The sequence below is a fragment of the Magnolia sinica genome, chromosome 1, assembly GCF_029962835.1.
Source record: "Magnolia sinica isolate HGM2019 chromosome 1, MsV1, whole genome shotgun sequence".
Taxonomy (NCBI): Eukaryota; Viridiplantae; Streptophyta; class Magnoliopsida; order Magnoliales; family Magnoliaceae; genus Magnolia; species Magnolia sinica.
The window spans coordinates 75,814,047-75,958,225 of NC_080573.1; the positions used below are offsets into that span (position 1 = coordinate 75,814,047).

Here is a 144,179-nt window from a genome sequence, read left to right on the forward strand (position 1 = left end):
TTGCCCCGCTGAAATTCAAGTTTGCCTCGCTCAATTTCTAATTTATCCCGCTGAATTTCTAGTTTGCCCTGTTGAATATCCAGTTTGCTACGCTCAATTTTCAGTTTGCCCCGCTCAATTTCCAGTTTCCCCCGCTGAATTTCTAGTTTGCCCCTCTCAATTTCCACTTTGCCCCATTGAATTTCATGTTTGCACCGCTCAATTTTCACTTTGCCCCGCTGAATTTCATGTTTGCACTGCTGAATTTCATGTTTACCTCGCTGAATTTCTAGTTTGCCTCGCTCAATTCATGTTTGTCTTGCTGAATTTCATGTTTGCCCCGCTGAAATTCTAGTTTGCCCCGCTGAATTTTCAGTTTGCACCGCTCAATTTCATGTTTGCCCATTGAATTTCATGTTTGCCCTACTCAATTTCATGTTTACTCCGCTGAATTTCATGTTTGCCCCACTCTCTTTAACGGATAACCCACGCACGCATATTCAAAACACATGCCATTCTCACTCCATTTCAACGAAAAACACTCGTAAGCACGTTTTTCTTCCCATTTTCCTTACTAAAATCTCTGTTTATCATCTACATATTATCATTCTACATTTGCCATTTTCCATCTTGGTTAGGGTAACGTGAAATCCTCCAAACTGGTTGCAGCTGCAATCTTTGAAAATGTTCAAAATATTCCCTCACCCCAAAGCACCCTTCCTCAACTTGCATTTGACCGGTACTATGGTTGTTGAAGGTACAAATCTTGAAAAAAAAGACTAGTGGGGTTTATAATTACTTCCCTTTGTAGTATTGAACGACAGTGCAGTGACAATTCACTGACTACCTGTGGAAATTCATGTTTGCCTCGTTGAATTTCTAGTTTGCCCCGCTCAATTTCACGTTTGCCTCACTAAATTTCATGTTTGCCCCACTCAAATTCCAGTTTGTCTCGCTCAATATCCAAATGTGGTCCGCTCAATTAGCAGTTTGCCCTGCTCAAATTCTAGTTTGCCTTGCTTATATTGATAGTTTGTCTCGCACAATTTTCGGTATTTCCTCGCTCAATTTTTATCTCTATTTCATATGAAGCTTGTTCAAATTCATGAAATGCTACATTACTTTCAATTATGTCCGATTATGTACACTATGTTTATCTTGTGAATTTTATGTTTGATATGTTTTTCAATTAATCTTTACAGGTGACGAATATTCTGCTGTAATCTCCAACCTAACCTCTAAGTGTACACTGAAATGGTGGTTTGACAAGGTGAAGGGTGGAGTAGAGAAGCATGATAGTTGGCTAAAATTGTTTAGCCAATCCCCATTTTCATTTTTATTGCATGTTACATCTTTTAGATTTATAGGGGCTCTATTTCACATTCTTTTTCTAAGATATATAGGTGATCTAGTATTTGAGATTAGGGGGACACGATTTCAGTTTACCGAGATGGACTTCGCCCTCATTACGGGCCTTAAAACTGGAGATCTTACAATACCGAAAAATCGTTGCACTACGAGTACATTAAGAGACAAATACTTCAAAGAATATCCAATATTAAAGAAGCACCTAATGGATGTGTTTGATAGATTAGTTGACACTAATAAGTATGAGGATGTCATGAAGGTTGTCCTACTTCTGGTTGTTGAGTGCTTTCTTAGGGGAACCAAACCGAAAACCATGTGCAATATGAATTATATTCACCTGGTGGACTTGCTAGATGATTTGTATAGCTATCCTTGGGGTAGTTTGGGATACTATACAATGTCGTAAGGAATCGAAGCTAGCGTTGCCGCATCAAATGCCTCTCAGTACACTGTATGTGGTTGCGTCCTTGCTCTACAAGTAAAAATACCTTTTATTTTCTATATGTTTAGTATCTATAATCAATTGTAGATTTTTAACCTGGTGCAATTTTATTCTAACAGGTATGGACAATAGAGATATTACAGGCCATACAAGAGTGTGTTGTTTTGTATGTTCCTCAACAAATTCCACGCTTCATTCAATATCGAGGCTGGAAGGGTTGGAGGTACAACAAAATACATGATATTTTTGAGAGTAAAGCTGTAAGTTTTTATATTTCTCCGGCATTTACTTTGCTTAATTTAACGTATACGCTTTTTTATTTAACATTACTCTTTGTTTTTTTGCAGACATCAGTAGTAATGAAATTAGAACCGACCCTACGAGAATGGAAAATGGATGCCGTTCGCTCGGTCCGTGACAGTTTCCAAGTGAGATGTTATGAAAAATGAACTATATTTTTTTTGCCATTATAAAAGCATCCTTCCTCTTACATATCCATCGATACATTTTGTAACTCATTGAGACTCAGGAAGATGATGAGGATAATGAGAATGATTACGAGGAGGATGACGAAGCAAATGAAAATGATGAGAAAGGCATGGCGGGAGAGGGACCGAGGGGGGGTATTATGAAGAATATTCTTTTTATGGAGGAATTCCGGGTTGAGGGGGAAGAGTTGAAGAAGGAGATAGAGGAATTGAAGAAGGAGAGGGACGAATTGAGAAAAGAGAAGGAAGAGTTGAGATGGAAAGAAGCGAGGTTTGATGAGAGGGAGGCGTTACTGAAAGAGAAAGAAGCATTGAAGGAGAGAGAGGATTTGAATGAGAGAGCACAATTGAAGAGGGAGAAGGATTTGTTTTTTGAGGAGAAGGAAAAATTAGTGAAGGAGAGAGAGGAGAGGAGTTTAATAAGGAGAAGGAAGATTGTTGAACACAGAGGGGACATTTTATGATGGAGGAAGAGAGTGAGGAGTTGAAGAAGAGGGGAAGTAAATGATATTGAAGAGAAAGAACCTGGACATGAGGAGTTGGATGTGCAATCGTATAGTATTACCGAAGGTAATGTATTGGATGCATCCACTTCTCATCCCGTCTATCAAAGGAGAGCTAAAAGGGTACTGAAGCCCTCATTTATAAGGTTTCTCTGTACTTGTCCCTGTCTGCATTTGATACAACCCCTGGGGAGGTTCCTGAACCCGAGCAAGCAACAACTTTTGATACTTCTCCGATACCATTTCCTCTACAGATGGATCCATTCGGGATACTATCTGCACAGGAATTGAAAGAGGCAGAGGACTAGTATGAAGCGAATAAGGACATGGCAGCGGGGAAATGGTTCAGTACAATATGGATGAAGGATGCGTGGGTTGATAGCGAGGTAAGCATTACTAATTTATTCTCTATATGCATTGATTGACATATAATTAATTGTTATATTAATCTATGGCTAAATCGTACTATCCTATTGATTAGGCTATCGACAAATACATCGATTTTCTTGAAAAAAGATAGTCTGACCTGTCAATAGCATATTCTCAGGATTGTACGTTCTGTCCCACGTATTTTATGGTAATTGTTTAATTCAGAAGTTCCTTAATTTGTTTTCCATTTTTTTTCTTACATGTATTGATCTTTAATCATGTTTGTAACAACAAAGCTTGGAGGGGTGTTTGCCGGTTTTGATCATATACCGAGCCTCAAAATCAGTGTCAAAACGTGCCTGGCTAATAGGCGAGTTGATCACAACCTACATAATTGCCAAGCAATGAGATAAACCATACGCTAAAGCGATTTGGTGTTATGAATGAGTAATGCACTCGTCACAGAACATCATCTCTGACTGCGATGTGTTCTATCATGTTTTGACTAATATATTATTTTTTGAATCATGGACAGGTGTATGCGCCCATAAACCATGAAAATTCGCATTGGTTTTTGCTAGTCATTTATCCTAGAGAAAGAGAAATCGTTTTTGTGGATAGCTTAAGCACAAATCCATTACTAAAGTACAAGCAGAAGATGAAGAAGATGACTGATGTACTCCCCATTCTCTTCCATGCCACTAGAGACAGCACTGCGCTTGAAGGGAAGAAGTGGACTGTCTGAGTCGATGAATCGACGTCGAAGCAAGACAATGGTTATGACTGTGGCATATTCGTAATGAAATTCATCGACATTTTGTGTAGCAGTCTCACCTTGGCGGGAACAGACATGCAAAAATTAACCGCCGATTGGAGGAAGTCAATAACATATGATTGCTTGTCTTTAGTCTGTAAATGATATTCGTCAAGGGCATGGGAGAAATTTTTATGAGATGTTGTATTCTATACATTGTTGAATATACATTATACATTGTTGTCCCACTCATGTACCATTTCATGTTGTATACATTGTATTATATACATTGAACATTTGTCATTTTCCATCTTGGCAAGGGTTACGTGAAATCCCATAAACTAGTTGCATCTGTAATCCCTGAAAAAGGTTCAAAATATTCCCCCGCTCAATTTCATATTTGCCCCCTAAATTTCATGTTTGCCCCGCTCAATTTCATGTTTGCCCCGCTCAATTTCATGCTTGACCCGCTTAAATTTCAGTTTGCCCCGCTTAATTCATGTTTGTCCCGCTCAAATATCAGTTTGCCCCGCTCAAGTTCATGTTTGCCCCGCTCAATTTCATGCTTGCCCTGCTCAAATTTCAGTTTGCCCCGCTAAATTTCATGTTTGCTCGTTGAATTTCATGCTTGCCCCACTCAATTTCATGTTTGCCCTGCTCAATTTCATGCTTGCCCCGCTCAAATTTCAGTTTGCCCCGCTCAATTTCATGTTTGCCCTGCTGAATTTCATGCTTGCCCCGCTTAAATTTTGGTTTGCCCCGCTAAATTTCATGTTTGCCCCGTTGAATTTCATGCTTGCCCCGCTCAAATATCAGTTTGCCCCGCTCAATTTTCAGTTTGCCCTGCTGAATTTCATGCTTGTCCTACTTAACTTTCAGTTTGCTCCGCTCAATTTCATGTTTGCCCCACTGAATTTCATGTTCGCCCTGCTCAAGTTTCAATTTGCCCCGCTGAATTTCATGTTTCCCCCGTGGAAGAGATTCTCAAAGAGAAAATAACTAAGCTTCCCTCCTAGACTGCCTCTGGCAATGGAATTTGGTTAGTATAGAAGGATAAGCTCTTTATAACAGATGACCTACAACTGAAGAAAATTGTACGAGGTTTACAGTTATCTTGGGTGCAGAAAATTTCCAAGTTTTGGTGGCTTTTCAGTTCGAGTTCTTTCTCTAATCAGGATAGCCTTAGGAGGGTTGATCCGAGGAATGGGTTGATTGCAAAAGGGCTGATTAAAACTATATTGGTTTATCTTGCTGGTCCTCAAATCATTATGTCAGTAAAAGAGAGGCACATGGCTACATTCCTTTGGCCTTTGGTTTTAAAGCTTGATGTTCAACCGCGCAATTTCCAATTTGCCCCACTGAATTTCATATACGCTTCGCTCAATTTCATGCTCGCTCAATTTTCAGTTTTCCTTGCTCCCTCTCATGCTAGGCTCGCTCAATTTTCATTTTCCCTCGCTTAATTTTAGGCCACTTAGATAATATTGATAGTATCTGATCCTCTCTGACGCAATAGATCCTTGTTGCATCATAAAAGCATAAATGCTCATTAAGGTACCCATGAAACAATCTCTATGTACTATAAATTCTTTTCATTTAGCTTGACGTATCCCTTCTTTCACTTCTAATGAAATTGTTGTCTTTCATTAGATATTGGAGATTGAATTGACAAACACAATAACCATTGTTTAAAACACATCAACCAAAGAGAACTGTTCTCAAAGGCTAGCTTGAAATGATGTTTACTTGTCACTAACTTGTGCTGGTGTAAGGTATTTGGCTTTTAGGGCCTATTTGGATACCCCAAAATAAGTTACTTTGTATACCTACAGCAGTAGACAAGTAGCTTATTCGAGATAAGTAAGCTCGGTTTAAGATAAATTATAAGTAACTTTTTTTACTTAAAGTTACTTAATCACTTCAGCTTAAGAAGTAGAAACTAAGATAAGCTACTTAACGCATAGGTAGCTTATATCAAGTTACTTACAATCCAAACTCTCCTGTATAGACACTATTATCCCAAATTTTATTTCATATAATTAAGAAGTTGGTAACATTCAAACATGAAATTGAGGAAACCCGCTTGTCTTAAGGTTTGACTGTGAAACAAGCTACAATGTTCATCTGCCATGGCTCAAGTATGCTGCAGCAACTAGCCACTCATGTGCATAAGCATGGTATGCATTCATGCCAATCAGCTCACTTAAATTAGGGCCCCTATTATGGATGGAGGACCGGCCTAAAAATAGCCTAAATTTTTTTAAAAATTAAAAAAAACTAAAAATACCCTAAATTTGAAAAAAGTGCTCCTCGATATTATCTAGGACTCTTCGATATTACTGACATGTAAACCTTGATATATCGACTCATTGTCGACAATATCGAGCTAATACAATCCATCATACGAAACATTTTGCCGTTGATATTATCGATATATGGTCGATTATATCGATGGTAAGTCATCGATAATATTGAGACTGGATCGATAGTATCGATAACTAATGATTTATGTCCATTGAGGTAGATGGAAAAACTCGTATCGACATATATCAACGACCCTTCGATAATATCGAATATAATATATCTCGATATATCAAGTAATGATCGATAATGTCGACTCTGCCTGTAAACTCTCTAGTAAGCAACACTGAAAATTGCATAATTTTTCAATATATCGAGAGTGTCTCGATAATATCGAGATTCAATTTTCGATATATTGAGCGTTGCTTGATAATATCGACTTTGCCTTTGAAATGTCCAACAACCAACAATGAAAATTGCATAATTTCTCGATATATCGACTCATTGTCAATAATATCGAGCCATATAGGAAAATTTTTTGCCATCGATATTATTGATACAGGGTCAATTATATCGATGGTAAGTCATCGATAATATCGAGACTGGATCGATAGTATCGATAACTAATGATTTATGTCCATTGAGGTAGATGGAAAAACTCGTATCGACATATATCGACGACCCTTCGATAATATCGAACTCAATAGATCTCGATATATCAAGAAATGATTGATAATATTGACTTTGCCTGTAAACTGTCCAGCAAGCAACACTGAAAATTGCATAATTTATTGATATATTGAGATGTCTCGATAATTGTTGGGGCACAAAAATACATGGGTCGACAGGAGTTTGGTTTGTTGTGCATCAAGGATCCGCAACCCTACCCATTATGCGGCTCTCTATCATCCCTCTTTGGAAAACCTTCCGCGATGAATAGTGCTGATGAATAGTAACGTCGATGAATAGTGCCAATGAATAGTGCTGATGAATAACGCGGATGAATAGTAGTGTGGATGAATAGCACGGATGGATAGTAGCACGGATGAATAGTTACACGGATGAATAGTTACGCGGGTGAATAGTATGCAAGTGAATAGTTATGCGGATGAATAGTTGCACGGGTAAATAGTGTTGCGCGGAATGGGGCCCACGGCACGTAAATTGATGTTTCACACGTGCGGAAGTCTATAAATACCCCCTCCCCTCCTCATTTGAGGATCAAAAGTTTCAGAGGGGTGCTAGGAGTAGAGAGAGAGAGAAAGAGAGAGAGAAGGGAAGATGAGTTGTGCAGACCTGCACAACTCGATATAAGTACTCAAAATGAGTTTTGCGGACCCGCGCAATTCAAGATAAGTTGTGCAGACCCGCACAACTTGATATAAGTACTAAAGATAAGTTGTGCGTACCCGCGCAACTCGAGTGAGCTGTGCGTCCCTATGCAACATGAGCTTTGTTGTGCGATGCAGTTTTGTGGGCTTTCTCCACACTTCATTTTCTGAAGAATACACTTCTTGTATGATTGTTTGAAGCAAGGATTTTGGATCCGCACAACTCGTCTCCCCTAGAGATATGATCAATATGCGTTAAAATGCTACCGAAATTTCCATTAGACTGCCTTCTCTTTCATTTGTTATACAGATTCTTTGTACTTTATTTTCAGAATCAAGGGAAATATGAGGATGTAAAAGAACTCAGACTGAATAAAATACTCTGTAATATCTGTTTTCTCATGTTTTCTTTGCTATCGTTGAATAAATTCCCCCAAATCAAATGCTTTTCATTTCTGGTCGAAACAAAATGGTGACTTTGCTGGGGACTCTTTTCAATGATAACTTAGAAAATATTCAGAGACCATTTATCACTTTTTGGGGTTATATAAACACCAAAATGGCGACTCTCGACGGCAACATCCTCCCCTTCATCTCTGAAACAAAGTACAATTTTTATTTAAGCAAAATAACTAACACTCAGTTTTGAATAACAGGTACACTGCAATGGCTTTTCTCCTGACCAACGTGCTTGTCTACTTCGCATCTAATGGATTACCAGTGGATTATATTGACAATACGAGATCGCTACTACAAGAAGTAACAGAAAAGATTGAATCAGTTGTGATCAAGGACAGACGATGTCAGGGTTCAATTTTCTTTTACAAAGGGTACTATCCTTCCAAGCATGGTTAACAGTTCTATCATGTACATTACCGTGAAGCGTAGTAGTATTGAAGATCATCATTGATCATGAGACTTCATTTAAGAATAGAGGAATGAAGAAATTAGGCCAAAATTTCAAGTATACAGTATTCATTCTTGACACATTATTATCCGCCGGCTAATGGGTTGGTTGGAGCATTCAATAAGACGATTATAAAGATATTGAAGAAAATCTTTGCAGGAAATAAGCGCAACTGGGATGAGAAGTTGTAAGAAGCTCTATGGACTTATCGGATTATTCATTGTACTGCTACGAAAGCAATGCTATATGCTTTGGTTTATGGAGTCGAAGTTGTTATCTCTATTGAAACGCAAGTTGCGTCGCCCAGAATAGTAGTACATCAATTGATTATTGATCATGAAAACGCCAAACTCAGAAAGATCAAGCATTGCTCCTTTAAAAAAAGTTATATAGTATTGATGCTGAAAATACCGATAGTAGTCATTCGTAAGACGGGGGGGCAAGATCGATCTTAAAAAAGATGTCCCATACATAATATCAGAAGAATAATATCGGAAGAATAATATCGAAGGAATAATATCAGAAGTATAATTTCAGAAGTATACATAGCATCGGGTGATAGATCAAGATGGGCAAAGCATAAGTATATCGGTCAATGCCCATTTCATAAAATATATTATCCTCAACTATACGCGAAGTTTTGATTCAAAAGATTTATAGCATAATTCTTCTCAATCAAAAGGGAGTAGACATAAGCATACAAAGGTAAGAACTCTGTATTTCTTTTTAATATTATATTTATCTTTGAATATTAATGAAATGCAGGCCTCCAAAGCATATCAAATCCAAGCAAGTCAATATAAAACGCCAATGATTATTTCTATATTGCCAAATGCGAATCGTAAAGCTCGCCAATGCGGCAATGACTATTGTCAAATCGCCAGATCTGTTATTACTATCATCATCTTGTTAGAACAAGGCTATTTAAGCTTATCAAAATCAATAACACTGCCAGGTTGATATAATATCTTAATTATGGCAGAAGAATCCCGACAATAATGACGATCTATTATGTATAATAGCGAGAAAGACGCCGTTATGAAGCCGAACACACATAAGGCTTATCATTATGAGCGATGGCGATATGACATAACTATACGGACATGTCAAGATCAAGCATTGATGATTGCTGCTAAGCATTGATGATTGTTGTAAAGCGTCGATGATATCGTCAAAATTGCTAAGCGTTGATGATTATCGCCAAAATTAGCAACTATCGCTGTCGTCATCAATTGCTCGTACAAGCTTATCTTATCGAAATTGCTATCATCACCAAGCTGATATACTATCTTAAATATAACATGAATATTGACAGAACATTATCAGCAATGGCGAAATATCAATTATTGATTCACTATTTTTTGTAGTGGAAGAAAACTATATGGCTAATCACATACAAAGTTGACGACACCGGTGACAACTTATCATTTAAGGCAGCCTAGCCAAGCCCTATACGGCCAACTACGCATAAGACCTACCATCATCGACAACATATATATTATTCGGGCAACAGTGAAATCTGTGGCCCTAACAAGCCCGTAAAGAGCTTCATGTGCACCCATGCGGGCAACTGACGAAGTAGTCACGTAAGACCCATGCCGTCTGTACAACTTCAGGTAGCGTCACGAAGACGGCTAGAGAGCGCCCCTCGTGAATGGATCTGACCTTGCAGGCGAAAGAAAAGTGAGTTTCCAAAGCAGGATAACTCCCTAGATCCTTGGTTTGATTTCAGTAATAACTTATGGGGGCAGGTCTCTGAAGAAGGAGACCCCTCATTGATGGACTGGCGACCTTGGATTTGGTACCCCGACGGTAGCCTTGTACGCCCCACGTGTCACGCCCCTGACTCGGTAACCGGACTCACAAGGAACTCGATAGCCGATTCTGGCTACAACAGCCTTCGTAGTACCCTATTCTCGGCTCCTGGGGCAGGTTCCGATACTAGGATCCTACAAGGAGGATTTCCATAATAGTATAATCCTTTCCAATACAAGCATGCCAAAGATCACAATAAGTATATCTGAGAATAACAAAGGCACACATCACAAAATTCACTATGAATTTGAACTTTTACAAGTTTTCATAAAGTCCAAAAGGACATACATAAGATAATAGAAGAAGGAAAGAAAAGTCTGTAACACCGGGGTCCTCAAGCTCAGCTCTAATCCAAGCTCTACCGCTATGATGCCTACCTAGGGTCTCCTGCATGCATCAATCATGCATAAGCTTATAGAAGCTTAGAGGGTGGTGAAAGTGTGTGACAATGTACGCATGAGAATAATAAGAGGTATAGGAAGGGAAATATGCTCATTGACAATATCACCAGCCTTACCAAGGCTTATTACGAAAACGATGCAATGAGTACTAGGTGCCTTACTAAGGTGATGCATAAAGGGGCTTCTATAGCCGATGCGAATGCGATGCAAAGTGATGTCAGTGCTCATATCCAATCCACATATCAAATACATTTCCAATCGTAAGGAAATCACCAGGGTCCATTACATTGTTAGATGACTACCGCTCTACAGACCCCGCATAGTCAAACAAGTGTAAGAGACCTCACTACCCGCCTGTGGACAGCCAATCACTAGTAAGGCCTGACGGTAGTGGACCCATTTACGAGCTAGTCAGACTTATCCTAGTAATGCCTCCTTACATCAGGCGAGTAAGGCCACACCCCTACCCAACCGACTACACAATAGTGGGAGTCGCGGCCTAATAATATAAGGCCCTCATACGCTCATAGTTTTCACTCAGTCATGGCGTTGGGGCAGATCCTTGGTACTATGGAAGTTTTGAAAATTTCATTGATGGGCATCCTATACACCTGGTATGCTGAAGTAATATTTTCGGTGTCCACACATACGACCATCCATGAACGTCCCTGTGGAGGCACGACCCTGGTGAAGCAAGGGCGGTATCATCATGAAATGTGATGCCAATGCATGAGTCACACATACAAATCATGCACAAGCTTTAAGCACTCAATGTGCATAAGGGGAGAAACTCCATCCCTCTGTGACCACCACATAATGCAATCAATTCACATAGATGATGCATATGGGTCACAATGATGTAAGTGTGCTACCTGTAGAATGTATTCCTCCTTCCCAGGGAGGGACAAGGTTTAGATACATAGATAGGTACTCTAAGGAGAAGTGAAGTCCTCTGGCGGGGGCCCAATACTTTGGAGTAGTCCACAAGCTTAGAGGGTTATAAACCTAAGGAAGAAGCGGTCCTAATCAAGGGCCCAAGGTGGGGCCTTCAACCACCTATAGGAACCCTATGGGCCTACCTTAGGGCCACCAAGGAGGACATCCAACCTCAATTGGGTCCCATAAGGTAGCCCACCACCTACACGTACATAAGGCAAAGCCCAAGGCCTAAACAATCCATGGTCTGGTGGGCCATACACTAAACCCAATACTTAGGCAACATGGTAGGCCCTTAAACAAGGTTTAGGCCCAACCATAAAGATCATGAGTCTACTCATTGTGGTGGGCCTAACGGGCAACCCATTATTCCAACATATGGGTGATTCTTATATTTAAAGCAAGCAAGTTGGGCCTCACATCTCGACCCAAGTATGGGTTTATTTTAATGGGAAAGCAAGGGCCCAACTACTTGAATATTTTAGCCCATAAAACCCATCACAATGGCAAGATAAATATAGGCCCCAAGGGTCCAATGGGCCTAGCAAAAATTTCAAGACAATGGGCCTAGGAAAACCCAACAAATAACTAAGAAGACTAGTCAAATAAAAACCCAATTGGAATGGGCCTTAAGTATGCACTAATTATGTCACGCCCCGAACTCGGAAACCGGACTTACAAAATTTTCGATCGTTGAATCCGGTGCTGATAGCCTCCATAGTACCCCATTCTCGGGTCCTAGCATTCATACGCCAGATTCCGATCCTGGGGATCCTACAAGGAGGATTTTTATTTTTTTTATTTTTTTATTTGTACATTTAACTCATAATAAGCATAACCACAAGATTATCCAATTCACAAGGGCAACATCATCATCACATATCCACTAATATAATCATTTGAGTACAATGCTGAAAGGAAAATACATCAATCGAAAATTAAGCACCAGAAGACCGCTGCACGCTCCAAGCTTAACGCTGCTGTAACCTAACATCACCTGCACGCATCTATCGTGCATAAGCTTATAGAAAGCTTAGAGGGTGGTGTAAGTGTGTGCACAAGGTAAGTGCCAAGTATTCAATATAATGCCATAGTCATACAATACCGAAAATATTGAAAATCTATAAATCGTACAATGTCGGAATAAGCAGAAATACTGACAAGATCATGAATTATCAGAGTAAACAGAAATACTGACAAGATCACAAATCATAGGATAACAGGGTAAGCAAAAATATTGACAAGTCCATAAGTCATACAATATTAAAATACGCAATACGAGTCAACTATGCAAATGAGGAGTCATAGAGCGCCAAATATCAGATGCGGAGGATATAATGCAATAAACATTCCCGATGAGTAACACAAATAGCGTCAGCCGTACGTAGACCATATAAATGCAAAAACATAGTAACCCGATTGCAATATGCCACAGATATAATGCAATATGCGGTGCGAATGGAGTGACCATGCTAGAGTGTGAAGTCGGGATGATAGTACGTAGTATTGCAAGCTATGGGGTCCATCACAAGGGACTTCTATCCAAACTAGTCCCATACCTAAATTTGGATAGTTAGTCTCAATGTGGTAAACTCCTGATCTGAGGTTAGTCGCGCGCCCCAACCGAAATCCTGGCCATTGCGAAGGCACACATAATAAATAGTTACGCACCACCAACCCGAGTGGATAGTGAATGAATGAATGCATGAATGAGTATGCAACTCCTACTCACTAAATCCACATATCAGTACAGTTCATCTCTAGGATCATCACCGGAGTTTAGTACAATCCAAATGGCACTGTCTCTCTCCCAGCAGCACAGTCCAAGTGAGCGTAAGAAACCTCACTATCCGCCTAGCCAATAGTCTACCAATACCTATCTGGCACATCGATAGCGAACCCATTCACGAGCTGGTCAAACTCAGCCTAGTAATGCTCCCTACCCTCGGGCAGGTAAGGCCACACCCCCTCCCAACCGACCACGACACAGTGGGAGACGCGACCTCCTGGTATTCGGCACTCGGGCGCTCATGTATCCACTCGGTCATGACATTAGGGCGTCTCCTGGCCTCGGAGGTTTAGGGATTTTCACCCAGGGACATCTATGGCGCCCGTATACTAGAACTAAATATTTTCGGTGTCCCATCTGGCCATCCACGATATGTATGTAAAGGTTACGGCCCTGATGTCGCTAGGGCACACAATGCAAGATGCATGAGTCATACAATACAGTCATGCATCAATCCTGCTCATACTATGCACTCATGTGAGATGACCTCCGCCTATCAGGGAGTCTCATAACAATCTGCCCAACGACATATGCAATGGTCAACCACATCTCATAACAAACATATAGATGATGCGTATGGGCATGTATAATGATGCTATGCTGTCACATACTCATAATCAGTATCAATAACCGGCATCAACAATCGGCCTCAACAATGTGGACATTTAACCAACATCGCCCCCAAGGAATGGCTCACATAGAGCCTACCTAACATATAGTGGACCCATGGCCTCACACAAGGGTCAAATATATATACAATTCCATGGGCTTCACTCAAGAGCTTAACACATCACGATGAGCCTTTCACATGGGCCTAACATACATCACAATGGCTACACGCGTCGCCCGCAAATACATCACAATGGGCTTCAACTATGGGTCGCATATACATCATATAGGTCTCGACAATCGGCCTCGACAATCGAAATCGACACTCGAAATCTGCCTTGATACTCGGCCTCAACAATCGGGATCGATCGATAATCATAATCGACAAATCGGTCATGACAATCGGAATCGACAATCGGCTATGATAATCAAAATTGATCAATAATCAGAATCGGCAAATCGGTCACGACAATCGGATCGATCGATAATCAAATCGGCAAATCGGTCACGACAATCGGGATTGATCAATAATCAAAGTCGGCAAATCGGTCACGACAATCGGATCGATCGATAATAAGAATCGACAAATTGGTCATGACAATCGGATCGATCGATAATCAAGATCGGCAAATTGGCCATGACAATCGGGATCAATCAATAATCAGAGTCGACAAATCGGTCACGACAATCGGATCAATCGATAATCAAATCGGCAAATCGGTCACGATAATCGAGATCGATCGATAATCAGAGTCGGCAAATCGGTCACGACAATCGGATAAATCGATAATCAAGTCGGCAAATCGGTCACGACAATCGGGATCGATTGATAATCAGAGTCGGCAAATCGGTCACGACAATCAGATCGATCGATAATCAAATGGCATATCGGTCACGATAATCGGGATCGATCGATAATCAGAGTCGGCAAATCGGTCACGACAATCGGATCGATCGATAATCAAATCGGCAAATCGGTAAGAATGGGCATAACAAGGTCTAATGGAAGGTCACAATGTGGACATTCAACTATCATTGCCCATCAATTTGGACATTTAACCAACATCGCCCCCAAGGAATGGCTCACATAGAGCCAAACATATAATGGGCCGCAACTCGTGGGCCTCAAATACAATAAGTGGGCCGCATCAATGGGCATATATACACTGTGGGTGGACCCTGCTCATGGGCCTCAAATACATAACATGTGGGCCCTACACACGGGTCTCATATGCATCAAATGGGCCCAATACATATCACAATGGGCCTTTCACCAATGGGCCACACTAATGGGCCTCATACATATCAAGTGGGCTTTAAATACATAATAGGTGGACCCCGCATATGAGCCTCAAGTACAAAACAGGTGAGCCCCATCATATGGGCCTCATACGACAGGTAGGCCTCATATATATTAAGTGAGCCAAATGAGGCAACTCGTGGTTTAGCAAAACAGATGGAAAGTGTGGTTGAAACATATTCATCATGGTGCACCCCACATGCCAATGGGTGGCGTGGTGAATACATACATCACGGCGGGTTCCCACACCACCCTGGACAGATGGACAGCTGGAGAACCATATACATTCAAGTGGGGTCCACATCCTCAAGTGGACGGAAAATTGGATATAACAATACATTATAGTGGCCTCATGCCATTCATTCAGATGGACGGAAGGATATAGAGCATATACATCGAGGTGGGTCCCATCCCACACGTGCAGCACGTGTGGGGTGGGCCCCATGTCAGCTAAAATGGATAGACAGTGTGCATAAGCACGTACATTACCGTGGAATCCATTCCACCATCCAAGTCACATGGACGTAATGGATATACAATACATTCACCAAGGTGGGTCCCACCCCCACACGTGCCACACATGTGGGGTGGGCCCACACCTCCAAATGGAAGGACGATTTGTATATAAAACATATACATCACGTTGGTGCCACAACGGCTGCCAACGGATGGATGGTTAAGTACGTCTCAGTGGCCCCCTCTTTGCACGGTCCAGAAATGGACGGTGTGGATAAATGATACATACATCAAGGTGGCCCACACAGCACGCCTCATGACTAGACGGTGGAGGAAGGTGGGTCCCACATGCACGTGGCCCACCACTTATATATAATAATATTATTTATTTATTATTATTATTATATACGCAGAAAGGTGGGTGGACGGTGTGGTAATACACACATATTGTATGGGTCCCACCGTCTTATTCATCTGGATGGTGTGGACCCCACACACATCACATGCAGGACATGGATGGTGGGTGTAGTACATACATAAAAAGGGAACCCACATGCTGACGTCTCCAGCAGCTACATAGCTGGTGTTGAAATACACCAGCCAATCTCCTATCATCAGGTGGGTACCACGTGGGTGGGCCACCATCATATATCACATATAAAAAAAATATATATTATTATATTTGTATAAATATATCAATATTTTCTTTCAAGGAAATAAGGTCCAGCAACCACCGTCCAGTGGATTGGACGGTGTGGACAGTACATCACAGTGCAACCCACCTGGACGGTTGGTTGGATAAATCACATACACGTGTGGGTCCCACGTTGTAGGTGGGTTCACACGTGTAGGACCCACCAGCAAAATGGATGAACGGCCGTGGATAAAACATGTCCATCAAGGTGGTTTTCCACCAAAGATTTGAATCTGCTCGTTGGATGGATGGTGTGTATACACACGTCCATCAAGTGGGCCACGTCCAGCATTGTCTGAAAATGGTGGATGGTCAGGATTTCAGGCATATATAGCATGATGGGGCCCACAACATTTGCTGACGTCAATTACAGTCAGCTACATGCTGCTGGGACCACAAATGGACGGTGTTGATAAAACACCATGCCCATAGTGTAGTCCACCGTCCAGAAATCTGGACGGTGGTGATAAATAAATAAATCATGGTGGGCCCACGTCAGTGTGGCTTGCCAGTCCACTCGTTTTGAATCAAGATAATATTTGTGCTTTCCCTTCACCAAGATCTGTCCCAAAACAGTCCAGGCAGCAATGCTGCTAGACATCAACAAGATGGGTCCCATAATGGGACAGCATGGATACAACGCATTCATCAAAGTGGGGTCCGCATAGGTGGCCCACCCAGCTTAGAATCAAGTTGCTATTTATGGCTTCCCTTTAACCAGGGCTTGCCCAAAAAGGGGCAACAATGGTGCTGTTGTACGGTCAGCAGGGTGAGCCCCGTTTAATGAACGGCAAAGTTGTCCCACTTCCGGGCAGCATGGATAAACTCGCACATCAGGTGGGCCATAAACATGGGAGAGAGAGAGAGAGAGAGAGAGAGAGAGAGAGAGAGAGAGAGAGAGAGAGAGAAGCACTCACAATGATCTTCTCCTTCTTCTTCTTCCCATGGATTCATAAGCCTTCTAGGACCCCTTCCAATGGTGGAGATGGGCTTCTAAGGGTTAGATTAGGAGGGATCTAAAGGTAAGAGGGCTGGAAATGGAGCTTGCTTGGGACGTCCATGGCTAGCAATGGAAGTGAAGAAGAAGAGAGAGAAAGTGAGATGATAGAGAGAGTGAAAGGATATGGGTTGTAAGAGCTTGTAATAATGAGTGTTGAAAAAAAAACGAGTATTTATGGGGTAGGCTAGATAGGGGGTAGGTTAGGTTGTAGAATAGGGTGATGTCATAATTAAGCCCAAAATTTAATTAAAAATAGGGAAAGATATGTGTAACAATATTCCCAAATTTGGTGGACCACGTTGCCCCAAAATATCCATTTATGGGCAGCAACCATGGGCATATTACTGAAATTTCAGCCCTCTCATAATTTGGCATTGCTGGAAATTCAAAAATTAATTAAATTATATGTTTATTTTAGTTCCTGGTGACCCATACATGTCACAGGGGGTTCCACCAGATGAAGGGAGTGGATTTAACACATAAATCAGATGGGCCATGCTACTGGACTGGACGTCCAGCAGCAGCCCAATGGGTTGGACATCCCATGTGTAGGCAGCTCTATGGGCCTGGGTATTTGGCCCTAAAAACTCATCCAATGGGCCCCAATTGAATGCTACTAAAGGGGAGGATGATAAAGTCCCCTATGGACCCCACATGGATGAATGATGGGATATAAAATACATTAAGGTGGGCCCATAAAGTGGCTTGGACGGCTAGCTAAGGCTGGACACCCCAGCCTGGGGGGGCCACTCCAGGCTGCACCACGGTCGGTACAGGGGCCCGTTGGCCCTAAAAAATTCATAGGGTGGTACTTTCATAGGTGGGCCACACCTTCACTTTCATAGGTGGGCCACACCTTCACAAAATTTTAAGATTTTTGGATAACTAGAAGTATTTTAATTAATTTAAAGAAAACAGTCTGTCCAGAAAATCTATCTGACCTGGACGTCCCAACATGGTGGGCCGGTCCAGCCCTTGTCACGGTGTGCATAGAGGTCTGTTGGCTCCAAAAATTGGTAGATGGGTCTTACCATAGGTGGGTCACGCCTCTGTAAATTGTCATAATTTTTGTATATTCAAAAGTATTTTAATTAAATTCAGAATTACAATCTATCCGGGGTAAAATGTTGCTGGAATTATAATTGTCCCTATGTTTGGGACCACATAGAGTGGGCCTGGACCCATCCAAACCCTTGGAAAATTAGGAAAAAAGGTGGCCCTACATCTGAAAAACAAGTGGGGTCTACTGGGGTGGCCTACTTCTTCCAGAAAGTCAGGTGGATATAGTGTTTTCTGCCATACTGTATTGTTGAACTGTCTAGAAATTTCTGGACAATTAGCCATCTTTGGCCCAACCCATGGGCCTCAAACATGGGAGGTAGGGTGTGGGCCTCCTACCACATCAAAGTGGGGTCCATACACTACAAAATCCCTAAATAAATTTGAGATAAAAAAAAGTCCTGCAAATAGGTCTACATAGTAGCTCAAACACATGCTCCAACTGGGCGTGAAATCTGGATAGCAACATAGGCAGTCCATATTCCAGCCCATGCAAATAATTCAAAGGGGTCCATAGCCTTGATTCCTTATGTGGGGTCCACCCTGATAGGTTCACAAAATTTCAGACCCATTAGAGCTCTCAAGCCTCCATGAAAATCCATTTTAGAGGCCATCCAAACCATGCATGCATGATTGGGCCTGGACGTCCAATTAAGGTGGGCTTGGACGTCCCATCTTACTAGGGGCTTGGGATGTTGCTGACCTACTTTGGTGGGCCACACATCATCAGAAAATGTATAGAAGAAGATAAGGGAAAGGAGGGAGAGAAGGAGCAAGATCAGCCATAGGTTGGAGATCCCGCCACTAATGGACCACCCACACACAAATCCACACCATCACTATATCATACACTTATATGCAAGCCAAGATACATCAAAATAAGTTGCTGGATGGTAGGGATCCCTTCTCTACATGCATGCAAAGGCCTAGGTGGCCCATGAGATGCAAGAAATAAGAGGTGATCATCATGGTGGGTCCATAGAAAATGGCCCTCCATGGAATGGATTGTGAAGGATCTAGACCCTTGGCCTTCATCCTAGGAAATATATAGGCCCTCCACCATGGATTGGTAGGCCCTACATGCTTCCATGCATGTAGCAAAAGAGAAAGGAAGAAAGGGAAAAAGAAGGAGGAGAGATGAAGCCAAGTAGAGCACCCACCTCAAAGATCTCCACAAAAACTCCAATTATAGGCTTCTAAGGCTCCAAGCAAGCAAGATTAAAGGGGTGAGATGTGATTTTGATGGATGGATTGAGGGGAAATGGAGGAGAAGGGGGTTGGAGTGTTGGAAGCTTGTAAGAGGGAGAGGAGAGGGAGAGATAGAGAGAATGCGAAGAAAGAGAGAGGGAGAGAGAGTTGTAGGAGAGTAATCATTGCTCTCTCCACCTAGGTTAGAGAAAACCATCATACCCTATGGTGATACAAACAATGTTGCTAGGGTAGGGTAGGTTTGGGTGGTGTAAGAGATGTAAGTTTAGGTGGTATTGGTTGGAAAATGTGTAGATGGAGTGGGCCACCTTGGGAAACGTGTACACCACTCTAGGTGGGCCACATAATCATGATCAAAGGGCTAAAATGATGAAATACCTATAACTTTGATCTACACATCAGATGGACGCACGGGACGCGGCATCGAAACCACGACGACGATGCAAACAAGATGGCATAGGTCTCGGGTCGATCCGAGTAGGGTCAATGTGACCGGACTCAAGGATGACTGCAAACACAATTCAAGGGTTGCAGGTCGTCGAAATTCGACCGGTAAGACTGTGAGACCACAAGAAATGAAATACATACCTACACACACATGCACACACAAGAAATCTCAGGTCGGGTCTTACACCGCGGACTTTAGAGAGTTACTGTGGCCAACCCTATGTGTAGATCCTATCAAGTTCACTGCCCCGGTAACTTCACTAGGGCTCTCTGATGGATCGAGGTTTGTGAACTCCTCAGCCGTGATAAGCCCAGTGAACTCTAGAGAGTTATAGCGGTCATTCGTGTAAGCCTCAGCTCCAACTACTTATGAGCTTAAACTGTGATTGCTCCAACTACTTACGAGCTTAAACTGTGATTTCTCCAACTACTTACGAGCTTAAACTGTGTGAGAGAGTCCAATCTAGTCTAATTAAGTTCAGTCCAGTCTAGTCAAGTTTAGTCTAGTTAAGTTTTGTCATGTCCAGTCATGTCCAGTCAAATGTGTGTAGGCAGCAATATATTTATCCCACCGACAAGAGCTGTGGGATCTTTTTATCTCTTATCTTCTTGATGATGAAGAAATATTATCTTGCAAAATCCTCAAAGGCGATAGAGAGTAAATAACAACGAATTATCATTTTCTTCCGGGTGGCTTGATAATTCAGATACACACACACACACACACTTTAAATTCCTCAAAGGAATGCTGAGTGCTATCCATTTTTCAAGAGCGGCAGCATGCTTTACTTTGCAAGTATTATCTTCCAAAGAAATATTTATGGAAAGATGAATTGGACAGGGGGCATGATCTGGTTCTTCGAAGTAATCTATGCCTTGGTCTTTCTGATAATTCCTTATACATGGTGAAAAAATTCATATGGTATAATCCACTGAGCAATAATCGCGCGCTAAGTAATATTGAGAATCTCATCAACTCATTCAACTATAAGAAGCATGAGCTGGATAATTACAGCCGGAAAGTATGAAACGAGATTCAGTATTGATATTTAAAAGTTACCTCTATATCAAAGCCTAGTTATATGATCAGTTGGGATAATATGGTTCTTGTTAGAACTTGTTACCTTCTTTCAATGGAAGAGTAATGGACTTGATGGAGACAAGGAATGAATATTCATCGAAAGAGATGGAATCATTGTCGATAACTTCTTCTATATCCTCTAGAAAGCTAGTAAACAAAAAGGAGCGTTCTTTATTTTTCTGAATCAGTAAAGGTCCAAAGGAAATACACTCCTAACCAGTTTATGAAGAAATGCTAGGGAGTACAAACTAGAAAAGACTTAGCGTTTGAACTTTTAGAGCCTGAAATGACATCTCTGAAAACACGATAGAATGCGACAAATGTAATGCAAAGCACACTAACAAGCACAAAGAAGGGATAATCAAATCATTGTCATATTGCAAATATTACAATTATTCTAAAGGCTTTCAATTTATTTCACAATTATCAATACTTCATGAATCCAAATTGGAAAATTATGATATCTTGAGATACTAATTCCGATTAACTTGGCAGGAAAGATCACCATTCAAAATATTGGACTATGCAGACTATGAATAAAGGAGACAATCGAAGAGATCAACACAGTAGGAGCGGTATTAAAGAACAATGGACACGGAGTTCAAAGAAAGATTCACCAGAGTTGATTAAAGAGACCGTTGCAATAGCAACAATATTGAAGATAGTTTTCTGGTCAAGATACTTGAAGATGAAGTCGCCATAATCGCCACAGTGGCAAGTTTCGATGAAAAGAGGATTATGTGAATAAGGGAGTTAAAGCTGTTAAAAGGCGTTCTACCTGATTGACTACTAAGAAAACAGAGTTTTTGTTGTCTCATTGTATTCCCTACTGAATCATTCGCTCGATGCTTTTGACTGGGGGCATTTAGTCTTTTGTTCGAGCGCGATCATTCAGTCTTCCGTTTGAGAACGATCATCCAGTCATCCTTCAGCTGCAATTCATTCGAGCTCTATTCCTTCAACCATGATTCGTTTGACAACAATCCATTCAAACATGATTCTTCCGAGCTTGATTCTTTTGGGCTTGACTTTTCAATACTTCGTTCAGGCAATCCTTCTCCGACGTAAATGGATTTTTGTGTAGAAGGAAGATCAATCCTGTATTTGATTTCATAAATCAATCAAAGAAGGATCGATGGGGCATCTATTGGGGCACAAAAATACATGGGTCGATAGGAGTTTGTTTGTTGTGCATAAGGATCCACATCCCTGCCCATTATGCGGCTCTCTCTATCATCCCTCTTTGGAAAAGCTATCGAGATGAATAGTAGCACGGATGAATAGTGCCAATGAATAGTGCAGATGAATAGTAGTGTGGATGAATAGTTACACGGGTGAATAGTAGCATGGATGAATAGTTACATGGGTGAATAGTACGCGGGTGAACAGTTACGCAAATGAATAGTTGCGCGGGTAAATAGTGTTGCGCAGAATGGGGCCCACAACATGTAAATCGATGTTTCACACATACAGAAGTCTATAAATACCCCCCTCCCCTCCTCATTTGAGGATCAAAAGTTTTAGAGAGGTATTAGGAGTAGAGACGGATAGAGAGAGAGAAGGGAAGATGAGTTGTGCGGAACCGCGCAACTCAAGACGAGTTGTGCGGACTCGTAGAACTCGATATAAGTACTCAAAATGAGTTGTGCGCACCCGCGCAACTTGAGTGAGCTGTGCGTCCCTATGCAACATGAGCTTTGTTGTGCGATGCAATTTTGTGGGCTTTCTCCACACTTCATTTTCTGAAGAATACACTTCTTGTATGATTGTTTGAAGCAAGGATTTTGGATCCATACAACTCGTCTCCTCTGGAGATATGATTAATATGCATCGAAATGCTGCCGAAATTTCCATTAGACTGCCTTCTCCTTCATTCATTATACAGATTCTTTGTACTTTGTTTTCATAATCAAGGGAAATATGAGGATGTAAAAGAACTCTGACTGAATAAAATACTTTGTGATATCTGTTCTGGCATGCTTTCTTTGTTATCGTTGAATAAATTTCCCCAAATCAAATGCTTTTCATTTCTGGTCGAAACAATAATATCAAGATTCAATCTTCGATATATCGATAATATCGACTTTGCCTATAAACTGTCCAGCAGTCAACATTGAAATTTCCATAATTTCTCAATATTATCAAGACATATATCGAGCATGTCTCGATAATATCGACGTTCAAATCTCGATATATCGAGCATTGCTTGATAATATCGAATGATCTCTCGATATGAGAAAAACCCTTTGTATTCTGCATTTAATGTTTTCACCAAACACTTCATTAGTTCAAGCGTTTCCCTTTTCATCTCCACTTTACATTGCTTCTCCTCTCAAGCCTTCTTCGAAGCTGTTTGGAGTATCGGAGGCGATCTTCCAAACCGTTTGGGTAAGTTTCTCACTCTAAATCCATGATTCTTGATGAGCATCAATAGTGGTTGTGAATTTGGATATCATGGGTTTGTGCTACGAATAGTTTTGAGCAGATGGACAAAGATTTTACCATTCTCTTTTCTTTACTTTATATTAGATGGTGGGGAGGGGATTTTTCAATGTGAATGTATGGTGTTTATGAAGAGGGTATCAAATACAGTGTGTGTATAGGCTTCTATAGTTCTCCTGGCTGATTTTGATTGTATTGCTATGGAAAATGGGGATTTGTCTTTGTTGGGGCTCAAAAAATATTCCATTACATTAGTCAAAGAATTCCATGGTGTGGATCTTTCCCAAGGTCACTCACTCCATATTTTGGTAAAAATCAGTATTTGAGGGTATTTTGGTAAAAATCAGTATCCGGGGATATTTTGGGTATTTTGGTAAAAATCAGTATCTGGGGTTATTTTGGTAAAAATCGGTATCTGGGGGTATTTTGTTAAAAATCAGTATCCGAGGGTATTTTGGTAAAAAAGAGTGGATGGGTATTGCCTTGTATGGAGGAAGAAAATACCCCTCCCCATGCCTCATATGGGTGGTTGATGGTTGGAAGACAGGGTCGGAAGACAAGAAGGAAGGAGGGTGAGATAGAAAGAAAGGAGAGAGTGTTTGTGCGAGTGCGCGTAACAGAAGGAGGAGAAAGAACGTCTGCGCGGGTGCGCGCAATAGAAAGAAAGGAGGGAGATGTTTGCGCGGTTCCACGTAATCCCCTTGAAGGAAGGCCTTTTGCGCCACTACAAAAGGGACTTTATCCTAATGGAAGACTTTTTGCGCCACTTCTAAAGGGGGTGTGCCACTTTGTGTGGCCCCTTGTCTTAAGAAGAGACCTTGTTGCGCCACTTATTGTGGAATTCATGTCCTAAGGATAGGCTTTGCGTGTCTCGCGCAATTGAATGGGAGAAAGAGGTGTTGCGCGGGTGCGCGCAACTGAAGTGAAGGATGTCTTAAGACCAGCCCATGAGCCACTTATTGTGGAAAATATGTGTCTAGAAGGTTGGCTTCCAACGCCACTTTGCATGGAAACATTGTCCTAAGGCCTTCCTCTTACGCCACTTCAAGAGGAGCATTGTCCTGATGCTTGGCTTTTGCGCCACTTCTGATGGAATATTGTCCTGATACTTGGCTTCCAACACCACTTCCCATGGAGGGTTGTCCTGAGACAAGGCTTATGTTGTCTTAACAGATAGCCCATGTGCCACTTCTCTCTCCTTTTGTCTTAAGGAAAGGCTTATGTTGTCTTAACAGATAGCCTATGTGCCACCTAATGAGGAAACTTGTCTTAATGCATAGCTTTTGTCCTAAAGTAAGCTCCATGCACTCCATATTCCTCGAAGTAAGATCCATGCACTCTACATTCCCTGCCTAGGCCTGTGTACTTCTACCCTCAGAGAGATGATCTCCACATTTCAAGGCATGATCATCGCTCCACATTTCAAGGGATGATTGCTCCACATTTTAAGGGATGATCACTGCTCCACATTTCAAGGGATCGCTACTCCACATTTAAGGGATGATCGCCGCTCCACATTTGAAGGGATCATCGCTCCACATTTTAAGGGTTTCACAGGAAGAATGAACGGAAGGATGATCAGGACTGATCTCAACGGTCAGATCAAAGAAGAATAAACGGAAGGATGATCAGAACTGATCTCAACGGTCAGATCAAGGAAGAATGAATGGAAGGATGATCAGAACTGATCTCAACGGTCAGATCAAGGGTTTTAAGCCCGCACAACCCATCTCCCCTGGAGATGTGATTAAAAAGCGTCGAAATGCTGCTGAAATTACCATCGAACTGTTTTACCTTTCATTCATTGCTTTAATTGATTGTACTCTGTTTTCATAATCAAGGGAATCCGAGGACGTAAATAAACTCAAAATAAATGTGATCATTGTTCTCTCATCGAATTCTTTGTTATCATTAAATAATTTCTCCGAATCGAATACATTTGTTTCTTGTTGAAACAGTCTTGTGTTTGTAGATGATGGAAATGAATTGCTTTACAATGAATAAGAAACTGGAGTTTCTGGTCATACTTTTCCAATGAACCCACCATACTTTTGGGCAAGGGCATCTGCAGAGCGGGACCCATCTGATGGACAACTCTGATATAGCAACCATGTGCCATGTTAATGTGTGTAGTGTCCACACTCTGAATTTTGGGGAGGAGGAACTGGAATATATGAATGAGCAATCTTATGTCTGAGTGTAAGGAGACATAATGAAGTGTTATTATTGCAAAAAGAATTGTTTGAGATGATAGAGAGCTGATCACCTTCAAAAGTTTGTTTCTACTTTTTCCATTGAAAAGGTAGGGCGGATGGTCTCTATAGCTTGCATAAACATATAAGATGTAGGGAGGAAAATGGATATCTCAAATGTGGTTATGTTTTATAGTTCATCATACAGTTTATTTCTTTATATAGATATATCAGTTCTTTGTTCAATGATAAATCATGAATTGGTCAGTTTATGAATTTTTTGAATTTATTCTAAGACCCGTGTCTTAGTCCGTACTGTTCCGTCAACTCCCGCGACCTTCCCAATGAATTTCGGCAACCTGCGACCTATAATTAACGTTTGCACACGACCCTAAGTCGTATCTCATAGATCTGAGTTAGCTTAATCCAAGACTTGTACCATTGCGACCGCACCGTCGCCGCGGTTCCAACGCCACGTCTTGCATACCGGTCCGATACCTAGGTCCGAAGATGTGGGCCAATGTCTATTTCGAAGAAAACACCGCGCCTTTGCAATCCCAAGAGAATCTCTACAACATGTCTCATCAATCAATCAATCAATCAATCACCTCATGTCAAGTACACCCACCCATGCTTTCTTTCTCCCCAAGTCAAGCAACCAACAAGTCAACTCTCAAGTCAAGTACACCATCACCTCACATCCATCACTCACCTCACATCCATCACCCATCTCTTTCTCTCCTTACAACCCTCTCTCCCTCTCTCATTTCACAAACACAATTCCAAGCAATAAAAAAATATACACGTCCAAGCATTCCATGTGAGAAAGTGACTTTGTGTGGCCCACCTTTCCTATCCCAAAAACCTTCATCCTAGCCATTCAACTCTCATCAACCTCCATCAAAGTGAAGCGCAAGGAGACCGGAGTTCCAACGGACTGAGAAGATTAAATGGTGGGTGCTCTATTAGGCCTAGATTTCCTTTTTTTTTAATGAAGGGCCAAGTAAGGCCTACCGATTGATGGTATGGATCTCAAGTTGGACCCTAGGTGTGGCCGATGGCCCACCTTGATCCACATGATCATTCCATGATGGGGCCATTCTCCATAGACCCCATCATGATGTCTATTTTCTTTGCATGGCTAGAGGTCATCTAGACCTTCCATTTTGGTGGAGAAGGAATCTCCACCGTTGATCTTTGATTTGATCGGCCCACGTGTTATGGGACCCACTTGATGTATGATTGATTGCAAAGGAGGGCCCATAGTGTTGGGGTCCCTCCATCACACGCGTCTCTCTCTCTCTCTCTCCCTCTCCCTCTCTCTTTCATTTTTTTTCTTGTTGTATGTGATGATGTGGCCATGTGGCCCACCCGGATGGACCCCACCATAAGGCATGTATTTTATCCAAGTCATCTATAGATGGGTCCCACTTTAGGAGTGTTGTATCCACACCACCCATCATTTGGTGGCCCACATGGGCAGCCCACTTGAAATGCACAACCGTCCAGCGTCCCTGGACAATGGACGTTGAATGGAAAACACAAATATTAGCTTGGTGTAAAGCATTTGGGGTGGGCCACTTATGTAGGCCCCACCTTGATGCATGAATGTAATCCATGCCGTTCATCCTATTCTTCAGATTATTTGAGGCGTTGAGCCGAAAAATGAAGCTAATATGATTTTCTGGTGGGCCATAGCATAGCAAACAGCGCTTTTACCGTTGAAATACCCCCCTGTCATTTCTATACCCCAAAATATATCGAATATTGGGCTTGTTTAGCTTATCCTAAGCTATAGGAGCCATTGGCTGGGTCGAATCCACCTGATGCGGGCCCCACCTGGGAAAAACCTTAGGAAAACCCATTTCAAAAAAAATATATATATATATATAGGCAGCAGCTGCCACTGACATCCTCTGGACGTGCAGCAGGCACTGTTGTGTGTTGTGCGCTGGGAGGCAAGGACCCACCATGGTGTATCTGTTTTGTCCACACCGTCCACGGTATTGGACGGTGGGACCCACCGTGATGTACGTGTTCTATCCATGTCATCCAGCCGTCAATCGGGTGGGCCACACAGCAGGAAATAGTGAGGATTTAATGTCTACCATTGGAACCCTTTTGGGTTGACAGAAGCTTTGGATCATATGAAATTTGTTTTTCCTTTCATCCAGGTATGCGTGGCCTTATCAACAGATTGGATGTCAGATGAACACTATGGTGGGCGCCACATGGGACCCACGATGATGTATGTGTTTTATTCACACCGTCCACGGTATTAGACGGTGGAACCCACCATGATTTATGTGTTTTATCCACACTGTCCACACTTGGACGGTGGGACCCACCATGATGCATGTGTTGCATCCAAACCATCCAACCAATCTGAAAGCTCATTTTGTGGCATGAGCTAAAGAATGAGTTATATCTAAAGTTCAAGTGGACCCCACTATTTAAAATAGTGGATGTGACCTCCACCATTCAAACTTCTTAAGAGCCATAGCAGTTTCCACTTGTCTTTGGGTATGGCCCATTTGATGTACATATGGGGCCCATTGGTGTGGCCCATTTGATGTACATATGGGGCCCATTGGTGTGGCCCATTTAATGTACATATGGGGCTCATTAGTGTGGCCCATTTGATGTACATATGCCCGGGTGAGGTGACCCATTTGCTATATGAGGGCCCATTATGATGTATTCAAAGGCCCATGGGATATGGTCCATTGTGATGTATTCAAAGGCCCATGGGATATGGCCCATTATAATGTACATAAGGCCCATTGATGCGGCCCATTTGATATAGCTAAGGACCATGGGTCGAGGCCCAACGGGATGTCCTTAGGGTCCATTGCAATGTGTGATTCCCATGGTTTGTGTAATAATGTTTTATGGCTAGCCATGCCTTGGGAGCAATGTTGGTTTGACGTCCACGTTGTAAGAATAATGTTGATTAAATGTCTGCATTATAACTCTCCCTAGGGCCCATTGATAGGCCCGTACTTGTTGTGTGTAGGTCATCTAGGCCCATCTTCATTGTAAGGACAGTTCATCACTTTATAACATGCTTAGTATAGCTCCATGATTCATGCCCATATGCATCATATGTATGCTTGATATGAGGAATGTTTGATCATAGCATAAGTCATTGGACTGAGACATTTACAGGACTCCTTATGAGACAGAGTGCCCCACATGAGCGCGCGGTACGCACTGGATTGCTGCATGATTTGACGGTGTGACTCGTGCATCTCGCATATGTGTGACTTGATCATTGCACGCCCTAGCGACATCAGGGTCATGGCTCCACAGGTACATCGTAGATGGCCATATCGGATACCGAAAATACTTAGTTGTAACACTGTGGGCACTTAGGATGTCCTTGGGACCAGGAGCTGCTCCAACGTCTAAACCGAGTGGATACACGAGCGCCCGAGTACCGAATACCAATAGGCCGCGTCTCCCACTGTGTCATGGTCGGTTGGAAGGGGGTGTGTCCTTATTCGCCTGAGTGAGGGGGCTATAAGTTAGGCTGAGTTTGACCAGCTCGCAAATGAGTCCGCTATCGACGAGCTAGGTGGGTATTAGCAGACTACTGGTCAGGCAGATAATGTGGTCTCTTCCACTTGCTTGGCTGTGCAGCTAGGGAGGAGGCAGTCAGTGTGAAGTGTATTAGACCCCGGTGATATTCAGAGAGGAACTGTACTGATATGTGTACTTGATGAGGACTGGCATGCTTGCTTTGCATCTCGCGCATGACATTGGCTACATAGGCCTCGCATCGCATGGCCGATAACATTCATGCCTTGCATCATATGGCTTTGGTATAGCTGATAGCATTCATAGACTTACTGCATATTTTTACATTAATCTAATATTGTACAATTGGCGCTTGCCTTGCGCACACACTTATACCACCCTCTAAGCTTTTGTAAGCTTATGCACGACCGTTGCGTGCAAGTGTCGTTGGATCGCAGCAGCGCTGAGGCAGGAGCGCGTGTCGGATTATTTTAGAGTTTTTGATCACCTTGTATTTCCCTTTCCACATTGTACTTAAAGTTTTTGATATAGTGGATATGTGGTGATGTTGTTTTGTGACTTGGTTATGCTCCATTACAAAAAAATAAATTCATACTGAAAATCTTCCTTGTAAGATCCTAGGATCGGAATCTGGCATGTGAGTGTCGGGATCCGAGAATAGGGCACTACGGAGGCTGTCGGTGCCGGATTCGGCGATCAGAAATTTTGTAAGCCCGTTTTTCGAGTTTGGGGCATGACATTTATGTTCTCATTTCCTTTGTCTGAAACAGGCCCTAACATCTCAACAGTCATAATGTCGAAGGATAAAGGGAAAAGGGCTACGGTTGGAGAGTCCTCGAGGGGAGATCATACTAAACTCTGATCAACACCTAGATTGGTACGGGCAGAGGAACCAACTTCCCCGACTGAATTGCCGGCTAGACGAGCTCGTACTTAACAGAGTGCTCCCATTCAAGCTCCTCCTCCACCTATCCAACCAGAATAGTTGATCCCACAGGTTCCTCCTCCTCCTGAGAACCTGTATGACAAATTTCGTGTCTGAAAAATAGTGTACGAGAAAAAGTTCGATCGAGAGTGCTTCTGGCCATTTGGGATACTTCAAATTTTAGAGAAAGTTGGGTGGAGTAACATCCTAGATTTTGGAGGGACAGTTAGAAATGAACAAGTGATCAGATTTCTATCCTACTGTTACACGCCAATGTTGCATCCTGCTTCTTTTGTGGTCACCATTGGAGAGACCTCCACTAACATTGATCCTGGGGTAGTTGCATCGCATATAGGGATTCTAGCCTCAAATCGATGGTTAATTAATCATGACATTGATTCCGTGGATGTACAGATACAAATCACCAAGTATTTCTGTAAAGGACAGAATGTGTCGTGGTATCAGGGTAATGCACTAAGAGCATCAAACATGGAAGACAAGTACAAGGTGCTCCAAAATATCTTCTGCCTGAATTTTTATCCGACAGACTCAAATAAGTCTGACATTACTCGTTAGATATTCTATACAACATCTGTCAGGGTATTCCTTTGTGTCTTCCTAGCATCATTGTTCACATCATTGCTAACTGCATAGCGAGCACGAGAAGCATGACTATTCTATTCCCATACCTATTATGTTTACTCTCCTGCCATGTTGGCTTGATGCCCACCACTGACCGACCCAGACCCGTTCTCATGTTTACATAAAACAATATTAAGCGCATGAAACTGGGGACAAAAGGGACATCAACATCAATAGCGCTCAGCGAAGATTTTGAGGAGAGATAGAAGTAGAGGCAGTGGAGACATAAGCTGCAGAGACAGATGCAGCTGAGACAGAGGCAGTCAATACCGACTAACCTACAGAGAGAGAGATCAACGTGAGGTGCCACGATCCTCATATAGTCGTACCAGTCGGAGGATGCCATACCGTTACCGCAGGGAATCCATTCTTAAGTGCATAGATGAGCAAGACAGATGACTTACACGACTGGAACGACTTTTTGAAGCTATCCAGAAGGGTTTGGAGCGGGTCGAGCGGAAGATTGACACCTTTATCGCCACAATCACCTACCGGCATAATGATGTCGCTCCACCGGATGGGGGTCCGTCCAGCTAGCCTGTGCTTAGTCATGACTGTTCGCTTATGCATCAAATATCTTTTTGGGATGCCAAGCCTATCGGATCTTATTTTCGAACTGTTTCCTTAGATAGTGGCATGAATATTATTTTGACTGATGCAGTAGACTGATGATTTTACTACCCAAACTTGGGGTAGTTATTTTGATTACAGTATGTGGTTTTATGATGAAATTTATTTATGCACTTCATGTTATGTTGCATGTTCTCATTTATCCCAATTCAACTTGTGCTTGATAGTATCTTGATGTTATCAGTATCGTAATAGGCACGATATTCAGACCACAATCTTTCATTTTCCTTCCAATTGTTGATGGATTTCTTGCTGAATATTCACTGAAAGTTCCAATGCTATGTGCAGTAGCGTGCATATTATGGTTGACTGATATATTCATACTTACAAGTTTATCTTTTTGTAAATATAGTTTACCAGGGTGTATAAGAAAAGTTTGTGAGATTATGAGTCTTTAATAGCTACTACCTTTTGTCATGGTGTCCATGTGTCAGTTTTCTATTGGTTTGAGCTATAAAAAACTAGTCTATAGAAGTCCTTTAGAAACATGCATATCTACTAGTTGATGAATTTGATCAATAGTTTAGGTTTTCCACCTTTTGAATCCTGTGTGGGGAGATCTCCTTTTGGAAGGAGTGTGAGATGGCATGTTTGGAAGGAGTGAGGCAAACTAGGATTTCAGTAAGGCAAACTATAAATTGAGCGGGGGAAACTAGAAATTGAGTGGAGGAAACTAGAAATTCAGCGGGGGCAACATGAAATTCAGCGGAGCAAACTGAAATTAGAGCGGGGGAAATTAGAAATTAAGCAGGGAAAACATGAAATTCAATAGGGCAAACATGAAATTCAGCGAGGAAAACATGAAATTTAGTGGGGCAAAACATGAAAATGAGCGCGACAAACTGAAATTTGAGAGGGGGAAACTAGAAATTTAGCAGGGGAAGCATGAAATTCAGCAGGGCAAAGTAGAAAATCAGCGGGGCAAACTGAAAGAACGCTATGTATCCTGTAATTCAGAAAGATCATTTCATCATCCACCAAAATTAATTACAAACCATGTATCATACAAAACACAAAATAAATTACAAAGTATGCTATACATCAGGTATAGGAAACTTACACTTCCGGCGATTATGCCTTGTTTGTTTGCATCGCCCACACTTTACTGTTTTTGTTTCCTCTCCACGCGAGAGAATTCTAAGCTTTTTGAGTCTTTCAGATGACCTCCTCTATCTTGGGGGTTTAATTTGTGCACAATACTCCTTGAAGCCCATTGAAATTTTCCACTCGCTCTTGTCACATACTGGGTACACCGATTCGCTATATGTAGCCAGGTAATTATGTGCCGTATAGAATGAGGAGTAGTATAAGTAATGAGGAAGATTGTAGTTTATGCATGCTAACAGGACATGCATACGAGGGTAACCCTTCACGCCAAACTCGTGACATGTACACGAAAACTCACTTAGCTTGACTGTATCATTATAATCTCCCACAACATAGTACTCATCTCGAGAAATTGCATGATAGCGAACATCTCATGCCTTCTACACAAGATCCTTTAACTGTTGCTCTGTCCATGGTGTTAACAGACTTACAAATGATGCTGTAGATTTTCTTCTCTTGTAAAATAATTCTTGTATCTTAAATCTTACCGCCTCTATCGATTTAGTAATGGGGTATTCGCGTGCTTCTTTGAAGAGGGCATTAATATACTCGGATATGTTTGTAATGACCAAGTTGAATTTTTTCTCCTGAAAAGTGCGAAGATGCCCATCTCTTGTACCCGATTTCTGTCAGCCATGCATGTACTGGGGGGTTGGCCATTTCAATATCATGCATTAATTTTTTGAATTTAGCCCTCCTGCATGTCTTCACAGCCCGCCAGTAGTACATCTCCAACAACTTATCTTTAAAAGTGTCCACCAAGTTTCTATAGATATGGTACTCGCAGTAGCCATGGATCGCATGTGGGTAGACTTGGGGAACCACTTTCAGTAGACCTTTTATGTCGGTTGGATATAATCACAAGATCCTCCAGAGACCCTAACACATCGTTAAGGTAGGTAAGGAACCAATTCCAACTGCTGTTATTCTCTGATTCCCCGATGCTAAACACAACTGCAAATATATGATTCTCCCCATTTAAGGCCGTGACGATGAATAGAACACCCTTGTATTTACCCTTTAAGTGTGTCCCGTCAATGGCCAATACCCTTCGCATAGAATTTTGAAAACTTCGAATGCATTGTCCGAATGCTACAAAACACCTCTCGAACCTAAAAGTCTCTTGGTTAATAGCCATGGTAGTCACCGTCCTCGGGTTGACCATCCTCAACTCATGCAAATACAAGGGGAGTTGAATGTAAGAGTCTTTGTAAGACCCCATCACGTGATTAATTGCAAGCTCCTTAGCTTTCCATGCCTTCCTATAACTGATAACAATATTATATTTCTCTTGCATAGCAAAGATAATATTGCGTGGCCTCAAACCCAGGCGTGCTCAATGCGGCTAACAACCAAATCACATGCTAACTTACTGCTTGCTTGCCGGTGATCGCTCTTCATCCATGACATGTTACACGTGTGTTTTGATGTGTAAGTCCGTATCTTGAATATCCCCTCATCATTCACCCGAGATGCATGAACCCTCCATTCGCATGTATCTTTGAAGCAAACCACGGTAAATCTTCTAGAATTTGAGTATAGTACCTTATACTGGAATTTATTGCGAATTGCAAATTGGCTCAAAACATACTTACACCGACTCTTGTCCTTAAACATTTGCCCAACGGCTATATCGATCGGTTCACACAACGAATCTGTATATTCTAGCATTTATGCATTAGTGAATGCAGCATCATTAAATAGTGCGGGAAGTTGACGAGTGATGAATTTTGATGTTTCGGGAAGGTTTGGAAGCGGAATGTCGCTTATACGCACAGATGGAATGGTGGATGATGATGGAAGATCTGTTATTGTTGCTAAAGGCGGTGTCATGTATTCATAAATGATGTTAAGGTCACGTGCACGACTGACTTGGCAAGTCACAAAGTTTGATGTTTGAGGTAGGTCGGGCAGTTAATAGTTGCATACTACCACTTGTAATGGAGAAGGATTGTATTTAAATTCCACGCCATGCTCCTCAACCACACTGTCCACATGTGTTGTCCTATTAATGTGTTGCATTGTCTCGATGACTAACAGGATGAATTTATCCGAATGCCTGAACTGGTAACCTAGGAACTCTCTGACGTCATCGTCATCTTCGATTTCGGTTGGAGGCATTGATTCGTTAGTGCAAGGATTCAATACTTTCATCCTAATATCACAATCTACTGGTCTGCTCTTAATAATCCTATAAATTCTAGATCGAAGCTCTTCGTACGTAGTCTTGACACGTAGCATAATTTGTTTTGAAGTTCCACCCGTGTACGAGTATCGCTTATTTTCAAATTCTAACTCTCCGCCAAAAGAGCACATGATATATATATATATATATATATATATATATATATATATATATATATATATATATATATATATATTGGGGTTAGCTTGTTAGTACACACCCATGTCAGTACACACACTTCATGTTAGCCACCCCCGCTAGGGATCGTTACTAAGACCTGAAGTGTTGAAACAAGGTATCTCCACTCAGTTTGCCAGTTGAGCTATAGATCTGGGCCATAAGACAAAACTCGATTAAATAATGAAGGACCGACAACTCACTTTCTATTATAGATGAGGATGATAAAAAGCTTAAGGAAATAAAGAGTAAGCTACGCGTTTAAATTTCAAATAAACAACCAGAGCTTATACAGATTAGGCCTTCAATGATACGAATGATTTCATGTGGTGCAAGTTTAATTTTGTAACACTATCTATCATGATATTGAGTAAGGCAAGCATGGAACTTAATCGACACAAACTAGAAATTGATCGAGGGAAGTATGAAATTTTAGCGGGGCAAACTAGAAACTGAGCGAGGGAAGCAATAAAATTGTCTAGGCAAACTAGAAAATTAAGCGAGGCAAATTGAAAATTTAGCGGGGCAAACTAGAAATTGAGCAGGGCAAATTGAAAATTGAGTGGGACAAACTAAAAATTCAACGGGGGAAACATGAAATTCAGCGGGGCAAACTAAAAATTCAGCGAGGCAAACATGAAATTGAGTGGGGAACATGAAATTGAGCGGGGTAAACATGAAATTGAGTAGGGCAAACATGAAATTGAGTGGGGCAAACAAAAAATTGAGCAGGGCAAACTGAAAATTGAGCAGGGCAAACATGAATTGAGTGGGGCAAATCAAGAAATTCAACAGGGGAAACATAAAATTCAGCGGGGCAAAGTAGAAATTGAGCGAGGTAAACCGAATAATCAGCGGGGCAAACTAGAAATTGAACAAGGCAAATTAAAAAATGAGCGGGGAAAACTATAAATTTAGCTATGCAAGCAAATATTAAATCGATCAAGCATAGCATGATATTGAGCTGTGCGAACTGAAAATTGAGCGAGCATAACATGATATTGAGTTGGGTAAACATTAAATCGAGCGAGCATAACATGATATGCTGTGCAAACTAGAAATTGAGCGATCATAGCATGATATTGAGCTGGGCAAACATTAAATCGAGCGAGTATAGCATGATGTTGAGCTGGGCGAACTGAAAATTGAGCGAGCATAGCATGATATGAGCTAGACAAACATTAAATCGAGTGAGCATTACATGATATTGAGATGGGCAAACATTAAATCGAGCGAGCATAGCATGATATGCTGTGCAAATTGGAAATTGAGCGATCATGACATGATATTAAGCTAGGCAAACATTAAATCGAGCGAGTATAGCATGATGTTGAGCTGGGCGAACTGAAAATTGAGCAAGCATAGCATGATATGAGCTGGACAAACATTAAATCGAGCGAGTATAGCATGATGTTGGGTTGGGCAAACATTAAATTGAGTGATCCTTGCATGATATTGAGCTGCGTGCCCATATGTGCAAGTCAAATTAACCTTTCTACCATGAAATTAAGCTGGGCAAAAATTAAATTGAGCGATCCTAGCATGAAATTGAGCAGGGTAAACATGAAACTGCGCGAGCCTAACATGAAATTGAGTGAGCCCTAACATGGAATTGAGTGAGCTTCAAATGGAATTGAGCGAGTTTCACATGAATTTGACCGATCAAGGCATAAAATTAACTAAGCCTAATGCATGAAATTGACTAAGCCTAACACATGCGCATCAACTTGCATTAAATTGACCTTAGCTAGCATCAAATAACTCTCTCATGAAATTCACCGATCCTACATGGAATTGACCGAATTTCGCATGCAATGCAATTGTACGACCCTAGCATTTTTTTAAAGATCTGTACCTCCGACTACCTTAGTACCGGTCAAATGCAGGTTGAAGAGAGGTGCTTTGGAGTGATGGAATATTTAGAACCTTTTCAAGGATTGCAGATGCAACCAGTTTGTGGGATTTCACATAACTCTAGCCAAGATGGAAAATGACAAATGTAGAATGATGATATGTAGATGGTTCACGGAGATTCCAGTAAGGAAAATGAGAAGAAAAACCTCGGTGTGTGGGTTTTTCATGGCAAGGGAGTGAAAGGCAGTTATTTCGAAAATGAAGCGCGTGCTTTTTTCGTCAATGGCAGTGGAAGCAACGCAATGAAAAGGAGGGGTATTTTCATCCTCAATTTGGGTGTCCATATGTGCAAGTCAAAGTTGATAAGTTAAGTTCCGTTTGCTTCATAAGAACCACTGGATAAAAGGTGGGGTCCACAGTGGTAAATTTCTCTTTAATCCCTCTCTCCGTTATAAATGCTCTCTTCCTGTATTATTGGAAACGGAAGCCCAGTGCATTTGGCTACAACCGGAAGCTAGGTGGGGCCCATCCCGATGTTTTTGTAAATCTATCCCGCACTCATCGATTTTTCTACGTCATGTTAAGACATGGACCCAACAATAATATAGATCCAAAACTCGAGTGGGCCACACGACAAGAAAATGTGAGGATTGAATTTCCACCGTTGAAACATTCACGCGGCCACAAAAGTTTTGGCGCATGCTAATTTTTATTATTATATAATTTCAGTCCATCCTGGTAGGGATGACATCATGAATGATATGGATGGCAATTATGTGGACTCATTTAGGTTTCAACAGTAGGAATTCCCTACCCACCTTTTCTTTTGTTTTTTTTTTTTTCAGTCGTTCAGGCCATATGAGTTTTGCATGTGTCTCATTTTTAAGCCCATATTCTAAGATGATCTCGTGCAGCTCACATGAGTTTTGTATCTATCTCATTTTTGGGCCCATATTGTAAGATGATCTCGTGCAGCTCACATGAGTTTTGTATCTATCTCATTTTTGGGCCCATATTGTAAGATGATCTGAAAAAATGGATGGAGAAGATAAAGTTATCACAAACATATGTGCCCCACCTATCTTCCCATCGAAGGAAGTTCCTCGGGACGGCTTTGGCCGTGTACATTGGAAACGGACACCTCAATCGCTGCCCAGGAACGCCGATTAGGTACTAATCCCGCCAAGCAAGGGCTTTAAGTGGGCATTGTGATCTATGAGTTTCATTCACACTGTCCATCTGTTTTTCTTATATTATTTTAGTATAAATTTCTAAAAACCAAGCAAATCTAAGGCTCACGTCGATCACACCAGTGGAAGCAGCGGTGATAATGACACCTGCCGTTCAAAACCTTGTAAGGCACACACTCTTATCATTTTTATCTTCTTGATTTTGGGTTCATGGCCTAAAGTACCTGGGAAAATGGATGGACGGCGTGGATATACAATATATGCATCAAGGTCGGCTCCTCGGTCAGGGCGCATCATATTGGGTGAGGCCGGCCGCACCTAATGCACTCCCGAAGCATTGTAAAGCGTCACTGATGCTCTGGACTCCAGTTGCACGGCGGAATAAATTAGGTTGACGTGGTAAAATTTATACGTCCCAATGATGTGTGTTATATTCACACCGTTCATCCATTTTTCCAGATAATTTTATAGTATAATCCCAAAAATAAGGCACACTTAAAGCTCAAGTGGGCCACACCATAAAAATTAGTGTGGATTGAGAGCTTACAATTGAAAACCTCTTAGGGGCATAGAAATTTTGAATTAAGCTTATATTTTTGTTTTCCCTTTCATCCAAGTCTATGTGACCTTATGAACAGGTTGGATTGAAAATAAACATCATTGTGGGCCGTAGGAATGTTTCAATGATTGACTTTCAATGTCCATTATTTCCTGTGGTGTGGTCCACTTGAGATTTGAATCTTTCTCATTTTTGAGAATTTGCACTAAAATGACATGTAAAAACTGACTGACGGCCTAGATATATAGAACATATATCATGGTGGGCCAAATCGCTAGAGAAACACTCACCGCCTTGTTGCTTGCCTAACACCTAATCCACTTATTACTGTTCTCGAGAGAAATTAACAATTTTATGGAAACCAACAATGGTTTGATGGACGTTCACCTTTCATTTTTTGAAAAGGCCCACCATGATACGTTCAAGAGATCCACTGGGATCATTAGATGTATAATGTCATGTTGGGCTCGGAGCAAAAAAACCAAAATCAAGCTATCAATGATTTAAGCGGGGCATACCAATTGAAACCGTCAGGAGAGACGTCCAATCTTGATTTATACAAAGCCCACCGTGATGAGAACGTAAAATCTACTCCAACCATTTGCTGCCCCACTAAATGTTAGGCCTTGTACCCAAAAATCAGGCTGATAAGTAATTCAAGTGGGTCACACCAAGAGAAAAAGTTTAGAGGGTAAGCTTCCTATCTACACCTTTTTCAATTGTGAGGTTCCCGTGAACCAAGGATGGGGACAGTCGTTTTTGCATGGGGTCTAACATGCAGTGACTCACCTATGATTGGGTGGATTTCACATTAATGCTACAATGGGGCCCACCCAAACAAACAACTTTTCATGGATCATATGAAAAGATTTATTAACATTAACTGCTTATTAAAAGACAGCTAGTTGGACCAATTTTAATTGTCCAACTAGTTGTGTGTGAGCATTTCTCATATATATAAAATCATATGCCATATACTTACTAGCAAAAACCCGAAGTCCTCTCTCACAGGTGGTCAAGATGCGGACGGTAGGATACAATTGAGTAACATCTCCAGGTCATCATATTCCTCTAATTTTTAATTTTTATTTTCTACAAATGACTTAAAAATTTTATTAAATAAAAAATAGTAAAAGAAATTGACATACAATCCATTCATTGATACAATGAATAAGATCCCCCTCTATACAAAGGACTTCTCTATGGACTCTTTCATTATTAAGTGAGTCTGTGTATGGAGTGACAGTGCCCTTTCTCATATCATTTACCACAAAACCAAACCATATATTCCTGTGTGACTTGTGGGTTATATTACTAACCACAGTAAGGCCCATCAGATGAAGGGAATGATTCCACCAATGGTATGTATCATCTTCCTTTGTGATAAAGAAGACAGGAAGCAAAGCGGCAAGCACCACTCATTTCTCAACACAACTACACTGCTATCGACAAAATATTGTATAAACCAGGTTCTTCCAATTTTACAATGCTGCTTTGCCAATTACTACCATTTTCAATGCTTCACTAACGCCGCAATGTCCATCCCCGGTCAGCAAGCGCTTCACGTACACGAGCAGCTCCTTCAGCTGCATCGTTGAGTGGGGGATAACTCCAGCTCTCCAACATCTGCAAATCAGATGAAAAATGGAAATGCAACATTATGCAAATTTGTGTTCTTTCTGTTTATTTGTTTTGTTGAACATGTCAGATGAGCGTTCACATGTGAAGATGCCACTGATCAGGTTTCTGATTTATGATGCCAGAATTGAAGTTTGAGATTTTTGATGGTGAGAAGATTTGTCATTGAATATCAAGTTTTAGATTAACATTTGCACGTCTAATTCGTTAGTGCCCATATATTCTCTAGGTGCTCGAGGAGGTTTGGTCTATCACCCATTTTGCACCAAGCGCTCTGATCACCTTGCAATCAGATCATTCCTTTTCTTTATACGCCATTTTGGATCCCGGCATCACCAATCATGATTCACCACTCAACATATTGGCTTCAGATCTAATGTTAGGGACCCCTAGGGATTGGCTAATCTCAGGATTGAAATCACCAAAAGTGCATTTGATAGCTCCCAGCAGCTTTAAGTAAGAGTCGAACATACAAGCAGGAAGACCAATTGAGGGGATATGATTAGATTATGAGATATCAAGCAGATTCAACTTAAGCTGGGTTGAATTGCATCGTCCAGTCTGGCTTTCAAACCTTTGATCCAAAGCAGGTACGCTATTTTTCCAAGGCATTCTGGTTATTCTTGAAAAGCCAGGAACCAAACATAGCTGAATTGTTTTGTTAAGCATGAAAATCTGTATTGTTTTGAAGACACTCATTGGTTATTTGGTGACTGTTTGAAGTATGAACAGCATTTCTTCTTAAGTACAATAGTTGTGTTTGGGTACTCACATCTTCTTTGCCCGTGAGTGGCCGAACAACACCTCGCTCCCGTAGAGCCTTGTGGAATGCTGAGAATTTCCATGTACACCGTTCAGCTCCAATTACATAGACAGGCTTCCTGCAAGATCATAATATATTATACATGGGACACGTTAACAAAATAAACTTGAGAGAAGATGGGTGTTTCCTCGTGAATCACAAAGGCCCCTTCAAACATACCCAGTGCTGCAAGCCTCACTCAACATGCTAACTGAATCTGCAGTGATGACAAAAGCATCTGCCCATGCTAGATGCCCCATGTGTGGATTTGGATCTGAATTGATCACGTGAAATGCCTGTTAGCCCAATTTCCATATTGCAGTAGTAATGTTCCTTCATTCCCTTACAAAGCAGAGCAACTGAAATTACCTTCACCGTTCCAAATATAAAACTTTGGATGGTTGCCAAATTCTTTCAGTATTATATTGGATACCTGTTGATTACAGAAACCAAAAACAATTTCCCATTGGGCATGTTGCAAGAGATAGAATCAGGCTTACAGATGGGAAGTTGATATGAAACAATGCTCAGTACAGAAGTACCTTCTGAGGAGTCCTCCTAGAGAAAGATATCCTTATGCTTCCGCAGCTAGCTAGAACACTATGTAGAGAACCTGCTAACTGTTTGGCTAGGTCTACTCCATAACGACAGTGGCCTATCATAACAATTTTGAAAGAGTCTTAGATAACCACAAATATGCAAAGCCTAGTGCCACTGTTTCCTAGCATGCGTGCAAGTGGATGGACTACAGAGAGGTGAAAGTAAAATCACCTCTCTTCAGCAAATAATTTCAAACATTTGTACGCTATCATACTCAGAAGTCAGAATCAACAAACAGATTGAAAATGGGATAGATTGATGAACATAGACGTGATAAATAATAGATGGATTGTGGTTATGCATGACTAGGAAAAGCGATGTGCTGCATGTAGTTTTTATAGTGTGTGCTCCACACCATTTTCACTCTTACACATGACACATGACAACATGGCACTAGAACAGGACATCTTCCTGATTAAGGTGAATCTCAAGTGTGGATGATCTGGTGCAAAAATCAGGCTGTTCCACTCATCAGGCAGCTCACCCATATATGAAAACAATGGACAGTTTGAAAAACTTGACAGCCCTCTACATTCAATTAAACATTTGTGATGCCTGATGATTGGACTTGCCTGATTCTTTACCAGATAATATTCATGGTCTGGCTCATATTATTCACATATTAAATGTCCCTCAAACATTCCATGTTTGCATGCGCACCACCACATGTAAAGGGGCATGTTGTCCCACATACATTTCATCTTGGCACATGCACCACATGTAAGGGGCATGTGTAGAGTGGCATCTGTAAGGTTAGGAAACCTCTGCAAAAGGATTGCTTTTTCATCGAGTCGCTGCATTAGCATCATACGGAATGCACAAAAATTGACATAAATACCCTTCTAAATATGCAACTGCCTCTTAAAATCCTCATGTCAGTGGTCCAAAGAGTTTATGATTAATTGTGGGGGAACTTTTCTTGCCCTCGCCACTGTCAATATTATTACATTAGATAATGGATTTTATATATTATAATAATATAGATATATTTGGAATCATATTCACAGCAATGAGAATATGTTTAAATCCATTTTGATCTGTATTTTCCCAAACGATGCCTTCATTACCTGCATAACTGAATGCAAGGTGTGAACTGCATCTCTGATTGATGGCCTGTTAGTCATAAGCGGTGCCCCACATATTAGGACAAAAAAATGACCAGAAGGGTGGGTGGGCGCCTTGTCTCATGTGAGAGAAAATTTCTAAGTTTCTCCACACATCTACTTCAGTTCTGGCATTACACTCAATACACATCGTTTATTTCTAGAAATAGATCACTTCATTCTAGTGTTTAGAGAACTTTCAGCAGTTCCATGTGATGCAGGACAAGGTATCTGCACTGTGAGGGTTCAAACAGATACTAGGGGAAAAAAATTGTTCCATAAACAGAAGTTGCAATTGGTTACTCCATCACACCCTCAATACGAAAAAGACCTTCAACTCCTAATAAACTAGGACTCTGAAGTAAACAAATTCTAAATAGAAAACAGACTGATTGAAAAGGTCCTCTTTTTCTCAAGACAACCTTGTCCCATAGCTTCTATCTTATTCTGTTTTCATTCTCCACCATCTGAACAATTACATGGTATTGGAGCGCTAACAGATGGCACGTTGGAAGCATGGACATGAAAATCGGTTTTGTATCGGCCAATACACCCGTATCATATCGGTATTAGCTCGATATGATACGTGGTATGGGTTTGTATTGGTCCGATACAAAAAATCAACAGTGTATTGGGGCATATTGGCCGATACGCCTTGTATCGGTACCGATATTTGGTACCCATATCAGTCAAACCGATACGGGAATATGTACACCTTTGCGTATGTATTAGAGGAGGAGGCAGGCCGCACTGATTTCTTTGTAGCTAGGCGAGTACTCATGATCAGGTTGAAGACCCTATGTGTATGAGCGAGCATCGGGAAGACCCCACGCTGGGAAGATGTTAAGAAAGATGGTATGTGGCGCATGTGTGTGAAGCTTTCATGGCTTAACAACTTTCTATAAGTAGTTCATCAAAGGATTTAGTTCCATCATGACTCCCATCACTGATTGCATCAAGAAAGGAGAGTTTGTATGGACTAAAATTGCCTCTAAAGCATTTTAGGAGATTGAGGGCAAGATGAGCGAAGCCCCCTCCGTGCGCCTTCCAGACTTTTCTAAAGTCTTTGAGGTTACATGTGATGCACTGGGGTAGGTATAGGTGGAGTGCTCAGTCAAGAAGGGCATCTCGTTGCTTAATTTAGTGAGAAGTTAAATGAGGCAAAGCATCGGTATTCCACCTATGACAAAGAGTTCTATGTGGTTGTCCAATCCTTGCGCCATTAGCAGCATTATCTATTACCACAAGAATTTGTCTTAGTCTCTAACCATGAGGCCTTACGTTACCTCAGTTCCCAGAAGAAACTAAACCCTAAGCATGCTAAATGGGTCCAATTTTTTTAGGAATATTCTTTCATTCTTAAACATAAGGTTGGGGTCGAGAACAAACCTGTTGATGCCCTTAGTCATCATGTGGCGTTACTCCAAAGTATGAGAGTAGAAGTGACTGGGTTTGATCGGCTGTGAGAAGAGTATCCTACATGCCTAGACTTTGGTGATTTGTATGTGTCACTACGAGATGGTCAGTCGACTAACAGTCGTGGGTTTGTCATCATGATGAGTTCCTATTTAAAGGTGACAGACTCTGCATTCCCCGTACCTCCTTCCGTGATTTCCTAGTTTGGGAGGGGTAGCCAGTCATTTGGGGAGGGATAAGACCATTGCCCTTGTGGAGGATAAATTTTATTGGCCAAGTCTCAAGCGAGATGTAGCCAAGATAGTTGGGCAATGCAGGACTTGTCAACTGGCTAAGTAGAGAAAGCAAAATACATGATTGTATATGCTTTTGCTAGTACCTCATGCTTCGTGGCAAGACATTAGTATGAATTTCATGTTGGGCTTACTGAAAACTATCAAGAAATACAATTCCGTATTTGTGGTTGTGGACTGTTTTTCCAAAATGGCCCATTTCATTCCGTGCTCGAAAATGTTAGATGCCTCCAATGTGGCTAAGTTTTTCTTTGGGGAGGTAGTGTGTTTATGATGGTCTACCTAAGACCATAGTGTCTAATCATGATGTACGCTTTATGAGCTAGTTTTGGAAGACATTGTAGCACATGATGGGGACAGGGCTTCAATTTTCATATGCCTAACACCCTTAAACAGACAGTCAGACTAAGGTTGTCAATAGGAGTCTTGGAAACTTGCTTAGATGCCTTGTGGGTGATCACGTCTGAACTTGGGATATTGTTTTGCCTATAGTTGAGTTAATATATAATAGTTCCATTAATAGATCCATAAGTATGAGTCCATTTGAGGTTGTGCATGGCTACAAACCTAGGAAACCTGTATATCTCAGACCTATGTCTGTGTCCCATAGGCCATCCGAGTCAGCACATGAGTTTGCATGTCATATACATGAGTTGCATAGTGAGATCAGGAAGCAAATTAACGTAAGTAACGAAAAATACAAAGCATTTGATGATTCTCATTGCAGGTTTCATGAATTCCAAGTAGGAGATTATGTCATGGTTCCCACATGGGGTCGTTAAAAAGTTGCAAGCACATAATGCAAGACCATACAAAATATTGCAGAAACAGGGTCCTAATGCATAGACCATGACCCAGTCCCAAACCCGTGACCCCTACCTGACCAATCATCCCAACCTTTGCCACCCTTACCCTCCATGCCTACTCGAAGTGAACAAGTTGAAGACGTACTTGATGCACAAGCGGTTTCCTCTCGCCATGGGCCATTTTAGAAATTCCAAGTCAAGTGGAAGCGCAGGTCGATTTCAGATAGTACTTGGATTACAGAGGACGAGCTACAACATTTGGATTTAGACATCTTGGAGAGCTACAGGAGTTTAGTTCGCCAGAGGCGAACTCTTCTCAACCGAGGAGAGTTGATGAGGGCATCACTTCATGCACACTTTTGCGTACATATCAGAGGAGGGGTTGCACCGATTTCTCTATGGCTAGGTGAGTACCCATGATCAGGTCGAAGACCCCATGTGCATGTGCGAGCATCGAGAAAACCGCACATTGGGAAGATGCACATGGGCTGCTTTAGGGAGTGGGTTGGACTGTCAAATTTGAGGGACGTGATGATCGGATCGTTGGATCACATGGATCCCATGATCGGGCCATTGATTGTGGATCGTCTTCGTCCATTTTTAGATTTTATCATCTTTTAGGATTTAGTTTATGATTACTTTATGTTTGGACACATTATGAGTAATGTAGTTGATTTTTCTTTAGACGGGTCATTTTCATCAAATTTCATAAGACGATTGAATTTTTGAAATTTATTGAAGCTATAAAAGATGGGCGGGCATGTGACCTCTCTTCATTGGTTTTTTTTTTTTTTTTTTTTAAAGAAGAAGAAGAAGAAGAAGAGAAGCTCATTTGCTTCTTCTTCCATCTTTATTGAATTTGAAGGTGTCTTCCATGTGAATTGGAAGGGAGATTGGTGTGAAGCTAATCTTCATCAATTGAGGTGCAAGGTCTCCATCTATCCTCGCATTCTCATCCCTTCATCAACCATCAAGGTATTCTTCAACGTTCTCCGGTTTTCGTTCTCCTTCATCTCAAGCCATCAACATTCTCCCGATCTTCATCCCTTATACATCCAAACCCCAACCCTAAACCTAGAAATCCCAAATCTTCATATTTCCCCAAAATACCAAACCCTAATTTTACACATCCTTCAATTACGCCTAAATCCTTGCAATCCTTCCATCAAAAACCCTAATTCCCTCATCCTAGTACCTAAATCCTTTAACATTTGTACCCAATTTACCCCATTAACCCTAATTCCAAGTTTTCCCCAATTTTCCCTAAACCCTAATTTCACCCTAGATAGTATTAGGCCATTTCCTTTGAAATAGGCTTTACCCTATGCTATTTTGATGTCCCTACATCCATTAGATTATAGTTTCCTTATTTAATGGCCTTGTAGGATGATGCTTGTTAACCTAGGCTAGAATCATGTATGATCCCTTGGGATTGTGATATTTGTGATGATGATCGCAAGTTTTGAATTTTTTTTAATTAATTAAGTTAATTTTGTTGATTGTTCTCACACAATATTTGAGTTCATGCATCGGTCCTACATCAGTGACCCTTTTTTCGATCTCTCTCCTTCCACTCTTCATTTTTTGCTTGAAATAATTGCAACAGATGATCTAAGTGATTTTTGGCAATATTTCAATCAAAATGGAGGATTAAAACAACTTAATTCAAGTGGATTTGAAAAACTGAAGGTTTTGGGGCTGATTAGAGGTGTACACGAGTCGAACCCAGTCGAGCTTGGCACAGCTTGACTCGACTCGACCACTAATTGACCCCAGCTCGAACTCGGCTTGGCCCTTGAGCTTGACTGGCCAGGTTGGCTTGGTTCGGTCAGCAGCTCGGACCAGTTCGAGCCAAGATCGAGCCTCCGCAGCATTTTCTCAAACACATGTAGTGCACCTTCAATTTCTCACTGAATGTAGTGCAAAAACCCTCAGGCTCGAGTACGATAAAAGACCCTTTAAGAGAAGAAACATTGTCTAGTTTCGAATTTTGCACACACACACACACACACACACACAGAGGGAGAGAGAGAGAGAGAGAGGATGGTGTTTAGAAGGGCGTTGGGGTGGTCAGATGGGGAGCTAATGAGATCAAACTCAAAACCATGCTCGAGGCTGATGAGACACACTGCTGGGATTTTCCCTATTGGAGGTGGTCACGCCTTCTGGGTCCTCTGCAGATTGCATTACGGTCCAAGAATAACAATACCGATGAGTCTTAGATGGGCTGCTTGTGGGATGGTATCTATCAGCTCGAGATAAAAATCAAGATGTATTTGTTTCATATCCATAAAATCAAGATGGTACACACACACACACACACACACACACACACACACACAGAGAGGATGGTGTTGAGAAGGGCGTTGGGGTGGTCAGATGGGGAGCTAATGAGATCAGACTCGAAACCATGCTCGAGGCTGATGAGACACACTGCTGGGATTTTCCCTATTGGAGGTGGTCACGCCTTCTGGGTCCTCTGCAGATTGCATTACGGTCCAAGAATAACAATACCGATGAGTCTTAGATGGGCTGCTTGTGGGATGGTATCTATCAGCTCGAGATAAAAATCAAGATGTATTTGTTTCATATCCATACCTTCCTCGCCACCAACCGACACTTCGTTGAGTCATTTCATCAAACACTTGCTGAGCAACATCAATATCAAAAGAACTGAGTCACCGAACTGGTTTGATCCTAGTTTGATTCGAGCTGGGGTTCAAGCTGAGTCGAGTCGAGCTCGGGCAAGCTCGAACTCGGCTCGATATTTTTCCGACCTAAAAAAATCAGCTCGATTTGTCTTGAACTCAGTTTCAAACTGAGTTGAATCGAGCTTTTTCAAGTCGAGTCGAGCGAGCTAACCGAGCCAACTCGGTTCGTGTACAGCTCTAGGGCTGATTTTGAAATTTATTTTAAAAGGGTTACAAAAATCTTTCATTTTTATTATTATTCTAGTTCAAATCCTTTTAGATCATCATTTTTTGCCTAGATCCACCAAGCAATACTTGATTTGCATAACGATTTCATGTATTTTGGGTATTTACACTTGATATTCTGTATTTTTCCGAAATTCCTTTAAAATAAAATAAAATAAAAAAATTTGATCATAGACCTTGTATGGGGGTCATTTCCAATCAGATCTACACCAGATGTGATTGGAACTTTTTAGTCTTTTTTTTTTTCTTCAGAAATTCCTTCTTTGTGTGTTGGAATTTCCATAAATGTTTTTTTTCCCTTCTTCTTAATATCCTGAAATTTAAAGCCCCTATGTGTATTTCCAATCAGCTCTATGCCAAATGTGATCGGATTCTAGTGTATGACCAGCAAGTAGGTATCGCAAAGAGCACTCATAATATGATCAGAGTGCGAAACATCATATGAAATCTACTAATCTCAACTTCAGCACTATTAGCCAGTCACCTCGGCTTTAATCGAAGATGAGGATGAAGGTCATCGCAATAATCACACACATTTCTATGTCAACCACAATATGTGCAAACAAGTTTGTATGTCTCTATCACTATTCCACTTGAAAGACGGAGACTATCCTTTTTCAGAAGGTCCACCATGTGAAGTATTGGACCCTGCTGCAAATGTAGATCTCTCGAGAGACAACTGTGTAGCATACCCAAAGAGGCCCTACAATGAGCCTCCCCACTAACATGATTGTGGATGGCCTCCAAAGAAGGAAGAAGATTCTCTGCCCAAGACCAAATTGCGTGGAGGCTCGGATCTCTCTAGACAACTGTGTTGCATACCCAAAGAGGCCCTACAATGAGCCTCCCCACTAACATGATTGCGGATGGCCTCCAAAGAAGGAAGAAGATTCTCTGCCCAAGACCAAATTGCATGGAGGCTCAAAATTGTGGTGTTCCCCACCTAGAAGCTCAAAAACTTTTATGTTGTTCCATTTGCTTCTTAAGCTCTTCAAGAGTAAAAGCAGTTGATTGACATTGATCAAGCTCTTCCTACATAGCAAAACAAATTTACCAATATCTGTTTATAATGTGAAAGCTGGAAAATATTCCTCCACTAAAGACTCCCCTTGCTACATCCTCGTGATCTCTCGATGCAACCAGTAGACATAGGCAAGAATTCATCCTGCTGAGTGTATGTCTTGGCAACTTTATCACACACATCCATGGACGTTTCTAGAAGCATTAAACCACGACTGATATTGTGATGTAGGGCGTGACACATGGAGATTCCTAGCACGGTTGGACCAAAGAAGGTGAACAGTAAATTGGCCGTAACTATTAATCCGGGTATTGTGTTACTTGGCGCACAACCTATCAATATTTACTGTAACGGGCCATCCAAGGTGAACCGACCCACAAAGTGGGTTGAGTTTGTCGATTTCGTCAGAAAACATGCTCTTTCAGCTCAAAAACAAAATTTTAAGAAAAAAATTACTATTTTTAGTAATTCTGATTTTTTAATATTTTCTTATTTTTAGAGTTTTAGATTTTCTTCTTTTTTTAAAAATACCCTGTAATCATGCTAAGGCCGTGTTTGTTAACGTTGAATTTTTGCACTTAACGCGGAATGGGGAAAATTTTTCGTATTTAGTGGTGTTTGTTAATGCGTTGTTAACGCGGAAGACGGAGAGCGGTAAGTTGTTTTTCACTGAATTTTTTCCGTGATAGGAGTCTGGCTTAATGGAGAACGCAGAATGCGCTCCGTGATTTTTCATTAAACAAATTTTTTTTCTTCCAAAAGTACCCCTTTTTAAGTTACTACGGAAATTTTATGCGCAATATAAAATGAACCTTTAACCTGTAAACCTTCTTTATGCCCCCACCATGATTTATGTGTTTGATCCACACCGTCCATCAACTTTTTCAGGTAATTTAAGGTGTGATCCAATAAAAGAAGCAGGTCCAATGATTAATTGGACCATAAGGTGGGGATTGAACGTCCATCGTTAAAAACTTATTGAGAGCTGGAGAAGTTTCAGATCAAGCTGATATTTGTGTTTTCACTTCATCCACGTCTACATGACCTAATGAATAGGTTGGATGGTAAAAAAAACATCACATTGGCCCATGTAACTTTGATCTCTTTGAACCGTTGGTACAACGGACGCGTACTGCTCCAAACGGGCAGTTCTATGGGCGGCCCACCTTGATGTATTTGTACATCCAAACTCTCTATCCCTTTTCTCATATTATTTTAAGGCATGTAAACAAAAATGAGGCAGATCCAACGATCAAATGGACTACATCTTGCACTTAATGCAACTGGTGCATTTTAATGCAACCAATATTATTATTTGGTGTGGTCCACTTGAACGTTGGATATGCCTCATTTTTGTGTTCATGCCTTAAAATAATTTGAGAAAAGGGATTGACGGTTTGGATGTACAAAAATATCACGGTGGGCCCGCCTACAGAACTGCTCGTTTGGAGCCAGGTACAGGCGGGGGTAGTAGGCAATCCGCATCCTCGTTAAACACGCCGCCCAGGCGCCATGACGGATGCGGATTCCTGCAAAAGCCTTTCGCAGGAAGTTCCTGCGCTGGAAACCTAGGTGGGGCCCACTGTGATGTTCATGAGAAATCCATCCCGTCCATACATTTTTTGAGATCATTTTAGTAATTGGGGCCAAAAATAAGCCGGATCCAATACTCAAGTGAGCTTCGTTAAAGGAAAAGGTGGGTAGGGAAATTCCTACCGTTGAAAACTTTCTAAGGTTGACAGATGTGTTTACATGCCATCCATACCGTTCTTAACATAATTCCTACTGAGATGAACTGAAAACATAAATATTAGAACGATTCAAAACTTCTTTGGCCCCATGAATATTTCAACAGTGGACGTTCAATGCTCACGTTTTCGGCCCACTTTAGTATTGGATCCGTCTCATTTTACCCCAAGCCTTAAAATGATCTCAAAAACGTATGGACGGTATGGATTTCTCAAAAAAAAAATCACGGTGGGCCCACTTGGGTTTCCAGTGCAGGAGCTTCCTGCGGAAGGCTTTAGCAAGAAATCCCCGTCCCGCCAAGATGGGAACGGATTGGCTACTCCCACTGCCACCGGCCAGTGGCTGATCGTCGGTGCTTTGTGGGCCCCACCATGATGTATGTGTTTCATCCATGCCATCCATCTATTTTTTCAAATCATTTCATGGTATGGGACAAAAACATTAGGTATATCAAAATCTCAATTGGGCCACATTACAGGAAACAGTGTTGAATGAGCGTCGACCATTAAAAACCTTTTGGGGGCCATAAAAGTTTTGGATCAAGCTTATCTTTGTTTTTTCCCTTCATCTGGACCTGTATGACCTAATAAAAAGATTGGATGTCCGATTGTAAATGATCATATCAACAGGTTGGATGGAAAATAATTGACAAAGTGGACCCTAAGAAGGTTTCAACGGTGGGCGTCCTTAGTACCACTGTTTCTTGTGGTGTGGTCCACTTGAGCTTTAGATCTGCCTTATTTTTGGTTTAGCCATCTAAAATGATATGAAATATGGATGGACGGTGTGGATAAAACTCATAAATCACAGTGACCCCTCAGTGGCCATCGGAGCCTCTACCTATCCCGAGCTCGAAGGGTAGTACCTAATCCACCTTTCAAAACTTCTCAGGGGCACAGAAGTTTCCGATCAAGTTTATATTTTGTTTTCACTTCATCGATCTCTATGTTAACTTATGAATAGGTTGGATCTAAAAAATACATCATGGTGGCCCTTATAAATGTTTCAACGATGGGTCTGCTCTCATAGTTTTCTATGGTGGATCCACTTGAACTTTAGATCTTTAGGTCTATCTAATTCTTTTTCTCATGCCATAAAACCATCTCTACAAATGGTTGGACGGTATGGATACAACACACACACATCATGGTGGGGTCCATAGAGCTTGGTGACGTCACTTTAGTAGCGATTTGGCTACTCACCTTATCAGAATTGCCCGTCTACACCAACCCATATATGCGTGGGAAAGCCTTTCGCAGGAAGTTCCTGCGTTGGAAACCTATATAGGGCCCACCCTGACTTTTGTGAGAAATCTACCCCGTCCATCCGTTTTGTGAACTCGTTTTAGAACAATAGGCCAGAAAATGAAGAAATTGTCGCCACACTTATACGTGTAGATCATTAATTTTTTATCTTTTTTTTTTTTATGAATAATGATATTTAAATTTTCTATTAAGTACTTTATAGTTTATTCAAATTAAATAGAATAATTTTATTTTCATTTAATAAAAAATAGTTTCTTTATAATGTAAAACATTTCCAAACAGAAGATAGGGGCAAATGTGTGAAATTAACATTTTTCAGACATTACAAATGTTTGTTAACAAACATATTGTTTCACATCCAGTACTTAATTTTCGGACTTCAGCCATAATTACCAAACAAGTTTTTTGACTTCAGATTTCATATTCAAGCTTCAGATTTCAGATTCAGCTTCAGCTTTCAGATTCAGGCTTTAGACTTCAGATTTAACAAACGGGGCCTAAGACTCTTCTAGCAAAAGTTTATTTGGAATTTTTATTTTTAGTAGAAATTAGGATTTAGAAGAGTTTTACTAGAATTAGGATTTTTTATTAGAGTTAGAATTTTACTATTTTTGGTAATTACGAATTTTAGGGAGTTTGATTTTGAAACTTCTTCCTAGGTTTGGTATCACTATTTAAAGGATTGTAAATTCATTTTTATTATCTATCAATCAATCAATTTTCGAATTTCTTAGAATTTATTTCTATTTTCTTATTTTCCTTATGGATTTGAGAAATCTCTATGAGGAGTCCAAAGAAGCTTCTTCGTGGATTCGGAGTATTTATTCCCTTGAGGAAGACGGTGATCGACCTCATCACGTCCATCCCTACGTCATACTGGGGTCCAAGGAATGAAGAAGCCATGGCATAACCATCAGATTGTCACTTTCCCAATCATCATGGAATGGGTCATCTATGTCTAGCTCCTAGTTACCTGTGATGTATCCCATCTACCTCTTGCTACCAATGAACATCTTGATTTGTATGTAAATCCAGTATGAGCATCAAATGTGTCACCCCAAGTTAGGTCCACAACCAAAAAAATCAGACACCATGATTTAGGTGGACCACACACTAGTGGAAAAGGTTGGGAGGGGGACACCCACTCATGATTTTGTACAAGGCCCACCATACCGTGTGTGTAAAATCCAATCTATCCAGTAGGTGTGTCATCTAATCTTACGCTCAAGGCCCAAAAAATAAAGCCATATTATAATTCAGGTAGGCCTTGGTGAAATCAATGTTCGAAATATCGGTATTGTGTTACGTATTGCACCCTTGGGATACGGATACATATCAGTTATCACATGGGATATTTCGGTTGTATCGTGTAATGTATAGGTGTTTTGGAAACATTGAGAAATTGGTCGAATTTTTCAATGAAAGTTTAGTGATTGTTAAAAAAGACATCAATACACACTTATAAATCAAAACATTACAAAAAACCAAGTGCACATAATAGGTTTTCTTTGCATGGGGTCCTAATCCATGCACTGTCTAACTGAATTGACGCAAGTATATTCATATAATTTATAAATGCAAGAAGACGTGTGGAAACACATGCAAAACATTCAAAAGCAAAAGAAGAATCACTAGATCAAGTTACATGTATATTTAATTTTATGATTGGACAGAAAGATTGCTACCGATTTGCGAGAAATTGGAAATTTTTTATTTTTTCCAATTTTCTGCAACTCGGCCCATCTCCAAATCTTGAAATTGAAGCTCCTAATCCATAATTTTTCGTGCAAAACATGAAAAATCATGGATTTGTAACAATTTGACATTGATTTAACATGATTTACAGAAAAAAAATGATCGAAAATCAAAAATGCTCATCGGATCGAACATATGGGATATATTCCACTACTTGTGTGCTTCGTATCGCACATGTGGGATACAAGATATATCATGAGATATATCGGCTGATATCATCGATACTTAAAACACTAGGTGAAATCAATAGTAGGTGTTCACTACCAATTGTTTCCCTTAGTGTGGCCCCACCTGAATCACAGATTTGCGTGATTTTTTTGCCCTGCCACCAGTGTTTTAAATATCGACGATATCGGCCGATATATCCCACGATATTTCTTGTATCCCACATGTGCGATACGAAACGCACAAGTAGTGGGATATATCCCACATGTTCGATCTGGTGAGCATTTTTTATTTTCGATCCTTTTTTCTGTAAATCATGTTAAGTGTCAAATTGTTACAAATCCATGTTTTTTCATGTTTTGTAAGAAAAATCATGGATTGGGAGCTTCGATTTCGAGATTTTGAGGAGAAGGACCGAGTTGTGGAAAATTGAAAAAAAAAAAAAGTTAAAATTTTCTCAATTTCTTGCAAATCAGTTGCAATCTTTCTGTCCAAACATAAAATCAAACATGTAACTTGATTTAGTGATTCTTCTCTTGCTTTTGAATACATTGCTTGTGTTTCCACACGTCTTCTTACATTTATAAATTATATGAATAAACTTTGAATATACTCGCATCAATTTAGTTAAACAACGCATAGATTACGACCCCATACAAAGAAAACCTATTATGTACACTTGTTTTTTGTAATGTTTTGATTTGTAAGTGTGTATTGATGTCTTTTTTAACAATCACTGAAATTTCATTGAAAAATTCGACCAATTTCCAATGTTTCGCCATGTTTCCAACAACAATGATACATTACGCGATACAACCGATATATCCCATGCGATAACCGATATGTATCCGTATCCTAAGGGTGTGATATGTAACGTGATACCGATATTTCGAACATTGGCTGCCACTAATGTGATGTGACTCATCTAATGGTCAGAATAGATTCCATATACACATCAGGGTGAGGCCCACCCGATTTGCTCACATGGATGGTTTTCTACAGCACAGCTCACAAGAGACCATCTCTCTCTATTCAAGCTTCACTTGGCTTTCATTTTTATGTTTTTAAATTGGCAGGGGCATTAAGAATCGTTTAGAAAAGGTAAATTATTTTATTTGTTCTTTATAAGATATCAAATGATATACTCTTCAACATTAAATCATGTAGCTTTTTGTGGGATTTCCTAATCATACATCTATTTGGTGTTTCAACCAAATAGATGTTTACCTGTAATATTTTTATGGATAGTTGCAATCATTCTGACTTATATGTATTATGGAATGAGGTTTAGAAATCAAAATATCTTTTTTAGTCGGTCTACAGTATCAAAGACCACATTACCACCGTGATTAACAAGAACATAAATTATTAAAGGACCATTGTATTTTTTAAGGGAAATTTCTTGGAAGACAAAAAATAAAGGATTAAGAATCCTTTAACACTATCATGATATGGTATTACTTGGCACACATTGATGGCAAAAGGAAGATAGATGTGTTTCTAAAAAATTTCTGATTTATTTATGTTTTTAATCTTTTTTTTAAAGAAAATTGTATAAAAATATTATGATTTACGATACGATTTTCGATTCGATACAATGTAACCCCCACTACGATTTGCGATACAATAATGATTTTGACAACATTGGTCTGCGTGCATGTGTATATGGGAAACGAGCCAATGAAAATGATTTCGTGTAATTACAGTGAAAACATTGCATGGGGCCCATCATGGTGTTGGTAACATTCAATCCATCTATCAGATGCGACTTGGCTCATTTAGCTAGGGGCCTAAAAATTAGTCACATTGAAAACTGAGGTGGGCTATGCGGTAGGAAACAATTCAATGGGTGATACCCATCACTGATCTCCGATGAGACCCACCCGAGTGTCAAAACTAGCGGTTCAACTTAGGCAGGTTGGGTTGAGTTAAGGGCCAATCCGTGCCCAATCCCAACTCAAGAGAACCCAACATGCAACCCGACCTGATCTGAATGCCTATCCGAGGTGCCCAACTCAAAACCAACCGTAAGTCATACATTTTCAACCCAACCCGACCTAACCCAAACCCAACCCGAAGGATTGGCGTTTTCCAACCCTAACCCTAACTTGAGGAACTTGACAACATGATCCAACCCGACTCGGACTCCGATTAGGTCAATTAAGTTGCAGCACTAGTCAAAATGGCCTGTTGGACACGGGATCCCTTCATCTAGGGTAGATGCTTCAGGTTAAAGGGTTGGATGGCATATACACAGCATGGTGCGCCCTCCATGAAATCAAGGGTTAGCGTCCTTCGTCACCTGTTTCCATTTCGGGTGACCCGCCTAAGTCACAAATCAACATAATTGTTAGGCCATGCCTGAATAAAGGGCGATGCATCTGATGGTCATAGTGGATGTCGTCAAAATACCACAATGGGGTCCACAAATGATTCAATGAAAACATTGCCTAATCATTTTCATATGTATGTATGTGTCCCTATTCTATGAACAATAGATGCTTAATGATACCATTCACATCTATGGCCCAGTACAAAATGAGTACCTCTTCTTTTTGGGATACAATACTGTAATATGATTAAGTAGTCAACTTCGTATCCAAGTATCCACCATCAAGAAGGCAGAATGTAAAAACCAATGATAAAACCTCTCAAGAGTGTCAAAGGTACACAAAAACTCATCAAACCCCAACTAAGATTAGTTCCAAGTTATAAAAATACAAATAACCATGGACTAACATATTGGTACCTCCTATACACAAATGAGACAATTAACCCAAACTCGATGTCGAAGTGGACGAATCATATTGGAGAGAGAGAGAGAGAGAGAGAGAGAGAGAGAGAGAGAGAGAGAGAGAGAGATTCTGATTTTTCTTTTATTTTTTTATTTTTTTTTGGGGGGGATATCTCTAAGTATGACTTCTTCTTTTTATTTATTGAAACATCACAAATTCATGATATAGACCACAATTTGGATGGTCCGGATTGATCTAAGTGCTCTATCTACGATATGGACCACAATTTGGATGGTCTGGATTAGTTTAATGTAGTGCCATGTGTCATAGGTATAAGTCATCACCATTTTAAAATAGGTGTTTAACTAACATAGAAAAAACACTTGAAAAAATGAGATTTCAGGTAGCTTATTGTATCCACGTTACACACTACGCTACATGTACCGTACGCTACATGCATTGTAGCTTACGCTCTCCCAGGGAATTATGCTACTTGCATACGCTACCTAGTGTTTTCACTACGCTACACTACAACCCTACTGAAAACACTGGTTCTAACTACAAGTGAGACAACAGAAGTATTAGAAACATCTAAATGTAAATGGTAACTAACTTGTAGGCCCCCCTATGTTGACAACAAGTAAGGGCTTAGGAAGAGGAGCCAACTCATCATGCCAGGCAGTTGCAGCAATCCGAAGTGCAGCAGAGTCAGCCTGATGTAATGCTCCCACAGTGAGGACCTAAGATTCCAAATTTTCAGAACTGTGAGCAAGCAAGATCATCAAAGATTGGTGATAGGATATGGCTGTGAAAGGATTTACATGAAGAAACATACCACATGCCTATCAGGTGGTTCCCGCGGAGTTATCCACTGCTGCATAAACTGGGGGATCTGTTGCTGTCCACTGGGAGTCAAAAGGTAATAATCATGACGTGGAGTAACCACCAAGTCGAACCTGTTCAGATGTGTCCTTGGATGTTGTATCTGAAAGCAACACATCAAAGATGGTGTGAAGCAGACTTCTCAATCAGACATCACATGCCTAAAGAAGTATAAATGGTTAATAACAGCATCACCACATAAAATGAATAGAAATAGTGACACACAAACATAAAATTCGGAAAGTAAACGTTAACAGTGCTGGCAATTTAACAAGTGAACAAACAATAAGATTGAATGCTTTGCCAAACTAGATTTTAAATTACCTCCCACAATGAAATCATTGACTTTCGTGGTTATTGAGAAGAAAGGCATACTTCCCAAAACGAACAGTCTGTCAGACAAAATGGAGGTTAATGTGCATCAGAGAGGATATCAGGGGGTGATGGCTGCCTAAGCATGATCTTAATCATGTAGCCTCCAGTCAGATGAAGATATATCATTGACGCTTAAGGGAAATGGATGTTTGTGATGCAGCGAGATAGGAATAAACCAGTTGATGAGGCCATCATGTATAGGCTTGGATGAGGTGGAGATGTCAAAAGGGTAGGCAATGAGAGTGGAACGGGACATCTACGGATAGACGAAGATGTTTCTCGGGAGAAATAATTTTGTATAAAAGAATCACATCTCATCAAAACATGTTGAGAAGACAACAACTTACCGAAGGCCAAGCCAAGTTAAGGCATTGATAACCTTTGTGAGCAGATCATATCCCATGCACACACATCTACATGTTGGGAGAAAACTCGTGATTTGCAATGGTATTCTTGTTTGGGTAGCATGCACAATAATAATAATAAATGACATAAAAGAATGATCCCGTTTTGTCCTAGAGAATAGCTCATAGGCCAGTCAATTGATGGGATAGGAGTAAGCAAATAATTATCATACAAACAATCATAGAGTGAGCTTCAACCCATATAGTGATCAGGATCTTACAATAACCTAGTCTCTGTTACATGTGTTTTCCCTCAACAATCCCATTTTGCTAAGGCATGTTGGGGCACGAGAACGGTTGAGTGCAAACACTCCATTTTGGATTGACCTCAAGTCGGAAATACAAACTTAAATTAATGAAATTCCAAATGAATTTCGATGACCCATGAAAATATGTGGCCACAAATTCATTGGATGGCCATATTGATTTTCAAATGAACATGTATTGTGGGTGAGTAAAATTTTCTCACCATTACACTGTGCGGCACAAGCAACAAACTTCAGGATGTGATCTCCCTTGTTTTAAATTGGATTTTGATGACCTTAAGGTTGATTGCATAGTACTTGCAAAGATCCACCCAATGGTGGTGATATTTTCCATATCAAATGTGTATAATTTGAGTCCCATGCATGTGGATGGCATCCTATATTACCCAAACTATGCTGAACTGAGTATTCAGGCCCCAATTTCAGTAAGGATCGGATAATGATTGGTCAGATCTTTGGTACTATTGTGTAGGGCATCAAAAGAGCTTTTCAATTATATCAAGATCTCATGATTTTGATTTCTGAGCACGGAGATCCTTGGTCCACTTTGATGAAGTGTCCTGCTTGAATTTATTTATTTTGGGAGAGAGGAAACAACAATTTATTAGAAAGCCCTCAAATTGGGAAATGAATACAAAGCTAAGAACAAGAAAGATTAAGATTAAGAGCAGCACGAGCTGCATCTGCATCTGCATGGGGGACCCAAATCAACAAAAAATTGAATGATCTTCCAAATCAAATCATTGGTCGAGGAGCATCTATTTCGAAAGCATTAGTTATTCCGTTCCTTCCAAATTTACCAAAAAATAGCCATGATGAGCAAACGCCAAGCTGCTTTCCCCAATTTTGGAACTCCACCCACGTGCTAGGCCCAAAGGAGAGCATCTACCGACTTCAGCATTACCCAAGAAATACGCATAGTGGAGAAGAAATTACAAGCTGTCTAAGCGAAGGGGAAATGAATAAACAAGTGATTGATAGACTCCGCATCCTTCCAACACATCAGACAATTATTGGGAAGAATAAGGGATCTCTACTGCAAGTTAGCAATTGTCAAAATTCTTTTTATCCCTAGTAACCAAACAAAAATCACCACTCTCGGCGAAGTCCCATAAAACCAATGGTGGAATGGATGAGCTAGGTCCGCAGTAGAATTTGTGGTAGATAAAGCCTAAAACAACGAACGGACAGAGAATCTCCCAAAGGGTGAGATTTCCAAATCAACTGGTTGATCTTTGAAGATGGGACCGCAAAACTTTAGATGCTCCAACAAAGCAGTGAAGTCAAACACCTCATCGTTGGTAATATTCCTATGGTAGTGGGTACTCCACACAATCGCGTTTCAAACAACAGAGAAGCATCTGGCCACTGAAATCTGACGACTCGAGGCGAGAAGAGCTAACCTAGGAAACACCTCTTGTAGAGCCAGATCGCCACATCAAATGTCCACCCAGAAACGGATGCGGGAACCGTTCCCAAGAACAAACGCCACTCTACTATGGACCAAATGTTCCATTGATGCAATCCCTTTCCAAATACTTGACACACAATACAATGACGACCTCTTAATATTCCGTCCACCTTTAGCCTCTCCATATTTGTTGGCAATGACTTCCCTCCATAACTTTCCTGATTCGACATTGAATCTCCAATGCCATTTCCCAATAATGGCGAGATTCATGATGCCTAAACTCTTGATCCTCGCAACTTGCTCTGGTAATGGTTTGCAGACCTCTCTCCATTTGAGGAGATGAAACTTCTTCCCCACATTGGCCTCTTTCCAAAAGAAATCCCGTCTCAGCTTTTCAAGTCTATCGATCACCTTAGTCGGACATCTAAAGAGCGACATGAAGTAAAGCGGCATGTTTGAGAAAGCCGCTTTAAAAAGAGTAAGTCTCCTCCCATAGGACATATACCTACTCTAACATGTCAAAAGCTTCTTCTCTATCCTTTTAATAACCTTGTCCCACTTTCCAATACTTAAAGGCAAACCTAAATAGGTGGAAGGAAATGATCCCACCTTGCATCCGAACATTGAAGTAAACAAGGCAAGCTCCTCCCGCAAAACGTGAATTCCTGACATCTCGCTTTTCTCAACGTTAACCTTCAAGCCTGAGACTACTTCGCAATAAATGATGATCTTCCGCAAGTTATCTATCAAGGACACATCTGCATCACAAAATAAGGTGTAATCGGCATACCACAAGTGACTAATGGTAGCTCCTTCTGCTACAACACTAAAACCCTTCACTAGACCATGCACCTCCGCCCTACACAACATTTTACTGAATGCCGCCCCGATAACCACAAAGATAAGGGGAAAGGGGATCCTCTTTCCTAAGACCCCTCTAGGCCTTAAAGAAACCATGGGGAGAACTATTGACTATTGCAAAGAAGGAGGCAATCTGGATAGAAGACTGTATCCAGCTCCTCCATCTATCTCCAAACCCCAAACGCTGCAGCATGTAACCCAAAAAATCCCAATCAACGTGATCATAAGCCTTTTCCAAGTCAAGCTTACACACCAAACCTGACTTCCATTGTCTATATAGAATCAATGTAATCATGAGCGACTAGGGCATTATCAAAAATCTGCGTGCCCAACACGAACACCGCTTGGTTCTCAGCAATGACCTTGGTGAAGACTCCCTGAAGGCGCATCGCAAGAATTTTAGCGAGGATCTTAAAGGGCCCCCTTATGAGACTGATCGGCCGAAAATCATTAAGCTGCTCCGCACGGTCGGATTTATGGATAAGAACAATAAAGGAAGCCCCCATCTTCACAGACAACTGGCTACGTCCATGGAATTCCATGACAAAGTCCATAATATTGAATACGAGAATGTGCCAAAAACACCGAAAGAAGGCTGAGAACGGGACTTCGAGAGATGCAGCTTCCCCTTTTGAGAGCCTATTGAAAACCAAGTTATCAAGGCAGGATCTATTCCAGTTATCAGCAGAGAGCGGTCTCTTGTAGAAGGAAACAATTGAATCACAAATTTTCTCCTTCTTTGTATTCTAACTCCATCGACCTCCAAGCTAGAAATACAATTATATCTCACCTGGGCACTACTGATGATGTGAATGTAACGAGTATTTTTGTCCCCCTCCTTGAGCCACACCTGTCTAGATCTTTGACTCCACTTAATTTTGTCTTCCTTCGCTTTAGAAGCATAGGACTGAGATAGAGCTACCCTTTTGATCCTTACCCCCTCCAGATTACCCGATTCTTATAAAAGATCTAAGTCACGAATCTCTTTAGTCATTCCCTCAAATTCGGCCTTGCGGGCACCTAGCACATCCTTTTTCCAATCTCTGATCTTTTCTTTCAACAACTTGAACTTTTTAAATAGCTGGAAGCCCGCGTATCCATCCACCTCAAAGGACTACCACCACCCAGCTACCAGCTCCTTAAATCTTTCTATCTTAAACCACACCAACTCAAACTTGAAAGGCTTTGGACCCCAATTTTCCTGTGCCACCTCCAAAACAATAGGGCGGTGGTCCGAAACGGAGCAAGGCAGCCCACACTGAGAAACAAGTGGAAATTTGTCAATCCATTCTAGAGAAACTAAAAACCTGTCCAGACGAGATAAGATAGCACTTTGCTAACCATTTGACCACGTAAATCTGGCCCCTTGAAATGGCAAATCAGCGAGATCATGTTTGGACACCCAATCTGCAAACTTCCTCATGCTACAAGTAACGTGCCCCCCATTAGATTTCTCCTAAAGGAAGCGGACGACATTGAAGTCCCTCCAATGCACCATGGCTCAGCCCATCTGAGTCTAACCGAGTCCAGCTCTGCCCAAAAAAGATCTCTGGCAGAAGGAATACATGGCCCATTGCAATTCCTGTTTTTACAGTTATGCCATTTTAAGAAAATTCTCGTCTTAAACAGATTTCCCTCTGAATTTTCAGAGAATACATTATCTAAACATGATTTAGGCCCTCTTAAAAACAAGTTTTAAAACAAAACATTTTTAAATATTGCAAGAATGCCATGCATGAAGGGGAGAATCTTAAAACTACCACCAATTTGGCAATTTCCAAGAAGCGTCCAAAGATTCCTCCCCAACAAACCTTATCCTCAATCCTAAGCAATTATCCTCTTCGCCTTGCATGCTAGGATAAAGATTATGCCAGAAAATTTTGAATTTACTCTTGCTAGTGCCCTGTACATTCTCCAGTTTTGCAGGTTTGCCACTCAAGAACTCTATAAATAAAGGAGCATTTCTCAAGCAAATGGCCTATGGATCTTATGTGCTGAGACTACCAAAATTTAGAGAAAAGTAGCTAAAAAGAAGCAGAGAAGATGAGAGAAGAGGAGAAGATGGTGTTTTGAGGGTGAGGAGTAAAGCTTAGTCAGAATATTCTGATTTGGGATTCTACTTCGATAAGCCAAACACCATGAATCAAAGACAAGTTGCTGACAAAAACATGGAGATCGAGGCTCATGAAATATTCTGCCATGGTTAGGGCAGTCGAATCAACTCTCATACGAGCTCCCGGCAGTTCATTCATGTGACCATAGACTAGAGCTACTTTTGATTTTGCAATATTTTGTTCATGACTTGAAAGCTAATTTTTAAGCCTAGCTTTTCAGAGCTGCTCCCAGCTCACACTGTGGAGGAGAAGTCCTGAAAATCTAGGAGTGTGAGCAGTACGAGCTGAAAGGCTCCCATACAATTTGAGAAGACTTAGGAGATTGCTTTGCTTATTTTATTGTCATCTTGTATCATTTGCTGTAATTTGTGTTCTCTTGTGAATGCAATGGAAATGCTCTGAATCCTCTCTTGTTCTTCTATTTGGTGTTGGAGATTGAGCAATCAGGTGAGAGAAGGTACCTATCCCCTTCTTCCCTCATCATTGGATCCCTTATACTAGAATTTTCTGGTAGATCAATGGATATGAGTCATTCTTCAATGCAGGTTGTGTAGTACTTGCTCAACAAAGGTGACTCCCAGTTTTTTGTCAATTTGAGCCAATCCACCATCGCGGCATCAAGCACAATTAATGCGGGGGCATTTTCACACCGGGCTCGAGTGGGGTGGCCTGTGAGATGTAGGGGCACACTCGGGGTGAGTGGCCTGTGTGAGGCAAGTGGCTCGTGAGATGCGGGCCCCACCCATGTGACTTGGGTGGCTCGTGTGAGGTGGTACCCATGTGATTTGGGGCCTACGAGGGGGGTTCGACAGAGGGCCTAACCCATGAGACGTGAGGCCTGGGTAATGAGATAAAAGGATTAATTCGCCATACTCTAATAGTTCGAGCTTTTAGAGCAAGTGGTTAATTGTCCCACATCAAATTGGCATTAGAGCGGGAGGTCTCGTGTTCGAGACTCCTCACCCCGGTGATTAATGCGGGGGCATTTTCACACCGGGCTCGAGTGGGGTGGCCTTTGAGATGCAGGGGCACACTCGGGGTGGGTGGCCTGTGTGAGGCAGGTGGCTTGTGAGATGCGGGCCCCACCTGTGTGACTCGGGTGGCTCGTGTGAGGCGGTACCCATGTGATTTGGGGCCCACGAGGGGGGTTCGACAGAGAGCCTAACCCATGAGACGTGAGGCCTGGGCAATGAGATAAAGGGATTAATTCGCGATACTCTAACAGTTCGAGTTTTTAGAGCAAGTGGTTAATTGTCCTACATCAACAATACACAGTTTAGAAGCAAACTCTTCTCCTCCAGCACTAATAAAACATTTAGATTTTTGTATCAAACAAGTTCACAACAAATTTCCTCAATCTAAAAAAATGCAGATAGATATCTTATTTTTGATGGGAAGGATATATTCGGGAGTCACAACTATGATATCAAGAAAAAGAGCATTGAAGCCAAAAGCTGAGTTGAGGGAATAGGTTAACTTGTATACAGAAACTCATAAATAATGGTAATATAAAGTGTTCAAGGTTCAGAATGTTGATGTTGATGCCATATCATCTGGTCGAAAAATTGAAATCATCAGTGGATGGGCCCGTGCCGATGCCCATATCAGCTAGATCGATGTGAATTATTTTTAAACTAAAAGAATATGGCAAAATAATGGCAAATAAAAATAGAAAAGACCATTTTTGTATGTATTTCATATTTCTTGGATATTATGCATGTATCAGTCCACTTTGAGGGATCATTGGTTGTTTCCTCGCTATGATAATGGGTGGTCCAAGTTGATTATGCTAGAAAAGCTACAGTCATGAACTGGACCATTCATCATGCAGCATGGTCCACATTCCCAAGAATTTTTCTTGTAGTATGATAATCATAACCATTCAATTCATGGATAGAAAAATGCGTAGACCATATTTATTATACTAAAAAATGTTTGATCACTGATCTAGACCGTCCACTTGTGGGGCCCACTGTTGAATGTCAACCACTCTTAAAACCAGTTGAGTGCATATTTGTTTTCCTAGAAAAGGTCCACTCGGTGATCTGGGAAATCCATCATGTGGGGCTGACCTATGATTGCATGCCCATCCCAAATAGTAACTTTGGTCAGATGATCTTCTTGACTAGAATAAAGGTCCAGTCAATGATCTCTACCATCCATCATGTGCAGCAACCTTTGATTGTCCATACTTCTCAAATGTTGCTTTGATTGGATGATCCTAGATCAATGGCCAAAAAAATAGATTGATCACATTACCTATAATAGAGAAGGTCTAACCATTGATATGGAACGTCAATCATGTGGGACCCACCTTTCACTATGTATCCTCTCACAAGATTACTTTGATCGGAACATTCTAACTTACTAATCAATGGATACAAAAGTAGATGGTCCAGACATTGATCTGGACCGTCCATCATGTGGGCCCACCTTTAATTTCCCGTCCCTCTTAAATTTCGCTTTGATTGGATGATCCTAGCCATCTAATCAATGGCAAGAATATTGGATGATCCTAGCTATCCGATCAATGGCAAGAAAATGGATTGGATGATCCTAGCTATCCAATCAATGCAAAAAAATGGATGGTTTGTATAGTTTACATGTGGGGCGTTTGGTTGCATGTCCATCCCAAAACACTTTGATAAAATATGAGCCTAGGGACCACCTTTTTTTTAAAAGGTAACAAAACCAGGTATTGAACGTACACACACAACACTGTCTCTACCAGCTCATCTAAGATTCCCAAAAATTGGTGATTCCAACTTTTCTCCAATAAAATAGGCTAAGAATGTTTCTTTTGTATTCTCAAATTAAGTAGGGAATGGTTAAAAACCCCGAATTTCCTTCCTCCTGGAAGATAATAAAAATGAAAACAGTGAAAAAATGAAAAAAAAAAAAAAAGCTCCGAAAGTCGGTGCATGTCGGAATGTATTTATCATATAAGCTAATATTTTTACAGCATTTGCCCATTTGACAGCAAGAACAAAGAAATTACCATCCCTCTTTCCACCAGTAGAAACCAAATCGGCTCGGCACAGGAAGCAACGTCCTTTCGGTAGGATGTTCCACATGCCAAGTTGAAGCAAAACCAGGAAGATGAGAGAAATAGCAGATTGTGTCATAGTAAAAAGCACATATTTCCTTGTCTCATGCATAGAGATCCCATTCCTTCTTGCCACATACCAAAAGTCACCTGTCTAAAGATCAGTCACAAACAAGTGCCATAATGTGAACCGTAATTGCATGATCCTTCTAAGAAGGTGCTGATCCTTCTTCAAATCACACTTCCAACTCTCACTCCCACTTTCTAGATATGTATACCTGGTAACATCTTTAAATGGATGCTTCACATCTCCCAAACCCAAATCGGTTGCCAATTCACTTCCTGCTTCAAGCAACTATAGCATGAACCTAAAGTAGCAACTGTAACAACCCTGAATTTTGGTACACTCTAAAATCATAATTAATGGTTATAAATTAAATTTTTTGAATGAGAACAAAACAAGTCACTTGGTTGGTAGAAACACGCTTAGTTGAGAGAGAAAACGAGGGATCGACTCATGCCACCGCGACTCTCGATTGTGGGTGAGGTCAGAGGATCGATTCCTGTGACAGTAATAATAACTTTTTGCCAAATTCCAAAAAGATTTTAATTTCTAGATAAGGAAGGATGTGCTCATCCTATCTTATCTAGAAAGAGCTCTCTTTAAGAGGATTCGGGAGAGAGTTCTCCCTTCGTCTCTCGCAAAAAACCAAAAAGAGAGAACCTTACACACACACACACACACACACACACAGAGTTCTAGGAGTTTAGACCTGCTAAGTCCCTGATCCCTTTTCTTTATTTATTTTTTTATGCTACTAGTTTATCTTTGTCCGATCTATGTGATGGATAGTGTGGATCGACCACATGGTCGTTACATTGGTCCGTAGAGAAATCTCATGAAGAGATGATTTGGAATCCAGATCTAGGTTACAGTCCTTTCTTGTAGAAATCAGTGTGATCTTACCTAAGGGCCTTATATCTGATCTGTATGGATCATTTGATCCTAAGGGCCAAACGATACTGAGACCCTAATTTCCAAATCAATCCGACCTGAGGATGGATTCTATCAATCAAATCTAATAACAGATACCATTTTACACCTTAGATTCTAAGATGGTGATAAGACAGATCGGATCTAATCCCCACCATGCATGCATAATCTAGGATACATTTAACTTAATATCCAGAAAGTGTGGGTGGATCTGACCATATGATAGGCCATCGTACATAACATGCTTAGATCTAAAAGTTGAGATCATGGATGGTCTGGATCTAAACGATCTATTGACACATCCCTACTGTGAGATTTTAGGAGTCAATGGATGATTCAGATTTATCCCCTATGATCGATGGATAATTTTAAACAAGAAAATTGAGAAAAATAAATAAATAAATAAATAAGAGGAAATCAAAAAATAAAAATAAAAATTGTAAGATTCAAATCGTTTGAACTATGTCTAGCGGCATTGGATCGATTGATTGGTTCGATCAATCGAAGGCACCCAAAAGTGTCCAGCAACCAAAGTCCGAAATTCGAATCAAGATCTACCGATCGAGGGAAGTTCGATCGATCAAAGGTATAGTCTGATCGATAAAAGGTACAATTCGATCGATTAAACAAACGGTTTTGATCGATCGAAAGGGACACAGAGAGTTGTGTTGGAAATTCGAATTAATCTAGATCGATCGAAGTGGATTTCGATCAAAGCTCGATCGATTGAACACAGCGCCGATCAACCTCGATTGATCGACGGTTCGCTAGAATTTTCTATTTAAATTGGAAATATGATATTTCAATTACACCATGTGAAGTAATTATAGTCCTTGATCATCTTGAGACATTAGAATGATCAGAGTACTTTGATTAATAAAGTGGAACCCATATCGAAAGATAACTATCTACATATGTTGTGGGTGAGATTTAAGAGGATTCAAATCTAACAATTGGATTCTCCTTGTGGGCGGCCCTGAGCTAGGATTTGATCAACCAAAGGTGAACTGATCATATAGGTCTAGATAAATGTAAACAATGAGTTAATTGAGCTATGTAATTAGGTAATTGTTAATTGATTGAAAGTGGGGAGACATCTCAAATTTCACATCACCAAAATAGAGGTGAGTAAACCCCACATGTTTCCTCCCCGTTGTGATTAAAGTAATCATTTGATTGCTATATCCATTGTATTTGCTCGTATGATTGTTTTGTTGAATCTGTCAATGTTAAAATGCTACTATTGGAACATTATGCCATATGTAACAAATTATTAATATGATGTATCAATCACTTCCATTCATCCATGCCATGCATAGCGTTCATGCATTGTTTCCCTGGGGGCTCTCCCTAGAAGACCTGTAGGTACTTACGGTATGGGATGACCCAAGGGACTATCCATGGTTACCTACTATATGTGAAGTCCTACCAAGATGGTGGAAGCCTACCCTAGAAGGGGAGATGCGGGTCGATGGAATCCAACTCAAGCAAGTGGACTGATCAACCCACTAGATGCATTCACGCATCCATGCATCTCATAACATTCATGCATTTCCTACTTCATTTATGACGTGCATAAACCATGATGGCTTCACTCACTGGGCCTATCTAGTTGACGTCATATTGATGGAAAAACCATACGGATTTTGTGAATGATAAGACGGTTGCTCAATTTCCAGGACAAGAGGTTAAACTAGTGGATGATCCACAAGGGCAGTGGTTGTATCTTGAAGAAGATGAGTTGAACATGTTGAATCATTAATATGTTTAGATGGAATTCATGCTACTTTCTTTGTTGTGTTTAGGAGTTGCTCTCGTGAGATTTCAAACAAATGGACTTAGTGGAATAATTAGTATTCTTTATAATTATTAGAGATTTATGAAGACGAATGTTAGTGAATGTGGGTGTTGAATGATGACTGTTATGCATGGATGGTGGTTGTGGATGCGAACTTAGAAGACATTTAATTTTGTGCCTTTGGGAAACAAATAGGGAAACAAATAGGAATACATGGTTTTAGTACACTTGGTGTACGAGTCATAGTCCGTAACTCGGATTTGAGGGTGCACACTCTGTATCCGAATTGCGGGGTATGACAACAATTGTTATCACGTGTAAATTTTCCAAAGGATAAGTTCTTCAGAGTAGAAGGAACATGCAGTATGTCTTCAATGTAAAGAACCGGATAAGTTAGGTGGAGTTGTGTCACCAACATAGTTCATTGACAATCAAGTACCATCATCAACCATGGAAGCAATGAGACAAATAACTGCATCAAAGGTTATATGACGCATAGCTCCAATACCAAGGTACCAATTTAGGTTTGTTGAAAATCCACTACTTGCGGATGAATCTCAAAATGGTAACTCTATGGGATAGATGACCATAGCAAGTAAGAGAAATGTGTCCTTGTCCATATATCTGCCAGATAACTTGGCACAACCATCAAATTAAGTAGGTAAAAGGTATGTCAAGGAGGATGCATAGTTGTTGATATAGGGCCTAATAAATTGATGACCATAACAATCTTCAGCTTTGGTAGAATTCATCCGACTTGTTGGTAGATAAATTTTCACTTAAAACTCAGATGACAAATATGGCACTGCAAAAGAATCATAAAAGAAAGAAAAGGAGGTAGAGGAATAGAGCTATCAACATTACACTTGAATAGAATCATCAACATAAACCATTGGATCATTACTTCTTAGGACAAGGACAAGCAAGCTCCTCCAAAGGAGAAATTGGAGTCACCTAACCACATCGAGAAATTGGAGCAGATTGTCACAAACTTTCTTCCTTAGCTCCCTCACCTGTGAAGCACTTAAGAAACATCCCCATGCAACTGAAGCCAGCATAACTCCTACTTGATCAACTAAGTAACACACTCCAAGGACTCCGTGAGAATGTAAAAGTACTTACAATGAAAGAAGCCATCCAAGGCTAAAGCTCCCAATGCATATAAGTGGGTGCATGCAATAATAGACAACCGTTGGGAAAGGACACTTTCTCGCCCACAACATCAGGCCGGTAAGTACTTATATGAATTTTTTTCTATAGGCAATAATAAACGACGGTTGTACTGATGTGTAGATGTTGGTTTTCAACGTATTTCCTGAATCTCATATACCACTACAGTCGGAATCTCTACGAAGACAATTCATTAAAGAGGGTTGTACATGAGATGTACAATCACTTATTCCCCGACTATACGGGGAAAGGCACCTTCAGTAGTGAGGTAAATATATTCCGCATATACATTATCTTTAACTTCATCTCAACCATTTCATACTTACCCTTGTTGCTATACGCCATCAATAGATTGTTAGATTCCGCGACGCAGTTGGAATGTTTGAGTGCTCCATGCGGTGAAGTCAAGGACACTGTGATAGCATATGAGTTACGGCAGTAAACTTAAATTTCATATTATTTTAGAAAATTTTAAACTAATGAAAGAATTTTATGCTACGTAGGCGAATGGTGGTCCATGTACGCAGACAGTGTCCTCGTCACCCTATGAAAGGAATTGGAGTACATTCTCCCTCATCTACACAAATAAGTGCAATAGACTAAGGTATGAGATGCTTCAGAAGCTAGTGTATTGTCACTACAATATGAAGTTACGAGAGAGGCTGCTCCATGCCGAAGGAATAAGAAAAGAGCAAGAAGACCTATTGAACCTAATGACAGTCAAACAGCATGCATATGTTAAGGATGAGGAGATAGTGACATAAGGGATTGTTGTTGAAGGGAATGTGGAGTGGCAGAGGTCTCCTGATGAGGCATTCAACCCCATTGACGAGGAGTCCAAAGGGTAGCCTACGACAGTCACTATCACATGGGACACATGGCAGGGAGACATTGTCTGACACCGAGGCCAAGTCAGGGAGTGATGTGGGGGATGGGTCTGATGATGGTGATGACAAAGATAAGGGTGATGATGACTTTGATGACAGTAACGATGATGGTGATGATGGCGATGGGGATGGTGGCGATGAGGGTTGGAGTCAGGATCAAAGGCATCTTAGCCCTTTCACTAGGGAGGAGGATTTCGATCATACCACGCAAGACCCTGACCATGGTTCTTATCCAGGAGAACCACGACCTCGTCTTATCTACAATAAGACGGACGAGTATCAAAGGCTACTGAAGAAAAAGCTAACTCATAAGCTTTCAGATTTTGAGGAGTTGCTGGCAAAATGCATGAGGGACACAGGCGTTTGTGACAAGCGAGGTGGCTCTAGATTTGGATCACGAACGAGGGAGGGAAGCTTGAGTTACAGGCCACAACATGGATATAGATTATAAACACCTAAGAGTAGCTCGAGTTCTGTGCCACAGTATGAGTATGGATATGGAACTTGTGGATATGCGGCGAGTGACTCCAGCAGTTACGGCACATTGTTTTTCAACTATGGTCAAGAGTTCACTTTTGCATATGGGCAGGGATATGAGCAGCAATATGGATATGGCCAACAATATGGATACCAAGGAGCTTCATATGTGCCCTTCCCAAATCCATATCAACCACAAACTATGACGATTACGCAGTACCCATGGATGGGCGTCTTGATTCAATTCGGAGGGGAGTACCAGCATTATGTCAAGGAGTATCTTAACTAGTACCACTCTACTATGACCTGGGCACAATATTGTCGATTTGTGGAGCAGTACTACTCCCAGCCCCATCGAGATGGAGACGATGATTATGAGCTACCGCGCAACTCTATGTGAGTCTAAGCCACAACTAGTCCACATCATTGACATGTATATTTTTCAATTTTTACTTCTTTTGCTTGTCAATGAATTGGTTGTGTTTTCATACATGTCTTTGATATATTGATAAATGGCATGCATTCAATTTAAGGTCCTGTTTAACAATCCCTGAAGTTTCATTGAAAAATTCAACCATTTTCCGAATGTTTCCCAAAAAGTGTGATAAATAATGCGATATAAACAATATATCCCGTGCGATAACAGATACGTATCTGTATCCTAAGGGTGTGATACATAGCGCAATACCGACATTTTGAACACTGGTTAGCCCTATACAACGATGACCCCCTCACAAACCACCCACTATCCTAGGTGTTGTATTTAGCAACAACTCCCTCAAAAGCCTTCCCTCTTGCACTCTGAATCTCTAGATCCATTTTCCCAACAACACCATGTTCATTGCCCCCAAAGGTCTAATTCATGCCCTCCTCTAATAGATCTGCACACCTCGTCCCACTTAAGAAGATAAAAAATTTATGCCTTCATTTGCGCCCTTCCACAAGAAATCATGCCTCAAATTTTCAAGCCTAGACAACACCGAGATGGGACATTTGAAAAGAGACAAAGTATACGGGCATGTTGGAAAATGCCATCTTGATAAGACTTAAGCGATCTCCCAAGGAGACAAAACAACTTTGCCAACTAGTCAATCTCCTCTCAATCCTTTCTATCACCCTATCCCAAAGATGAGTAGCCGACTTCCTAATACAAAGAGGAACACCAAGATAGGAAGAAGGAAAATCCCCTAACTTGCACCTAAAAATGCTAGTGAAATTCTGAAGCTCTTCTCCCTCAACGTGAATGCCCGACATTTCCAATTTGGAGAAATTCACCTTTAACCCTAAAACTGCCTCGAAGCCAGCCATCAATTTACGGAGACCATCCATTGTTGTCACCTCTGCCTCACAAAAAAGTAAGGTGTCATCCACATACTGTAGGTGGGTGATCTGAGGCCCCTCACCCGTAACCTTGATGTCCCCGAACAAACCATAATCTGCCCCCCTTTGGAGGATAACGTTAAGACCCTCTCCAACAAATAAATAAGAAGAGAAGGGATCCCCATGCCTTAGCCCTCTAGAGGATTTAAATTTTTTATTTTTTTAAAAAAAAGCTTTGAAAAAGCTTAATTGGAGTTGTTAAAACACACCAATAAACGCAATCCCCAACAAATTTGGATTATAAAAAATAAATAAATAAAACTTTTTTTATTTTTCTAGATTTTTTAATTTCACTTGAATATCGCATGTGTTGTCGATGAAATATGACTCATGTTGATATGTCACCAATTTATTGGAAACTGCAATATATCAGCATGTATCGACGCCAATATCGTCGATACTAGGCATGCTTTACACACCCCCTTTTTTTGTTTCGCTAGATTGCTAATAGCACTAGTGTCAGGCGATCCTATCATGCATCAACCATTGATGAACACAGGGTACTACAGAAGTTTTTTAGGTATCATAGGCAATGTGTAACAATAGTTAGATACAACATTAAATGAATGAAATACGTGAAGCTTAATAAAATATTGCATCATTGCAAAATTGGTCAAATTGTGCAATTTGCAATGACGTACAATTCACATTGTATCACATAATTCATATCGTATCACACACCAACAATATGAATCGCAAGTTCAAATCACAAATCCCAATTCCCAATTCATCATAACCACATTGTATGAATCATACAATTACATACGAATTGTATCAAATCATACGACAATTGTGGACTAAGTAAATGGGGTCCAAAAATACATAAAAAGAAAATCTAGTTTTTAGTACACTTTTGTTCTTGTTTTTATAACCCTTCTGCTTTCAAAACATGTAAAAGACCCTCCCCTATAAGAATTCCTTACTTTTGTCTTTTGAGAGAGAAGATTTGGGGATTTTAATATTCAAAACCAAAAACAAATAAATCAAAATTTTAGTAAAAAGAATTGAATGCTGCTTGGTCCAACATCATTCTACACTCAAAAAGGTAAAATTATTGAAGGACTTGCATGTTTTTATGGTAAATTTCTTGAAAGACAACAGAGACAAGAATCCTTTAACATAATCATGATATTTGATGCAGGACATGAAATTCAAATATGATGTGTAAGATCGTTAGGCTTTAGATCACGTTAGTTCAGAAACAATTACACAAAATTCCATATCCCACACTAAAAGTTCAAGCATTCAATCAAGGGGAATCTTATGCAGATCCAGGCCTACACATGCTAGGGAAGGATCAATCAAAATTATAGAACAAACAATAATCAAATGAGGGTAAATTCATCTACACATGCACAGAAATAATTCCCCAATCCAAGGGGTTCACAGATTTCAATTCAGGGAACCCTAAGGTTGAAGAAAGGGCATAAAATTGGGGATTTGAGTAATTTAGGATTAGGGTTAGGGATCTGGGATGAAAGAGGGGTGAAAGAGAGGAGAGAGACGAACTAGAGACGCGTCACACGCGTGGACAGCAGTGAAGGCCCAGACGCACGTGTGCTGGAGGTGTCCCGCACGTGTGGGGCCCACGAATCGGAAAACGGCCAGGGGTGGGCCACAAAACCTCCAAATTTTAACTTGATCCGATGCACGGTCTGTGCGTGGTGTTCCGCCGAAGTTTCAACCCTCCTGCAGGGTCAGATTCTGAAAATCTATTGTAAAGAGAAAAACGGCTGCAATAGAGGATGGATTTGGAGAGTAAATTATTGTAGGAGGAGAAATATTGATGGTAGAAGGTGGGGGCGAATCGGAATAGGTGTGGCTTCGCACCACGGTAGTCAGCCCTTCAAGTAAGGGAGGATTTCACACCCAATTGAATCTTCACAACTCAAAAATTTAGAGTAGAAAAATGCAGAAATTTTATTAATCTTCAATGAGAAAAAAAAATACTACAAGGGGTGTCTATTTATAATAAAACCTTATACCCAAAAACTCGCGCCATGTGCGTAACCAATTACTTGGAGATGAAGTAATCAAACATAACAACTAATCAAAGCAATCTAAACCGTCCATGATATTCCTAATTACAATAATAAGCAAAACCTAAAGTACTAGATTAATTAAAATAGTGGGCCACGATCATGAGAACCCATGGTGGGATTCACATTACTATCGGATCCACTCCAACGAACCAAGATGCAGTCCTCTAACTAGGAGGCCCTCCCTGGACGTCGCCATCGATCCAGATCGATGGTAGGACCCTCCTCCTTGCGTACGTGCGTAGGGGAGCGTGCGTGTGCGCGTGATGTCCCCATCAACATTGGTACCATATACAAGTTCTCAATTGCCAATATTATGACATGAATTGCTTTTCTCGTTGCAAATTGATGGAAAATGGATGATGGATGAGCACTTAATTTTTCTGATTTATCTTTCAGATTTTTTTATTTTTTTATTTTTTTGACATCTTGAGAAAATAAGAAAAATATTATGCTTTACAATGCGATTTGAGGTTATATACATTTCAACCCCTATTAGATTTGCAATACAGTACCAATTTTGACAATGTTGTTGTAGCAGAAGTCACTAATATAGTTCAGTGGAACATGCAAACAATTATACTAGGAAAATGAGTTCCATTAACAAACCTGAACAACAAAAACATTTTGGGGTGCTAGACGTTTTATTGAGCTCGATAAAGAAATGGTATCTCGACCAGATGCAACCACTAGCAAAGGCCCTTCCCTAAAAGAAATCATGTATTAGAAATTTTAGTAAAACATATAAGAAAATCATCTTTATGGTTTTGAGGCATTTCAGCATATGTTATTAAGGAATTGACAAGAGGAAGTTGAGAATGAAAGTAATAAAATGAATGTATCATAAAATCACACTGATGTAGGACTAATTAAAAAAATGCAGCAGGGCATGAAAGCATAATTTCATTGCTACAAGATCATGGGGGAAAAAAAAAGTAGATAAGAATGTAAACAGTCACTATGGGTTGCCAGCGCTGAAGCATAAACAGTAAGGTTTTGAAAAAGAAGAGTCCTTTTGAGAAAAAATGATTTTTTTTTTTTTTTCCTTTTGAGAGATAAATGAGTTTAATAATTTTGACAAAGAAATAGATAAAATTCGACTACTTCAGGTTAACATTTTGAGAAAAATGAATTTGATTAATCACAGATTCACAATATAAAAAAGGTGAAAGACCAAGGTACAAGGATCTTAGAATAGGGTATAGGTATTAAGGAGTTTGCTTCTGTAGCAAACGATGTAGAGTATCCATAAATAGAACAACTATGGGTGGATGAAAGTAAAACCATGGTCATATAATACAAAATGAAAGGGGCATTTTCTGATTTACCCTTACACTTGTCATGCAATGAAAATAATACAACCAAAGCTCCCTTCTTCTTCTTTTTCTTTTTTTTGAAACGGAGCAACCACATCTCCCTTAATCTCCCTTAATCTCCCTTAAGGATACATACTTTTTGTAAGTGTTTACTTTTGTCACTTAGTACTTCCAAAGAACAAAATGCCTTGTTCTTTAATTTTCTCGAAACTTTCCCTCTCTTGGAATGTGATGGTGTCGGGCTTTATATACAACTACTATGTGGCAGTTTCACTGTTGTACACAAGTCATATGCCTCAAACCCAAACCACCCAAATAGTTGGAGCCAATGTTTTAAATATCGATTGCCGATATATCTCACGATATATCTTGTATCCCACCTGTGCAATACAAAACGCATAGGTAGTGCCGATATATCCCACATGTTCGATCCGGTGAGCATTTTCAATTTCTGATCCCCTTTTTTTGTTGAAATTATGTTAAATCAGTGTCATATGCCTATAAATCCATTGGTTCTTCATGTTTTGAATGAAAAATCATGGAGTTGGAGCTTTGATTTCAATATGTATTGGTTCTTCATGTTCTCCAATTATTTTCGAAGTTTTCCTTCAACCAACTATTAATTGAGACCAATTTTGAAGTCTACTTTTAAAGTTCTTAGGAGTATTTGATGAAATGATCATCGCATACCTCTAATTTTGAAATTTAAGTGTAGGTGGTCCGATTCAGAGAAAATTCAAATTTTCTCCAATTTCTCCCAAATTGCTTGCGATGTTGCACTCCAAACATGAAATCAAGCTTACATGAGGGCTGATCTACCGATTTGCAAGTCCTTGTCAATTTTTGGAAAATAAAATTCATTTTTAATTAAAATATTATTTTTTCCCAAAATTTCCTTTCAATCAGATGTCAAATCAATTGAGACTAATTTCGAAGTATTTAGGACTATTTGATGAAATGATCATCGCATACACTCTAAATGTTATGCATTCAATTTGAAGCTAGTTGCATTAGTTCAGTCAGATAGTGCATAGCTTAGGACCCTATACAAAGGAAACCTATTATGTGCACTTCTTTTTTTAGATGTCATGATGTAAAAGTGTATTAAGGTCTTTTCTAACAATTCCTGAGTTTCATTGAAAAATTCAACTATTTTTACCACGTTTCCCAAAAAGTGCAATGAATTCCCCGATACAAATGATAACCGATTCATATCTGTATCCCAAGGACGCGATACGTAATGCGATACCGATATTTTGAACATTGGTGGGAGCCACTTATATTGGTCAGATCCCAAAACTTAAAATTTTCTAACACTTATTTGTTGAATTTGGACCATTGTTTTTTTTTTTTTTAACACGGGGTGTCCCCGCCCCTTTTCAAGCGAGACTATTTCCTATGGATACACACAATCATTTTTTTTTTTTTTGAAGACACGGGGTGTTCCCACCCCTTATGAGGCAAGACTATTCCCTGCGGATACATGCAATCACCCACAATCACGTGTATCGGGTAATGCTGAGGAGGGGAGTCGAACCCACACCTATAGGGAGCAAACCCACGGTGATGGCAGCTCGCCCAAACCTCGTGAATTTGGACCATTGTTGTCTTTTGTTTCTCTTATCTTATAGTTGTTTGTTGAATTTGGAACATCAACCTTTTGTTTCTAACACCCATTATATGTCCACCAATCAAACATTTAGCATCATACTTTGTTGAATTTGACATTTGTTTGTTCAATTTGGACCACTATTGCCTTCTGTTTCTATTATCTATCATATGTTTGTTTGTTGAATTTGGACCATTGTTGCCTTTTGTTTCTAACATCCATTAGATGTCCACCAATCAAGCATTTAGCATCATACTTTCAGTGTAATTTTTAGGTAAAATTCCATCTGCAGCAGGTCTATGATGTGCCCTACAATTTGGACATTCTGAATTGCAACACATGCATGGCATGTGTACGATCACTAAGACACCACAACCTTTTAAAGTTGGTGGTAACTGACACCATAGAATGTCCCTATTATCACAATTGATTCAACCAAATGGCCACACGAGCCAATTGATCAGGATCTTAAGAATTCAACTGCTTAAAATAGTTTGGATTGATGATCTGGAACAGATTCCTGGTCTAATTATCAATCTAATGAGATCAACGGTCAGATTACATCATTAGTCGAGGATCAATGGGATGGCCATTATATTTCTAGGACTAATTAGTCTTTAGGGTGAGATTGAGTCATAGATTAATAGATTTCTCTTTTTTATTTCGTCACTTTCTTGGTGGGCTACTTTTGGGGCACTAGACAATGTTTGAATGATGTGAAATTGGTCCTGTTTGATATTCCATTGATTTAGCCTTCAAACGAGCCTAAGATCATGCAATTCCAAGGCTGTTTGAGTTATGGCTGATTTATATAAGGCCCATATGGTGGATAATATGAGATTCAGGGACAGTTGTCATTTTTGTTATTAGGGCTTATCTATTGGGTTTTAAGCCTATATAAGGCATTGTTATGAAGATGTATGGCATTATTATTATGATTATGGAATAAATTTCTTTTTCAGGTTTCTTTCTGTGGTTCTATTAAGTAGAAGATTTGGAGAGAGGGTTTTTATTGATCTCTAGTTTTGACTAGAAGATTGTAGAGTTCTTTACCACAATCTTTTTATTCTTTTCTTTGATCTGTTTGCATCCCCTTTTAGGGTTTGCACCAATAATCAAGATTTGATAACACACACACTAACATAAGAAGCCCATTTAGGCACCACCAAATGTGCCAGCATGGCACATAGGCTCAATACAAAAACAACCATCACACAGGTCTTACCTTGTAGATAACCTGGCACAGAAATTAATCAGGTCCACTCATAAGGTGGACCACAGCTTACAAAGCAAATTGAATGCTGAAAAGGCAGCCAAACTTCGAGACATGTCGCTTGCTTCTAAAACCACAGTCCACTGGATCAGTGGATTGGCATGATTTTTCAGTCATCAACATGGTAGAATCCACCTAGGGCGTGTTTGTTTCTAAGGGTAGAGTTGTAAATACACTGAAATGGGTAATAATTACTTACCATCGAATTACAAGCATTCAGCAGCTTTGATATGACAGTTTCACTAAAATCAAGGTGTAGCAAATGAAATAGATAAATTTTGTGGGGCCCACTGTGATATATGTGTCTGATCTACGCTGTCCATCTGTTTTATCAGCGATGTGGACCACACATAATGGTGGATGAGAATTGAACACATACCGTTGAAAACTTTTAGGAGGCCATAAAAGTTTTGGATCAAGTTGATATTCTTTTATTGGTTCGTTCATGTCTTTTTGACCTTTTGAACAGGTTAGATGACAAAGACACTTCATTGTGGGCCCTGCACAAATTTTCAGTTTTAACTGTGGATGTCATTATTCCCTCGTTTCCCATGGTGTGGTCCACCTTTTTTTTTTTGGCGCTTACAATCTAGACCAGTTTTGGGCTGATGCCCTAAAATGATCTTGTAAAACAGATGGACAGCTTGGATCAGATACATACATCATGGTGGGACCCAAAGGTTTTACCTACTCAAAAAGTGGGTAACAATCTTGTTTTTCGAGGCACATTTAATGTGTGATTTCCATCTCTCCAAACATCTTGTAAAAGTAATTATAACCCATTTTGATGAGGACATCGTGCACACGCACGCCCGCACACCACCACCCCTACGCACGTACGTACGCAGAAGGAGGACCCCACCATCGATCTGGCTCGATGACGACGTCCAGGGAGGGCCTCCTAGTTAGAAGACAAGTTTTGGTTCAAAAAAAGTGGGCCCGATAGTTAAGAAAAGCCCATCATGGGATCTCATGATCGTGGCCCACTCGTCGGATTGATTTCATATTTTAGGTTTTGCTTATTGTTATTATTTAGAACATTGTGAACGCTTTAGATTTCTCTGTTTGGTTTTTATTTTAGTTTACTTCAATACCAAGTAATAGGTTGCGCACATGGTGCGAGTTTTGGGGTATAGGATTTTCCCTACAAATAGGCACCCTTTGTAGTTCTTTTGGATTCATTGAAGTTAATAAAAAAAAAATTCTGCTTTATTTTTCTGCTCTTCGTGAGTTATGGAAGAGTTCAAAAGTGGGTGCGAAGCCCTCCCTTTTCGAAGGGCTAACTACCGTGGTGCGAAGCCACATCGATCCCGATTCACCCCCATCCTCCATCATCTTTTTTTCCATCTTCCCCCACCATCCGCCCAAGCCTGGCCGACCAAGGCCTAGGAATCCGTTTTTGGATTCCATCCCCCACCACACGTGCGGCCAGCCTCAGGAGCACGTGCGCCCGCACCTGGCTCGCTGTCCACAAGCAGGGACTGCCTTGGGTTCAGGTTTCTTCCTATTTTCCTCTCTTTTATGCATGATTTTATAAATCCTAACCCTAGATTACATTATCTCTAATTGATTTGCCCCTTTTCTCATCCTAAGGTTCCTTGAATTGAGATTGGGGAATCCCTTGGATTAGGGACTGATTCTTATGCATGTGTGGGTGATTTCTATTTCCCTTTGAGTATTGTTTGGTTCATAATTTTCATTGATCCAGCCTTAACGTGTGTAGGCCTGGATCCGCATAGATTCCCCTTTAATTGAATGTTTGGATTTTCATGTGGGATGTGGAACTTGTGTGATTGTTTCTAAATTGGTGTGATCTAAGCCTGAAATCTTGCATATCATATTTAAATTCACGTCCTGCATCACATTTACTATCATTTACCAGGGTAAATGGTTAAACAAACACGCCCCTAGTGAACATACTAGATATTGTGCTCATGTGCCATGCGGCAATTCTATCTCATACACGCATGTTGGTTTACTAAAGCCAGATATGATGAATCATGGTCAAGGTCATGAGGAACAAGAATATAGTGATAGGTCGCCACCACTTTCTAAGTTGTGGTGTCTCATGCACTGTACAAATGGTATAAATGCAACTCAATCCAGACCAACCAACCTAATGCCCATTGTGGATGGTGCATAACCTACAAAATGAGCTGATCCAACGTTCCTAACCCTTTAACTGGTGGATACAAATTATAATATGTACTGTTAAAATTAAATGGTTGGGAGGTCCAAATTCAATGAGCAAATAAGATGCTTAAAATTGTTAGTTAGCTATGGTTTCACGCTACACTCCATCCACAAAAAGGCCCATGATTGGAGGGGTCCAATTTCCATACATGAATGCAACATGTATGATTGACACCACAACCTAAAGAGGGGTGATTTAATTAACTTGACCTAGGCCATAGCAGATGTTTCTATCGTATTGTTTTCCAAATAAGTGAAGTTTCCTAGAAAACAGAAGTGAAAGGGCATTTTGATCTTAAAATGACAGTTTTGCTAGACTTGTGGACTTAGTGTATATGCATAAATATTTTCAAAAGTAGGTGTCTTCTCAATCAAGGCAGATATGTGTGTACTGGGTTCATGGAACAAATATAAGGGACCATCAGATACTTTCCCGAAAGGAAAACTACTAAAACCAAAGGAAGTCTGAACCCAGATTTTTTATTCAATGAAGGACTATTCCAATCTCTTTGATAGAAAGCCACTCATTGACTCCCAAAAATTAAGCACCAGGAACTTCCTAGATGTACAAGATGCACTTGCATGATAAAATCTAATGGCAACTGAGAGGATGATATTGCATCACTCATTGCCAATGGTAAAATCTAGAGCTGAAGGACAATTGAATCACCATTCTGAATTCCTGCTGCTAAGGAACCTATTCTCGAAAAAATAAAAAAAAGAATAAGAAAAGAAAAGAAAAGGAAACAAAAGAAAAGAGGAAATCCAGTGAGAAACACCCCATAAGAATGACAAACTTAAGGTTGAGTATTTTATTGAATAGAATGAAAAATAAGGGCATGTTTCACATTTTCTAAGAAAGGGGCATTAATAGGAAACTATCTACAGGGAAGAAAAAGGAACTATAGAACCCTCCACACAAGGATGTGCATAATAGTTTCTGTTCAAACAAGCAGGGATCAAGGTTTCAGCGTTTCCAAAACCCCCCCCCCCCCCCCCCTCCGAAATAATAATAATAATAATAACTCCTTGATAGGACAATGTTGAAGTTGTAGCCTGTAAATAGATAGTTATGAAGAGAAATACAAGAAAAGTCCATTTTCAACAGGAAAAAGGCTGAAAATTGATGACTATGAATGTCCTATGGAGGAGATGTGGGGAATGATCCACTCATGGAGAGCCAGATTAGATCAATTCTCTGGATCACTGAAACCATGAACAAATCAACAATACGCTGCATATCCTCAGGTTGAGGATCCTATGATTCCTCAAAAGAAAATGTATGTCTCAAAGGAACTTTTCACCTTTCCTTTACAAACTCAACAATATATCAGGAAGAAAAAGGAGCATGAGTTATTAAATCGTACTTCTCAAAAGTCTCACGAGCCATTGTTGCTATCTGCTTGGCATCAGCTTCTAAAATAGATGACAAACCAGTATTTCCAAAATTTTCTGCAAGATATGGCACAATCTTCTTGCCTCCTAGAGTCCTTGGTTGATCACCAAAAACACGCCTGATGACATAGTCTACCTTTTTGTGAAGAGAGACTGGGAGCCATCGAAGCCACTCATTAATTCCTCCTCTTGGTCTTAAAACATGCTGCACGCCTTGGAAATAATGAGAAATGTGATCATACAGAACAGATCAGCTCATGGGAAAAAGCTGAGAGTAACAATGTTGCAAAAGAAAAAGTATAAGAAAACACAAATATAGAACCTGGTTAAAGAACACTAATTTGTAAACTAAAGTCAAATGAGTGGGGAAAACAAGCAGTGCTTTTTATTGGAAACTGGCAATGTACCATAACCAACTCTTCATAATACAGACAGAATGCTAGAGACGGATCACTTTTGAATTGGGACCCTCTCTCCCTCCCTTGCTCTCATTCTAAAATTGAAGCAGGACAATTCTCAATGTGTTTTAAATAAAATTGCACAGGTGTGAAAGCACGTGTGCATGAAATCTGATCCGGCAGCCAGGTGGCATGCTATGATGTGACCAAATCCAAGAATAGGCCACATGGACAATCCGATACAATAAGATGAGCAGCAAATGTGCCCTAAATCTGAGCTGCTAACCAGCTGGGCTTGGTATGGATGTGATCATGTCCAAAAATAGGCCAGATGGACAATCCTATACACTAAATTTGGAGAAAGTTAAACAGCTAAAAGTTGTTCAACAGTCCACACTAAATGCATTTAGCAGTTAGGATTGTCCGAACAGCCATACTTCTAGAAGTATGATTTCCATGTACTCAAGAATCCATCACAAGTACAACTTGCATGTATCCAAGAGTCCAACACAAGTACAGGTTCCATGTACCCAAAGTACCACTGATAGTGTCCTGAAAAAACATGTCACCACCACCGTCGCCGTGTCCCAACTATTTGGGTCAGCTTTAAAATCTTGTGTTGCCGTTCAAACTATATAAGGCCCTATCCTTGGTCAATGATCAACCCTTCATATACGTTCTTACCATCTCAATACAAGTCATATAGGCATTCCTCTCATCCTCTTTTCAGGTCCTTGAATCCAATCAATGTTCCCTTCCTAAAGCTGCCTTTGGTCTTCATTGCACATGAAGAAGTAATAGACCTAATGTTTTGGAAATAAATTCAGATCACAGAATTGCAAAAGAACCAGATTGAAGCAAAACATTATAAATTGTATTGGTGAGAATTTATTGTAGCTTTTATTTAAATAAAAAAAATAAAATGTAAGATAGCTCTCATATTACGGGAATGGAGGATGGGAAAGGGCCAGTGCAAGAGATTAGGGAGAGTGGGTAGCTTTTGCTTTGGTGGGTTGGCTTGGAGATAAGAACCATTCAAAGCCTTATTATTTGATACATGAGCAGATTATGATCATTGTTACACATGAATGCTGCCACTTTACCTATGGGAATACCAAATCCACACCACCCAAATCACAGACCACATGTAGATGATGCGCATTGTTGAAAGAATAAATCTGCACCTAGTTGAATAGATTCTGTACGTAGTTGAGTAAGTTGCATGAACTAGTTGAGTAGGTAGGGCTCTTGGGCCCAACCCATGTTGTAGAACCCCCTCCCTCCCTCCCTCCCTCCCTCTGCTACTAATTGGCTCTACAATCAGCCCATGCATGTGTGGCACGCTGCCCATATAAAGGGCCCACCTTTCATTAGCCATCGTAGTTGGTTGATCTATTAATGGTGGTTTTCTACATGGTATTAGAGCAGCTGTGATCACCAAAAGTCTCCTGTTGTTGTCATTTTGATCGCTGAAAAATAGATCTCGGCTTTCTTCTTCTTCTTCAAAGAACCAGTTGAGTTCTACTAGCCTTTAATGGTACAAGGGGTCGTCTATTGTTAGGCCCCTCCATGTAAAGATGTAATGGATCCAGAGATTTGTGCTCATGAAGCAATGTTTTGAATCAGATCCACTGCCGCCGATCTCTACCTGTGCATTGAGATCCTTGTTGGTGCCCATTGTTGCTAAACCTGTTGTTGTTGAAAGATCAGTGGTTGCTGCAAATCGTTTTCTCCTGCAATGGCGTGAACATCAGCACTGCATCAACAACCGTTAGATCTTTGTTTCTTGTTTCAAATCACCACCATTGTTGAAGATCATCTGCTGTTGAAGTTGAACTGATCGATGTTGAAGATTAGTAGTGTTGTGACAGAACGTTACTGCTGAACATTTCTGCATTTGTTATGTTTTTGGGCCATCAGTAATCAGATCTGTCCAGCTATGATCTGGTCCTGGTATTGCTGTCTGCATGTTGCTAGGCAGCAACTTCCTCTCGTGGTGCCGGCTGTGATCATGGTGTCGCATCTGCTGGCTGTGATTGTGGTGCATCGTGCTGCCACATCTGCTTCTTGTCTGGCCCACCTTCTCATCCCCACTGCTGCTTCGGAGCTCTAGGTTTTATCAGACATTGCCCCACCTTCAATCTCTTCAGATCTGAACAGTTAAAAAGAAAAAGAAAAGGCATGCTGGCAATCGCTGGTCCGTGATTATGCTGTGTTGCTACAACATCTCTGAAGTGGGCCATTGTCAACCCACTTCTCATTACGGCTGATCTGTTACTATTTGGCCCATCTCCTCTATCTTCTGTTGATCTCCACTGCTTGCTGGGCCTAGTTTTGGTGTGAGACATGAGACATTGATCACCAATGACATTGCTGACTTGGGTGGATTTCATCTCCATCTGCTATCGGTGCCTGTAACAAGTGGGCCATCTACTCCATCTACTGTTGACCCTTTGTTTTACATCAACATCATCATTGCTGCCCCATCTAGATCAGACGCTGTGGCCCATCTGATCCTTGGCCCTGCATCACGGAACACAGTGGCCTACCTTCGTTTCAACATTGTTCATTGCTGTTGTAGCGTGCATCTATTGCAACGATGTTCCTAAAATTGTGTTGTTGTTCATTAATGTTGCAGGCACAACATGTTCTCATCTGCTGAAACGTGTTTTTTTTTTTTGTGGTCCCTACATATGTTGCATTAAAGGCATTGTCACTACTGTGGCCCACCAGTTCTGCACCATTAAACCAAGTCATTGTTTCCTTCTAACATGATTGGCCCATCTACTAATGTTGCGTCTGTTGGATTGGTGCTAGTTGGACGCTGTCGATCATTATTTGGATCCATTGATCTGTCTATATCCATGATTGGTGACATGTTTGCTGGGCTCAGTAACCATTGATTAAATGGATCATTTTGTTTGTGGTCCAGGTTGTCATTAAGCCTGAGGCTCAAAGCGTTGATGGTTCTTGTTTTGCTACTGTGGATGGATCAATGGTGGGCCTGCTTGCTAGATTTTGTGCCACTGGATTTACATGTGTATTGTGCAATTTACACACTGCAATCTTGTCGTTTGTTGTTTGCTGTTTGCTGTGGGTCATTGTTGTGGGCCTGGTGGATTGCTGTTGTGGGCTGGAATCACTGTGGGGACCCAGGTCTCTGGTTATAGTTGGTGTTGCTGCTCTCCATCTACATGCCACAGGTAGTGTGCAGGGGGGTTACATGAGTGCCAACGAAGATGACACACTGTCAGTTTGTACAAGACTTTGTTCACTGCCTCCAAATACATTTGTCAATGTAGCATCTTTGCACCAGATCTTTTGACAAAGATGTGTTTTTCATTCTTTGTTACAGGCAGTTAGTTTGGACTCATGTTTGAGGTGGACAGTTGGTCTAAACTTGTTTGTGTTTGAACCGGACAATTGGTTTGGACTTGTGTTTGAACTGGGCAGTTGACCCAGACTCATCTGTACCTAACAGTTGGTCTGGCTACATCATCAAAAGTGCCTGCTCACCATTCATCATAGCCATTTTGCTTGTTGCTCAGCCTTTATCACCATAAACTTTTTTTTTTCCTATTATTCTCAATAAATATGTATGCCTTTTCCAAACTCAAGTTCCTCTTATTAGAGCATATTAAGTTTGAGAGGGGATGTTAAAGTATTTTCTTATTAGGGTAGATTATGTTAGGCCTTGTTCCAAGCTGAGTATCATTGATATAAGATGCTTCAGCTTGATGAGAAGTGTCGAAAGAATAAATCTAAACATACTCGAATAGGTTTTGCACGCAATTCAATAAGTTGTATGAACAAGTTCAATAGGTAGAAGAAGACTCCATGATTTAGTCGGGTCACCTCTCAGGAAGATTCTCAGTGCTAGTGCACTCTTTTTTATAGCACTCTGTCCGTGGGCCCTCGCAATCCTAGGCCCTCTCATCCATCCGATCATTGGATTTACAATGCCTCTCCCCGTGATGTGGTGTTTTTGTGGCTGATTGCTAGGAAGAGTGTTGACTATTGATAACCTACATAGTAAGTCTCTAATTCTTCCAAACGTATGCCTGATGTGTATGGAGAATGCAGAATCGATCGATCACTTATTTATTCACTACTCTTTCGCTTGAGAAGTATGGTGTTATTTCCTTAAGGTGTCTCATATGTCTTGGGTTATGCCAGGGTCTATGGAGTCTCTTTTGTGGGCTTGGCATGGTAAAGGCAGTGGGAAAGCTGGTAAAGCGATTGGGAGGTGGTGCAGCTGGTTGATGGAAATGATCTACCGATATGTAGACACTTTCAATTTAAGCACAAGAACACAAATAAAGTGGAAGAGAACAATTCCAGAAATTTAATTCAATTCAAATGTACTTTCATACTACTCATGCTAGACCTTTATATAAGCTTTAAGACGTACATATAAAGAAGACTCATGATGTCATTGACAACCAATGACTTATTACAAATATGAAAAAAATAAAATAAAAATAATATAAATACATTTAATAATATTTGACTAATGGATTATTGCAAATGATCCACCAAAATGTAGGCATCTTCAATCTAAACACGAGAACACACAAAGTAGAAGAGAACAATTCCAGAATTTTAATTTAATTTAATTTAAATGTACCCTCATACTACTCATGCTAGACCTTTATATAAGCTTTAAGACGTACATATAAAGAAGACTCATGATGTCATTGACAACCAATGACTTGTTACAAAAAAAAAAAAAAAGAAGAAGAAGAAGAAGAAGAAGAAGAAGATATAAATACATTTAAGAATATTTGACTAATGGAGTATTGCATAGCTAAGTAGTTGATTTTACCAGCTAGCTACCTAACGGTTAGGCCTCCTTATTGATGGGCCAGCTATTGGGCTTAGGCTTAATAGGCCTGAGCCTAGCTAATGGATTGTGGACCCAGTTCAGCTGCATCAATCCTCCCTGACTTGAAAGAACTAGACTTCGATGAGTTAATGGCCTGATATTGCTCATAGAGGTCAAGATTCAGGTGCTAAAAGCATGTAGTTGTGATCTATGTAGCATCAGAGAGGTTGTCCTTGCCAACAGATGAGAAACTTTTGATAACCACCTTGGTGCGTTGAGACAATCTGGTCATTAAGAACATCAATGATCATGTTTGTAGGTGGTGAAATGGTTGAAAGTGCAATGGCTTGTACTTCGATACCATCATCAATACGATGCCCATGATAGATGAAAAGTCATCCTATGCCATGTTCGTGCCCAGCCAATCAAATTGTTCATGTTTCTTCCCGACCATGGTCAGATCTGATAATTGTCCTGGTCATCGACGTTCGCCCGCCTGGGTCCCTTCCCCTTCTCCCAAAGCTTCAGTGGTCCAACTCCCAGTCCTTCCGATTTTCCACATTGAAAGTAGGACTGATAGGTAAATTTGGTGGGAGATCTAAAACATAAGCATTGGTACTAATCTTCTTTATGATTTTGAATGGTCTCGCATTGTGAGGATAAAGCTGCTTTAAGGTACTATGGGGCTATTGTTCAGGACGAATATCGGTCATAACTGTGTCACCTTCCGCGCATTCAACAAAATGATGTCTTGTATCTGCATGTTGATTATAACTTTCATTACTCGCAGCGATATTGCGTCAAACTTCATCAAGCACTTGCTGCATATAGGGGATGCAATCATCAGATTCTATGCTTGGTCTCGACTCTGTGGGTAGAAGAACCAAATCGACCAAAAGACCGGGACGTATACTAGTTACTGCTTCAAAAGGTGGCATCCCTATAAACCTGTTGACTGAATTATTGTAAGCAAATTCAGCAATGGGTATTATTAGGTCCCATGTGGCTATATGATCGTGAACAAGACACTATAATAACTTGCACAAGCTATATTTGACCACTTCCGTTTGACCCTTAGTCTGACGATGGTAGGCACTAGAGAACTAAAGCTTGGTTAAATAACTTATAAACTACGTATCACAATCAAACACAATTGTCTTTGGAAGCCCATGAAGATGACACCTCTTGAAAAAATAATTTAGCAAAATCTTGAGAGCGTCTGTTGTATTCAAGCATAATATGAACTAAGCCATCTTTGAAAATCGGTCAACCACTGCAAATACTGAATCACCTTTCCGAGCAGTTTTTGGCAAACCCAAACAAAGTCCATGCTGAGATCTTCCCACAGAGTATGTGGAATTGGTTGTGGTTGATACAATCCACTATTTTTTCTTTCCACCCTTAACGAGCTGACAAACCCTACATAACTGGCAAATCTTTACAACATCGGATTTTATACGAGGCCAAAAGTATCTATCTCCAATGAGAGCTAAGGTCTTATCACGGCCTAAGTGACTATTACACCCACTGGCGTGAAACTCTCTCACAACATACTCACGGATGGACGAATTTGGTAGGCATAGTTACGCCCCCTGAAACTAGTTATCATGAATGTTGAAATGTGGGTATCTCATATGCTCTCCACCAAGAACGTCTAAATACCTCTGAAATCCTTGTCTTCGGCATACTCACCCATATCTCTTTAAATCTTGGAACAGTGACCGACATTCGATGTAGGATGATGGAAGCTATCCTAAGATGCAAAATGAGAGATTTATTATTATTATTATTATTATTATTTTGAAGACACGTGGTGTCCCCACCTCTTTTTGAAGTGAGACTAATCCCTGCGGATACATGCAAGATGAGAGATTAATTACACATTAATTTCAGCAATCAACATGTAAAATCAAGCATATCCTCATAATAGATTCTGAAATTCAGATTTATAACATGAAGATCCTAGGTTTTCACATACGCGGTGCACAAAAATTTAAAATAGTTCAAGAGTGGTCCACTTAGAAGTAGGGACTTCCAATCTAGTGTGGGTAGTACAACAAACACGTGAATAGATAATGATGTAGGCAAAATTCTGGTTTGGGGAAAGTTTCACAAAAAAAAAAATCATATTTTCATTAGGGTTTTAGATTCATTGATGGAAATTTAAGAATCAGGTTTGTAGCGATTCAAAGGATATAGGATTTAGAAGGTTGTAATGGAAGGAAAAAGAGGAAGACGAGAAGAAGAAAAAGAATACGTTTCGAAGAAGAGAAAGTGGAAGGATGTACCTTGGGGAATCCACCACCAAATAAGATTCTACCCTTCCACAATTCAATTGGAATAGAGGGTTTCTCACAAACCCTAAAACACAATAAGGAAAATTCTTTCACACAAGAGAGCTTCTCTCTTTTTTCTTTCTTCTCAATAACGCCATGAGGGTTAGAACTCCACCCCCCCTATGCTTTTATAATTCAAAATTCAAAATAATTATAACTATGTCATCATCCAAAATAAGAAAACTAAAACATTTATTATCAATATCAACCATCAAATAAATCCTAAAACTAACAAAAAAAAAAAAAAGCAAAATCGGAGTCCAAGGGGCTCAAATCTAAAAGATCTAGCGAGCTGATGGCTTGATTGAAAAGATCCAACAGTCAGATCGACACAAAATAGAAATCCTGATTAAAATAGTCTCCTAAGCAGCCCACATGCATCATCCCAAAGTGGAGTCTTCCCGATGCATGTGGGGTCTTCAAAATGGCTAGGCGAGCCCCATCTGGAACTTGTCTCCCATCCACAAAGAAAGTTGCGCTGATGTGGGTGGTCATCTCCATCTCTGGTATACCTGAGTAGGTCCTCTGATGTCCCCATCAATCTCCCCGGCTGAGAAGAATTCGCCACTGGCGAATTAAAGCTGTGATAACGCTTGAGAAGGTTTGGATTAATGCGCTGGAACTCTGCCTCTGTAATCCAAGTGTTGTCCGACTCCGACCTGTTCTTCCACTTCACGAGGTATTTCTGATATCCATCATGGTGGGTAGAGACTGCTTGGTGGTCTGAAACATCATAGATCTCTTCTTTCCAACCAGGTAGTGATGGAAGAGAAGGCAATGGGTGGCAAGTAAAGTCAGGTAAAGGCTATGAGCTGGGGACAGAGTCAGGGACACCATCTAGGATAGGAGAAAGGTTTGCAGGAGAGCTGGAATATATGTGTGTGGGTCCGTCACAAGGCACAAGGTCCTTCACGTTAAATGTTGCATTAATGCCCATGTCAAATGGATTATCCACCACATACGCATTAGGGCCCACTCTTGTCAAAATTTTATATAGACCTGCACTACGAGCATGCAATTTCCTCACGGTTCCCTATGGGAATCGTTCAGGCCTAATGCGAACCATGACGTAGTCACCTTGCTAAAATTCCTTAAACCTACGATGTGAATCTGTAGAGATTTTATAATGTTGATTACTAGCATTAATGCGCTTCTTGATCTCACTGTGCAAATCATGAATATGCTGTGCAAATACGTCTGTGGACTCAGATAACCTATGTGAAATGGACATGGGTATGAGATCTGTAGGCGTTCTAGGCTTGTGGCCAAATACTATCTCAAATGGACTCATTCATATGGACCTATTGATGGAATCGTTGTATGCAAACTCGATTATGGGCAAAATTGCATCCCAGGTCCTAATATGGTCTCCCACCAGACATCGCAGCAAATTCCCTAAAGTTCGATTGGCAACCTACGTCTGATCATCAGTATAAGGATGGTATGCCAAAGAGAACTGTAACTTAGTCCCTATCATGTGCCATAGAGTTTCTAAAAATAACTCATAAACCGCACATCTCGATCTGACGCAATGGTCTTCGGCAAACCATGTAGACAAGCTATCTCCCTAAAGAATATTTTCGCCACGTTAGTGGCATTAGACATTTTAGAACATGGAAGAAAGTAAGCCATTTTCGAAAAACGGTGCACAACTACAAAAATGGAATCGTACTTTTTAATTGTCTTGGGGAGCCCAAGCACAAAATCCATGTTAATATCAACCCATGGGGCGTGGGGGATTGGCGAAGGTGTATATAAATCGGTATTCTGCTTCCTCTGCTTTGCCAACTGACAAGTCCTATATTGCCATATAATGTTAGCCATGTTTCGCTTGAGACTTGGCCAATAAAAGCACTCCTCTACAAGGGCAATAGTCTTGTCACGCCCAAAATATCAGCTATCCTTCCAGCATTAAGCTCCCAAACAAGACGTACAGGGTATGCACAATCTATCCCCTCTAAACAAAAACTCACTAACCAGGACAAACTACTACCCCTAGACTGACCATCTAATAATGATACGTACACTTCTCTAAAAGCTACGCAACTAAGATAATCTTCATTTAAACGCTCAAACCCAGTGACTTCGACGCTCATGGAGTGGTGTAACGCAACCCTATGACTCAATGCATCGGTAGGTTTATTCTCAACCCCGGCCCTGCGCTTCAACACAAAAGTGTACTCTTGGATAAATTGGACCCACTTGGCATGCCTCGGGTTCAACTTCTTTTGCGAGTTGAGATAGCGCAAGCCTCATGGTCAGAAAATAAGATAACCTCTTGTGGTAATAGATAATGTCGCCAATGGCGCAAGGACTGCACTACTGCATAGAATTCCTTGTCGCAGGTAGAATACTTTTGTCTCGCTTCATTCAGTTTTTCACGAAAGAAAGTGATAGGGTGCCCTTTCTGACTAAGCACTCCACCTATACCCACACTAAACGCATCACAAGTGACCTCAAAAGCCTTAGAAAAATCTAGAAGTCGCATGACAGGAGCTTCAGTCATCTTGACCTTAATCTCCTTGAACGCCCTAGAGGCTGCTTTAGTCCATTGGAATTCCCCTTTTTTAATGCAATCGATAATGGGAGTCATGATGGAACTAAACCCGCTAATGAACCGTCTGTAAAAGGTAGCTAAGCCGTGGAAGCTACGTACCTCATGAATATTACGCGGCTCAGACCAACTAATTATGGCCTTGACTTTCTTGGGATCCGCAGACATGCCTTCAAATGACACGATAAAACCTAAGAAGATGACACTACTAGACAAAAACGAACACTTCTTGATGTTGGCATATACCTTCTCTGCCCTAAGGATCCCACACACTTGCCTCAGATGGTGGAGGTGTTGTTCCTTAGTCATGCTATAAATAAGGATATCGTCAAAGTACACAACTAGAAACTTTCCCATGAAAGGTCTCAACACTTGAGTCATCACCGCACAAATGTACTCGGTCAACCCAAAAGGCATGACTAGACACTCATACAACCTATCATTCGTCTTGAAGGCCATTTTTCACTCATCACCTGGGCGAATACAGATCTGGTGATACCCACTCTTAAGGTCTATTTTGGAGAAAATTATGGCATTGGTCATTATGTCCAACATATCGTCAAGGCACGGTATAGGAAACTGATACTAACAGTAATCTTGTTGATGGCCCTACCATCCAGAATCCACACACATACGCCACGTGTCATCCTTCTTAGGCGTCAAAAGGGCGGGCACAGCACATGGACTCATGCTCTTTTGAATGAACCATTTCCTAAGAAGCTCATCAACTTGCTTCTTGAGTTCCGCATGCTCCATGGGGTTCATTATGTAATGAGGAAGGTTTAGGAGAGTCAACCCAGGGACAAGATCAATGGCATATTGGATGTCCCTCTTAGGTGGAAGCTCCTTTGAGAAGTCATCAAGAAAGACATCTTTAAACTCATCCATCACCGAAATTACCTCACTAGGCAACTTTATACCAACCTAGGGGGTAGCCGTCACGAGGGCGTACACCTCCGAATCATCCCTAGTCTCTCTTTCAAATTCTTTTACCTTAATAATATGAAAAGACTTAGGTTTGGGCTTCCTCAAAGTTTCAGGAACACCCTTCTTAGTGATCTCCTTCTTTCCCGGTATGCTCTTGGTTGGAAGAGGACTCAATCTAATTTTCTTACCCTCAAACATAAATGTACAAATATTCGAGCGACCGAATATTGTAACGTCCAAGTCAAATAATCAGGGCCTACCCAAGATGATGTGGCCAACATCCATGAGAACCACATCGCACCACAGTGAATCCTTATATGACCTAAACTGGATGGGAATACAACATCGCTGTGAGACTAGAATGGAGGACTCATCAACCCACGACACACTATAGGGTTGAGGGTGAGACTCGGCTTTCAAGCCCAGTCGACTCACGATGTTAGTAGAGACCACATTTGCACAACTGTCACTGTCCACAATTACTTTACAATTTTTTTCTTCACACTTGGTATAAGTGTAAAAGATTGTGTTCCTGCGCCAATCATCATTTTCTTTATCTTGGGCAAAGGCACATCTAACTACTGCGAGAGTGTGGGTCTCCTGATCATCAAACTCATCATCACTAGCATCAATACTAGGCTCATGTTCCTCTACGTTGCAACTGTCCTCGTCATACTCATTTGCATCATCTATCATAAGAGCTTTACCTCTTTCTTTGTTTGGGCATTCCTTTGCAAGGTGACCATAACCATTGCAACGGAAATACTGCATATGCTCACTTCCCTTCATGGTGTGTCATAACGGCCGTTACAGGGCCGTAACGGCCGTTACATAAAGGTAACTGATGCAGGACATGAAAATTAAATATGATATGCAAGATTTCAGACTTTAGATCGCACTAATTTTAAAACAATCACAAAAAATTCCACATCCCACATAAAAGTCAAGCATTCAACAAGGGGAACCTATGCGGGTCCAAGCTTACACATGTTAGGGCTGGATCAATTAAAAATTATAGACTAAACAATGCTCAAAGGAGAGTAAATTCATCCACACATGCAAAGGATTACTTCCCAATCCAAAAGATTCACATGTTTCATATCGGGAAAACCTAGGGTTTGCAAAAGTGGAATAGGACTTGGGATTTAGGATTATCTAGGGTTAGGGTTAAGAAAATAAGGCAAGAGAGGAGTAAAATAGAAGAGAGAAACGAACCCAAGATGATCCACACGTGTGGACAGCGGTCCGGGCCTGATGCACGTGCGTGGGATCCTACCCGCACGTGTGTGGGGCCCACGAATCTAAAATCGGTTAGCTAGGTGTTGGTCGGCTAGGGGAGGTCTACCATCATGCCTAGTTTCATGCCGATCGGATGTCTGCTTTGTGCACGGTGCTCCGCCGAAGTTTCAACCCTCTTGCAAGGCCAGATTCTGGAAATCTGCTGTAGGGGAAAGATTAGCTGCAAATGTGGGTGAATTTGATAAGGGGAATATGGATGGTAGGAGATGGGGGCAATTTGGGATGGATGTGGCTTCGCACCACGGTAGTTAGCCCTTCAAAGAAGGGAGGGTTTCACACCCAATTAGGCTTCGCAACTCAGAGAGGAGCAGGAAAACGCACAAATTTTATTCAATCTTCAATGAAAAAAATCATACAAGGGGTTGCCTATTTATAAGAAAAACCTATTCCCCAAAAACCGTGCCATGTGCACATACTATTACTTAAAGACGAAGTAATCAAAAATAAAAACTAATCAATGCAATCTAAACCGTTCATGATGTTCCTAATAATGATAATAAGCAAAACTCAAAGTCCTAGGTCACCTAGGGTAGTGGGCTACGATCATGAGATCCAATGATAGAATCCACATAATAATCAGGTCCACCCTAAGGAACCAAAACAGTCCTCTAACTAGGAGGCCCTCCATGGATGTCGTCATCGATCCAGATCGAAGGTGAGGCTCTCCTTGCGTACGTGCGTAAGTGCGTGCGAGTGCGTCCCCATCAACTCTCCCCGGCTGCGAAGATTTCGCCACTGGCGAAACAAAACTCCTGATCCGCTCCAAGATGACAAGATCAAGTCTCTAAAGCTCCTCCTCAGTGAGTCACGTACTATCTGAAGCTGGGCGTGACTTCAACTTGACCAAGAACTTTTGAAATCTGTCGTCTGACGTCGATATTATCTGATGGTCCAAAATATCTTTTATCTCTTCTATGGGTGTGGGAATGGTAGGTATGGGAGGTAGAGGCTGGAAAGATGGGTCGAGAGGGGGCCATGGATCAAGGGAAAGGTCTGGAGAATCATGATGGTTAGGTGACAGGCTGGATAATGTATCAGTGGTCCCCTGAAATGCAACTAGATCCTCTACATTAAATGTGGAACTAATTCCTATGGACTGTAGAAGATCTACCACATACGTATTGAGACCGTTTTGTTTTATAATTTTGAATGGTCCAGCACTACGCGCGTGTAATTTACGAACGGCTCCCTGAGAGTACCGCTTTGGCCTGATGCGGACTATCATAAAGTCTCCTACATTGAATTCCTTGAATCGTTTATGTTGGTCAGCAGAAATTTTGTAATGTTCATTACTAGTATTGATCTTTCGCCTGATTTCTTGATGCAATGAATAAATGTAATATGCAAAGGACTCTGCAGACTCTGATGGCCTATGGGACAGGGACATGGGGACAAGATCAATAGGCTTTCTAGGTTTATAACCAATAACGACTTCAAAATGACTTAAACCTGTGGATCTATTGACGGAACTATTAAATGCAAACTCAGCGATAGGTAGTACAGTATCTCATGTCCTGGTGTGCTCCCCTGCTAAACACCTAAGCAAATTTCTCAAACTCCCATTGACCACCTCAGACAGGTTTGGTAGAGTCGCCTCAGGGACTAAATCAATGGCGTGTTGTATATCCCTTATAGGGGGAAGCTCATCCGGTAGATAATCAGGAAAGACATCACAAAACTCTTCCACTACCGGAATGGCCTCAGTGGGTAACTCTGCACTAGCCTCTGGTGCACTTTTCCTAGCCACAAGGGCGTACACCATCGAGTCCGACTCAGTCTCTCGCTCAAAGTCTTTGGTATTTAGAATATGGAGAGACTTAGACTTGGACTTCGATTTCTCAAACCTTAAGTGATAAGAGAAAGGGAGGTATTTTTCCTTAAGAGTTTCTTTCATTTCTCCTCAATTGACTATTGGGGGTTCCCTCAACCTCTCTTTTTTTCGCTCCACAGTAGCTCAAAACCTCTTTACTTGGCCCACAAACTTCATCTTGGCAAATCAAACTTGACGAACATCCAACATGTCTTACCACTCAAAATAGTGGTCTATATCCACCAACCAATCTAGAAAAGTTTTAGGGCCCAAGTGGCCATCAAACGTGAGGGCATCTACTCCTTTGAGAAGTTGCGCATCGGGGTCATAGTGGTCTTGATGTCCCTCACAGGGTGGGTGCATGGGTGCGCGTCCATAACCGCTTCCTTGGCCACCTTCATTCCTTGGTCTATCCTCTTGACCACCTGCCTAGGATTAGGCATCTTCCCCATTGGTGGGGTTTGCCCTGGCGGAGATCTCTAGTTGGGTAATGCGCACATCAAGCCGTTCAAAGTGCTTACCCAAAGAATCAAACTATTGGGTCATTTTGTTCATTGACTCTTGCAATTGTTCCATGTTTGGTGTAGGGTGCAAGCCAAAACCATGACCCGTACGTGTGAGCATACAACTACTAACTCAACTTAAAGACCCTCTACACAACTATATGCGTCAAAATGGGACAAAATGATCATATAGGACTATATGAGGGAAACTATGCAACGCTCCTAAAATTCCAGAAACATAACAGTCCAAACAGTTTGTTAACAGAAAATTCAACAATGAAAATTGGAGAATTTCTAACAATAGAAAATTCAGCAGTCTATGTTGTGAATGAGGAGTCCTAAACAACCCTATAGATGAAATTTAACGCAAAATATACGTGAGTAGACTAAACCCTAAACATACAATGCATTCCCATATAAGAACTCTATGCTCTGATACCAAATTTGATGCAAGACATGAAAATTAAATATGATATGCAAGATTTCAGACTTTAGATCACACTAATTTTAAAACAATCACAAAAAATTCCACATCCCACATAAAAGTCAAGCATTCAACAAGAGAATCTATGTGTACACATGTTAGGGTTGGATCAATTAAAAATTATAGACTAAACAATGCTCAAAGGAGAGTAAATTCATCCACACATGCAAAGAATTACTTCCCAATCCAAGAGATTCACATGTTTCAAATCGGGAAAACCTGGGGTTTGCAAAAGTGGAATAGGACTTGGGATTTAGAATTATCTAGGCTTAGGGTTAGGGAAATAAGGCGAGAAATGAGTGAAATAGAAGAGAGAAATGAACCCAAGATGATCCACACGTGTGGACAGCAGCTCGGGCCTGACGCACGTGCGTGGGATCCTGCCCGCATGTGTGTGGGGCACACGAATCTGAAATCAGCCAGCTAGGTGTTGGTCGGCCAGGGGAGGTCCACCTTCACGCCAAGTTTCACGCTGATCGGATGTCTGATTTGTGCACGGTGCTCCGCCAAAGTTTCAGCCCTCTTGCAGGGTCAGATTCTGGAAATCTGCTGTAGGGGATTTGATGAGGGGATGGCTATAGGAGATGAGGAATATGGATGGTAGGAGATGAGGGTGATTTGGGATAGATGTGGCTTCGCACCACGGTAGTTAGCCCTTCGAAGAAGGGAGGGTTTCGCACCCAATTAGGCTTCACAACTTAGAGGAGCAAGAAAACGTAGAAATTTTATTCAATCTTCAATGAAAAAACCCTACAAGGGGTTACCTATTTATAAGAAAAACCTATACCACAAAAGTCGCGCCATATGCGCATACTATACTTAAAGACGAAGTAATAAAAAATAACAATTAATGCAATTTAAACCGTTCATGATGTTCCTAATAACGGTAATAAGCAAAACTTAAAGTCCTAGGTCACCTAGGGTAGTGGGCCACGATCATGAGATCCAATGATGGGATCCACATGATGATTGGGTCCACCCTAAGGAACCAAAACACAGTCCTCTAACTATGAGGCCCTCCATGGATGTCGTCATCGATCCAGATCGAAGGTGGGGCCCTACTCCTTGCGTACATACGCAAGGGGGGCGTGCGTGTGAGCGAGATGTCCCCATCAATAATGGTGGCAACCGTTACACGTTACGAGGTCATAACGGCCACAACAGCCGTTATGGAAAAAACAACTTGTAATTGCCATTAACAGCACGTTACGCACCCTATAAAGGCCATAACAACCCCATAATTGTCTGTTAAGGGGCAAATACATGTTTTCCATACTTTTTAATCAATATTACGGGGCAAATACAGGTTTTTCACGACTTCTTTTTTTTCAATAAAAATAGAGACTGTAACGGCCGTTACAAGGGCCATTACGACCTGTATCATAAAGGTAACGATGGTGGTCGTTACGGCCACCGTTCCCATTACAGAACACCTTGCTTCCCTTCAAACTAGTGTTAACTAGACCATTACCTTTAACATCTATGTTATAGATGGGGGCACCTGTTGGGGCTTTGGTCTGGCTCCCAAGGTTAGGTCTGGCTCCCTGATAAGCAACCCAACCATTAGAATCACGAGACCCAAACCGCTTCATGGACAATTGCACTAGGTATCGTTCAAGCTCATCTACCCTAATGTAGGCCTCCTTTAGTGTACCAACATCATGAGGGAAGAGCTCACGCCAAATCTCAGGGGCGCAAACACATTCTAAAACAAAACAGGATCACAGCAGGGGACTCATCAACATCACATCGCAACATGTACTCCTCGAATCTCTCGATGTAATCTGATACAGACATCGACCCTTGCCTCAAAGACTGCCACTGGTTCAAAAGGTGATCATGGTAAGAGAGCGGGACGTATTTTTCTTTAAGTTCTTTCATCTCAACCCATGGTGTGATAGGTTCATCTCCACGTCGATCTGCCTTCCATTCTACATTGGTCCAGAACAACTTGGCTTGCCCCATCAACTTCAGCTTAGCAAACCTCACTCGACAACGATCTGACATATCATTTAAAGAAGTGGTTCGTGTCAGCTAGTCGGTCAAAGAAATGCTTCGGGTTTAAGCGACCATCAAAACTGGGAGCATCGACTTTGACGCTCTTCATAACCCTTTCCACGGGGTCGTAACAATCTCGCTATTCTCTACGGGGCACGTGGGCATGCAGTCCTACATCACCTACTCACTGACCAAAGTTCCTATTACGACACCTAATAGGTTCTACTGGCACTGGACCCTGCTCAACTGGTTCCTCATCTGCTGGCTCCCCTGCCTTAGATTAGTAGTCTTCCCCGGTGACAGGGGTACCATGAGAAGTAGCCTCTAGCTGCGTAATATGCCGGTTGCTAGCAGTCAATTGCACGGCAGTGGTCTTATTGTGCATCTCAATGGCCGTCAAACGGGGGTTAATCTTTTCAAGAGCCTCAGCGATCTGATCTAGGTTCATCGTGGGGAATAGACCAAAGCCACGACCTGTTCGCGTTTGCATACACTAAACAACCAGAATGAGAGACAGCCTAGCTAAATGTGTACTATATGATGAATGCAATGCAAAAATCAGATTAGACGACGCTCAATGTGATGTTATATGATGCACAGGTATTTGATGCATAATGACCCTTAGTACCTTAAACCCTATGAACAGCCCTAGAATGATTCTAATAAGGCTAAAACTAAAAATTCAACAACTAGGTATCTTAAAGTCATTAAATCTAAAAATTTCGGTAATATGGGACTTTAAAAATATCCAAGTAGAAAATTCAGCAAGCTATATGTAACCTATATGCTCTACTATGTGTATAAGAATTTTGTTGAACACCTACGCTACCCTACCCTAAATCTAGGCTCTGATACCAAATTTGATGTAGGATGATAGAAACTATCCTAGGATGCAAAATGAGAAATCAATTACACATTAATTTCAGCAATTAACATGTAAATCCTCATAAGAGATTTGAAAATTCAGATTTATAACATTAAGATCCTAAGTTTTCACATACGCGGTGCACGAAAATATAAAATAGTTCAAGAGTGGCCCACTTGGAAGTACGGACTTCCAATCTAGCATGGGTAGTATAACAACCATGTAGATAGATAATGATGCAAGCAAAATTCTAGTTTGAGGAAAGTTTTACAAAAATAAATATTAAAAAAAAAATCATATTTTCATTAGGGTTTTGGATTCATAGATGGAAATTTAGGAATTGGGTTTTTAGCGATTCAAATGATCTAAGGTTTAGAAGGTTGTAGTGGAAAGGAAAAAATGAAGACGAGAAGAAGAAGAAGAATACCTTTCAAAGAAGAGAAAGATGAAGGATGTGCCTTATAGAATCCACCACCAAACAAACTTCTGCCCTTCCACAATTCAATTAGAATGGAGTATTTCTCACAAACCCTAAAACACAATGAGAAAAATTCCTTCACACAAGAGAGCTTCTCTCTTTTTTCTTTCTTCTCAATAACACCACTAGTGTTGGAACTCTACCTCCCCTTATGCTTTTCTAATCAAAAATTCAAAATAATTACAACTATGCCACTCACTTAAGCGAAATGACCCATCATCTGAAATAAGAAAACTAAAACATTTATTATATATCAACCATTAAATAAATCTTAAAAATAAGAAAAAACATAAATAAAGCAATATCAGAGTCCAAGGGGAGTAGATCTAAAAGATCCGGTGGCCCAATGGCCTGATCGACAAGATCCAACAATTGGATCGACACGAAATAGAAATCATATCCTATGACTAAACTAGTCTCCTAAGCAGCCCACATGCATCATCCCAAAGTGGGGTCTTCCTGATGCACGTCCAATGCATGTGGGGTCTTCAAAATGGCCTGGCGGGTCCCATCTGGAACTCGTCTCCCATCCACAAAGAAAGTTGCGTTGATGTGGGTAGTCGTCTCCGTCTCTGGTACACCAAGTAGGTCCTCTGATGTCCCCATCAACATTGATGACAATAAATGAGCACAACGCTTAATGCATGAACAACCCAATTGTCCTTGTCAGCCTTGTAACAGATGACAAAAGAAAACTCCTAAGGGCCTGTTTGATTTTTTGGCTCAATTGTAATTACCTTGTAAATGCGTAATAATTATTTGCTTAGGTAATTACTGCATCTTTCCCAATGCAGACAGTGACCGCCTACTTTTTAACACAAATCGTGAAATACGTGAAATAAATGTGAAGCTCATCGTGTTGCATGTGGCTTATCCACACTGCTCATTTGTTATGCCAGCTAAATTTAGGGCATGAGCCCAAAAATGAGGCAGATCCAAAGCTCAAGTGGACCACACCAAAGGAAACAATGGGAATCAAACGCCTACCATTAAAATCTTCTTAGGGCCCCTAGAAGTTTCAGATCAAGCTAATATTTGTGTTTTCCCCTTATCCATGTTTGTGTGACCCTATGAACCGGTTAGATGACAAATAAACCTCAATGTGGACCCAGTGAGGGAAACAACTTTCAATGGTGGATGAATTAAGGCCATTGTTTCCTTTCGTGTGGGCCACTTAAAGTTAAGCATTGGATTTGCCTCATTTTTCAGCTTATGCCCCCAAAATATTCTGATAAAACAGATGGACAGCACAGATATATCGTATACATCACAGTGGGGCCCACAAATTTAAGTCAATACTTTTGGACCGATTTTCAAGGTGGAATTACTCACCCATTTTCAAAGCAGGTGAAAAGGTAATAATTACTTATTTACTAGGGATTTACATGGAACATGGAAAATCAAACGGGCCCTAAAGGTAAGCGCTCCACTCGACACAACGAGCACTCATCTTCTATTGATAGTTTAAATACTTGAGTGCTTCTTAATTAGAGTATAGTATAAATTCCTTGCCAACCAAATAGTGATGCCAATGTTGTAGAGTCTGAACAACAGCATAAAACTCTAAGTTAAAAGTGGAGTACTACTGCTTCCCATCAAAGAGCTTTTCGTTATAGAAGGCTATTGAATGGCCCTCTTTACTACGAACTCCATCAATGCCAATGTTGGAAGTGTCGCAGCTCACCTCAAGTGCCTTCCCAAAATCCGAAAGGCGCAAGACTGAAGATTCGATCATTTTACGTTTGATCTTATCAAACGCTCATGCTGCTACACTTGTCCATCGAAACTCCATTTTTTTCATACAATCGGTGATTGGAGCCATGATACTTCTTAAGTTCCAAACAAAATATATGTAAAATGTTTAGTTTTTTGGATAAGATTGGTAGTTTGATTAGAGTGCAAAGCCCAAATATCCGACTGGATGGGCATATGGGTTTACCCATGCATACTTCATGGGCCTTAAAAAAACCATACAACCATTAAGCTGGTGTACAAAGGCTCTTAAGAGCACAACACCAGATGCATAAAGCGGTTTAATTTTTATTTAGTTTTTTGAAGGGAGAATCTCTAAACATATCAATCAGATGTCTCTAAAGTTTATTAATTTTAAGAGACTAAGGGAGATAATATAAGCCATATGGCTTGTAGATGTCCTATGGTTGGTATAAATATTATATTTGGTTGATGTGGGGTGAGATACTGGCTCCATTGTCTTTAATTGCATATTATTAGTTTGTGGCTTGGATATGAACCTTTTTTTTGGCTTTCGTTAGAGATGGTTTAGTATAAGTCATTTTTTCATATGAATATGATTTCATCTTCATCTTAGGCATTAACTAACTAAGAAGTCACTCCTTTGGCTTTCTTTTAGCATTAAATGATAACTTAAGCACTCATGGTTATGTAAAGCCATACATAACCATACTTTTATGGATGTATTATGACAGTAAGATGTTGTGGTAGGTGTTAGCCAAGGCCTTTCGCACTTAAATCAAAACGTAAAGATTTTTATTATTATTTTGAAGGATGCAATGAAATCAAACATAAAGATGCAGTCCACAATGTAGTTTAGCACGTAATGATTCTTGGAACTATATTGGAGCTGGGTCCTAGGAAACAACTCCTTGTTGGTAGTGAGAACATGGAAGGCCAATGCTCCGATTGGATAGATCGAGCTACGGAAGCCCAGAGAATCGAGTAGATGAGGATCAACAACCATAAATCTGTGATTCCTACATCCAGAGAGGGTGTGGGACTGAGGCAGGAAAAGGATTGTCATACGTGCTTAGTCTGAGCGAAAGTGGGTCATTTTGCCAGCCGCAGTGTACAATGGCTGATGATGCTTTGACAACCTCTTTTAGCCATTGGCTAGAAAGCTAAGAGCTTTGCATGGAGAATAACTTATCAGAGGACGTGGTGGCAGTCGTTCCCAATCGCCTTCAAGTGCAATGGACACAAGTTATTTCTCCATGATGCCCTCAGAAGCTATTTCTTCACTGAACCTCGTCTGCACTTACTTAAGACTATTTCTATTATTTTATTGTCCCTTTGCAATTCACGCCCACAGACTGCAAAAAGATTCCCAATACGACAATAGAGTTTCCATCCATTTTTCTTCAGTATTGAATTAAAGGCATTCTAATAGACCTTTCAAGAAAATTTTCTATTTTCTCATTTCAAAATTTTTATTTATTTATTTGAAACACCCATTTTTCTTCCTCAGATGGCCATTCATCTCAAAAACCTTGGCTTCAAAAACAAAAACGAACTGAACTTGGCAAGCATCTATAAATCATACTAATCAGATTCCAAGATTAAAAGAAAAGAAAATATAGATCACAGAAAATCCTAAGAACAAACAGAATTCGAGTGGAAACTCACGTATAGAAATTGGTTATCAGAGAGACCAAGAGCGCGAACCAATCCGATGCTCTGATTCTCAGCGCCAGCAAAACCGTTACTGATGATGACGGCGCGGCGGATTACATTGTAGACACCCGCTTCGAAGATCTCCGGCATCCCTGACGAACCGCTCGGCGGTTCCGGCAGCTTTATGACCCTCATCTCTCAAACCAACAGACTAGGTAGGGATGCAGCTCTTGGGACTGCTGCTGCCGCCGTTGGCGTGCTTCACAAGGGGTACGCGAGAAGGTTCCACTTTCTTTCGGGATCTCTCAAGCCCACACGACCATACGAAGGAGCCGATGTACACGCCACACACGACTATACGAAGGAGCCGACGTACACGCCACCCACGTATGCCCGAAAACAGTAGCATACACGTGTGAGACCCGACACGTCCGTCAGATGGGTTCCCACCATGCTTGCAAATGACCGTGAACAAAATTGGGACCATGTCAGGCCTCTCTTTGTGCGAATTTATGAGCTTCTCACTCTCTTTGCTGGCAAGTCATTTTTTTCCAACAAAAGTAAAATGATTTCTCAAAGGCTGAGGCCCTGTTTGTTAAATCTGAACCTCAAGTCTGAATGTATAGTCTTGAATCTGAAGTTGGAAAACTAACCGTAAATCTAGAATAACCTGTTTGTTAACTAACGTATGAAATGTTTGAAATATATTAATTTGACACATTTACCCATATGAAACAATTGTGATTGAATCCTTATTTTTAAAAACTCCATGAATTTCACTTAAATGTTTATCTGTCATCCAACCTATTGAAAAGGTCACAAATAGCTAGATGAAGAAATGACACAAATATCAACATGATTCAGAGCTTTCGTGGCTCAAAAGAATTTTTAAAAGGCCAATCACTATTGTTTCCTATACAGAGGTCCATTTAGGATTTGAAGCTAATTTATTTTTTGATCATGCCCTAAAATAAGCTTTCAATATAGATGGACGGTATTGATGTAGTCACATATATCACAGTAGGCCCCAGGCGTGAGCCGGATTTCATGGAAAAGTCTTTCCCAGGAAGTCCACGGCTGGAAATCTAGGTGGGGTCCACCATGTTGTTTGTGTGAAATCTCATCCCGTCCATTCATTTTGTGAGATCATTTTAGGACATAGTGCTAAAAATGAGTTGTATCCATTACTCAAATTGGCCGAAAATGTGAGGATTGGACGCCCATAATTAAAATATTCGTGGGGCCACAAAAATTTTCAATTATGCTAATATTTGTGGTTTGAGTTCATCTCACTATGAATGACATTATGAACCGTATTGATGACATGTAAACATCACTGTTAACCCTGGGAAGGTTTTAACGATAGGAATTTTCCTACCCACCTTTTCCTTTAGTGCAGCCCATTTAAGACTTGTATCCTCCTCATTTTTTGTCTCGAGTCCTAAAATGATCTCAAAACAGCGTTGGATAGATTAGATTTATCACAAACATAATGGTAGGCTCCAACTAAGATTCCAAGGCATTTGCACATAATTCGCACCCCAAATCTGGGAGGGGATTGTGCACTGCCCCACCAAGATCTACCTAAATATGGACAATTAAGGGCTTTGTGGGGCCTACCATGATATATATGTTTTATCCATACCGTCCATTCATTTTTTTCATATTATTTTAAAAACTAAAATAATAAACAAGGCAAATATAAGGCTTAACTAGGCCACACTACAAGAAACTGTGGGAATTGGGTGCCTATCATTGAAAACTTATTGGGGACACATAAGGCTCCGATCAAGCTGATTTTTTTGTTTTTCCTTCATTTAGGTCTGTGTGACCTTATAAGGAGATTTGATGGCAAATAAGCTTCACGGTGGACATCCGGAAGGTTTTAACGGTAGTCATTCCTGTCCCACTACTTTATATGGTGTGGTTGACTTGAGCTTTAGATGTGCATCTTTTTTCGAATCATGTTTTAGAATGATATAAAAAAGTTGATAGACTGTGTGGATCTAATACATAAATCATGATGAGCTTAGAGAAGTGCGTCATGTTAAAAGTTGGGATATGTATAATGCAAGGGAGAAAATCTTTGCTACAAAAGACAATTTTGGATTAAAAATAATAATCACGGAGCACATTCTTGATTCCCCATTAAGCTAGATTCCTATCACGGAAAAATTTTGGCATCAAATGGTGGAGCGCTTTCCTTCTTCCGCGTTAACAAACATTACTAAACATGGAACATTTTCCAAATTCCGCATTAAGTGCAAAAATTCAGCATTAACAAACAGACCCTAAGTTCAAATGTGTCACTGTCCATCTTTAATACCTAAATATATTGTTAAGTCCAAAAGAAAAACCGATCTCTTAATTCCGCACTTGGGATGTGAATAGGATTTTTTTTTTTTAATGTTGTTTGGTAGTGTTTCTCCTTGTCTATAATATCCAACTTACAAACAATATATGAGAGTAACTTGTTGACACAGTTTTCCAGTAGACCCTTCTTTCACCATTGCACGTCTACATAGAAAACAAACAAGGAAGACCCTGACTAATACAGGGGACCCTCCGATGCCAAAGTCAGGAATCCAAGTCTTTGTAAGGATGATATGGTGTAAAGGGTTAGAGGTGTAAGAGTCTGTGTACCTTTTATTATTGGAGGTTCTCCCTATTTATAGTAGAGGGAAGATCACACCATCGAGCGATCTTTTCTATTTGTCAGATACGTATCGTAGTCGAATTAGAACTCCTAATGTGTTGGAGATCTTCCCGAGATCCTTGGGATTTTGAACTTATCCCCCTGAGATCCTCGGAGGGAACTTCGGGCCATTTCCTTGGATAAGGTTGGACGTCAATCGGAAGTCGGTAAACTCGTCCGGCCTATAGATGAGGTTAAACGTAATGGTGCCTCTGAGATACGCTAGTCTAGATATCAAAAGGTCAACGTCGTTCTGATGATTAAACTGACAAAGCATGCTTGTGATGTCCGTGTGATCACTAACTTCAGCAGCCTTTAGCCTTTTCCCCTTCGCGGGGCTTGATAGCTCTACTAAGCTATTCCTCAGGGAAGTCCGTCGAAGGTCATGCCGACCTATGGTCGTCCCGACTTTAGTCATGCCGACCTTAATTATACATCGAATGGTTGGCTCCTTCCTCGCCGTTAGCCCATTGGGTCGTGTTGGTTGCTGGTCTGACCTTCTCTTATGGATCGGCCCATTTTTTCCATAACAGTAAGCCCCCCTGCTTTCGAGTCGGTAGCAAAGACTTGGAAAGTAGGTTAGATGATCCCAGGTCGGACTATTCAACCATAAATACCGAGTATGGCGGCTAGCATGGGAGTCGAGGTGTGTTAGTAATCATGTACGACGCGGTCGAGGTGGGGTGTTGTGGCTCGATGCCATGTGACATGTCATTTTCGGTACTAGACCAATGAAGAAGCGTCGCGTGGTCATTTCTCAGTAACGGAGTCGGACAATGAACAGGGTTGCATCACGTGTCTAAACGAGGTAATCGAGGGGGTGTTTATACGACCACGTATTAATGAGGGCATTAATGCTCGTCAACGTGTCTTCCCTATATAAGGGAAACCCTAGCAAGGGGGGCCAACTCATTTGCCTTTTTCCCCTTTGCAGATTTCCAGCCTCCAACACACAGTAGTTTTCGTAGAGGCAATTTCCAGTGATCTGCTAACACCCTGTATACATCTTGTACGCTGGTGTCGCCACAGTCCGGTGAGCTCCGTATTCCATTACACCCCCTCCCTTTCCTTCTTCTTTCTTTTATTTTGATCATTTCCGACATTTTTTAGCCCGTCGTCATGCTGGAAACGCCAAGTTCTTGGGAGGGGGCCTATGGTGCTAACCGTGGGGCGAGTGAGCTCCGTCCAATATCTAACCTACCGTTCCCATTGATGGTGATGAGCAACATCGAATTCCAGATGTTGCAGGCATCACGGGTGTTGTAGAGGTCTACAGCAGAGTGTCTGGCGGAGGCCATAGAAGACCAATCCGACGAGGAAGGATTGGTCAAATCTTCTGATGATGGGGGTGAGGAAGTAGACAAGGGCCCTATGGAATCAATCCTCAGAAAGCCAACCTGAAGAGGATCAGGACGGGGTACCACATACCCGATTCTGCAGTTGTCCAGGCCCCCTCACTGGGCGAGCTTCCGAACAATCCTTCCGAGGGGGAGGTAGCTATCTTTCAGGTCGCTCTCCAATGTAGCCTAAGGCTTCCCCTCCAGAGAATTTTCAGACAGGTGCTTGCACACCTGAAGATGGCTCTGGGGCAACTGATTCCAAACCCTTGGAGGGCATTAGTTGGCTGTTATGTCCTCTGGTTCGAGCTTGACCAGCCCGAGCTTACTGTAGAGGAGTTTCTTAAATTGTACCAAGCGAAGATCAACCCTCTCCATGATAGTTGGTACTATTTTTCTTCTCGAAGGGGGACCGAGAAGGGCATGGTAGCGGGCGTCCCGACCTTGAATGAAAACTGGAAGAACCGATGGTTCTGGGCTTCAGGGAGTTGGGAAGCACCAGGATCGATCCCGAGTTGTTCTTGGGTCCCCAAGGCTTTCACTATACCAGGTTGGTGCTGCCCGGACTTAAAAAAAATTCTTTTTTTTAATGTCTCGATAGACTTCGATGTTCTAACCTATTCGAACATGATCCCCTTTTTGCAGATCTTTCCAAATCTCGTCCTGAGCTTAGAGTTGAACCTCATGCTCGGATTGCAGGGGCAAGGTTGATGAGCATTGAGGAGAGGTCGTGGAGAAAGCTTCTCCAGCCTGAGCGTTTACTTAAGTCGGACCTTGATTCCAAGCTAACAGGTATAACCTCTAGATGACATTGGTACTTAGAAAATTTGTTAACTTCTTTGTTGCTCTGACTGTCGTAGAAATGCCTGAAGCTCGGCCCGTTATCAAGCCTGCCTCGAAATGCAAGGCTCCCCTCCCTGGAGAAGTGGCCCCGGCGCCGAAGAAGTCCAAGTCAACACCAAAGAAGGCTAAGTCGAAGGCCAAAACAAAAGCGACCTCCAAGAGTCAAGGGAAGGTCAATCCCTCGGCCCCTTCAATTGTGGAGGTCGAGGATGAGGCGACAATCTCAGAATCTGTCCCCACTGCTGTTGAGGTGGCGGTCGAGACGACCTCTCCTGAAGACGCTTGTCCTTTTGGGATGCCCTTGTTGGACAAGGTCTGTCCTATCGAGGCCCCGGGGGGTGCCGAGCCTTCCACTGGACCCTCCATGCCTCGAGTAGAGGAGGGACAATGTCCTTTTAGGACAATGCGAGGAGTCATAGAGGATCTCTTGCCTTAGGTAGAGCGGCATATACCCAGTGCCGAATTCCTCACCATATTAGACTGGACAATGCACCTAATTTCTGACAATGCTCACAAGCTTTACAAAACTCATGAGTATCCTTGAATATAGTAGGCCAGTAAAAGCCGCACTGCAGAATTTTGGCCGTGGCCTTTTTAACAGAAAAGTTGTAAGGGCCGTATCTTGGTACCGCACCGTTCCACCAACTCCTGTGATCCTCCCCGTCAAATTTTGACAACCCGCAACCTGTAGACAGCAATTGCGAGCAACTCTAAGTTGCATCCCGAAAATCAGAGTCGACTCAACCCGAAACTTATACCCTTATGACTACACCATCACTGTGGTTCCAACGCCGCATCTTACACACCAATGTGATACCTATGCTAGGAGTAGTGGACCGGCGTATATTTCGAGGAAACACCGTGCGTCGTGAATCCCAAGAGAGGAATCTCTACCCAACCTATTATATCACTAGTCAAGTACAAACCATATCTAGTACATCCCTCTCTTACCAACAAAGCATGGCAACCCATGCCTCTCTCATCCAAAAGTCAACCCTCATGTCACTCCTCTTACACCACCATACCTCTCAGCCCATCTCTCCTTACACACCCATCATACCTCTTACACAACACTACTCCTCTCTCATTTCACTCCATCTCATATCATTTCTCTACCCAAATCCCTAGCAACCAAGAGAGAAAAATTCTAAGGAGAGAAAAAGAACCCCAGCTCAAGACCCATTTTCCCACCCTAAAATCTTTCCATCCAACCATTCGAACTTCATCATCCACCATCAAAGAGGAAGCCTAGGAGCTAAGAAGAAAGACCATAGGTGGTTGATCTTAGGTTTAAATCTTAATTTTGATGCATGGGGCAAGTGGGGCCTACCGGTTAATAGTAGAGATCCCATTTTGGACCCAAGGTGTGGCCAATGGCCCACCAAGATACATATGTTTATTCCATGATGGGGCCATTCTCCATGGACCCTACCATGATGCTTCTTTTGATAGACAACATATAGTGGTCATCTAAACCCTTGATCTTATGGTGGGGATGGTATCCCCACCTTGATTGCATATTTGTAGGCCCACATGTGGTGGGACTCATTTGATGTATATGTTGTAATGCTTGGAGGGGAGCTTATAGTGGTGGAGCTCCTCCCTCACACACACCTCTCTCTTTCTCTGTTGATGGCCCATCTTGATGCATGAATTTTATCCACCCGTCCACCCAAGTGGACCAAACACTGTCCCATTGGTGGGACGTCCTTGCTACCCAAATCAGGGCCACTTTGCTGACCACCTTGTTGCCATTTTAGGCTGCTTGTTTTCGGGCAGGCTTGGATGAAGGGAAAACACCATATCAGCTTGATCCTTGAGTGGGGTGGCCCACCACGTGGACCCCACCTGATGTATGCACGACATCCATGCTAACCATCCGTGGGACGCTGCTAGACTACTGTCCAGTAGTTGTAGGGCCCACTTGATATCCCTCTCATCCGTCCAGGGTGGGACGGTCGGGCACACCTGATGTATGTATTGTATCCACACAGTTTAGCGTGGGATGGTGGGACCCACCTGATGTGTGTTTCATCCACCGTGGGATGATGAGACCCATTATGTATGCGTTTCATCCTCACCGTCCAATGAGCAGGCATGCCCACCTGCCTACTGCAGTGGCTGACACCCACCGTTGAAACCTTTTAGGCCCCCCGGTGATGGTTGTGGGAGGCCCAAAAGCTAGTCCATTTCTGGGTGGCCCACATCCAGTGGGACCCACCATGTTTGTGTTTCATCTAGGTCGTCCATTGGTTGGACGCCTAGTTGAGCCAGGGTGCTGCTGGACTGACTGTCCAGCAACTGGCCCACATGGCGTATGTATTTTATATCTACACTGTCCATCTGGTGAGGCCCATTGTGATGTGTAGGACACCGTGAGGCCCACTGTAATGTTGTATGTTATCCACATGCCCTTTTGGGCTGGCCCACAATCAGGCAGACCCATAGTCTGCTGGACCGGCGTCTAGCGGCATATGGGCCCGCTATGATGTTTATGTATCATTTATTCATGCTGCCCATCCTTTGTGGGGCCCATTTATGAGGTGTGGGTTCCCCCATACCCTCTATCAGATTATCCCAGGGCTCACTTTATAGTGGAGGCCCAGTCCATAGCAGCAGATCGCATCTCAGGTGGGCGCACTCCATGGGATCAGTTGGGTTGGGACGTCCCCTGTCTTATGAGGCCCACCATGATGTACGTATTATATACACAATATTCATCTGTTTAGCCAGGGCCATCGGGTCCCATTACTTCGTCAGGCCCATTGTGATGCATGCAGCCCACTTGTTGTATATATGGGGCCCATCTACATTGTGTGAGGTCCATCTGCATTGGGATGAGGCCCATTGTGTTATGTGAGGCCTATTGTGATGTGTGAGGCCCATTATATGAGAGCCCCATTATGACGTGTAAGGTCCATTATGATGTGTAGGCCCACCGTGAGGTGTGCGTTTTATCCAGGCCGTCCATCAGTGGACTGTCCAGCTAGCCCACTTGCTGGTGTGTGAGGCCCACTAGTTGTATGTGATGAGGCCCACTGTGATTTATGAGGCCAATTATGATTGTGTGAGGCCCATTGTGTTGTGTGAGGCCCATTGTGATTGTGTGAGGCCATTGTGTTATGTGAGGCCAATTGTGTGTATGAGGCCCATTGTGATTGTGTGAGGCCCATTATAGGTGTGAGGTCCATTATATGTATGAGGCCCATTATATGTGTGAGGCTCATTGTATGTGTGAGGCCCACCATGATGTATGTGATACACACGCAGAACATCTGTCCTTCTAGAGATTTTTAGGGCCAAGGGCCCCGTTGTGATTTAGATTCTAATCCCAAATGGACTGTACCTTAGGACAATGGTGGTTAAATGTCCACTGCTATAAACTTCCCTAGGGCCCATTGTTAAACCCATTTCCACCCTTATCTTATTGGGCTAACCCAAACCATTAGGTTCCCACTTATGTTAGTAATACCCATTAGTAACCCAAACCGTTGGGCCTCCATTGACAATGGTGTTTTCCACCATGCCTTGTAGGAATTATCCAAACCTTGGAGCCCACCTTGTGTACGGATCAGGCCCATAGGAAGGCCCAGATTATTGCATGATAGAGAGGGCGAGGAAGCCCACTTGTTGTACATAGTTTCACCCTCTCAGCTCACTTTGTTGTATAGCTATTAGACTCACCCATGAGGTCCACTCTTGATGTAAGTATGATGCCTAGGCCATCTGTTGTTTAGTACATCATCACCCCTTACCGTAAATGGAAGAATATGTGGCATCAGATTTGGTGTAACCATTGTTTAGTACATCATCACCCCTTGCCGTAGATGGAAGAATATGTGGCATCAGATTTGGTGTAACTATTGTTTAGTACATCATCACCCCTTGCCGTAGATGGAAGAATATGTGGCATCAGATTTGGTGTAACCATTATTTAGTATATCATCACTCCTTGTCATAGATGGAAGAATATGTGGTATCAGATTTGGTATAACCATTGTTTAGTATATCATCACCCCTTGCCATCTAACCATTGTTTAGTACATCATCACCCCTTGCCGTAGATGGAAGAATATGTGATATCAGATTTAGTGTAACCATTGTTTAGTACATCATCACCCCTTGGCGTAGATGGAAGTTTTAGAGTATAAAATTTGGTTAATGGGGAGAAGCTTCAAGGAGGAAAATTGGTGAAAGAAATGAAGGATAGAGGTGAAAGGCAGATGGGTTGCGTAGGACCCGAGTTGTGCGGGAACTATGTTATGTGAGACCCAAGTTGCGCGGGAACCATGTATGGCGATCTTAGTAAAAGAGACGATTTTCTACTTCATACCGACAGGATTCGTAGTTGAGTATGCCTCTGACCAACCTCAGACCCAGCAAGAGCAGCCTGTATTGAGTAGGAAAAGAAAATTTCCAGTTACTATTGGGATTGTAACAGTCTCCCCAATAGCGTAAGAAAATGAGAACGATTGGATAGTAGTGGCGTGTCGGAGATCGAGAGTCGCAGTCAGGATGAGTCCATCAGTGCCAAGAACTAGGGGACCCGTTACACGAAACGCGGTAAGAAAAATCCCGAACTCACTCCCCTAGCAATATATCTAGGGAAATCTTCATCTTCGCCCTCTCGCCAAGAACTTCTAGCTCAATGCTCAATAGACTAGACAACAAAAAGGTAAGTCACATATGGAGAATTCGCTAATTTATGTGTCACCTCGAAGTCTTTCGCCTAGCATTATGATGCAATCAGTTGAATCTTACAAAAGCACGAAAGGGTCAAACAAAACTCCTTTTCCAATAAGTCCCGTCACACTAACCTATTCTTGCTCCACCCCGATGACAGCCTTGTTAGGGAATAAAGAAGCTGTAGTATGTATGGCGAAAACAAGTAAAGACCTTCCACGTACCACTGAAGATAGACTAGTTGAAATGGCTCAAGCGTAAAAGACGTTAATGGATGAGTGTAAGAATCTTCGGGAAGCTCTGGTTACTCTCGCACATAATGTAGCCCAAATAATATCACCCCTAATGTTGGCTACTATGAATGAATGGGAACAATAACCTGAAGGTTCTCAGCCACCTAGAGTAGGATCTCATGGATCTATTCTCGCGACGAGAATTGTAACTCAGGAAGAAGTACGCCAAGTGGTTGTGGAAGCCGTCAGAATAGAAAGTGAACGTGATAGTACAGGAAGGTTCTGGTATCAAACATCATATCAAAGGGAAGTAGAAGATGTACCTTTCCCTACTAATTTTAAACACCCTATTTTCAGAAATTTAGTGGAGATGGATCCCTCGACGAACATCTGATGCATTTCATCACGTCTATGGGGAATTTCTCCGCTGTTCCCCAATATTGCCTATGACTATTTGGGTCTTCCTTAACAGGCGAAGCGTTCTGGTGGTATTCAAGCCTGGCTCCGGAATCAATACAGACTTGGGAATAGATGCAGGAAGCATTTATGTCGAATTTGTTTTCATCGGACCATGATATTAATATTATGGAATTAGCATCTGTAAGACAAGGAAAATGAGTCTGTGGAGAAATTCATCAGCAGGTGGAAAACCTTGAGGCATCATGCTGGCAATTACTTGAAGAGAGGGAGGAGGTGAAAATGTGCCTAAGCTCCATGAACACAGGGATTGCATTTGGACTCACCAACGCCAATATAAGGACTTTTCAAGATGTGGCGACCAAAGTGCATCCGTTAGAGCTGATGACTAAAAAGATGTCAGCCTTCTAAGCTAAAACTGAAAGAAGAGGGCCGAATAGGGTAGTAGTAAATGTTGTTGATTAGGAGAAAAAGAAAAACGCCTTCCGCAGCAAGAGGGAAATGAGAGGAAGAGAAGACTCAGACCGGCGAAGGGGTTATAAGAACGACAAGCAATTGCAGCCATATGAGTCACACAAAGAGTATGCATTCGAGAGGGAAGATGTGTTGCCAATAATGGAGTAGTTATTGGCTATTGGAACCATTAGGTTGCCCTCACTAAGATATCCAGAAGAAGTTGGAATGATGAAAGAAAGGAATTACTGTCATCATCATCGCTGTTTGAGGCATCAAATAGAAGATTGCTTCACACTGAAAAATATATTACAAAGAATGATAAGACAAGGAGAAATAGTTCTAAAAAAGGATGATGAACAACAACAAAAGGTAACAACGAATCTGACGTCCGTAAAAGGATCATCAGTAACATTGGCTAGAGAAAGTGATTCAGGAGATCTATCTTCTGTTGACCGCCAGAACAATGAACTGGTGAGACAGTTCATCGACTGAAAGAAAATTTTGGGGGCATCTGCATTCAAAGATACCTGATAATATACAAAACTGGGGTATCACAGCTTAAATACCCTCGATGAAAGAGACGAACAAGGTGAAAGACATGGAATTGCAACATAAAACATTTTTCCACCAACACGCCTATATTTGGTTTATCGACGATAAACCAATCTGAGGAGCGACAGTAATTTTGGTTTCAAAAGGTATCGTCACCATACCTTCAAAACCAACAAGAGGCAAGATAGGTAATAAGAAAAATCATCATAGAATGTATTTCCCTTTGTATATAAATGAAATGCAGGTTTTCAGGTACTCGCTAATGATACTCGCTAATGATTATCGCCAATGATTATTGCCAATGATTATCGCTAATGATTTTCGTCAAATGAACATTATGGAAGTGCCAGTGATTATCGCCAGAGTTGCTATAAAAGCTGTCATTACTATTATCATGATACTGATGTGAGGCCATTTTTTTATTTAAATTTATTGAAATTAATAACATCGCCAAGATGATAAACCATTTTAACCATAAGATTTTGTTGACTATTATCAGCAAGCGTGATATATTAATTTCGATTCATTATCCCAGCGAGGCCAATTCATCATTTGTTGCAGCAGAATGAGCTTATAAAGCCAAATACAAGGATTGCAATAGTAAAGACAATCTATCACGCATGACAGCGAGAAAGACGCCACTATGAAGCCGAATATGCATAAGGTTTATCATTATTGGCAATGGCGATATGACAAAACTATACGGGTAACAGTGCCGCCTGTGTCCTTAAAAAGCCCGGAAAGAGTATCACGCGCACCCATGCGAGCAGTGACCTATGCCATCTGTATAGCTTCAGGCAGCGTCACGTGGGTGGCCAGAGAGCGCTCCCTCATGAATGGGTCTGACCTTGCAGGTGAAGGAAAAGTAAGTCTCTGAAGCAGGACGACTCCCCAGATCCTCGGTTTGATTTCAGTAATAACACATGAGAAAAAGTCTCTAAAGTAAGAGACCCCTTATTGATGGACTAGCTGCCTTGGATTTAGTACCTGAAGGTAGTCTTGTTCGCCCTGTGAACTCTAGAGAATTATTGTGGCTAACCCTGTGCATAAATCATATTGAGTTCACAACCCCGGTAGCTTCACTGGGCCCGTCTGATGGATCGCGGTTTATGAACTCCCCGGTGACGATAAGCCTTATGAACTCTAGAGAGTTATAGCGACTATTCGTGTAAGACCAACTCCAACTACTTATGAGTTTATATTGTGATTATTCCAACTGCTTATGAGCTTAAACTGTGTGCGCTACTGACTGAAACCGGAGCTTAGCACCGCCCATACGAGATAACACCATATAGGCAACACTATATGTTAATAACAAAATGCCAATATGAAAAGTAATGCTAACATAAAAATATAATTGGAAGAATTGACTGATCATTCATGATATTCATTCATTCATAGCATTCATGATTCATCAAAGTTCATTTACGATATCAAAAGAAAAGGTAACAAATATGAAAACAAGCCATGATAAATATCAAAAGAAAATTCATATGTCCTCTAAAATTCCTAGAGCAAGCATATAATGATGCAGGTCGTCTCTTAGTTGAACCTCAACGATTACGTTCTCAACTTCAGCATCAATAATAAGTCTGGCCTGGTTCGGAGCATCGATCAGCTCTTGCTCTAAGGGAATTATTTCTTCCTCCTCCTTTGAGACCTCCAGCTGTTCCAGATTGGCTATCTGCCTATTGACTTCAATATCAGCCTTGAGTTGGCTAGTTCTTGAATCATTTTTGCGCTGCTGAGCCTCTAAGTCCAAAAATTGCTACTTGAGGTTTACAATTTTCTCTTTTATAGTCACCAAGGAATGCTTAGTAGCCTTTACTTGCTCCTCCAAGGAATGAAATTCTTTATCATAATTAGAAATTGTCGTCATTGCCTTCGAAACTTTCTCTTTAAGCTACGATAATTCTTATTGTTGAGTAAGAATTTTAGGTGTGATAGTCATATTTCGGGCATCTCCCAGTTTGCGGAAAGTCTCACATAAATGGGATAAAGATTCGCGCAGAGGGGAAATATTGATCTTGGCAATTTGTGCTGCATTCTTTAGAGAAGACAACACTATCTCTAAATTGGACCATTAGGATGGGTCTTTAAAGATGTAGATGGCTGCTAATACTGAGCTCTGCAATAGGGATAGTGTAGGAGGAGAGATCTTTTCCAGGGATATGGTATTCGACACAGTGGCGACAGAATTTGAACTTACAGAGCCACTAGAGACAGTGCAGACCACAAAATACAAATAAAATATACAAGGTATGGATTGCAGGTAAATTAGTATAAAGCAAGGAAATAAAGTAAAGTATACCTGCAGCTATCGAAGGTGCTGGAGTAAGAATCGCTGCTTCTACAGATTGCCGCTCTTCTGGGGGAGAGGATGGTTTGGGTAAATTTGGAACCATATTGGTGAAAGACGGCGCTCTAGTCTCGGTGCTTAATGCCATGGTACTTGGAGTTGCGACATCAATGGACTCTGTTTGGAAAATTATTCCACTAACTGCTATGCTAGTCTTGATAGGAAGTCTGAGGGGCTCCCTCATCTTCTTAGCAGAATGCTTGCCAGAAGCAGAGGCCGAAAGGAGAGCCTGAGCTACATTTGTGGGAGTCGAAAGAGTCTCTGGAGATGCTACAACGTTGGTCGGAGAATTTGAAGGTGCTGCGTGCGGAAGAGGAGAATAGTTGCTGCTAAATGATATAGTCAAGTCAACCCTAGTTATATCATCATGCTCCCCATAGTCCAAAGGTTCTTCTTCTTCGTCAACACTCGTAGTAGTGACCGGGGGAATGTTCTCTTGTGGAATTTCCTTATTGATTTCAGTAGTCACACCAATTCCATCATCTTCGCCTACATCCACTTCTCCTTCTTAGATGCTTCCTTTTCTTCGGCTTCCCCTGCGTCTGCATTCAGTTCACCCTCTTCTTCTAAGTCATTAGAGGATGACTCCTGATTGGAAGTAGAGTTACCAGAAGTGGATTCTCCGTCTTTCTCCTTGCGGATGATGAAGACGATGATGATTCCAGAGAAGATTCTTTAATAACCACTTGTTTTCCTTTCCGTATTAATTGCCTCTTTCTAGTAGAAGCGGGGTCTTCTACGATAGTGGTCATCGAGGATATAGAAGATCTCGCCCGCATCTGTGATCTGGTCACGGGCGATGAAGTGGTGGAATAGATGAAGGCACTTCTTGAGGTTCTAAAGGCCCAACGACCTCTGGAGTGGTGAGGTGTTTTGGTGGTGTCCACGGGAGCATTTTCTCTGTTTGAAGGCTTTCTCTGAGACTTGAAAAGTGTTAATGGAAACCTGTGGGCGATCCAACATTCAAAAGTGTTGGCGGGTTTGACTTCATGAATGTGTTCTTCCACAGAAATTCTAATGCAAGCTTCGCCGGGGGCAGGAGCATGGTCATGTTCAACAGTGTAGCCTATCCCTTCTATCATATCGCGTTTTCTAATTCGAGGGGCGGGAATCCATATTGGTGAGTCTACTGGCAGACATCGGTGGATGAGAAATGCTTGGTGCGCCCACCATCGCATCCATGGGTAGGTCGTGCGGATAAAACAACCAAAGCCTGGAATAATGAATTTTGAATTGATTCGGGCCACCAGTAGTTGCCTCTAGATCAAGGTCCAGTTGTAGGGCCCCACACCATAACTTCGCATGCGGCAAGTCACTTCTTCGGAATGCTCGGGAATAGTCTGGTCTTATCCGAACTATCGCACAAACTGATTGGGGTAGTATGGCTCCCTCCAAAACTCACTGCCCTCTCGCAGAGGTAGGCTGTTGGACCGCATTGATATGAAGAAGGATCACTCGGATGGAGAAAGGTTGTTATCATTAACAGCTTCATGATCTACGATGTATTAGGCAAATGAGAACTGGTAGAAGTCAATAGCATTTGTTGACTCAATAGTATCAATCACCCATTCATACATTCACTTCAGCATTATTCTTCACTAGTAATGACATAAGGGGAGTCGTGAGGGATGACGTAGGCTTTTTCCAAATCGTCATATGTCCATGGGAAGTATATGCCCAGCCATCCGAAAAAGTAGTGCCATGGGGTGAATGCCAAACTAGCTCCGACGGATGGGTTTTGACAGTGCGTAGCGATATCTCCGAAGGCACGATATAATGAACAAAGTATGGGAGGCTCTAATGAATATTTCCGCCCTTCTGCCAATCCGCCTGTGACAATAAATACGAATGGTCTGATAGCATTCGCCCACTTAGAACTTGGTAGTATTACTACACTCAACCAATATGTCAAGAAGGCCGCTAGCTCACCTTTAGATGAGAATTCTAATGGGTTCCTTATTCTGCGACATGCATTTTCTAGTTCATATGAATTACTATTCTTAAACCTGTCAAAGAAAGAAGCATATGAATGAGAATAATGCTAGTAAATGCAAAAAATTACTATGAAAGGAAAAGGAATGTACCGCATCTCTTAAGAGAAATGAGCTAACCAAAGGAGATGTGGAATCTTTCCGATATCGGGGAATTTGGACATCTCCCTGAAGAGTTCAACGGAAGCGTCCGACACCAATGCTTGTCTTTTGGAAGAGGAAAACTGTGAGAATTCCTCGTTGGTGGGAACGTACTCGTCGTAGAAGCGACCTATTATGGGAAGGCCTGCCATCCTATGAAGGTCCCACAGGGTGATGCTGACTTCACCAAGAGGTAGATGAAAAGAATTTATAGTAGGGCACCAGTAACTAAGGAACCCCTTATAGATCATATGATCTTTACAAAAATATTTAGAAGTAGCCTCGATTGCACCATAAAGGCCAACTTCCATCAGCGTCGCAGAATGTTTGGGGAGAATGGCCTTGGCCCAGTCAGTATAATATTTGCGAGGTGATAAAAATCCGTGTGTGTGGAATTCTTCAGTCCCCCATAATAACCTTCTCTCCCTGAAGCGCTGGTGTATTGTATCATGGAAAACTGTATAAAATAGTGCATGAGGACTGTAGCATGGAATCAAAAATCGCATTGGATGCACTTCACCAATTTGTTGCTTCGACCCTCTCTCTGAAAGAATACCCTCCAACATTCTGGGTTCTCGAATTGACCAGTTGGAAGTATACATCATACGACTCTATGTCGATTGATCTGTCGGCTCACTTTAGAGAATAGACTGATGTCACCGGATGTTTAGTGGGATTATTATTAAATCATTCCTAAAAGGGCTATTGAATTTTATGTAGCCATGTTGAACCTTCACAGTGTCCCAAGTATTTGAGAGCTTCCTTTTCTTATGCTCTTGGATCTTCTCTTGGAGTTCTTGATGCTTCGATTTCTTCCGCTTCTTCTGCGAAAGTGTTGGCGGCGGTGTATCTTCTCTTGCCGGAGATCAGACAATATCGGTACACAAATTAGCTGTTAACTTCAACCAGGCTTCCTAGTCAACCTCCCGACCTTGCTTTGGAGGTCCTGTTATTTCGCTCTAGAAATGATCGCCTGACAAATTGGCCAAGATAATGTTTTGATTCTGCTAGAGAAGTCAAGAATAGGAAAGATTGGTTCCTTTATATACGTAAGTTGTTTTTTGGTTACTTTGACTCGTTTTCGTTAAGGCTCTTCACGTGATAGAGGGGGAGAAGTGGCTACTTGGGTTGTAGATGAAGGTACAGGGGCTGTAGGAGCCGACGAAGGTCTAGAGGCTTGAGAGAGTCAGGGAGACTTATATGAGAGGGCTGGCGTATGGCCCGTATCCTAGTCCGTACTATTCCGTAGACTCCCGTAGTCCTCCCAGTCGAATTCCGGTGACCCGCAATGCGTAAATAGATTTGAACGTGACCCTGAGTTACATCCTGTATACATGAGTCGACTCAACCCCAGACTTGTACCCTAGCAACCGCGCCATCGCCATGGTTCTAACGCCACATCTCGCACGCCAATGTGATACCCAGGCCAGGAGTTCTTAGCCCGCGTATATTTCGAGGAAATGTCGTGCATTGCGAATTCTAAGAAAATCTCTACCCAAACATCACATCAATCAATCAAGTACAAGTAAGTACACCTCTCTCTCCTATTCCCAAAGTCAACCAAGCCCATCCCTTCCTTACAACAACCCATCCCTCTTTCCTTACATCTCCTCTCTCTCTCTCTCATTTTCTCTACCATTTTCAAAGCAACCCAAGAAAGGAGAGATCGTCCAAGCTGTTCCAAGAAAGAGAGCCTAGTGTGTGGCCCACTTCCTACCCCAAAACTCCCATCTCCAACCTTCAATCTTCATCTCCCACCATTAAAGGAGCCAAAAAGGAGCAATATCGGTGGGTGTTCATAGCATTAAATCTTGATTTTGATGTAAGGCCCACTTGTGATGGGACCCGTTTTGATGTATGTGTTGTAGATCCTAAGGGGCCCATAGTGACGGGGTCCCTCATCAGCCGTTCTCTCCCTATTTCTCTCTCTCTCTCTCTCTCTCTCTCTCTCTCTCTCCTTCTTGTATGATGGCCTACCTTGATGTATGATCCACGCCGTCCAACCAAGTGGACCAAACGGGGCTGACGTTGTAGCTACCTCACTGCTCATTTGGGTAGCCCCTGTTTTGAAGGAAAACATAAATATCGGCTTGGTCCAACACGTGTGGCCCACCTACGTGGGACCACCGTGATGTATGTGATTTATCCACACCGTCTAGCCTCCTAGACGGTGTGACCCACCTCGATGTTTGTATTTGCACGGCCTGAACACTGGATTGTATTAAAATAATGAAATATATATTATAATATATAACATGATATATAATATATATAATATGATATATATAATATATACATTGATGTATATTATGGTGGGCCCCACGTGGGAACCCACCTGCTGTGTGAAGCAAATTGGCTGGAGTACCTCTTACCAGTTATGTAGCTATGGATGGATGTCAGCAGCTGAGGGTCCGATCATGAGATATGCGTTATATCCCAACCGTCCATCATCTGGACAGTGGGCCAGCAGCCCTCTCGGCTATTTAATTGCTGTAAATGACGTCAGCAAGTTCTGAGGCCCACCATGATGTCAGTATTTTATTCACATTGTCCATCAGGGACGTTGGACCCATTGGGGTGTGTGTTTTAATCCACACCATCCACCCATATATAAGGTAGATTCAAATATCAGGTGGGGCCTACCGTGCTGTATCCAGCACGTGGGACCACCATGGTGTATGTGTTTCCTTCACACCATCCAGCTGAGGATGGTGTGGCCTTCTGTGGTATATGTGTTTCATCCCAACTGTCCATTGTTAGACGTGGACCCCACTTACTATGCGTGGGTTGCATGCACATTGCACACCTATGCGCCCTACCATGATGTATGTATTTTACATCTATGTCATTCATCTATTTTACATCCCCACCGTCCATCCATGTGGGGCCAGCCATGATGTATGGGTCTTATCCACACCGTCCAGATGGCTGGATGGTGGGACCCACCGTTGATGTATATGTTCTATATCCACACCATCTATTAGGTGGACCACACTGCAAAAAAATTAGTGGAGGATGATCATCTGCCATTGAAACTCGTTTGGGATCATAGAAGTTCTGACTCAATACGAAATTTGTTTTTCCTCTTAATACAGATCTTTGTGACCCTGTGAATAGATTTGATGGGAAATAAATGCCATGGTGGGCCCCTGCCTTGATGATGTGTTGTACATCACACCGTCCATCGCTGGACGGTGCTATGTGGGAGCACCATGATGTATGTATTTTATGTCCACGCGATCCATCTGCCAGGCCCACCTAATGTATGTATTTCATCCCTGCTGTCCACGTGGGCCCCAGGTGATGTAAGTGTTTTATCAGCGCCGTCCGAACCGCTGGACGTGCGGCCCACTTGATGTAGGTGTTGTACACCCATGCTGTTCATCTAGTGGGCCCATTTGGAATGTGCAGGGCCCACCTTAATGTGATGTATTTATGGCCCATGTACTGAGGCCCATTGTTATGTATATTAGGCTCGTGTGAGAGGCCCATTGCGATGTATATGAGGCTCATGAGATGTGGCCCATTGCGATGTGTAAGGCCCATGTGATGTGACGAGGCCCATGTGATAAGGCCCGATGTGAGGTATTTGTGGCCTATGTGATGCGGCCCACTTGATGTATATAGGCCCATGTGATGCAGCCCATTGTGATATGTGAGACCCATTATGTTATATGTGAGACCCTTATATGAGGCCATAGGCCCCACTATATGTTTAGCCCTATGAGGGCCACTCCTTGGGAGCAATGTTGGTTAAATGTCCACATTGATGGGCAATGATGGTTAAATGTTCATATTGTGACCTTCCCTTAGGCCTTTGTTAGGCCCATCCTCATCATTCTTTAAGTGGGTCAACCCAAATTACTGGGGCCCATTGATATTGCATGATCCATCTATTTATATTGGGATATCCCAAGATGTTGGGCCCCCATTGGTTGTTAGTAGGATTATTTCTTTTACCTTTGAGCCCACCTTATGTATGTATTGGGCCCCATAGGGAAGTCCAGTTTATTGCGCGATAAAGAGGGTAAAGAAGCCCACTTATCGTACTTAGACTCGGCTCTACCCTCGGTGGGGGATATTATGATGCTCCGTCACTTTTACACATGTAGGCGGGCACACATGGGCAGACACTGATGTGGGTCGGGCTAAGGGCCTAGGCGAGCTACCAGTGGTTGGTAGGCTACTGTGCATACAGTGAAGGCAGAACTTTGTCCCATATCGGAAGCATTGTCCGATGTTGTAGTGGTTATAAGTTGGATTCCTTCCTTAACTGTCATGATGCATTTTAAATCAGTGAGCTTCGGCAAAGTAGTCTATATCACCCCTTGCCGTAGATGGAAGATCCATTGTTTAGTGCCTACCTTGATATTTGGAATAGATCCACCGTCCTTCTATGGAATCCATCATTCGTATGCATGTTGTGAGGGATGATTGATTAAAGCATATGTCATTAGGCTGAGATGTTTATGAGATTCATTGTAAACGGAGTTGCCCCCACATGATTGCGCTATATGCGTAGGCTTGATGCATGGCCTAGATACGACTGACGATATTTGTGGACTCGTCAGGATTTGTATATTGCATTGCCTCCTCAATATATGATATTTGGTTTACTATGTCTCACATTACATAGCCGATCTACATTGCTTCCTCAGTATATGATATTGGCTTATTTTGTTTTTGCATCACATGGCCTAGATAAGGCTGATGGTATTTATGGACTTACCGGCATGTTTTTGCATTACTCTAATATTGCATCCTGAGCACGCTTACCTTGCACACACACTTACACCACCCTCTAAGCTTTCTATAAGCTTATGCACGATAGATGCGTGCAGGTGGCATTAGGTCGCAACAGCATTAAGCTTGGAGTGTGCAGCTATCTTTTGGAGCTTTGATTTTTAATATATGTATTTCCCTTTTAGCACCGCATTCAACTATTTATATTAGTGGATATGTGATGATGATGCTGCCTTTGTGATTTGGGTAAACTTCTGGTTATGCTTCTTATGAGATAAATGTACATTGAAAAATCCTCCTTGTAGGATCCTAGGGTCGAAATCTGGCGTATGGGCACTGAAGCTAAGAATGGGGTACTCGGAGGCTGTCGACACCGGATTCGTTGATCGGGAATTCTATGAGTCTGGTTTTCGAGTTTGGGGCGTGATAGCTAGTCCGTTGGCGCTTCTACAAGGCGATAGGTTCTCTTGGTATGGGCCATGGTTGGAGAGTTCAGAGAAATTGGTTGAAGTTTGGAAGTTAGAAATTCCGGCAGAGTTTCAGAATAGAGGCTTCTGGCACTAAGTGCTGGAGAGTTACGCGGCCGAGTTGCCCGCGCAAGTAGCGCGAGCAGTTGCATGCAAGGGAAGTTCGCCAGTAGATAGGAAAGATTTGAAGTGAGGAATGATTGAGTGGTCTAGTATTTATAGACCAGTAATAACAGCAATGAGTTACGTGGATCCGCACAACTCAAGTTCTACAAGAGGACGTTGATCCTTCAAGTTGACTTTGAGAGAATTCAAGTTTCGGATTAAGGGGGCATCTGTTGGAGTGTAAAATTTGGTTAAGGGGAGAAGCTTCAAGGAGGAAAATTGGTGAAAGAAATGAAGGATAGAGGTGAAAGGTAGATGAGTTGCATGGAACCATGTTGGACAGGATCCAAGTTGTACGAGAACCATGTTGCGTGAGAGCTGAGTTACGTGGGTCCGCGTAACTCGTCTATAGTCATGTTAGGTCGCGTAACTCTCACCAGAGAAGAGCAGATTGGGAATGCGAAGTGGGGTCTACGACACAGGATTCGAGGGTTCACACGTGCGAAAGCCTATAAAATACTCCCCCCCTCATTTGCAGCATTGGATGTTCAGAAGACTAGTGCCTCTGACAGGTATTGGAGATAGAGAGAAGGAGAGGGAGTATGGAATGTTGAAGGCTCGGGCCACACTACTCCTGGGGAGTTGTACGGGCCCGTGCAACTCTCAGCCCGTGTAACTCCAATGAGTTGCACGGGTACTCTTTGAGGCAACTACTATGTTGAAATTTTCCAGATCCTCAGGCTATTCCAGATGTTTCAAAGGGACCCGAAATGCATAGGAAGTCTGCACAACTCATCTCCCTTGGAGATATGATCCATATGAGCCGAAATGATGCCAAAATTCATATTTTAAATTTACTTAGCTTTTGTATTTCTGGCATTTCTAAGAGATTCTATCCTAGAATCGAAGTACTAAAAGGATGTAAATGAACTCAGAATGAATGAAATTGATGATTATTCTCTTCGTTCCATTTTTTGTTAATACTAAGTGAGATTTTTCCCAAATTAAATGCTTTTTCATTTCTGGTCGAAACAGGAGGAATATGTGGTATCAGATTTGGTATAAACATTGTTTAGTACATCATCACCCCTTTTTGTAGATGGAAGAATATGTGGTATCAGATTTGTTGTAACCATTGTTTAGTACATCATCACCCCTTGCCGTAGATGGAAGAATATATGGTATCAGATTTGGTATATTCACCGTTTAGTGCCTATCTGGATGTTTGGGCTAGATTTGTCGTCCCTCTGCAGACCCCACCATGTATTTTGGCCAACTATTGTTTTTATCTGGTAAGTTGTAAGGAATGTTTGATCATAGCATTGCCGTTGGGCTGAGTTATTTAAGGGACTCCTTGTGAGACGGAGTTGCCCCACATGATTGCACGGTACGCACGGGCGTGATGCATAACTTGATGGTATGACTCATGCATCTCGCATTTTATGTGACATGATCACTTGGTGCCCTAGCGATATCAGGGCTGGGGCCTCCACAGGCACATCGTGGATGGTCAGATTAGATACCGAAAATATTTGGTTCTAGCACTGTGGGTGCTTAGGATGTCCTTGGGTGAAAGTCCTAGAACTCTTATATTTCAACGTCTAGACCGAGTGGATACATGAGCACCTGAGTGCCGAATACTAGTAGACCGCGTCTCCCACTGTGTCGTGCTTGGTTGTGAAGGGGGTGTAGCCTTATCTGCCCGAGAGTAGGGGGTAAAGCTAGGCTGAGTTTAACCAGCTCATAAATGGGTCTGTTATCGAAGAGCCGAGTAGATATTAGCATACTATGTAAGGCCCGTGTCCTAGTATCTCGCTGTTCCTTAGATTCCCATGATCCTCCCTGACGAATTCTGGCAACCAGCGACCTATAGACAGCGTTTGCAAGCGACCTTAAGTTGCATCCTGTAAATTTGAGTCGACTCAACCCGAGACTTATACCATTGCGACCGCGTTATCACCACAGTTTCAACCCGACATCTCATGCGCCAATGCGACGCCTAGACTAGGAGATATGACCCGTGCATAATCTTGGCCACAGACTGCACATTGCAGGGCTGAAGATTCCAGTTAAAATAAAATCTCTACAAAGAAATCATGAGGATGACATCATCCTAGGCTACCTAGCCTAGGGTGACATCACCCTAGCCCTCCCCATACTTGCTAGTCATAATGACAAGCATGCCTCTCTTACCCATGCCTCTCTTAAAAAATCATCATTACACTTACAACTTCATCATTGCTTGCATACACACCTCTCTCTCTCCCTCCCATTCTCTCTCACCTTCTCCATTTGCAACCTAAGAGAGCTTGGCCGTCCCACCTAGGAGAGAAAAAATCCCAAAAATCCAGCCACTTTCCACCCTTAATCCCACCCAATCCAACCCTTAAAACATCATCTCCGCTATTAAAGAAGCTTCATAAGAACTTTGGAACACTATGGAGCAAGACGAAGGAAAGGTGGGTGCATCCTTAGGTAGATCTTTCCATTTCCTAGCATGGGGCAAGTGGGACCCACCAATCAATGGTGGAGATCCTATCTTGGTCCCTAGGTGTGGCCAATGGCCCACCAAGCTTGTGTGCATGTACAATGATGGGTATATTCTCCATGGACCCCATCATGATGTTTTTCTTTGATATATAGCACGTATAAAGGCCATCTAGGCCCTAATTTATGGTGGAAATGGGATTTCCACCCTTGATCTTTTATGTTTGAGGGCCCACACATGGATGGGACCCATCTTGATGTATGTATGACACCTAGAGGGTCCCATAGGGGCGGGGCCCCTCCCACAACTATTTTCTCTCTCTCTCTCTCTATTTTTTCCATGATGATGTGTGGCCCACCTGATGTGCACATCAGATCCGGACCATCCAGCAGGTGGAACAATCTTACTGTCCAATTTTGTGGATGCAGGCTGGCCCTCCTTGCTGCCCTCTTTTGCATGATTCTAATACCAGGGATAAATGTACACATATGCTTGATCTGGATGTGTGCGGTCCATCTAAGTGGACCCTACCTTGATGCATGGATTATATCCAGATCGTCCATCCAGTGGGACGTCCACTGTCCAACGAATAGGCCCATTACTGCCCGTTTCTGGGCCTGTGTGGCCAGTTGGTCACACAGGCTCGGATGGAGAGGAAAACACAAATATTAGCTTGATCCGTGGACCCCACCATGATCTATGTGTTGTATTCACACCGTCCGTCCATGGGACCCACTGTGATTTATGTATTTTATGCACACCATCCAGTGGTTGGATGTGGGACCCACGTGATGCAAATGTTTTAACCACGCCGTCCGTCCAGCCACCTGGCTGTCCTTCCTGGACAGGCCTGGACGAAGGAAAATACAAATATTAGCTTGCATTCAAGCTGGCAGGGCCATACATGTGGACCCACCTTGATGTATGTGGTGTCCACACCGTCCAACAAGGGATGGTGGGACCCACCAGATGTATATGTTTCATCCACGCCGTCCACGTGGGACGGTGAGGTCCACTTTAATGCATCCCCCCCACCATTTAGCTGAGACAGTGATGTATGCATTGTATCTACGCCATCCATTGGTTGGACGCCGTTCAGGGCAGCAGCCCACCATGATGTATTTTATCCACACCGTTCGTGGGACGTGTGACCCACCTGATGTATATATTCTACATCCGTGTTGTCCATTCGTGTGAAGCCCACCTGCCATGTGTGGGACCCGCCCTGATGTGATCCATCCAGGCCGTCCAAGTGCTTAATGTCCAGCAGGCCCAGATGGGTTGGATGTCCAACCATTGGAGCCCACTTGTTGTATGTGTCCTATATACATGCTGCCCATCCATTTTGCTGGATTATGGGCCCCATTAGTGCCTTGAAGGGCCCATTATCCATCTGATTAATTGAGGACCAGACTGTCTAAATTTCTGCATGTCTAGCAGGCCCAGATGGGCTGAACGTCCAGCCTTAGAGCCCACTTTAATGTATGTGCTACCCATCCATTACGATGGATCTTGTGCGTTGTTTTGTAAGTCACTATGATTTATGTGTTGTACACCTTGCCTGACCATTTTTTGGGCCATGGGCTGTCCCATGAGGCCCGCCATGATGCATGTGTTGTATGTACCCTGGCCATTATTTTTTTAGGCCATGGGTTGTCCCCATGAGGCCCATTGTGATGTATGTGATGCACATGCTGCCCATCTATTTTGCTGATTATATGGGCTATCTCAAGAGGCCTACCATGATGAATGAGGTTTATGGGCTGACCCAAGAGGCCCACCATGATGAATGAAATAATATGTATGCTGCCCATTCATTTTCTAGCTAGTTTAAGGGCCATGGGCCCCATTGTGAGATAGTTTCTATAGCGGGCCGTACTCGAGGAGGTAATGGTGGTTAAATGTCCACGTTGTAAACCTCCCTAAGGCCCACTGTTAGGTCCATTCCCATCTTCTCATAGTGGGTTAACCCAAACTGTTGGGCCCCATTATTGATGTGCTTTCACTATGTCTTGTGGATTTGTCCAAGCCATAAAGCCCATCTTGTGCTTATTGGGCCCCATAGGAAGCCCAGTTTACCACGTGATGGAGAGGGTGAGGAAACCCACTCTTTGTACTTAGGTCATCCTTGATATAAGGCCATCGATTGATTATAGGAGGTACAAACATCACCGTTGGACATAAATAGTAGAGCATCATAATACATGCCTATACGCATTATTTGTATGCTTGTTATGAGGAGTGATTGATCATAAAATGTGCCATTGGGCTGGTTGTTTTTGGGACTCCCTAAGAGATGGAGTTGCCCCACATGAGTGCGCGGTACGTGCATGTTGCTGTATGATTGGATAGTATGACTCATGCATCTCGCATTTGTGTGACATGATTACTGTACGCCCTAGCCACATCTGGGTCGTAGCCTTTACAGGCATATCATGGATGGCAGGATTGGACACCGGAAATGTTTTGGTTCTAGACATGGGGGGCATAGATTCCCTGGGTGAAAGTCCGTAAACCCTTATAGTACCAGGAGGTTGCTCCAACGTCGAGACTGAGTGGATACATGAGTGCTGGAGTGCCGAATACTAGAAGGTTGTGTCTCCCATTGTGTCGTGGTCGGTTGGAAGGGGGTGTGGCCTTACCCGCCTGAGGGGAGGGGGAAATGTTAGGCTGAGTTTGACCAGCTTGAGGAATGGGTCCGCTATCGATTAGCTGGGCCGATATTGGCTGGCGAATAGTGAGGTCTCTTCCACTTGCCCAGTTGTGCGCTTAGATGGGGTGGCAAGCTGGCGTAGAGTGTACAAGACCCCGATGATATTCCATAGAGGAACTGTACTGATATATGGATCCAACTAAGGACTGGTATGCTTGCATTGCATCTTGCATATGACATTTGGCTACGTAAGCCTTGCATCGCATAGCCTTGGTTTGGCCGACAGCATTCATGCCTTACATTCCATAGCTGATAGCATTCATGGACTCCCTAACATTTTTCCGCATTACTCTGATATTGCATACTTGACACAGATATTGCGCACACACTTACACCACCCTCTAAGCTTTTTATAAGCTTATGCATGTTCATAACCCCAAGTGTAGGGTCGCGATGTAATAATAATCTCGGTAAGACCGAGGTCGAATCCATAGGGACTGAACCTGTACGTATTCTGAAAGTAACTAGAACTAGAACTAGAAGAAGATGTAATCTAAATTAGGAAAATGTAGGAGAATAATGGTGAATTATTAAACTAAAACTTGTAAAATGCTAAGGTGGGAAACTAGGTTTCCAAGGATCCACTTGTAGAGATCAGGGAGATCTATGCTTGATTTAAGAACGCAACTAGAATCAGAGTCCCATCTTCATCCAATTGGAAGATAATTCATTAAAATTCAATTCTGAACTTCCTTTGATCTGATTTTCAATGAATGATAGGTATGAGACCTAGAAGTGACTCCATCACTAAACCATGCCCATGAGACAAAGTAAACAATAGAATTTAACTAATCCACAACCAATCTAAGAGAATTATGAATGTTAGGAAGGATTCCATCATCCAACCATATCCATGAGATGATGGTGAACAAAAGGATTCCTACATTCACAACCTAGATACATGCACAGAATATACTTAAAGCTATCGTAGATCTATTGTAATTCAAGTCACAACAAACCATTAAAAACTATGAATATTCCTTATAATCAAACCAAAATCAAAGCGAGTTCAACTTAACATGAATCCAAGCATAGAAAACATCCCATCATGCTATAAGCTTCACCTCTTAGCCCTAGCTAAGAGGTTTATCCTATCACAATCATGATGACCTAAAATCTCTTAAAGGAAAACATTAAAGGAAAAAAATTACGGAAAAAGGTGAAGAAAAGCTCCTCTTATTGCCGTCCACTCTCTCTCTTGCTCCTCCACACGTCCTTGGATGCCATCTACACGTTCTCTCTTTCTCCTTTTATAACAAGTAGGTAGGGCGGTCGGATAGGCTGGAGTCGGTGGAGAGTTTATGTAGCGAGCTCTCCTTTCGCAACGAAACCACGAAAGAACTTGCGTTTAGATCGAGTTTTAGGACGCTGATCGTCCCAAACTCCGATTCTGACTCCATGATGGGGTTTAAGACCCCCTTTTGCAACTTATGGATGGTCCGGATCATGGATCTGACCTTTATCTGGGTCACACAACTCCCTACAGTGGGTCGGGCGTCCGGACGCATGTCCTTGCGCACTTTACCATGTTGAGGTGTTCGGTGGGCCCATGGTCCTCATCATCAAAGAAATCCACCCCGTCCATTGGATTCATGGCAGAATTTCAGTCGGGAATGGACACTTTTGCTCGAGTTTGGTGTGGCCCAAGGGATCAAATCTTCTTGCCGTTCATCTTGCGTTTGAAGTGGTCTTCTTGCGACCGTGTGCATAGTGGTAGATGGTCACCATGGTTATGGTCGGCCCCACCGTTCGGTTCGAATGGACGGTTCGGATCACCCGTCTGATCAACGGTGGTGCGCCACAACTCTCCACAGTGTCCATACGTGCGGACGGTCTAGACTCTCTTTCTCCGCTTTCTAATATAGTTGGGTCAAACAGAGTTTGACCCGACCGTGCGTCTGGTGCACTATGAGTGGACCTGCCGTGGTCCACGTGCATCACTCGTGTGGGCCCACTGTGATGTTTCTGATGAATCCACACCGTCCATCTGCCTTCCCATCTTATTTAAAGGGTTGAGTCCAAAATTGAGGCATATCCAGAGATCAGGTGGGCCCCAAATTAGTGATTTTGTGACTGATCTTTCCCATTGGACCACTTTCACAAAGATCCGAGGGCTGAAATTTTACGTGTATGGTTACTTTATGTTCCTTAGGCCGGATATAAAGTTTCATGCCAAACGGATGATGGGAACCCTATGATCTTGCATGCAGGATGATTTTCAGGCCTCTTTATCTTCAATGACTTGATTTTCTCGGATCTTCGGTGTGTGAATTCTTTAATCTTGGTCTCCTAAGATCCATCCCTTGCTTTGGTGATTTTTGAGCATCAAATCTAAGCTTTTAGTACCCTTTTTAGTCCAAGCTCTTAAATTCACTTCACAACACAAACGTGATTAAATTAGAGTATTAAGCCTTATGATGTTCATAAAACTAGGTAATAACTGGGATCTAATATGAAATATTTAACCCTCTACACAATTTCCAACTAGAATTTTGCTAGTCCCAAGAAAAGTATGTGAAAAATATTTCGAGAACCACATGATAAATTTTTATAAACTCAAGTGGTTTTTGAAAAGCAATCCAGATAATAGAATTTTAAGATATAACAATGTTGAGCATTACCTTTTCCCAAACTCAAGCACACGGTAAACTTCATGGCCAAGTTTAAAGTATTAATCCATCAATTAGAACAATTCTAAGCATTGAGTTTCATGGGTGTATAGTGCAATCTCAACTCATGACAATTAAAGGTCTAATTCTCAATTTTCATGATATCATTGGTAACCAAAAAGATCATTCTGGATAACCAAACCTAAACCGAAACTAGCCTTACAATTCAGCCTTTTTATTCTTCTAGCTTTTGATTTTTCCATCGATGGCTTCACGCTGTGTCAACCTTTTTAAAGATCTTTAACAGGTAGCCGTTTTTGATAACAACTATTTTTTAACTGGATATTCATTTTTTTTTTCTCATTGAACGTGATGAAAAAATTCCTCAGGTTGGTTCCTTCCATGCTTAGTGATTACCAAGTTAACAATTCAATATCGAATGGAAACCTTAATGTGTAAGCTAGATGTGACATGTGAAATCATGACTCAATCAATGTTAAAAGCTTCTAATCATGGATTCATAGTTCGAACTTAACTGTGAAATCTAATAGGTACTAAGTCCAAGAGTCGTAATTCACTAACATTACGTATCTTATACTTCTTAAATCAAGGATGGCCTTCAAAACCACTTAAATTCACAAAATTTCCAGAAAAAATTTAAAAATTTTCACTATTTTTGCTCAAGACTGAGGAAATATTGATTAGGTAACCTAATCTCCCATCCCCAACCTAAAATCTACATTGTCCTTAATGTAAAAGAGATAAGCATGCAATACACATGAGACAATGAAAACAAAGGAGAAGTGATGAAAAGGTAGTACCTGAGGAAGAAATCAAGAGGCTTTTCCAAAAGGATCTCAACGTGAGAATGGGTCAACACAAGAGTTAAACCAACACAAAACAAAATATCCTACAACAAATGGAAAGAAAACTATCCTAACAACATAAAGCCGACTACCCTAGAATGACAGAAAGCAAACTACCCTAGTCCTATAAAAGCAGTAAACCTATCTATACCTCTATCAGACTAAGAGATCATCCTGGTACATAAGATCAGTCAGAGGTATGGACATGTCCTTTGAATCAAATTTCTCAACAAATGGCTTTAATCGATGTCCATTTAATTTAAACTCATTACCATTGTTTGGATTCCGAATCTCGATAGCCCCATGAGGATAAACATTGATAACAGTGAAGGGGCCGGTCCAACGAGATCGCAATTTGCCCATAAAGAGATGTAACTAAGAATTATACAAAAGGACCTTTTGACCTGGTGTGAATAATTTTCAAAGAATGTGTTGGTCATGAAATGCCTTCATCTTGTCTTTCTAAATTCTCGAGTTCTCGTACGTATCATTCCGGATCTCTTCGAGTTCATTCAACTGAAGTTTGCGTAGCGAGTCAGCGTTGTCCAAATTGAAATTCAGATTTTTGATCACCTAGTAGACTCTATGTTCCAACTCCACAGGCAAGTGGCAAGCTTTCCCATATACAAGTTTAAAGGGAGACATTCCAATAGGGGTTTTAAATGCAGTGTGGTAAGCCCACAAGGCATCGGTCAATCGGATTGACCAATCCTTTTGATCGGGGTTTATCATTTTCTCCAAAATGTGTTTCATCTCCTTATTAGAAATCTCAGCTTGCCCACTTATTTGTGGGTGGTATGGAGTGCTTACCTTATAAGAGATGCTATATTTCTTCATTAAATTTGCGATAGACTATTACAAAAATGTGAGCCCCCATCACTAATGATGGCTCGAGGTGTTCTAAAATGGGAAAAGATGTTCTCTTTTAAGAATTTAATGACCGTTTGATAGTCATTATTCTGGCATGGAATTGCTTCGACCCATTTAGTGACATAGTCTACTGTGAGCAAAATATAAAAATGTCAAAAGGATTGGGGGAATGGTCCCATGAAACGATGCCCTAGCAATCAAATGCTTCTATGATAAGGATGGAGTTCAAGGGCATCATATTTTGATGGGACAATGCTCCCAATTTCTGACAATGCTCACAGCCTTCCAAAACTCATGAGTGTCCTTGAACATAGTGGGCCAGTAAAACCCACATTGCAGAATATTGGCCGTGGTCTTTTTAGCAGAAAAGTGACCACCACAGGCCTGAGAGTGACAGAAGGAGATGACACTTTGATGTTCATCGTCTAGCACACATCTCCTTGAGATTTGGTCTGAGTAATATTTAAACAAGTACGGATCATCCCAGAAGAATTTGTGCACCTTAGTGAAGAATTTTTTCTTATCCTGCACAGTCCAATGTGTCGGTGGGAAACCTGTGGCAAGATAATTAGCAATATCAGCAAACCAAGGTGAATGAGAGTCTTTAAACAGTTGTTCATTAGGGAACATGTCATTGATGCGTTGTCTCAAGGGAATTAGGGAGATCAAGGCGGGAGAGATGGTCAGCCACTACGTTCTCTACTCCCTTTTTATCTCTTATTTCTAAATCAAATTCTTGGAGCAGGAGGATCCATCTAATCAGGCGGGGCTTAGCATCATTCTTAGAAAGAAAATACTTGAGCATCGCATGATCTGTGTAAATAATGATCTTGGATCCGATAAAGTAGGACCTAAATTTATCTAAAGCGAACACTACGGCTAAGAGTTCCTTTTCCGTAGTCGAGTAGTTCACTCGGGTAGGATTTAGAGTTCTACTACGTAATGAATAACATATGGCTTCTTTTCTTTTCTCTGGCTTAAAATCGCCCCAAGAGCATAGTCAGATGCATCACTCATAAGTTCAAGAGGAAGGCTCCAATAGGGTGATGATAGGTGCAGTGGTTAATATGCCCTTAAGCTTAGTGAAAGCTTCTTGGCATTGCTTAGTCCACTCGTATGGTGCATCCTTTTGAAGTAGATTACACAAAGGATGAGAGAGATGACTAAAGTCCTTTATGAATCTCCTATAAAAGCCGACATGTCTTAAGAAGGATCGCACGTCTCGTATGTTCTTAGGTGGAGGTAGGTTCGAGATAAGATCAATTTTAGCCTTATCTACCTTGATTCCCTTGGACGAGATGATATGTCCAAGGACAATTTCCTTACGAACCATGAAATGACACTTCTCACAATTGAGTACCAAATTCTTTTCTTCATATCTTTCCAGCACACATTTAAGATTCTTTAAGCAATCATTGAAAGATGGACCAGAGACAGAGAAGTCGTCCATGAAAATCTCTAGATATTACTCCATCATATCAGAAAAGATATTCATCATGCATTGCTGAAAAGTGAGAGGGGCATTACATAGTCCGAATGACATCCTTCGGTAAGCAAAGGTGCCGTAGGGACATGTAAACGTGGTCTTTTCTTAATCTTTAATGGCTATCTCTATTTGGTTGTAGCTCGAATATCTGTCAAGGAAACAGTAATAGGAATGACTAGCTAGCCTCTCTAAGATTTGATTAATAAAAGGCAAAGGGAAGTGTTGAGGGTCAAATATTGCATATTATCCCCCATTTATATCTTGGTTTTATGAACATAATAATACTTAATGTTCTATTTTACTCATGTTTGTGTTGCAAGGTGAATTTAAGAGCTTGGATTGAAAAGGGTGCTAAAAGCATGGATTTGATGGTCAAGAATCACCAAGGCAAGGGATAGATCTTAAAAGGTCATGATTGAAGAATTCACATGCTAAAGATCCAAAAAAACTAAGTGAGGAATGAAGAGAATCAAATATTTGAAGTGAAGAAAAGGAATCCTAAAATTGTCCTAAAAATAAATATATTCATGAAAGTGTCCTGAAGAAGCATATTTTGAAACTTTGGGTAATTCTGTGAAATTGCGCAGAGTGAAGTCTATTTTGGAAAACTACATAAATTTGAGGTAGTTTCTAGATTTTTCCAAGTCGGTGCTGCAAAACTATAAATAGGAGTCCCTAAGATGTCCCTAGACGTCTTCTAAGGTTTTTATGCTTTTCTTAAGAGTTTTTAGTTCAATCATGTCTATGGTTGGCTAAACCTCTTAGCTAGGGCTAGGAGGTGAAGCTTGTAGCGTAATTGAGATATTTTCTTTGTTTTGATTCATGTTTTATTGAACTCTCTTAGATTCTAGCTTGATTATGAAGAAATATTTTTAGTTTTTAATGGTTTGTTGTGACAAATTACAATAGATTTACGATAGCTTGAGATATCTTCTTTTCCTGAATTGAGATTGTGAAATTAGGAGATCCTGTTGTTCACCATCGTCCCTTAGGCATGGTAGGATGATGGAATCTTTCCTAACCTTCACAATTCTCTTATGATTAGTTGTGTGATTGGTAGATCCTGTTGTTTGCCTTGTTTCCTAGGCATGGTTAGGTGATGGAATCACTTCCAAATTCTCACGACTCTCATCCATTAATGATTAGATCCATGAGAAGTTCAGAGATTTCGCAAATCTCTTTGTCCTTGAATCAAGCACGGTAGCATCCTGAGAACCTATAAGTGGATCCTTGGAAACCCTAGTTTCCCACCTTTGAATTTGCAAGTTTTACTTAAATAATTCACAATTACTCTCTCAAATATTCCAGATTTATATTTTCATCTTCTTCTAGTTCTACTTCTAGTTGCTTTTAGAAGACACACAAGTTTAGTCCCCGTGGATTCGACCTTAGTCTCACTGAGATTATTACTACATCACGACCCTACACTTGGGGTTGTGAACAAGTTTTTGGCGCTATTGTTGGGGACTAACAGTTGCATTTTTTTGGGAATAGCTAGTTTTGGAATTAGGTTAAGATTATAGTTTTTCTAGTTTCTATTTTTAGGATTAGGGTTTTCTAAATTATTTTAGAAACTAACTTAGATTTCTATTTTTAGATTTAGAAAATTTCCTAATTAATTTTTAGAAACTAATTTTTTTTATATAGAAACTTTCTTATATCTACTTTCTAATTCTAGGTTTAGGAACTTTCCTTTTCTCTTTTTAGAAACTTTCTATTTTCTCTCTTTAGAAACTTTCTAATTTTTTTTTTGTAGAAAGTTTCCTTTTTAGAAATTAGTTTACTTTCCTAATTTGGTTTTAGAAACTTTTTAATTTTAAAATTTCTATTTTTTTTAGAAACTGGCTTGTTTTGTTTTGTTTTGCAGGATCTTAATTTAGGAACTTCTAATTTGGTAACTTCTTTCTAATTCCCTCTCTCTCTTTATATATTTCTAGATTTTTATTTCCTTTCTTTCTTTTTGGTTTAGGTTAGAATCTAAAATTGAGAGCTAAGAGTGTTTTATGCCCAAGTGGGTCTGTGACAACACTTTACGTCTCTTGAGTGAAGGAGGATTGGTTGAGGGATTATCTATTCATCGCAGGATTAGACACCACTTCAGATCCTCAGAGTTAATTGAGGTTATGATTGCCAATCAATCAGTTAATCAACCGGGAAGACAACCTCAACCTAGGGTTGAGGAAGTTCAGGATGAGAATGAGGTGTATCAAGAACCCCCGCCTCATACCTTACAAGATTATCTACAACTGGCGGGTTGAGCACACCTTCATGCATGGTTTTTCCAGAAAATACGGGACATATGGATATTAAACCAGGGGTGATACAACTCCTTCTAAAATTCCATGGACTTGAATATGAAAATCCATATCAAAAATTGAAAGAGTTTGACGAGATTATAGCCACTTTATATTTTCCTAAGTGTCTAAGGACACGGTTAGACTAAAATTCTTTCCCTTTTCTTTGAAAGAGAGAGCTAAGACGCAGTTGCACTCACTACGTCTCCGACCTATTGGCACATGGAATGACATGATAAGGGAGTTCATAAAGAAATTTTTTCCACATCATAAAACGAACACCCTTAGGAAGTCAACCATGAACTTCGCCCAAAAGGAGGATGAAACATTCTTCCAATGTTGGGAGCAGTTCAAGGATCTTGTCAGTTCATGACCACAACACAGTTTTGAAACGTGGTGCATTACTCATGTTTTCTATTATGGTCTGACATCTTCCTTGCACTAATTGGTCGAGACAATGTGCAATGGGGAATTTATGAATAAAAATGTCGATGATGTGTGGGACTACTTGGATAGACTTGCTTAAAATGCACAATCATGGGACACATACCCAAAATCAAGTACCACTTCTAGGCCTACTCAATTAAAGGAAAGGGGTAGATTATATCTTCTAAAAGAGGATGATGATATCAATGCTAAAGTGACTAATCTCATAAGGAAATTTGAGGCCATGGAACTAAAGAAGGATAAGGTTAAGGAAACTGTTTGCGGTATTTGTAATTGCAACATTCACACAATTGAAAAGTGTCCAACAATACCTGCCTTTCGAGAGGTGTTGAATGGGAAATCTAATGCTGTAAATAATTACCAAAGACCTTTTAATGGACCTATCTCCAATACATACAATCTTAGTTGGAGATATCATCCAAACTTCAGTTGGAGGAATGGACAAACTGCTACTTCTTAAGGTTTTTTCAATCAAATTCCAAATCAAGGGAAACCTTAAGAAAAATTGGTTTAAAATTCCACAAAAACTCAAGAGCTTACTCAAGCAATACGAGAACTTACAAAATTTATGCAAAAGATGGATTCACGTGTTACGGTTATAGAAAAGGGGATGCTTCCTGCTCAACCTCTCCCTAATCCTAAACTACAATATGAGATAAGTGATCCAAGCTCTTCAAATCAGATAGGGCAAACTAAATCTATCACCACTCTTAGGAGTGGGAAGACCATTGACAAAACCATTCCAGTTAGGGCTAAGAAGCCTAAGGACTCGGAAGAGAACAATGATGATAGATTTAGTACTGCTCTATAAGAATTGAAATCGAAAATTTAAGGCAAGCCGATTACCCCATTCCTCCAGCGGTTAGTTGCACCAAAATCTATCTCTAACTTCAGGACATTCTAGAGGTGTTGAAATAAGTGAAGGTCAATATTCCTTTACTGGATGCAGTTAAACAAATACCTTCATATGTCAAATTTCTGAAAGACTTGTGTACGACTACAAGACGACAAAATATTCAAAAGAAAATCTTTTTAACTGAAAAGTGAGTGCCATCCTAAAGCAAGATGTGCCATAGAAATACAAAGATCTCTGTAGCCCAACCATTGCTTGTATAATTGGGATCTATCGAATTGAGCACGCACTTCTTGACTTAGGAGCAAGTGTAAATCTGATTCCTTGGTCTACAAACAGTTAGGTTTGGGTGAATTAAAACCAACCCTAATCACATTACAACTTGCTGACCGCTCAGTTCGTGTACTGAGAGGGGTAATTAAGGATGTGTTGGTCTAGGTTGACAGATTCTACTACCCGGTAGATTTTATTATCCTAAATACATAACCCATCAGTAACATGAGCACTCAAATTCCCGTGATTCTTGGTCGCTCATTCCTCGCCACTTCAAACGCAATCATTAATTGTAGGAATGGAGTCATGAGTATGTCTTTTGGAAATATGACATTGGAGTTGAATATCTTTTTCAACATAGGCAAACAGTTAGAGGATAATGATGATTTCCATGGCATTAACATGATTAACTCCTTTGTGGAAGATATAACACTTTTGACCTAATCCTTTGACCCTCTAGAGACGTACTTGGCCCACTCCCATGATTTTGATGATGACATGATTAAGGAGATGAAGGCCATGCTTGATACCGTGCCTTTAACGTCTCAAAAAAATCTGTACAAAGACCCGAGTACCACCTCAAGCAAAAATCCTTAATGACCGAATCCTTTAGAAATTAGACGAAAATTAGTTAAGTACTAAGCTAAATTAATTGGTGAATTATCTTGAACCACTATCTGTATGAACTACAGGACCCAAAACCATCAGAAACGCTAACTCAACTTTACCTAAAGACCTAGGAGCAATCTCAAAACCCAATTACTCTCGGGAGCACATTGAAACTCCGTATCGGACCTGGACCACACGTCGAAAGTCCAATTACCACGAAACTATAAGGTTATGACCGTCATAGTGGGCTTGACAAGCATCGTGGGAATTGACTACAAATAGTTTTCAGAAATGCACAACTTGAGCCCTGAGCAAAGTGTGTGAGAAGCGCGAATGTCTTTAGAAAATAAACTCAAACTTAAGTAAATTGGACCATTCGCTTGTGGGCAAAATTGAAGATTTTAGACCGTCAGTTTCTGACCAAACATTACCTATGAATTAGAGAAATTTCCCTGCGCATGTTAGTATACTTGTGGCCCTGATCAAGTGACGATGACCATTAAACTGAAACTGGTCCTCCACGGTTGATCTATAAATCTGATCAGACCGAAACCTTAACCTGGCTTAGATCCATGGTCAAGGAATTTACGCCATGACTTAGGTGAGAAATGGGCCTCCAGATGAGTCCTGTTTGCCCGAAACAGACACCCATTGGCTACAACCTAAGTATACCATGACCCTGGGGCCATTGACATCAGTTTTGAGTCTATATAAGGCCCTTAAACCACCCCTCTCATTCCATACAAATTCTCTAACCCTAGGAGAGAGAAGAGAGAAAAGAGGAGGAAAGAGTGAGGAGAAGAGAGAGAGAGAGAGAGAGAGAGAGAGAGAGAGAGAGATCATTGCTGGGATTCACTCCCACCGCACCACTAACCGAATCATCTCTCCCATTTCGATACACCGTCAATTCCAAATATGATCTGGGTAAGAAATCCTAACCCTAATCTTGTTTTAGGGATTTAAATAGAGAAAACGACGAAATAGCTAACCTATTTCGTGATTTAGGTAGCCATTGTGTTGTAGACAGAAGCATAGTGTATGAACCAAGTTCGTAGCGAGCGTACCGATGAAAGGTGCGGACTATAAATGTTTAAGTTATGATTTTTAAGGCTTTCAATGTAAGCAATGATTTATGTCTGACTTGATTGCTGTTATATGATATTAGTTACGACGTTTCGATAAACTATACATGTGTGAAATATGTAAATATAAAAATGCATCCTATGTGTTTGTTGAAATGTTTGAATGAAAATCTTGATTTGTACTTATAGTAAGTTCTAATCTTAGATACATGTATGTTATATACTTTATAACCAGTGTTGGGAAATGAATTGCTATAATTCATGTCGTAATAAGTCTAGTCCATGTATTTGGAAATGTGCAGTTTAAGTGTTTGTTAAAATGTCTGAATGAGATTTTGTTAATGGATTGTACTTATTAAGTGTATTCGGGCAAAATTCTTAGTTTCCTTAGTAATATGAATAGTTTTTCTTCATGTATTGTAAATTGCCACTATATGACTTATGGATGAAATGCATATGTATGTTAACTTGTTTAATGTGTTTGATAAAATGCTCTAATGAGATTTATATTTAAATTGTCTGTTAAATGCTGTTGCGAATATCACATGTATCCACATGCTGCGTTTAAGTATGTTTAGGACTACTACGTAGTCCAGGCAATCAGTAACGATTTCCGATTGAGTGGCTGAATTCATTTCGCCATATTAGGCACGTTCGATGAATTCGAGCTGTACGCTGATTGTCGACAGTGGTTAGGCTACATGGAGTGCTCATGCGTTCCATGTCGATCAATTCAATGTGCACTCATACCGATCGCACTTGTTAAATAACCCGATTGGCCTATTGTGTGTTTACCATATATAGACACTATTGCTTGAATCTAAGGTACACTTACCAATGTAAAGCCCATTTAACCATGGTACCAAGATCTGCTAAGACTCATGAGCCGGACATGGTGGTATATGGGACACTGTGGTTGAGCTGTCGGCCTACGCTGGGGTGACAAGCCTCCCTGTAGTGACCAATGAGCAACCCAAACTCGTGAGCCAAATATGGTGGTGTATGGGACACCGTATTCGAGCTGTTGGCATATGTTCATGTGACAAGCCTCTCGTAGTGACCTCGAGTATAAATTTAGGCCTACGCCGAGGTGACGAGCCTCTCTATAGTGACCTCGAGTATGAACTCGTGAACTTACCTATCCACTGTTTTTCATCAGGGGTGATGCCCTACAACTTGCCTATCATATGTGATTAACTAGGATTGAAGACCCTAGATGGATCATTGTTTGGGTATGTGATATAAAGGGAGGTACCTTAGCTTCCCGAATCTGCTGGATGAATAAGCCTTATAAATTACTTGGCTAACACGATCATGCGCTGCATTGCATGTGCTTTAGCGAGGAAGCGCACATTTAGGGAGTTTGCCATGTGCGATCGTGAGATGATGTCACTGAGGGAGTGCAGGCGAGGGCATGCATCATTACGCATATCATTCCTGCATTAACAAGAGTACTTAGGATATGATTGTTGTATTACTTTATCATTACTGCTTGACTAAATTGATAACATGTTAACCTTTGCCTTATAGTACCACTGAGTTGATCACTCACTCCCACTCTGGGATGGTGTTTTAAAACACCAACCGGACTTTGATTTAGATGCAGGTTCCGATGCAACTTAAACGATGGAGCTAGACTTCATGGTTAAGAAGGAGGCATTCTCATATATTCAGCTATCAGACGGGTCTCTATAGACCTTGTTCTGATTTGACGGGATTACAGGGTTACATGGTTTAGTTGGACAGTTACATTCTGATATTTTGTAAATTTTGGAACAAACACTTGTATTTATTTTGCCTGGTAGCATACTTATACTCTGGGGATTGATAAACACTTACATACTTTATATGTTCATCTCAGTCTTC

At 41.2% G+C, this 144,179-nt stretch overlaps 1 protein-coding gene across 3 annotated transcripts; it reads right to left on the bottom strand.

Moving 5' to 3' along the window:
* Positions 1 to 39,780: 39,780 nt before the first annotated feature.
* On the bottom strand, positions 39,781 to 104,994 carry LOC131251010 (mitochondrial fission protein ELM1). Of its 3 annotated transcripts, XM_058251456.1 has the most exons (10): positions 104,714 to 104,994; positions 82,828 to 83,060; positions 75,679 to 75,775; positions 57,801 to 57,950; positions 57,579 to 57,705; positions 41,664 to 41,776; positions 41,491 to 41,554; positions 41,302 to 41,395; positions 41,092 to 41,200; positions 39,781 to 40,307 (listed from the first exon to the last, which is right to left on the bottom strand). In XM_058251456.1, the coding sequence occupies exons 1-10, from the start codon at positions 104,894 to 104,896 to the stop codon at positions 40,206 to 40,208; spliced, it is 1,272 nt and encodes a 423-aa protein (XP_058107439.1). In that variant the 5' UTR covers positions 104,897 to 104,994; the 3' UTR covers positions 39,781 to 40,205. The 3 variants fall into 3 exon arrangements, with proteins under 3 accessions (XP_058107439.1, XP_058107446.1, XP_058107453.1); XM_058251463.1 differs by lacking the exon at positions 82,828 to 83,060 and having other exon boundaries at positions 57,801 to 57,985; XM_058251470.1 differs by lacking the exons at positions 75,679 to 75,775; positions 82,828 to 83,060.
* Between the last annotated feature and the right edge of the window lie 39,185 nt (positions 104,995 to 144,179).

What these genes read in the sequence shown, in the direction of transcription:
- LOC131251010 (XM_058251456.1), bottom strand. Translation starts at nt 104,896, where the DNA reads ATGAGGGTCATAAAGCTGCCGGAACCGCCGAGCGGTTCGTCAGGGATG. An exon ending in GCTCGTGAGACTTTTGAGAA is followed by an intron (nt 75,776 to 82,827) that starts GTACGATTTAAT and finishes GATTTCTTTTAG; the next exon opens with GGAAGGGCCTTTGCTAGTGG. An exon ending in CAACATAGGGGGGCCTACAA is followed by an intron (nt 41,777 to 57,578) that starts GTTAGTTACCAT and finishes TTGTTATGATAG; the next exon opens with GCCACTGTCGTTATGGAGTA.